This window comes from Lytechinus variegatus, chromosome 9 (assembly GCF_018143015.1).
Source record: "Lytechinus variegatus isolate NC3 chromosome 9, Lvar_3.0, whole genome shotgun sequence".
NCBI classification, from domain to species: Eukaryota; Metazoa; Echinodermata; class Echinoidea; order Temnopleuroida; family Toxopneustidae; genus Lytechinus; species Lytechinus variegatus.
In genome coordinates, this window is record NC_054748.1 from 25,900,799 (window position 1) to 26,027,714 (window position 126,916).

A 126,916-nucleotide genomic window follows, 5' to 3' on the forward strand; every position below is an offset into this window, starting at 1 on the left:
TCTTTGTGCAAATTTTCTGCTCAATTTCACGTTATTGTTATCAAAATGAAGCGAGGGAGGGAGGGAATTCGATTAAAAAAGCGGAAAGGGAGGGCGACAAAAAATCAATTAAATGGAGTGATTCTAGAGTTGTTACGAGTGCTGAATGGAGGAACATCAATTGAAGAAACTACAACATGTGTCATAAAAAGAGATGTGAGTTGCACAGATGGATATGGCATTCATGGAGTCATAGCTGGGTTTTGAATTACTTTTAAAAATGAAATGTACTACCACAAAATATCCTGATATTTTTTGTGCCACAGGCAAAAGGTTTCCTCTTTTACATTTTCATTTTCCATTTGCATCACATTTTTTGGATGGTCAGAAGCAAACCCACACGACCACAAATTTATAAGGATTTACATAGTACCAAATATGTCATAACAAGGGATATACGGATATCGCATTGCAGTGCAAATAGTTCTTATATCGCCCTGTAAGCACCGTGTGGTTAGTAAAAATAACCACCTTCCTTCTCATATCACACTATGATATGAATATGGATATACTTAAAAGTCATTATTTTATCGCACACCAATAATATTCAGAAGCATCGTGGAGGCGTTGTGGATGCAAAGGCATTAAAGTGGTTTTTACTTTCGCCATTGGATTTTAGAGGGCTTGTTACCAATACACAAGAGAATAGAAGTCAAAATCCAAATGATTGTATTAAAATGATTTTTGCTTTCAGTATGGGGTCAATTTATACAAGAAATTGTGCTTCCTTTGACCCTTCTACATGTGAAATGTCTTTTCTTAAATGTTTTGTAGAAGTAGAAGTTTTGTATCAAGTAATCACAGAAAATGTCTCGCCTGATACAAAAATCCTCCATGACATTCCGGTCTTAACCGGCTATTCCCCCGTCTCAACAATTCTACTGTGTTGTACCCAAACAAACGTAAAACCTGACTTATTCCACTTGAACTTGGGATAGATAGGCATACCAATATAAATCGGATAAATATTCGTCCCCTGTCACTGACATCCAAGGTAACAGATTTTTTTGACAATAGAAATCTGTTCACGTTGATTTATTTCATCGGAAAACATTCAAAGATTGAAAAAACTGTTAGGCTACCTGCATGAGCGTAATACAATACCGCGTTGGTTTCATGTCAAGCTCAGTAAAATGGTAATTGTCTCATCCTTTGCACTATACTGTAAACTACATCCAAACTTAAAACGTATCTTCTAAACTTTTTCATTAATAATAAGCATATCACTTTATCCTCACTGTGCTGCACCCGACCCAGGTGAGGTGAATTGGTATCCTGCAGGATTAATTCTGTGAATGCACAAGTGCTGAAAGGCAGCTCGAGCTAAAGCCGGCTAATAGTAATAATAACAATGCGCCTCGGAATAGATTGTTTCTAGAAAGATGGCGCTATACAAATGCCTATTATTTATCAGGACTGATGATATAGATCTATTGCATTAAAATATAAACTTTTGTAAAATAGCTTTGCACTCCATAAATCTTACGCTGGCACATTTAATACTACATGTAAATTGGTGTAATATGATATACAAATATATCAGGCTTTGAGAAAGTATAGCAGGAATTATTTATCAGAGGTTGGACTGGCAATTACTAATTTTCCCAGAAGGAATAATAATTATATTGCTAGTCCAACTGAGGATTAATAATTCCCACTATGCTTTCGATGGAAGCGCCTGATATATTTGTTTTGTATCCCTCTTTAACTTGTGGACATAGTCCTTGCTGATGTTTAACCAATCTAGGACAAATCTAACATTGCCAGACCTAGTCCTAGTCTAGGCCTGTCGACTTAATACTAAACAGTTCCTGAGTAGGCTATGTGCGGCTTCTACCTGACTGCACTCTATGAGAGGTCCGCTGCGATACTTGGCCGTTGCTGCAGTTGCACTCAAGTCTCCAGATGAAAATAAAAACATGTAAGCTTAGCTAAATAAATGCTAGAACTATTATCGGATCTTGACTCACCTTGTTTTAAGTAAGGTCTTCCAAATTTAAGGATCCTGTATGAATGGCCTTTGGAATGATATTTTCTGCATGATAATCTAGACCCAATTACATACTGTTTTTTTTCTAAGTAGATTGTCCAAGAGAATGTCCAATTGTCCAATGCGATGAATTGCAAATATGAAAGAACACCCCTGATTGGTCCCTGGTCAATATTTTAAACTTAATGTGCATGTAACATTGATATTGATTGGTCAGTTCATTTAGCGATTGATCGCTAATCTTTGTGTTACAGAGCCCTGGATCGGGTCAAGTCATACAGTTGAGAGAATATATCGAGCATGAGCATGCGCAGTTCTGCCCATGAAAGTAAATTGGAAAATATACGGAGCTATTGCAGCGATGCGTTTTCCCATTTCAATTATACATCGTCACATGATCACGAATTTACCAAACGTTAATCTAGAATACTCATGAATATTCATAAGAAGGAAATTCCTTTTAGCAACAGGCAAATAAAATATTTAACCTTGAATGTATGGGCATCATATATACTTTCATACAGTATATACAATTTTTTCAATGGTCAGGCTTCTCGCTGCTGAAAATAGAATGATAATCAACATACAGTACTGAGAGTGATTTCTTCATGTAATTACCATCATGAACTTTTATATTTTACAAGAGGGCATAGCAAGCAAGACAAAAAAGCATTACAAATTAATTATTTATGATAACAGAATCACTCTTATATAGACCATTATACCTTGAAAAAAGATCTGAATGATCTTTTTAATATATAATTTGCATAGTCGGGCCCATTTTACCCCAATGCAAGCCTTTAAAAAATTATGGGGATGCCCTATTGTGTTCCTAACACCGAAATAAATTTGGGGTGTCCCATCCCCTCCCTTAGAAGACTCCAATGTGTCTATTACAAATTGCTCTACTCCAGAAATACAAAATATGACAAAATCTCTCATACGATATATATACTCAGGGCAGATAATTTAATACTCTTTTAAGTCAGTTCCAGATCAATATGCTACTTGCTGCCTGCAGTGGCTATGAGCTACCACTAAAGTCAGGGTATCCTTTAAGGAAAGCAAGGATAATATATAGAGGAAAGAAATCGAGCCGATACCGGTGAAAATACGTAACCCAACCCGACTAACTTATTATTGAGCAAGCACACATTAGCCGTAACCCGACCTCAAATCACCTCGAAATGTTACCATACAAGTCAATTACGATTCTCCACGGGTTCGGTAAGACGAGCTAGCCCAGGGGTGGCGGGCGGCGGAGCCCTAGAAGTTGATTAGGAAGGTTGAGACGGGAGTCGTTCTAAGAGGTCTAATGCTGGTGATCCATGCCTCGACACGAAGCGGATCTTTGTTTGTTGATCAGCAAGCGAGATTAAACATTAATGTTATTTTATCACGCTCGTGGTCCTAAATATATATCAGACCAAAGATATTACTCTAAGGAATATGTAGAAGCAGCATAACATATCCCAACTGGAAAAACACAATGTGTTCACAGTATTCTAGTGGTGTGTTCACAGGAAGCTCTTTAGTTCACAGGAAGCTCTTTAGTTCACAGTGAGTTGGCAGAGTATTTTACTTTGCCTGTGGTCTTGAATTCATACACAAACTTGCTCAGAACAAAGATTTCACTCTTAGGAATAATGTAGAAGCAGCATAAAGTGTCCATGCTCAAAGAACACCATTTACACAGTGTTTTCAGTGTTCTAGTGGTGTACATGTATTTACAGTGTGTTGCCAGGGTTTTCCATTCTGCTGTGATCCTCAAATCATACACGCGTGTTGTTCAGACCAAAGATTTCACTCTAGAGACTGAGCAGTGTGAAGTGTCCCTGCTAGAAGAACACAGTGTCACAAAGTGTTCTAGTAGTGTGTTCACATTGAGTTTGCAGGGTATTCGTGGAGGGTTCGTGGAGCGTTGTGGCCAGGTGGATAGTCTTCTGACTTTGAAACAGAGGGTCCTGGGTTCGAATCCCAGCAATGGCGTAATTTCCTTCAGCAAGAAATTCGTCCACATTGTGCTGCACTCAACCCAGGTGAGGTGAATGGGTACCTGGCAGGAATTTATTCCTTGAAATGCGTGTGAGCTGTAATCTCAGTAATTACAGCTGCCACGCTACAGCTGGGGTTATAATATCAAAGTCCTCTGGAAGCGCATAGAGACATTATTCATAATGTGATACGCGCTATACAAGAACTGTATATTATTATTATTATTATTCTCTTATTCTCTGGACCTAAATTCCTACACAAATGTAATGTTGTTCAGATTTCACTTTAACATACATAGAATTGCAGAGTGAAGTGCCCCTGCTAGAAGAATACAGTGCCACACGTGTTCACAGTGTGAAAATACATACACAGTGTTGCGCAGACCGAAGATTTCACTATGGGAAGAAAGTAGGATCAGCATGAATAAGGGCTGGTCAGAACATACATGTACTTGTCTGACCAGCTACAGTGTCAAACAGTGTCGTCATAGTGTTTTGGCAGTGTGTTCACATACATGTAGTAGACTGTGTGGAGATGTGGTTCAAGCTGTTGATACGCTCAAATTGAACATTGTGAAGGTAATTCCTCACTGTGGACACCTTTAAAGTGGGAATGTTCTTGGAGTGTTCACACAGTGGAGTGAAAATCAGATTCACACTGTGTCAAAACACTCATATTTATTACAGTGTAGATATATCAATCACACTGTGGACACCATTACAGTGTGAATGTTCTTGGAGTGTTCACACAGTGGAGTGAACATCAGGGGAGCGTTTCATGAAAGGACTTTTTAGACGTTTTATCCGACAAGTCCTGTTTTATCGGACAGTTACTATAGTAACAGTGCTTCTCAAGCAATCAGAATCCAGGAAAGTTGTCAGATCTGACAACTTGTCGGACGAAAATATTGATGAAACGGCCCCCAGATTCACACTGTGTCAAAAGACTCATATTTATTACAGTGTAGAGATATCAATCACACTGTGGACACCTCCACAGCGTGAATCTTCACAGTGAATGTGTTTAAAGCACTTTCGACGATGGATGATATTGGATGATGTGAAAGGGTGGTTCACACCTAAAATACTGAAATTCAACATTGTGAAAAAAAATCCACACTATGAACAGCTGTACAGTGCAAATGTTTATGTTTTCACATAGTGAAATATGTAAAATGCAATTCACATTGTTAACATGCTAAAATTTAAGTTTATGATTCGAGAACGGCATTATACACAGTAAGACACACTGTGTTCACTTTAAAACATTGTGACTAATAGACATCAATATATTTATGTAAGCAAAAAATAATAGAAAAAATGTTACACCAATTTGATTAAAAAAGAAAAAAAATTATTTTTCATGTCTCAATTTATATTAGAAATAAAAACTGACATTGAATTTTGATAAAGAAGAATTATATCAATAGGGATGCATAGTGTACAAGTAAAGGCCACCGCACACCTCCTTACGGCCTGACTGGTCGGCGACTGGCTTACGGCTGAGTGAGGGGAGATGAATCACAAGGTAGTCATAAGCCTCCACACCGCACACCTTGCGATCCGATCTGCGAATCACGCATGCGCTTTTTGCTTTTTGCCATAGCAACTGAGAAAGTGTGCTTAATACTGCGTGTGCGTGTTGTTTATCATATATGCGTTGTGCAACTCTGCTGTCTGCTTGGCTGGAAGTTGGATTGAGCTTGCTATCCAGTCATAAGGATTCGACATGTCAAATCCTTCCGATTTTCATTGCGACTTGTCTCTGACCGGTCTGCAATGCTCAAGCTGACAAGAGCTGTGAGGTCACATTTCCCCTCACCCAGTCGCATGCCAGTCGCCGACCAGTCCGGTCGTAAGGTGTGTGGTGGCCTTAAATGGGAAAAGTGGAGAAAGGGAGAACAAATGGGGAGGTTTAGAAAGAATATAGGGGGAATAAAAGGGGAAAGTTAGAAGGAATGACATCAATATTTCTTTGTTCTAACTTCAATGTTTCTATGAAATGAGACATTATTTTAAAATATCCTGCACAGTGCTTCCACCGCTCACTACCACATTCTCCACATATGTGGAGCGTTGTGGCCCAGTGGATTAGTCTTCGGACTTTGAAACAGAGGGTCGTGGGTTCGAATCCAAGCCATGGCGTAATTTCCTTCAGCAAGAAACTGATCCACAATGTGCTGCACTCAACCCAGGTGAGGTAAATGAGTACCGGTAGGAAGTAATTCCTTTAAGTGATTGGTTAACATTGGTTTGACTTTTAAAAAATCTGAGCTAGAAGGTTACACTTGTCACCTGTGTCTGTGATATGTTCCAAAAATGAAGCCCAGAAAAAATTGCGTTCGAAAATGATTATTTAGTGCTAAAAAATTGAAATATTAAGTGACCGGAAACACCATCTTAATTTCATCCCATACACTTATGTGTACAATTTAGGTGTCTATAAGACGTCTATTTACAAAATCGGGGTTTGCCTTGTAGTTTTAGCTCTTTATTCTCAATAATGGTTGTTTTCAGGGTTTATTAGTTCTAATACATGCACTTGTACACATGTTTCATCTTGGTTTGAGAATTTTTTAAATGGGCTGCTCACAAAGTTAAACAATACCTTTAAGAAGCTGTGTGCGCTATGAACGCCTAGCTTAGCCAGGTAATATAGGAGCGCCTTGAGCACCTAACAAGGTGGATATGTGCGCAATATAAATATCCTATATTATTAATATTCTAATTGAATATGATTGTAAATACATCTATCAATCTCATATCACTCGCTTCAAATCTTCCCAAACAGACCCCCCCCACACCCATTATCTGCATAAAAAATCATGCTTTAAGTTGCACTTAAAATGACATTCGTAAAATACCTTAGTCATGAAAAAAAAGCATTTCATTTTAACAATGACGGTCTATTCAAGTATATTTTCCCTATTTCAATAAAGACATGACATTTGCTCCCGTGAGAGTAGTGCCATCTGCACCAGCCCGAGTTTTCAAATTAGCGTACTATTTCTGATCCGGCAAATTATCCCGATCTGAAAAATCTTGAGATTATCTGTAATGGAGACGCAATCATCGAGATCGCTGGATCAATCTTGAGATTGCAATCCCTAGTGAAATTAGGATTATTTGCTAAATAGTGCGCTATTTACAAATATCACGCTAATTCGCACGTGCAGACGCACTCGGGATGATTTATTCACGGCGTCACACCACAATGCATCAATGCCTCACTCACGAATTGCTCTTCTTGCGCTGGTGGAGATGGGATTTCTTGAATCTCAAGATTAATCTCGAAGAGGGCCGATCGAGCTAAAATCTCGAAATTGAGGTCGGGTTGGTGCAGCGCCACCTTCTTGGCTTAATTCTGTCTAAGATGTAGGGATAGGATTAGGGTTGTGATAGGGTTTTATGTTAGGTTTAGGGTAGAGTGTAGTGTTAGGTTTAGGGTAGAGTGTAGTGTTAAACCCAGGGTTGAAGGTGGTCATTCGATTAGTGAGGGATTTAGGGCGGAGCAATTGTCACAGGAGACAATGTCATAGAACCTTTTCAAAAATTGGTCTTCCAGTTCTGCCTTTAAAAAATAAAGATGAATTCTCCTCTTAACATTGCATTGTGTATGAAGGAAAATGTCTCAAAGTCATTGCAATTTTAGTTTGTTGCAGTTCAAGTTTTATTGAAAATCAGAGACAGATTTGTTTCCCTCAAATTAATTGTTGCCAGTTTCAGTTGTATACTTTTAATTCATTTGTTTCTTTTTTATATTCTTAACTGACCTGGATTGAGGTGAAGGGGTGTGGGAAGGAAGACCTGTGGGCCAGGGTAATTCAGTTTAACTTTTCCAAACCCAGGCAGCCCCTTCATCTCTATTCCAGGTCCTTTGTATTATGTAACGTATTTCCTATTATTTGTGTGATTTGTATTGTACTATAATTCATGTATTTTTAATTGCCGAATACAATAAGAATAATAAATTTACGAGTAGGCAGCAGAAATCTGATAATACAACAAAAGAAAAGGAAGGAAGAGGAGAATAATAATTTAATTAAACTTTAAATATTGATAACAATGCATCATGCAATTGCTGTATGCTTAAGATTTAAGAATTACCAAAATGATTTTTTAACATGTACAATGCAGCTCATTTCAACAAGATTCACATACATCGAACACAAAATGAGAGCTATATATATGAGTGCATATATCAAACAAGCATAACGCTGAAAATTTCATCAAAATTGGATGTGAAATAATGAAGTTATAACAATTTTAGGCTTTGCCTAATTTCTCTAAACGGTTATGCACATATATGCATATATCAAACAAGCATAACACTGAAAACTTCATCAAAATTGGATGTAAAATAATAAAGTTATAACAATTTTAAGATTTGCCTAATTTCTCTAAACGGTTATGCACATCCTTTTTGGTATGCATATGAGGGGACCGATAACATCACCCACTCACTATTTCTTGTATTTTATTATATGAAACATGAAATATTTCATCATGTGAAACAAAGTTTCATTCCTCCCTGAACACGTGGAATTCGATTATTTTAACATTTTGTGGTTCAAGCAAGGGGGTCCTAATTTTCAAATTCGTTAAATTGAAATATTGTATAATTCAAACAATAAAACACATAAGGATTAGTGAGTGAGTGACATCATCAACTCTCTCATTTGCATATCACTGAGTTGAGCATTAATTGTGAAAAATATGTGAAATTTTAAAATGTCATAACTTTTAATATATTACATCCAATTTTGATGAAGTTTTCAGCGTTATTCATGTTTGATTTTTCTCTATTTATTTAAATCAACATTTTTGGGGGGTGGACTTAACCTTTAATGTTATTAATGTGAAGGCACCTAACATAAAGATTGATTCTATACAATGATTTTTGTTGTTACTTTTCCTACAACTCAACTTTCCCTTCAAGCTAAAATGTATCATTCATGTAGTAACATCACAACATAATACTCAATAAGCCGCTTCTACTACTTCTGGATCCGGCACTCAATGGACCGTACCCCGCGGCAAAATTATGAGAAAAGGCGACCTTGGAGTCAACGCCCCTACTGCGAGAAAGATAAAATCAGAGCAGTAGCACAGATGCCTCCAGCAAAATTACTCAAAAAATCCATATTTTCTTGGTACATTTTGTCATTAAAAGCTATTATCTACACTCTGAACATAATAGATACGTCCTTGACAGACTCCTGAAAATGAAAGCAGCGGGAAGGATATTTTTGTCACTCTTTTTTCCTTTCTCCGTCTTTACTTCCCCTTTTGTTATCTTCTCTCTCCCACAAATTGTGCTTTTTTACTTTCTAATTTAATGGACTGGGCTATTTTGATGCTTAAAAAATGTTGGTCTGATTCAGCGGCGACACGACATTTGCTCCGGCAACAATTGCTCTGGGTTCTATCTACGAAATAAATCAAAGAAATATAAAAGTGAACTGTTATATTCATAACAAAGAAACAAAATTTGTTCAATTTCATGAGAAGAAAAAAAAATGAATCAAATATTGAAAGTTCAACTGAATCAATATACAATGATAAAGCCAACCCAACTGTTTTGATAATCAGACAAAAACCTTCCTTCATTGTCAATGCACTGTCATGCACAATTATTGATTTTAATACAACCAGAGCATGCACTCTGTTTGCGCGTGAAATCCCCGCTAATATCGCAGAGGTAATATTACCGATATTTTCTCTGGAATTGACCTCGGAACAGGTGTCCGTTTTCCATGATTTTGACCGAAAATTGGACATACACTGAAGGAGTGACTTTCGAAACTGATTCAATAACAAAAAATGCAAATATATCAAATTACAATCAAACCTGTCAATCAAAATTCAAAGGAATTGGTAATGAAGGAGAGAGATATACCATCTACATATATAGCAAAAATATACATGTATTAAACTATACATTGAAGTCTCTCTTTCTCAATGATCTGTCACCCATTCAAATTGTGCATGCATACTTGTGTGGAGCGTTGTGGCCCAGTGGATTAGTCTTCTGACTTTGAAACAGAGGGTTGTGGGTTCGAATCCCAGCGTAATTTCCTTCAGCATGAAATTTATCCACATTGTGCTGCACTCGACCCAGGTGAGGTGAATGGGTACCCGGTAGGATTAATTCCTTGAATGCATGAGCGCTAAAAGGCAGCTTGAGCTAAAGCCGGGGCAATAATAATAATAATAACATCGCGCCTCGGATTTGAATATTTCTAGATAGATGGCACTATATAAAAGCCTATTATTATCATTATACTGAATATTTAATATACAAGTAAATGTGCCATTTAGGAACAAATGTTGTTGTTGTTTTAGCTTATATGGCGCATATCAATCAGTAGTGAATATCTACACCATACATTCTAGACCATACAGTCTACATTCAAGGTTTTCAAATGAAATATTAATTAGTATCATGGCATCATCTTCAGGAACTAGTTAGAAATAATAACAGTATAAAATATGACATTTTTTTCAGAGAAAACTGCGACCTCAAGAAGTCAAGAGTGTTCTTTACTGTTGAATTAAAAAAAAATGTACATCACATCTATATCATTAAATCTAATTCTTATATTTTTGCAATACATTAATGTTATGTTTCTTTACACTCAAATTCTTGCCATTTGTATCCATCAAATTTCAGTCCATCTTTCATTTACCTTTTTCCTCCTAAATGAAATCATTCAAAGCACGCTATTAAACACTATAATCATTATTGGTAATTGTGAACTGCCCCAGTCGGCACGCACATCAAGCTCTACTTTCACATGTGAATGGGACCCCTCGTCGGCATAATATTGTCAATGGCCATGATTGTCAATATTGTGAACATCCTACAAGTGCATGTTCGATTTTATGAAGATGCATGAATTGTATATTAACCTAATTCTTTTATTTTTTCCAATACAAATGTTCTTGTTTCTTTACACATATTCTTTCAATTGTATCCTTCGTACTTAAGCCCATCTTTTATTTACCTTTTCATGCTCTAAAAATATTCATAAAGCACACTATTGACTAATGTGATCATTCCTCATGCACATCAAGCTTTACTTTCAAATGTGAACAGGTGCACTTGTCATCATGATCCATGCTTGAAATCAGAAGTAGATAAGTTGGGGCTAAGATATTAGTTCAGGTGCCTAGATATATCATGATAAACTACACCTCTCACACACTAATGGAGCTTTGATTTTGAATGTGATTGGGACCCTCGTCATCATTATCTAAGCTTGATGTCCGTAACAGGAAATTATCCACATATACCTAAAGGCTGATAGATGCTTTACTGAAATAATTGTGGATCAAATTCAGAAATCTCTCCGTCAATACCACCTCCGGCGTCCTATCGCACAAACCTTCAGCTTCAGCGTGATTCAGAATAAAAGAGTTACTATCGACTCGTTCTTCTTGATCATTATCCAACTCTTGCTACGGGTTGAAATAAAATCAGTTGTTTTGTTAGAAGCATTGCTTTTGCAACCTTTTCTTTTTCCCTATTTCATGCCCTCTAAAATAAATTCTACCTAGATGAGATTCAACAAGTGAAATCTATACTCTGCCATCCATTTCATTACTAACTATTCCTACTTTTTCCATTTTTTTTTCTCACAGTATTTTTTTATCAAATTCAGTGCCCAATAGGAAACCAATGGGTTTAAAGAGCTACCATCTTGAAATATGAATGATAATGGTAGTTAATCAACTTTGTTTGTGTTCTCTGCACGCTCCTTTGCGTTTTATAAGAAATTTGCAATAGGACAAAACCACATTCATACCACGTCAAAAAAATCTATAGAAGTTTTTCATATATTTTAAAGAATTCTTACTGTCAAGTTGGCAATTAATGAGTTATTCACCTAGTATTATACATTGTAAAACAATCTAAAATAATATAGTCAAGAAGACCAATTGAAATTATATCATAGCCATGAATAAAAGGACCTTCACATTTCAGATTTCAGAAAATGGCATTACAAGTTAAACACAGACAAATTAAAACTTTTTGACTTGCACCCATCGAAGTAAAATCTGATGAATTATCATCATGCCTGAATGAAACAATATAAACTTGTAGAACCAAACCAAATTCAACCGGTGGATACTGAAAAGATGAGCCGTGATTTGCTGTCAAGATATAAGGCACGATTACAGATACAACTATGTCAGGATTTTTTGTTTTTCTGATAATAATCGTTTGTAAAAGCACAAATTTTATGAATACCATGAAAGCAGTAGAATCCGATGCAGACCAGCTAGAAATAAACTTCGCTCACAGTAGGGGAGACCGGGGTTAGTTTGAACATGGGGTAAGTTGAAATATTGTAATTTTCTATAATGCCTGTAAAGTAAATTTATACAATACTGCCCTCAATTTATTGCTATTAATAATACAACAGTTGTAGTATCAATAACAATAAATTGAGGGCAGTATTGCATAAATTTACTTTACAGGCGTTATAGAAAATTACCATGTTTCAACTTACCCCATGTTCCAACTAACCCCGGTCTCCCCTACTCTTATTATTGATGATAATGACGGTGATGATGATGATGCTACCATACCGATGATGATGAGGATGATGGTGGTGGTGGTGATGATGATGATGGTGGTGGTGGTGATGATGATGATGGTGATGATGATGTTTATGATTATGAGGGTACATGTACACACACACACAAATAATGAATGGCAAAACAACCTTTAGAAATAAATATTTAACAATAATAATATGAAACAAACTTCATGTATCACCCCTGCTCTAATATGATTACCCCAACCTGGCGCTCAAACATCAAAAGAATTTCTTCCTTCTGATTACCCATTAACTACACCTGGGTGGAGAGTGGCGAAGGTAGATAAACACCTTGCCAAAGGCTGCAAGTTCCGTGCATGGGATTTGAACCACAGACATTGTGGTTCAGAGTCTGGACACTGAGCCACAGCATCCAGTGTTCCGCATGAAGATCTTTCTTTGCCCCACCTTTCATTACAAAACTCATTTCGAGAGGAAACAAAAATATAGCTTTTATCTTCATTGATCACTGGTCATTCCAACCCATTAGCACATGTACAATCTCTATCTACATCATACTATCTTCACAAGCAAAAGTACAGTATACCCAATCAGTATGTATGACAAGCCTCCGCAAGCGCAAAAGTCAAGTTGTTTTTCTATTTTTGAGTCATCTTTTAATTAATTCTTCTCACAGTCGTCCCTTTCTACGGAGGAAATCTGGGTTAAGAGAGCACTTAGCGTGACGTTGGCGGGGTGGATTCCCGCAGGAGTTTTCGTTAGATCACTTTGTTTTTCTTAACCTGTCTCATTTGTAATTCGGTCAGCCAACAGAGGCTATTACCGGCCTCCTGATTTACATACATCTATGGATGGCATGACGGATTGCACTGTTCGCATACGGGCGATGCAACATGGCAGTGTAGGAAATCATTTTTATTTTTTAGGGGTCATCTTTTTTTCCCACATTGAGGCGATTGGGGCATTTTGGGGAGCTATTTCTTTCATTTTAGGGATAACAAGCAATTTAAATGCAACAAAAAGCAAATATTATTCTACCATATAGTTACATGTAGAATATTAATTGATCACAGATAGTCTAAAATACTACCTAAGCTTAACCCATTTTACCTAATTGCCATTTGGTCTACACAATTACATTTGGTCTAATTCTCATGACATACTAACGTCCAGATGGATTAAATAAATTCTAGTTTGGGTACTATTTATTTTGCACTGGATGTCAATTATGCAAATTTGTTTCATGTTAATAGTTCATCTAATAATCATACACATGTACATGGAGACTTAATGGTGTTCGACTTGCGAGGATATTAGATGAAACAGTACAAGTTGTAAAAGGGCTAAATGGCACTTAGACTACTTTAGCTTAGTTGATAAGCAGTTATACACAAACTAGAATTAAACCATATGGATGTAGACCAAGCAGTACCGTAATTCATAAGATTTTATACAAAATTTTAGAATTTCTGGTGCAATTCCCATAATAAAACTACATTTTAGGGTTAGGGTATTTGGGACAATCAACATGATTTTGTTGCCCATATACTCAAATAAATGTCAAAATTTTACAGAATATTCTGGTGCAATTCCCATAATAAAACTACATTAAATTAGGGTTAGGGTATTTGGGACAATCAACATGATTGTGTTACCCATATACTCAAATAAATGTTAAAGAAGAAAAAAAAGATGCACACGTTTGAACTGCTTCACCTATGATGATAGAGTACTGTAACTTACATTATTCTGTACTAAATAAGGTTTGTAATATACATGTACATGTACTTACTTTTTGCTTTAGTTAATGCCTACATGCAATTTAGTCTGCAGGCACAGACCTGATTGAAAATTTGATCAACAATTGGGTCTCCATGCAAAGACTAGCACATATAAGACTTGCTGTTGCGAGAGGGTCTTCAGTACTCAAGGCATGAGTAGGCTGCAATTCAGACCCTTTACTCGAGTGAAGGGTTTGCACAGCAGACTAACAAGCAGTCATGAATTTTATAGTATTGTAATCACATCTCCCCTCCAATAGTATGTCGCATTTTTTAAAATTGAATATTGAATAGACAATCTCGTGCTTTTACAACTTCACTCTTCCTATTCTGCATCTCAACTTCCTGTGCCCCCCCCCTTCTCTCTCTCTATCATTGCACAGTACATGTAGGCCTACCTATATTTCCATGAAATCAAAATATAATTACTACAAACCTTTTATAAAATTCAGGCCATCTCATTGTGAATGCCCTAGATACTGATACATAAAAAGGAAATCTTAAAGCAATGATTCCATCCCCCATCTCTCACAGCATGTACTCTCCTGATAAAAGTTTTGCCTAAAAGCCTGCTTTTCATGCATTCATACAATAGTACATGTAGAACATTTAGAGCAATGGGAATATCAAAGACTGCACTTGTGATTAATATGTGTACTAGCTCTAAAAAATTAAAAGCAACAAACATGAAATTTTGTAGCTGATAATGGGTTACCAAATGTATTGTAATTTCTCATTTTCTTTTTTAATCTTAAAACAGAAATAGGAACAATTGAAGTTTCGCTTCATTTCTTCAGTTACAAGTGACATTAGAAATTTTAAAAAAAAAATCTCTCTTTTTTTATAACCAAGCGATAAAAAATTATGTTATCTAATACCCCTTTCATAAACCCAATTACTATGAATTAGGCGGCTAATAGCAGCATAATTTGGTCGTAAAATTGGAGGAGGACAAGAGTTATCCGCATTACTCTGATGCTGCTATTATCCGCATAATAGCGGCATCGGGATAAGATTTTGAGTTTATGAACGCATTTCCAAATAATGCGGATAATTGCCATGGTGCAGTCACAAGGTCACCCTTTTCCAACACAACCGCATCGGAGGGGGCGTGTCCAGTTGTCATGGCGATTATCCGCCTTTTTCAGGACGGGCGCTCGTAAAAATAATGCGGCTTATTTTCGGAGTTTATGAACGCAATTTTTATTGAATTATCCGCATTACTCTTAGGCAGCTAATTGGAGGATAGGTTTATGAAAAGGGTATTATTTTGTATTTATTTTATCTACTTATTATAGCTGCTAATTATTGAGCGCATGCGAAGTGGTTAAGTGTGGTGTTAAGGGCATTCTTGCACCAAAATGACAACATATGCTGGCTAAGGTCTAGTGACAGCTCCTTTATGAAGGCTGAACGAAAGAAAACAAGTCCTATCAAAGACACAGAATTACAAATCAAGGTCTCACCCACGTATCGAAATACAAGAACATTCTACATCATACCCCCTTAACTAGCGAAACTTGACTCTTAACGACAGGATATCTCCAACGTCAAAAAGGGATTCGAGATGTACGAGTTCTGGAGAACATAAAGGAGGAAAACAAGTTTCAGGTTTCGAATTAGGGCTTTAATTGAAATCCCTTGTATTGTGTGCTCCTTTAGAAATGATAAAATAAGAGTTTTATCAGACGCTGGGAAATTCTAGCTTTATTTGCAGCATTAAAAGGATGGATGGTATTGTTGAACACTATAACAGAATTATCTACTCAGTAAAAATACAAATCATATAATTTCATTTACAAAAGTAGATTGATATACACATTATGATCATGTTTTGTGTAATCAGTTTTCATTCTCAATTTCACAACGTATTATTTGTGCATGTGTATTACTTTACAAAAACGAAAACATCCCCAAGTAAAAATGTAAATTAAAAGAAAAACATTTTTTCTAATGGCATCTTCGTAAGATATGGACACATACTGTATATGACGGGCAAGCAATTGAAAGTACGTTGATTAGTGATCAATTTCAGACAATTTTATATATCTTAGGATCTGGCTATAAATGCCTATGTCATGTTCATACTTCCCCCAATATAATCCCCTTTTAAGTAGACTACACTTCAAAAGGATGGGTGCAATATCTAGAAGGGACACTTCTCATAAAGATGCATATACAATGTAAAAGTCCCCCCCGCAGCACGGTTACACTTCGTAATTCCGAAACACGTTAATTGCCTATACCTCGATGTTCGTTAATCCGATAACGTAAAAGGGTTCGTTAATCCGAACATTTGTGGCGCTATTTCCCGAAGGTTCGATAATCCGAAAACTAAATAAGGTTCGATGTTCCGAAGGATCGTTAATCCGAAAACAAAATAAGGTTCGTTAATCCGAAAATGAAATAAGGTTCGTTGTTCCAAAAACGAAATAAGGTTCGTTATCTCGAAAACGAAATAACGTTAATTAATCATTTAGTTTTCGGAATAACAAACCTTCGGAATTACGAACCTCATTTCTTTTTCGGTTCAACGAACCTTCAGAATTACGATCCCCACTTCGTTTTCGGACTAACGAACCATCTGAATTACGAACCTCATCTCGTTTTCGGACTAACGAACCTTCGGAATTACGAACCTTCGGAAATACGAACCTTCGGAATAACGAACCTTCGGAATATCCGAACCTTCGGGATAACGAAGCTTCAGAATTACGAATGTTTGCGCCAGGGCACATGCCCCATGAGCCCTCACACCTGTGGAACTGTCATAACATTCATGATCTGACAGTGTTTATCATTAATAAGGCACAAGAATTCATATTATGATAATAAATGAGAACAGGAAGTCAGTATAAATACCCCCAACTTTTCACTTATCTTATGAAGATATGAACATATTTTGTCTTGTTGCCTCAAAATGAATCAACAAAAGAGGTAACATTTTACTCTCTGTTCACTCTGTGATCCTCTCTTTACATGTACATGTAAACTACCATTTCCCTCTCTTCTGCCCCCGATACCCCTTCCCCTTCTTCCCTTTCTCTCTCTCTCTCTCTTTTGTCCTCTTTGTGTCTCTGTCCCTCCGTCCATCTTATTTCATCACTCTTGAATCTTCTATCCCTTTCTTTCTCTCCTACCTCTCTTCTCTTTACTTTTTCTCTCGTTCAATGTCATCTTGCGTCTCCGTCCCTCTGTCCCTCTTATTTTATCACTTTTGAATCATTTCTCCCTTTCTTCCCTCTCACTTCTCTTACTTTCTCACTCTCTCTCTCTCTCTCTTTCGTCCTCGTGTCTCTGTCCCTCTCTCCATCTTATTTTATCACTCTTGAACATTCTATGCCTTTCCTTCTCTCCTACCTCTCTTTTCTTCTTTCTTTCTCCTTTTATCCCTCTATATCTCTCCCCCTCTTCAAACTCTCACCCCCCTCGCCTCTCCCTCTCTCTCTGCTCTCCAGCCCCACCTATCTATCGATCTCTCCATCCGGCAGGAATAAGCAACACTCTATTTTGTTCCTCTATATCTTCCTCATCATAATTTTCCCCATCCTCAGTCTCCCAAAAAAGGTGACTGAACTTTGCAAGCACTTAAGAAAAACCACAATAGGAACCTCGGGAATACTCATTCACAATTCAAGAGCCCATTTCAAAAAATGAAAAATGAATATAAAACAAGCCTTGGCGTCTTTCTTACACTGCAACATAGTCTGAACTGATATTTTATGCATTCTTCTATAAAAGAGTTAAAAATTAAGTTTCACAGCATCTTTCAGTAGAGCCCCTTCGCTAATAGATTATTTTGATCATAGCTCATATTCAAATACAGACATGTACATGGACAAGACTTTGGTGAGCTATATTACAGGGCAGCTGTCGGTAAAGGCATCTACATATTTGGCTTATAAAACAATAATCTGAGCATTCTTGATGCCAATAAAAAGTCATCATATGAATTTTAAAACCAAATTAGAAATTAATTATCATTTTCTAATTTGGTTTGAAGTTTCTCACAATTTGAAGATGTATTGTAATGAGCAATTGGTTTGGGTGTGTATCCACTTGGTCTACTATCAGATGGTCTAATTCTCAGATTGTCTAGCACCATCATGGCTAAACCCACTTTGTCTACTATCAGATGGTCTAATTATCAGATTGTGTAACACCATCATGGCCAAACCCACTCGGTCTAATAGCGGATGGTCTAATTCTCAGATCTTCTAACACCACCATGGCTAAACCCACTTGCTCTACTAGCAGATGGTCTAATTTTCAAATCGTCTAAAACCATCATGGCTAAACCCACTCGGCCTACTAGCGGATAGTCTAATTTTCAAATCGTCTAACACTATCATGGCTAAACCCACTTGGTCTACTAGCAGATGGTCTAATTCTCAAATCGTCTAACATTATCATGGCTAAACCCACTTGGTCTACTAGCAGATGGTCTAATTTTCAAATCGTGTAACACTATCATGGCTAAACCTACTTGGTCTACTAGCAGATGGTCTAATTTTCAAATCGTGTAACACCATTATGGCTACACCCACTTGGTCTACTAGCGGATGGTCTAACACTATCATGGCTAAACCCACTTGGTCTACTAGCGAATCGTCTAACACTATCATGGCTAAACCCACTTGGTCTACTAGCGGATGTTCTAATTCTCAGATCGTCTTAAACCATCATGGCTAAACCCACTTGGTCTACTGGCAGATAGTCTAATTCTCAGATTTACTAAACACCATCAAGGCTTAACCCACTTGGTCTACTAGCAGATGGTTTAATTCTAAAATCATCTAACACCATCATGGCTAAACCCACTTTGGTCTACTAGCAGATGGTCAAATTCTCAGACTAACACTATCATGGTTAAATCCACATTATAGTCCACTACAAATTTGGTCTAATTACCATCTGCTCAAGACATCACTAGGTCTAATACACACTTTGTCTATCTCTCAGTCAGCCTGTTGCCCAGATCATCCAATATCAACTTGTCTCCTTACTAAATTTCAGAACTTTGTTAAAGGAAAATTTGATTCATAAACAACAAGTGGAATGCCTCTGGCCGTCTCACCTGCATCACGCAGTTCAATATAGCAGCAGTGCTGACTTTGAAAACTACTCTAACTCGCACAAGATGTTCATTGATACATGGTTACTCTTATGTCCACTTTTTATGAACTAGACCAATAAGCTTACAGAGATATGATGGTTATTCAACAAAAAAAACAACATGGCCAAAGTTCATTGACCTTACATGACCTTTGACTTTGATCATGTGACCTGAAACTCACACAGGATGTTCAGTGGTACTTGATTACTCTTATGTACAAGTTTCATGAATCAGATCCATAAACTTTCAAAGTTATGATGGTAATTCAACAGATACACCCGATTCGGCCAAAGTTCATTGACCTTTGACCTTGGTCATGTGACCTGAAATGTGCACAGAATGTTCAGTGATACTTGATTACTCTAATGTCCAAGTTTAACGAACTAGACCAATAAACTTTCAAAGTTATGATGGTAATTCAACAGATACCCCCGATTCGGCCAAAGTTCATTGACCCTAAATGACCTTTGACCTTAATCATGAGACCTGAAACTTGCACAAAATGTTCAGTGATGCTTGATTACTATTATGTCTAAGTTTCATGAATCAGATCCATAAACTTTCAAAGTTATGATGGAAATTCAACAGATACCCCCAATTCGGCCAAAGTTCATTGACCCTAAATGACCTTTGACCTTGGTCATGTGACGTGAAACTCATGAAAGATGTTCAGTGATACTTGATTAACCTTATGTCCAAGTTTCATGAACTAGGTCCATATATTTTCTAAGTTATGATGACATTTCAAAAACTTATCCTCAGGTTAAGATTTTGATGTTGATTCCTCCAACATGGTCTAAGTTCATTGACCCTAAATGACCTTTGACCTTGGTCATGTGACATGAAACTCTAATAGGATGTTCAGTAATACTTGATTAACCTTATGGCCAAGTTTCATGAACTAGGTCTATATACTTTTTAAGTTATGATGTCATTTCAAAAACTTAACTTCAGGTTAAGATTTGATGTTGACGCCGCCGCCGTCGCCGCCACTGGAAAAGCGCCGCCTATAGTCTCACTCTGCTATGCAGGTGAGACAAAAAGTGGATATTAAATGAAAATTAGAAATTGTTAATGCACTTTGGGGCAATTTCATGAAATACGTACGTCCAACCCGATGTACAGTATGAGAGACCTTCATGAAATTTCCTGCCTCTGATTTCTGATTCTATTTAATGCTCTCAAACGATCATGACTTGGTCAGTTTATGAAATAAAGTAAAACTTGAGAAAAATGGGGGTCGGATGTACAAAAAGGTTGATTATTTTTACAGAACTGCCCACTTAATATGGTTAGGACAACTTCTACATGCACAATTTGGGACACAGTACCCCCCCCCCCCCCGCTAGATCAAAGATATGGGGGCCCCACATTTCATCATTTAACATCACCCGTTTTGTCGAAGGCGCCTATAAGAACCACAAGCTTGCTTCTGCACTTAACTTTAGGGGAAAGAGTAGCTCCTGATCGGACAATAAAATACAGTAAAATTTCACACATTTTATTCATACATATTTCATGACAAAACACATTTTGATCATCTACATTCGCAGCTCACTTCATATTGATAACATATTCTAATACCCCCATGCCATGTAATATCAATATGTCACCCTCGATCTAACCAATAGCAAGGGAATAATTAATCGTCAAATTCAACTTGTCATTGAAGTAGTATCTTATCATTGGCATTGGCACTCAAGGTCAAAGCATCCATAAAAATGCATTTGCTGAAAGCCTGGAATACGAAATAAAGATAAAATGCATTCACGGCGATAAAGCCACAGCAGAGGCCGTCAAACGAAACAATACCCCGATCATAAACATTGCATGCCGCATGAATATTTTGGCATATACATGCAAAGCCGCGACATCATGCATTTTTCAATGAAATATTAAAGAGGATATCTTTTTTTCAGTGAGGATATTGGTGAATTTCATCTTCAATGAAGTTTGTGGTTGGGTGTGCTTGAATGGTAGGTGGTTTTGGAAGGGGTATTCTGGATTACACATGAATGGGACTTACTTCTAGATGTATATGTGGGAGTATTTTCATGTTGCCAAAAACAGAATAACAGATGGTTTGAGGTGCTGGAAGCAAATGAAATAGATGCAATAGTAGCTCTCAGTACTTTTATCACAATTTTAGTCTCTGGGTTTAATGGTATTTGTGCAGGTATGCAAAATCTATTTTGGTAAGGGAATAAACTGCATTATCTTCCTATGTTTCTGAAAAAAATATATTAATACGATAGTAAATAATATGGAATAGATGTTCTACCCGCTGATGCCTGAAGGATCATCAGCAGCACACCAGGGGCAGGAAACACAAAGCTTAGCAATGATCATAGATGATTTTTCTACCACTGACTGCATTGACTACATTGCACAACCCGATCTTGAAAATCAAGCATACGATTAATTGCTAACCTTTGTGTTACAGGACCCAGGACTGGGATAGTTAGTGTTTCAGTCATTAGAAAAGTGGTGTACACTTTACAGGAGGAAAATGACCATTGATCTATGCTATATGACCATCACCCCATAAGCAATCCTCTCTAAAACCTTCCTTACAAATTATCATAAATTGCTCAGACAGAAAGGCCCCCAATATAAAGAAAAAAGCAGGTCGATATTCTGAGTGCAACAATCTACAAGTGTACATTACAGAATGAATTTGACCTACAGATGATGAAACTGACCAATGATCTGGGCTAAATGACCACCACTACAGGGTGCCTTGATGAAGCCGGCATCTTTTACACCGTACACACAATTAATGATTCATCTCAAATTTGTTGATTAGTTCCTTTTTTATAGAAGTTTGCACCTGCTGGCTAAAAATACAGAGGAAATAGTTGCAATCTATCAAAATAAAAAGACAAAAAAAAAGTGTACTTGATCAGATTTGTATAAAACCCTGAGTCTAATTGCTTTATCATCTGCCTTTTGATGAACTTCCTTTCGGGTTATAAATAATCAAAACAAAGACAAAATATGTGCCATAAACATTCATAAAATCACATGATAGCAAATTTAAGCATGGATGTAATATCAAGATTCACACAGTTTTCAAAATCCTTAATTAGAGATGGGCCCAATTATTCTAATATTTTTCTTTCTTGAGAAATAATGATAAGTTGCTTATCGAACACAAATGATTTGATAATAATAATGGATATTTAGAGGTGCTAAAAACGAAAAGTACCTGAGTGCAATGTATGAATAATAATTTAACATAAATTTGCAATAATAACCAAAATCAGTCATTCGAGATAAAAAGGGAAATTCATTATTGAGGAAAAAAAGGTAAGTCTTCAGGGAAGATGAAAAAGTTTTTAAAAAACACTGATAGAGCCCTCAATTATAGAAGAGAAATCAAACATTCAATCTGTAAAGTATGAATGCACATATGAAGGAAAGTGAGGTGACACAACGTTTGCTCCCACAACATTAAAGTAGGGTTATAGTTATGCATGTAGGGTGTAGGTTGCAGGGCTCGAATTAAGAATTTAAAGGGGCAAGGCCATATTTTAAAAGAGCACAATAAGGGAAAGGGCAGGCAGTTTTCACTTTATAGGACATCCAAGGCCACCAAAAAAAGGGCATCAATAATAAACGCACTTTTCAATGGGGCACATGCACTGGATTACCGCAGGGCACCAAGGCCACAGCAAAAAAGGGCAGTTATTTTGGCCTTAAGTCTACAAACATTTGAAAGGGCATCAAGGCCATTTCTGAGGGCATCTAAGGCCATGGCCTTGGATGGCCTTGGATTAATTCGAGCCCTGAGGTTGCAATAGGGCTTTATGTTACTGTAGGTTTCAGGTTTGGTACTGAGCAGGGCAGGGTGTACAATCCAGGGTTGAAGTAATACTAATTTGATTGGTGTGTACAATTCATCATAGCGGAGCAATTGTCACCATGTAAATGCCATGGAACCGAAAATGAATGCTGACTGGCTAGATGTACGAGCCTACCAATTACCAATGTTCAGACAACCCCAACTATGTCTCTGGCAGACAGTGTCATCAAGTGGAGGCCGACAAATCAACAGTTCTCCTTTGAAGTGCAAACCAGGGGGGTGTTTCACAAAGATTTAAGTATGACTTAGGTCGCACTTAAATGTCGACGCGTACATGATATGTAACGCGCAATCTTATTGATCAATACGCAGTAGTGCGCGTCCTCTTGGCATGATCTGACCAATGCTGTCATGCCTTTTATACTGCGCGCAACTAGACATTTAAGTGCGACTCTAAGTCATACTTAAATCTTTGTGAAACACCCCCTGGTATAAATAATACGATTTTATCGTAATACAAGAAAGTCCACTAAAGGTCATAAGTACATGTTCATGTACAGGTGTTTCAGCTGATGGACTTTTCAATATCTACTGATTCACTTTTATTTTTAGCGAAGTGAGAAACAGATGAGTCACTCTCCATTGTGTGTTCTACCAATAATATGATAAGCAATGTCATATCCAGATCTTTCAGAGCGAGAAGGATGTAAAGAGCATTATCCATAAGTATATTTTTCCTAGCAGATACGTACCGTACAGTACATGTACAAGAAGTGTTATTGCATCAGAATTCATGTGCTGTGTCAGTCATATTGAATTTTTTTGAATCAAAGTATCAGCCAATCCTTCAATATCAGAATGTACACAAAACAATGCAAGAATGTCCCTGTGATTGACACTAGTTATCAAAGTAGGAGTCGGCTATAAATGGGTGATTTTGGGTTTTACTTTGGCAACAGTTTTTTTTGTGTTCCCTTAATACCTTATCTCAATATGAAGTATAATTCCTTCTTAAAGATAATGCACAGATTTATTTCTTAGTCAGGTGCCTTACAACTTACATTGTACTCAGTTATAAATCTCATTTGAATTAATATTAGCTCTGCTGGCAGTCCAAATTTATGAGTAAGGCTACATCATCGGTGATGCAAATCAAGTGGAATCAGTGTTTTTATTTCTGTTCCAATTACGACAGACAAATCACCTGCTTTGCTTTGTGTTGTCGATACCGGGGTGCCACACCGGTCAGAGTGCAATATGAGATAGTGAAATGAGACCGATGGGTCGGACAGAGAAACACAGGGATACCCTGAAAAAGTGTTAATATGGAGGAGGAGGATTAATTAGTGGTATCAGATGTCTGTGATGGTAGTGATGTATTATATTAGATTTTGTTTTCATTCTATTAATTAAAGTGAAAAAGGAGGGGGGTGAATAAAGATAGAAGGGTGGGGAGAGAGAGGGAGAGAAAAGGGGGGATGGAGGAGTCAAGGGAGGGAAAGATGTCTGTGATGTATTATATTAGATTTTGTTTTCATTCTAAGTGAAAAAGGAGGAGGGTGAATAAAGATAGAAGGATGGGGAGAGAGAGAAAAAGGGGGATGGAGGAGACAAGGGAGGGAAAGAAAGGTGGGAGAGAGGGAGAGAGAATGGTGGAGAGAGAGCAGAAGAGATGGTGCAATAGAAAGGGAGGGTTCAGGAGAGAAAGAGTGATTGAGAGGCAATAAAGAGGGTGCAAGAGAGAGTGCGAGAAAGACGAGCGAAGACAAAGGATTAGATTCAAAGAGAGAGAGGGAGAACTGGATAAAGATGGTGAGTGCCAGAAAGGACAGAAAGAGTGGACAGAGAGGAAGAGTGCACTTATAGTGGAGACTTCCCATTGATCATTTATTGCTAATAAGACAAGGTGAAAGTGAGAGAAAGAAATGGAGAGAGATAGACTGAGAAAATAGAGAGATTGTGAGATATTGAATTACTATGTTACCTTTAGAAACAATATTCCATATTCATATAGCGCTTAATACATCGGAACGACGTCTCTCAGCGCTTTACAGACATATTATTACCCTGGTCATCGGATCCTTGCATGCCCGCATACATGTACAAGCACCTTCTCCACTCCCTGGGGAGCATTCCAACAAAGAGTTCCAAGACTCAATTGCTAGGCATACTACATATAGGCTTTCACATCCTACCGGGTACCTACACATGTATTTAACACCTGGGTGGAGAGTGGCAAAGTGTGGATTAACGCCTTGCCAAAGGACGCGAGGCCATGGTGGGATTCGAAACACACGACCCTCAGATTACAAGGCGAGAGTCAGAACCACTACACCATAACGCTTCCACAAAGGAAATGAAGAAAGTGTTTTGTGTCTCACTAATTTAAAAAAGTAAAAGTGCGAAAAAAATAATAAAAATGGAAAAGGTATTTAATACACTGAAAAGCAAAGTGGTCTGAAAAAAATTGTATAAGTACATTCAGTTCATTTGCTTTAATGGCAGACATGCATGCCGGCATACATGTATGAAGTGGTTGAAAAGTGCAATATGTCACCTAGAAAAATCAATATTAAAATCACACTCTTTATTTGCTCAGCTCTACAGAAATGTGGCTTTATCCATGAATGTACGCTTGCACAGGCAATTATAACCACACAAATATCCAGCAAGTTTCAACACATTCATGCGCGCTTATGTGCTAAAAATCAATGCCAGCTTGAGAATGTGAGAGTCCACATTTTTTTTTCTCTGATTGGACTCAGCTGAAGTGATTTTGTTTTAATCAAGCTCACTAACTGTCACTCTCATACCATTCATGGAGGGAGAGACATGGCATATGGGGCTGATTAAATCTAAAATGTGCACTTTGAAAGTGAAAATTCTGACCTCTTTAAAATGGAAATTAAATTTTGTGAATGTATATTTAATCTCTTCTTTCCTTTCTTAATTTCTTTTCTTTCTTAAATAAATATAGCAGAAGAAATGCCAATAAAATGTATGTACCTTTTTATCAATATAATTTTTCAAGAACTGTCAGTTTTAAAGACTACTTGTAATTTCAGGACAAAATATAAGTTGTATTTAATAAATCTGAATAATTTAATTTATTGTCTTTTATGTTGTTTTATGTTGTTAGCTTTGTGTTTGTAATGTGTTATTTTGTATTATATTTTTTGAAGTGGGGTAAATTCGGGGATTAGATTAACCTTGACAGGCCAATGGCCTTTTGTTTATCCCCCACATCCTCCTCACTTCATCTTTACCATTTCTTTTATTATGTTATGCATAATGTATTGATTTGTAAACTTGATCTTTTGATGTTTTTTAATGTGAATAAAATTGAATTGAATTGAATTTTTCTCCTCTTTCCTTTTCCCCTAGGTCATGGATCATTCTTTCCTTCTTTCTTTTTTTGGGGGGTCATGTCCCCCCTCGAGTTCCTTCTCCGAGTCCTCCCCATGTAATAATATGGCATCGTCCCTGATACATGTAAATGTGCTAAACAAGCACATGCTTCATTCTACCTCTATTTGCAACCCTCCCTGACATTTTCACACATTTTACCCCCTAAATTAGACGATGTGATCCCTATTGATGAATCGTGTAGGATTTGAGCTTGCAGGATCGTATCAATCAATGTAGACGCCCGTGGCAAGTTGACGCTTCCCGATCGTTTGAAACATTCGTCACTTTCAAGCAAAACATAACGTAGGGATGTGATTCACTCTTGTCTATTGACATCAGGTATATGAAGAGCATAGCTTGAAAACCCCACTATGTTATCCACTCTTGATATTCTTTTTTTCAAAGATGCTTTTTCAACACTCCATAATTTATACAGCAACCATACGGTTTCCCACATGTGAGTTTTCTACGAATAGACAAAAATGAACATAGACCTTTATTAAAGCAAAACCTGTTTTTCCTCCTCTTTCCTCTTTTTCTTTCTCGTCCTCCCTTGTCTTCCTCACCTTCTTCTCCACATGATTCTTCTGCTCCTTCATTTTCCTTTTTTCCCATTTTCTTCCCATCTTCTCCATCTCTTTCTTCCATTGCTCTTTCCTCTCTCAAGACACTTCTATTCTAGTTTCATCTTTATATTCACCTCATTTTCTTGCCCAAACATATCTGTCTCTTCCTCCTCCTCTTCCTTCCTCCTCTTCCTTCTTCTTCTCCTCCTCCCTCTCCTCCTTCTACCCCCTCCTCCTTCTTCTTTTTCTTCTTCTTCCTCTCCTTTATCTCCTGCACCCAACATATATCTTCCTCTTTCTCCTCCTCCCCCCTCCTTCTCTTCCATCTCCTTTTCTTTAGTCCCATCATCCCTTATCATTACCACACACCTCTATGGATCTCATCTCCTCCTTCATTCAATATCACCTACATGTACTCCTGCCCAAACATATCTCTCTCTTCCCCCTCTTAGTCTCTCCTCCTCCTCATCCCTTCTTCTTTTCCATCTCCTTCTCCCGGTCATCATCACCACACCCCTGTGGATCTACTCTCCTCATTCATTCAATATCACCTACCCCTGCCCTAAAATGTATCTCTTGGACCACTCCTTCTTCTCCTCCTCCTTTTTCTTCCTCCTACTCCATCCCCTTCTCCCAGTTATCATTACCATCATTCCTCATCATCACTGCACCTCTATGGATCTCATCTCCTCATTCATTCATTATCTCCTACCCCTGCCCTAAAATGTATCTCTTCCACTCCTTCTTCTCCTCCTCCTTCTCCTCCTCCTTCTCCTTCCTTCTTCTCCATCCCCTTCTCCCAGTCATCATTCCCATCATTCCTCATCATCACCACACCTCTATGGATCTCATCTCCTCGTTCATTCGTCGATCCATCCCAAGATCCATCAACCTGTTATTCGATCTTATTCCATGCATAATGCAACTCCCAGCTCGAACAAATTTATACAAATTTGCCCGGATCCTCGTCTTAAGTTAAAATTTTAGAACATGCCAGGCGGTATAGCTTTACGCAAGACAAATGAACGCCGGCATCGATGGTGTATGCCAGATATAAGAAAGGGGAGGAGCAAAGAAATTTGAGGCCACACCGACTGTGAGGAAATCCCCCTGATAATGAGCTTTTTGAATATTGCATATTACAAGAAGATCTCTATGAAGCTCTTTGAAAATCATAAGAAATTGTATTTCAAACAAGATGACAAACAGTTAGACTTTAGCAATTGTAGTGATTTATCTCAAGCAGAGCTGAATTCATAGATTGTGAGAAAAAGAATCTCTTGAATATTCAAAACAAAGCCCCACTGAAGATAGAATGGTAAGATCACATAATCTAAAAGGGGAAAAACATAATGCCAAAAGTAAATGTATAATAGGTCATGCAGCCATGCAGGTTTCGGTTTTCTCCCTCCCCCCGCAACTTCATGATATTGCACATTAATTTGCGTAGATTTGGAGACAAAATATGTTATTTCTTGGGTTTTTCATCATACTGGACTACATGTATTAAGATAAATTAAAATATACAAAATACAAGTGAAATTTGCCATTATTTATTTGGATAAGCTACTCACTGAAAATGTAAATCACAAAGACTACAATGGCAAAGAAATGGGCCTACATGTATAGATTATTACCTTCCAGGTCAATTACCTTGTATAAGATTAAATAGCACTTCATGGAACAGAGACAACTACCTTAAACATCACACCTCCACTACCCAGCCTTCCCAACTCCCAAACCACCTGCTATAAGTGTGAAAATTCCCTGTATCACCAACATAATCTCTCATTGACATAATAGGTGCGTTCACACCATCATAGATGCAGTGCAGGGTGCATCCAGTTTACACTATTAGCATGGTAGATCAACTCAATATATAATTCAACCCAAATTGTTGCAACTAATCTTTTATTTCATGGTCAAGCGGTTCATGAAAAGCTTTGTCAGTAATTTGTGGCTGCAGATCAAAATGTAATTTACCTACCTTTTTTTTACCATTTCTGATATTCAAAGCTCTTCCCATGCTTGGAACGGGCTGCAAAACCTGCAACATTGCATATGTCTTAGCATATATCAGGGGCAAAATCGCCCAGAGCCCAAGTGTGATTTTCCCCTGGAACTGTTCCCATTAGGGATTACAAAGAAAACTGTTGTCTTTATCAAAATGTAAAGATGGTCTCATGCATAAGAGAGAGAAAGAGAACTTCAAAATAATGATGTTGACACAAGGAGGTGCTGCACCATCCCGAGTTTGCTCAATCTCGAGAATTTAACCCGATCGGCCCTCTTCGCGATTAAGAGGCTGTTCTCACTACGTTCCTAAAACTAGTTTACTGGAAACTAGTTTAACGCGTAGTGAGAACGGTCAAAGCGGTCCTGGAAGCGATCTTCCAAACCAGTTTGGAAAACCACCTCGCGATGTAGTTTTCAAGATTGCTTTGCCTCGTTAAACTGGTTTTAGCGTAAGTGAGGACACAACCGTTCTTCGGGAAGCGATCTTCGCACATTTTGAGCGCGCTACTCCACACGACAGGTGTAGAATGCCTATGCTGCGGTTTCGAATTTCGCGCGAAACGTGTCACCCCACTGAGAGCATTTCCATAGCAACAAGAGCGCTTTACGTGAAGTGATTTTGAAAACCACTTTCGCGTGATCAAGTGAGAACGCTAGCAAAGCGATCTTCCAAAGTAGTTTCCTAAATCGGTTTCCAGTAAACTAGTTTTAGAAAGCGTAATGAGAACGGCCTCTTAGTTTATGATAATGATAACAAGGGAAAAAAATACAAGGTAATACCATTTAATTTGGCCAACATTTAAACATGAAATTTCGTTAAACAGAATTTCATGAGACAAAATGATCCCATCCATTAATTTGAACCATTAAAAGCATTATCACATGTAAGGATTAGTCAGGTTGTGATAAAAATCTTGTGTATTATTCTACTGGAATGTGAAGTACAATATCCCGAAAAGGCTATCAGTCAGTGATTTTCACTGACAACTGTAACAAGCTACAGATCCTTGCATCTGATTGGCCAAGAGGGATAAATCACTTTGTTTTGTGAAAACTCCCCAGTTTGTCACTCAAACTGGATTTTCTGTTAGTCTATACATCTTATTGCGCACATGAAAACAGGGACGTGAGAGGGTCCCTGATGAAAGCGACAACAAAGAAATGCACTTCAAGAAGTGATTTTAGAGGTGATTAGTGATGACTAGAGTGTCCTCAATAATGATACCAACTGGGTTCTTTTGCCACCGACACTTTCAAACAGTTGGTTGCAGGTTATGAAATAAGTTTTATTTTGAGGGATTTTTTTCAATTTCACATTGGGCCACTGCAGAATCATGGGGTCTTTCTTTAATGTTAAGGGCTACTTTTTCGGGCAACAAGTGATTTCATATGGTAAAGGCAAAATTATTATTCTGATTTACACTATATGAAATATTAACTTTCTAAATATTCTTGAACATTGTACGTGGCAAATCAAGTTCAGGCAACTCTTTAAAGTAATAGATGTCCCAAAGCATTTGAAATGATTTGAGGAATGTTAGGGGCAATTTTAGCCATTATGAGGGGAAAATGGCCCGTTGCCCTCAACTATGTCCAAGGCTGGTTGTTGTTGGTATCAAAGGGGAATGAAGAAATTCATTTAGAAGTTAATTCAAAGAGGCTTGAATGCAGTCTTCTTCAAAAGATTCAGAAGTAGACATTTCAGAAAACAAGAATTTGGGAAGAGATGAAAATGTATTCTTTTAAGGGGGGTGCAGGAACAAGTGTGTGGATTTATGACAAGTGTGTGGATTTATGGCACTTTATTGAATCGATATCACACAGGAGCAGCTGGCGTGACAGGTCACAAAATAAACTTTAAAATTTCAGCATGTGTGTTAATCTATTGATGACTTTTCATCAAATTTTCATTAACAAGTCTCTCTCATTTTTTTTTGCTTCAATTATTAAAATCATCTCGATGTCAGTGTGACCTTCCGCTTTAAATTGAGGAATATTTATTCCTACTTTAGGTGGAGAATTTCACATTCCCCCTAACAACAGAACTACTTGGGCAATAATTCTAAGTTTAATTGATCCAATCAAATCAGGAAACAGAGAGATGGTGAAAGTATCATTTTTGGAAGTGTTATAGAATAGACAAAGATCAGCAATAAAAGTGTTCTTAAATTGTCTAAATATTAAACAACCCTTTTTCATAAGGTATTTAAATGAACCAAATAAGAAGAAGAATGAAGACCCACCTGATTATAAAAGGCCGGGGACAGGGGTGAGGGGAATCCACAGATCTACTGACCAAGTACTTTTCCCTTTCACTGCAAAAAAAATGGAACATCCACATAATCTCTGAATACAATTAAACATTAAAAACGAAATTGCTTGATATTCAAAGTAGGAAAAAATTTATTTTATAGGGGACTGAAGTTCTGAACATGCCAAAAAAATAATAGAGGTCTAGACTAATTTGATTTTGTGTTAGTTTCTTTTATACTTGACTGTGGCATCAGATCATTGTAGATGGTAGTCAAGTTAAGGAAAACAAAGGAACTTTAACCAGTCGGTGGCAAGTAGTTAAAAATCGCACAAATACAAAAAGTAATCAATCATATACGATTACAATGATTTCCCCAGTGTTGCAATGCATTGATCTGAAAGAGACAACAGTGAATGCAAAGATTTGCAACCTACGCGCGACATCTACGCGTAGATGTTCTCTAGATCTAGTTCTCTAGACTCTCTAGGCCGGTGGGTTGGGCACATAAACAAGTCAGCGACCCATTGGCATTGCATAACCCCAGACTGCCAATCTCCCGGACAAACAAAACCACAATTGATCGTGGATAAATCCTTGATAAAAGAAAATCGCGTAAATGAAATAGTTCGATGAAGGTAAAGGTGATGAAATGAATCGTGTAATGATCTCACCTGATTACTTTCACTGTTCGCATCCAATCTTCAAAAAATGTCTTGAAAAGGAACTCTGTGGGAACTTTCTGTCGATCAATCGCCAATTGAATCACGTGCAGCAAATAGTGCGATTGCGCAATCGCTCTCGCCGAGTCCAACATGCACCCATATTACTAGTGATATAGCCTATATGTATCACTATATGGATGCACCCTGCACCCCGTGATTTATTAGACCTGCATGTCAGTAGGTAAAAAATCTGCATTTATTCTTCCTCAAAATATTTTGGAAACAATCTCTTTTCATCGAATCACCTTCAACTCCCCCCCCCCCCCCCTCGCCACCAGAGAGCACTATGACTATGTTGATGTGTATTAGGCCTATATACCCCATTTTCTCGAGATTTTAATGAGACGTACAAAAGAAAAATGAGTAAAAAATACAATAAAAAAATACAAGGAGAATGTTTTATATGTCATTAAGCAGGTATATTTTCGGCGAAAAGCTTCGCTGTAAAATGACTGGAATTTGTGTAAATAGTTATTTAATATGTCATTCGAATTTGAATTTGTTGTATAAATCAAATTTGCTTTAGGATGAAGCTTGTTTAGGCAGAGAATATAATAAAGGGGTAAAAATTTGAGCGCCCCCCCCCCCTCCAATTTTTCACGACCAAGAAAAAAAGTATCAAACTAAAGAAAAGAAAAGAGAGAAGGATAAAATGACATTGTTTTCTGTATATTATGTTTTTTGATTTTTGCTCGCTCGCTTCGCTCATTCAAAACTTTTTGAAATAAAAGTTGTCCCTCAACAATTGTTTTGCTCATTACGCCACTAATAGCTTTGTCATGAGTCCTATTCTCTTCACCGACCTAATTTTTGATCAGGCTGATTTTCACATCAGACCAATTTGTCCTCACGGTTAATCAGATACAAGGATTTTTCTTTTGTGTGAAACAAACTTGTGTTCATGTGATTTGCAATCACTTAATAGTCATTTGTAATTTTTTTAATTGACTTTATTATAATAAAAACAGAAATATACACAAAAAATATACAAAAAAATATACAAAAAATACAAGTATGTGCAGGATGTTATATCATCTGTCGGGCGAAGCACTGACTAAATTTTACACTGGAGCACCCCCCCCCCCCTGAGTCGGGGATCATACTCTTTGCAAATAGGGGGTGACAAGTTGGTTTGACCTAGCTGTGACGTAATGTGTTCCTCCCCCCTTCGTAGATCTGCCACTGTTCTGCTTTCTGCTTGCACGACTCTCGTAAACAAGGAAGGGGTGTTGGAGTTTAACCCCACACTCCTCTTTTTTTACTATCATTTCTAGGGAGCCCCATGTGGGGGTGTAAACTTCTAACCCTCCCCCAGATCCGCCACTGCCCCCCCCCCCCCGATATCTATGCGTGATTATCTCATACATTCATACGGGGGTTATCAGTGATGGTTCTCGAGTGCTCTTGATCCAATTTCAAACGTAACCTCGCCTCCAGAATCCAATCCCATTCACAAAATAAATGTCTCTTCACATGTCCATTGAGAAAGAAAATGTATTCCCCGATGAACCATTATAAGGTGGCAGAAATTTTGTGCTCACATAAAAAAAATAAAAATCGTCCACATGTGGACCAGTTGATCATTGGATGTTAAGTTGGAAAGTTACTGAAATTAGTGTAAATTAGATCTAAGGACTAAGAAACTTTATATGCCAACGTCATCTGAAATTTCATATTTGATCCATTATATCATATATGTTTTGTAATGTACACTTTGATGAAAAGCATCAATAAAAAATGAATTTTAAAAAAATAAGAAACTTGTAAAGCATGAGCTCATTCTGGTCAGATTTAAATTGGTAAGCTAATGAAATTCATATTATGGCCTGGGATGCGCACGTGTATTAATTAATTAATTTCAAACTCATCCTGGACAATGTTGGGATGCTATTTATAATAATGAAATAATGTAGGATGTATATAAACGAGTTCCAAATGTTTTGAAACTCGTAATTGATTTGTGATCATTGTTATCATATTTCATTTGTATTTGTTTATATTTATGCATGCTTGATTTGTATTTGCTTGAATAGGTGCTCAAGGCGCTCATTAGCCGGGGTTTACCTCGGCTAAGTTATTCTACCGATTCCGGTGCTTTTTTAGGAATTACTTCCTGCCGGTACCCAATTACCTTACCTGGGTTAAGTGCAGCACAATGTGGGTAAATTTTTGCTGAAGGAAAACACACCATGGCTGGGACTCGAATACACGTCCCTCAGATTGAAAGACGAGAGTCTTAACCATTAGACCACGACACCCCCACATCAGCCCTACACGTTTAATACCTACTAAATTTGAATTTAAAACTCATTATAAACAGAGTTGAATTGTGTTCAGTTGTTGAAATGTAACTTATGACTTTAAAGGTCGACTTAACTCAAATACATTTGAAAAGCTATGCCTAACCATGGAGCTTACTAAACTTATAAAACTTTATTTAAACTCATTCTGAGCAGAGTTAAGTTGGAAAGCTATTCACTGGAACTTAGGACCTAAAAAGGATATACCTCACTTTAATCTTGAACCTATTCTGAACAGAAATAAGATAAAAAGCCTTTTTACGGCCAGCTTATCATCGGAGAGCACGATCGTGTTGGAGCAAGGATAAAGAGGAGGGGTTGTCATGGAAACGGTGTATCGGATAAAGCCGGAGCTACAATGGGAGCGTGTCGTCTGAAGAGGGTGATGCATGGTTAGAAGGGGTGTCGTTCGGACCCTCAAGGGGTGTGGGATACACCCCTTTTCTTTGTTATTGAGTGGAATGTTTACGGATGGCAGGCAGCGGGAGGGGAACAGGAGTCGACTGCATTACTGATGAGGGTGGAAGATGAGGAGGCACTAGCGTACCTACGGGGGGCAGTTTGCCCCCCCCCCTGCCTTTTTTTTTGCTTGTCACTTTTTTTTCTGGTACAATATCCTTTAATTGTGATTGAAGACATTTTTTTTTGCTTGTCAACATTTTTGCGGACGGTTTTGCCCCCCCCCCCCCTCCCTGTGAAAAATCCTAGAGTATGCCACTGTGAGGAGAGGGGGGGGGGTAGGTAATGGAACCAAAGATTGGACCCAAAACAAAGTAATGAAATAGAATATTGAATAGAGGGAGAGAGAGTTGAAGGGGGAGGGGGATTGTTGGAGAGAGATAGAGATTGACAGAGAGAAAGAGGGAAAAGGCCGGATGATATAGATAGAAAGACAGATAGATGGACAAATGGATGGATATATAGATAGAGAGAAGGAAAAAGAAAGAAATATAGATCAATAGATCGATAAATATACAATAGATAGATAGATAGATGGATGGATAGGAGAGAGGGGGAGAAGAAGGAGAAGGGAGAGATATAGAGAAAGGAGGGGAGAGAAAGAAAAGGGTGGGAGAAATTGGAAAAAAGGGAGGGAGTAATCAATATTAATTTGAGATGGGGAGAGGATTGAGAGAAAAAAAGGCAAGAAATGATCGAGCGAGGGAGGGACAAGTTAAGAGAGAAAATGTGGAAGTATCTATCAATCTTCAAAGTTGCTAATTAGATCGAATAGTATTTCAATCATGAAGCAAAAAAGAATGCACTTGAGATAATGGCTCCAGATGAAGAAACCCGACACTCTTGCAATCTAATTGCAAACTTCATACCGGTACGATTCCACCATGCATGATGTCACTTATTGAGACTGTTTAATTCAACACGATTTCTGTGTTTTCGCCTGCTTTTAATTAATTTATCTTCATGTCGTATTTTCATCTCAATTGGGCACTATAGTGAAATAAACTCTATAATAATAATAATATAGGTATATTTACCCAAGGAAGCCAAATCAGCTTCGAAAACTGTTTTCCCAGTGGGCCCTGCTATTATTATTATTACCCCGGCTTCAGCTGGGCTGCCTAGGCGCTCAAAGCATTCAAGGAATGTACCCATTCACCTCACCTGGGTCGAGTGCAGCGCAGTGTGGATAAATTAAAACTCTGAAGCGCTGATTCTCTTCATTGATTTCGTACATGATTGCAATTTTCGTTGAATTTTGAAAAAAAAGGTATATACATGTATATGAAAGTGTGTTATAAAAAATCTAACGTATATAAGACCATCGTCCCGACCCGCTGCACCCCACCAGATTTTCGTCTGAATTTACACCCTGCCCCTGGTCTGACCCTCAACAATTATTGTTGCCACCTTACGCTGTTTCATGAAAGGGTCTTAATAAAAACAGAATCGGGAAAAGCATATCAAAATAAACTACAACAGAACACAGTTAACGAAGCATCAGTCCAAAAAAAATGAAGTTTTAACAAAAACATTAACACCAGTGAGAAACAGTATGGTGAGCTAAAGGCTAACAGACCTTTTATTAAACGGTGAAAACCCCCAATATGACCATTCAAAACGGTTTTAATTACGATTGTGTTTAAATTCAAGAATACCATTCGTACCGGTGTATAGTGGATCAATATGAAAAGGAGCAATGATCGCTCATAAGAAATAATCAATTTTTATGAAGATATTATTCTATCGATTTGCCCAAGGCAATTTCTCGACAACTGCATTTTCTTGGAACGGCTATCCTAACGTTGCTCAATGGATGATCGAGTGATCATCCCAAGAGATAATGATTTTAAAATGGCCAGAAAATACGGAGGGCGGAGGGGGGGGGGGGTTGTGGATGTATTGGAGTGTACTTCAGTACAGGAAACCAACTTTACAAATCAAAACCAGATTCTGTATTGTATATATCTGAGGATGACGATTTTGCGCTTTAACCAGACTGAGGGCATTTTTCATGTAATTTAATCAACTTTGCGAATCGAAACCACATCCCTTTTGGGGAAAATGGATACCAAATCGCAGTTCATCTAAATCATAGTTACAAGCAAATCCTCATAATTTTTGAGATTTGAACTCGATATGCCTTCTAAATTTGATATTTTCTCCTCTATCTACTTTTAATCTGTGTGGTTTTAAACATCTTATGATACATTATACACTTCCTTTATGAGCATGGAGTAAGTTGAAATGGTAAGAAAAAATTAATTTTCCAAAAAAAAAGTTCGAATATTCATCACCTGTCATCGTCAGCATCATCATCATCATCATCATCACCATCATCATCATCATCATCATCATCACCATCGTCATGATCATCATCACCACCACCACCACCACCACCACCATCATCATCATCGTAATCATCATCACCATTGTCATGATGATGATGATGATCATCATCACCACCACCACCACCACCACCACCACCACCACCACCACCACCATCATCATCATCATATTCATCACCGTCACATTAGATGACCTTACAACTGAAGTCATTGAAAGAATAAAAAAGTAAAAGAACCCACTACTAACGGTGCACGAAAGAAGATGAGAATAATAAATGGCGCCGTCTACGGTAGATGTGAAGATAGTGCCGTTGAAGAAAGTGTTGTATTAACTAGGCTCGCCCATCCACTCTGATCAGTATTATATCCATTTCAAATGTTAAAACTACTGCATCTTTGGTTGGATTCAGCCTCAAGCCACCACAAGGTCATCAAGGTCATTTGAAATTTTCCTGAAGTATAGATCTGATGAAGATATGAAAATACTGCTTCCGGGTCAGCCTGATACTAAGTCGATGTACACTGCATGTGGTGTCGAGGTCGTGCACAAGTCATGTCGAGTTTTCTTTTGTGACGTTTAGGGTCGGCACTTTGATGTATATAGGCCCAATGGATGTCAATAAAGATAGTGAGAGTTGTGACGATGAAGGTGTTGGTGATGACGAAGAAGATGGTGATGATAATGACGACGGTGATGATGGAAATGATAATGACGGCATAATGTACAACTAGTGCCGCTAGGTGCTGCTGCTGCTGATGATGAAGGTGATAACTTTGATGATGGTGGTGGTGGTGATGATAATGATAATAACAATGATGATGGTGATGATAATTATGATAAAAATGGTGATGGTGATGACGAAAATGATGATGATATTGCTGCAGATGACGTTATTGAAGAGAGCAATTAAAAAGAAAACGATGATGATGATTAAAACATTTGGAGTATATACAGATTTAATATTTGCACTGTCTACTATCTCCATTATTGTTTAAGACCTGCATCGTATTGGCATAATGTACAACTAGTCCTGCTAGGTCCGTCTAGAAATTTTGTTTATTTGATTTTCATCTTAAACACCACCACCGTTACCGGCATCACCATTATTGTCATAACCACCATCGCCACTATCATAATCTATAATTAGTACAATTATTATCACCATCTTCATCATCAACATCATCATCATCGTCACCATCATCATCACCACCACCACCATTTTCATCGTCGTCGTCATCATCACCATCATCATCATCATCATCATCATCATCATCATCATCATCATCACCATCATCATTATCATCATCATCATAATCATGATCATCGTCATCACCATCATGATCTTCATGATCATGATGATCATGATCATCATCATTGTCGTCGTCGTCGTCACCAATACCACCACTATTATCATTTTTATCATCATTATCTTTTTCAATAGCAGCAGCAGCAACAGTGATATCGTTATGATCGTCATCATCGTTTTCCAGAAATTATTAAAAAAAAAAAACCTTGGCCTATACACCACCATCATGACCGTGCGCTACATCACTCCCGGATTTCTTCCCACCAACCTGTAATAAACCATGTTCCTATTGGTCTGCCATGGCAGACTATACTATTGTTTCAGTCTGTTCGTTTTGAAAAAAAAAACAGACAAGGAAACTTTTTCGTATTGTAGGGAATGATTTTGTACTTTTATTTCTTTCCACTCTTATTCATTTATCATCCCCTTTTTCTAATAGAACATCCCTCATTTATATTCACCCTTTTTATCCTAACTTTCTATTCTTTACGTACATCTCTCTATACACCAATTGCTGTACACTCCTCACACAAGGTTCTTTTGTATTAAATCACTCCACCATCCTTCATATAGCTTTCTTTATTCCTCTCTCTTACTCTCCCTCTCCTTCCACCTCTCTCCTGATTGGTTATAATGTTAAGTTGATGCACTCAAGCCTAGATAATAATTTGCATATAGTTTGAATATCTTTTGTTTGTATATGTGAATATTCAGTTATACTTTGTTCTATTAATTTGCGTTTATAATATTGATGTTCCTAAACTATTTGAATGGAATGTTGCTTATAGAATGCAACAAGGCTTTTGTACATTAAAAACTGGGAGTTGGCCAGTAAGTTCTCAACATGACAACATGTCTGCTGGGCTGCCTCTGTGTTAAGAGTTCTAGAAATGAGATATTATCAGAACCCCGTACTATAGTATCATGCTAAATATACGCTTATTATTTTTCTGTAATGTATAAACAAGTTTGATCATTACTCTAAATTGTTTTTTTTTCATACACGTTGTACAATCCCTTTTTTCAAGCCTTTGAGGCTTTTTGGGATACCTTTTTCTTTCATTATTTTTTTTTAAAATCTCAATGTTTCATGATTATATTTGTATATTTATGTTCAAAATAATGTATGATATTTGTATGTTTTTACTTGTATATAATATTGAAAGAAATAAATGAGAGTATTTCCGCTCTCCCACAATCATCTCAATCATCTGAAGAAAAACAGATTAAACTGGGAAGCAATCTCTAAAACTTTTGGAAAAGTAGGCCAACCACTCATGTGGAATATCCTTTTTTGTTGATTAGGTGCAGCGGGTTTTCTGTTCACTCAATGCTATCACAAAAGATGACTTGTGACCAAATTTCAGGGGGTGATACATCATAGCCTCACTGGCAGAAACTCATTACATTTTGCTATATACGCTTCCACTCGAATACTACACTTTTCATTTTCGCCCATTGAGCGGTAACACGACGACTTTTGTACGGTGTCCTTAAGGCCACGCAACACAATCAAAACATGCCACATGGGAGCCCGTTACGCCTAATGGAAGGGAAGATATTGAATGACATGCTATGTTACACTTCGAAGACACCGTAGACGCTAGTCGTAAGATAGTGCGCTAGCTTCCCCCGGGGGCTACGTCTGACGTTACGCGTGCGCCGCTGCCCCATTAATTTGAAATAGTAGAATTGCGGGTGTCAGAAAAGTTGGTTTATTAAGCACGGCGAAGTCAAGCGTAACTCTTGAATATGCATAGCCACCTGGTTAACAACACAACATGTTTTTCTTCCAATTTACATCCCCCAAATCGATGAGAATTGTCCATTAACCAGGACCGTGTCTTTCTTCGAGAAAAATGCATAAGAAATAATCATTAAATTAATAGCCTACAGTTGGAAACCCCTTAAATTACGACAGCCAGTTGATGCCCCCGATTCAACCTTGTGGGCCTATCAGATTTGATGCAGTATAGAAGCGTTATGAGCTAAGAATTAAAAGAGCCAATCTTGGCGTATGGGACACATTTATGAACATAAATTCCTACAAAACCAATTTGTCACAAAGAATATAAATTTATATACACGTTATGTTTATAGAAGAAGGCGTAGGTCCCTACACTGAAAAAAACTCCAGTGCTGATTTAACACCAGCCCGGAATCTATATCTGTCCACACCAGAGAAGTATTGAAATAACACCAGTTTGGAATCAAACCGATGCTGTTTTAATACTAACCATGCTAACTGGTGTTATATAAACACATATCTAGTGTATAGATCAAAACCAAACTGGTGTTGTTTAACACTTCTCTATAGTGTGGACAGATATAGATTCCCGGCTGGTGTTAAATCAGCACCGGAGTTTTTGCAGTGAACTAAATCCATGGCTTGCGACGGGATACTCCTGTGGACATTCAACAATAGACCTACCGATAATACAATTAATCCTGTAAAGAAAAAGGGTCTTAATTATAGGCCTATATATCAGCTATGTTTAGGAGACAATATTGGCTGATACACAATACATCGATATAAAGGGGGATTATTGTATAGTATTGGCTAAGAATTTCACTCACTATATTTTTAAAATTTTACTCTATTATTGGTATTATTCATTCATTCATTTATTCCTTTATTATTATTATTATTATTTTAGCATTATTATAATTATTACAATTTTTATTATTATTTTTTTTTTTTTTTGGGGGGGGGTGTGATCGGGTGTCCCTTGACACCCCTTGGCCCGAGCATCGATCCAGTCGAGAGTGCGTTTAATAATAATAATAACTCTTATTTACCCAGGGTAGCCACTCTCAGCTGTAAGCTGTTCTTCCAGCGTTTAGAACAGTCTAGTCATTCCACTAATCTGTTGATGCATGATCGCATTTCTATGGGTGAATCGAAACTTGTGAGCCGGTGATGCTTTTTTTCATATCAGGCATGGCATGGGATATACCCCTATTCACAGTCGCAAAATCACACCTGTATGGGAGGAATGCATGGTATTGTAATTGATTGACTAATCGTCACATACCCATGTAAGTCCATCTTTCTGCTTGTTGTGGGGTCTACGTGCAAGTTTATGTGTACCTACAGATTACATCAGCACAAGCGCAGGAGAGAGTTCCACTTCGGCTCTCCCCTTCCCCTTTCTTTTTTGTTTCGTTTCGTTTTTAGTTTCACCCGATTCTACGTTTCCTCCAAGAAAGGAAAACTTGTCAGCATGGCCCGTTTTTCAAGCACTGTACCAGTCCTTTTCTTTGCCTTTAGTGCCTGTATTTTGTTCACTCTTTCTGATGCTATGTCGGTAAATCTCGCGGAAGCAGTGGATGCCGAGATGAAGGCCCACCTGATTCGAATGGAAGTGCTTGCTGATAAACTCCACTTTAAACATCGGAGGTAAGAGAACACGAGGCGCTATTGAATGTTTTGTTTTTGTTTTACTTTATTCATTTCAAAGTATTCAATCAGCCTTTGCACATTCTTCATCATCTTTCTCATGCGACGTTTGTGTTTTGTAAATATGTTTAGAAAGCTCCAAAATCAAGATTTAATTGTCATCCATCTGCACTATGGCGTAAATATGGTCGGAATTTTGTTCAATGAAAAAGACAAAAAGAAAAATATGCAGAAAAGAGTATAGAAAAGTTTAACATGTTATTTCTGAATAGTATTTCAGCATAAAATTAGATTTTCAGGCCTTATCCTGAAATAAGTCGTCTCTCGTCTCGTGTGTGAGTGTATGTGCACTCGTGAAAAAAAAAATAATGGGAGTGGAAAGAAGTCACCAGCACTGACGAAATAAACGGCAGTGAATGGACTGGTGACTTGAATTGAACCAGATCAAGTTCTATTGCTCTACAACGACACGCTTACAACGAATCTTGGTTGCAAAACCATTGTGATGCCGATTTTGAATTTAAACTGCTGATAGGACTCAACAATTTAAGAAATATAATAATAAGAATGTTAGCAGTTTTAAAATAAGTTTGAACAGAATCCAACGTTTAACAGTTTAACGACAGTGAACTGAACCAGATCAAGTTCTATTGCTCTACAATACGCTTACAACGAATCTTGGTTGTAAAGTCTTTCTCGTGAAATTGGTGTTTGCTGCAACGCCGAGCAATTAGCTTACATAATTTTCTGATGATATTTTCAGGGTAGTACGCGAGATGAAAGAGAACCATGCAAGAATGAGAAGAAGAAGAGGGGCTAGTTTGGACGATCTACGTCACGGATTCGTTCCTGGGAGTGGAGTAGGAAACAGAGAATGTAAGTAACCATGGCAACGAAACCAAGATTGTTCTGATTAATACCTCGTACCCGCTGTCATATGATTCATTTCGAACGCCGTGATTGACCTTTCGTAACTGATGCAATTTCCTTAACCATTCAGAAGTTTTCTACGATCAATGTGATAACGACCACTGATCTGATACGATGCTATACGTTCTGATTAGATCACTACGATTACTTTACGATCACGACCAGCGTTTAAATCGTGGCGCGAATCGCGACAGAGGGAATAGCCTTGATGATTCCGTGATGATATTTAAAAAATATTTTTACATATCTCTTTTCATCACGGATCAGTGATGAAAAAGTATATATAAAAATATTACAAAATATCATCACGGAGTCCTCAAGGCTACATTGGGTATTCTGAGTTTTAATCAGATGGTCGTGGGTTCAAATCCTAATCCTGTCGTTAATTTCACTGAGCAAGTAACTTATCCATATGGTGTTGTCCTCAACCCAGGTGAGGAAAATGGCGTATGAATTCATACATTAAAACATAAAAAAGGCACGTGACAGTTGCTTTGCTAAAGCGAGTGATGCATTGTAGTAGAGCGTTTTAAACTTCTCATAGCGCAAGTTAGAAGAGCTATTTAAGCAGCGACCGAGAAAAGAACCAATTATCTTTAGAGTTATAGTAAGAATACTCACGCTTATGGGATAACAAAGTTCACGAATTCGAGGCAGGCAACTTATCCATGTTGCACGGCATGAGCCCAAGTCATAAAATTCAACAATTCATTGTTCCTTAAGCAGAATGCAATATTTTAATTATGCAATGTTAGGAAATATTAACCCAATAATGTTGCAAGGTGTTTTGAACCAAATCATCGGCCAAAATTCTATGAATGGATTTTCGATGCACAGAGGCGTCGATTATGGGGGGGGGGCGATCGCCCCACCAATGAAAATATTGGGGGGCAAACATATCGTTTTGCCCCCCCCCCAATAATTCCGCATGTGCTAAAAATAAAATAAGATTGTAATGTTACACAAAAGTCAGCAAGCGAGATTGAGATACACAACTCGTTCTTCGTCTTAAATTGTGCTCAAAATGTCCACTTTTCAGATTGGAATATCAAAAAATTTCAGCTCGCGCTTCGCGCTCACATCATTTCTGTAACAAAATCCCATACTTTCCACGATTAAATAGGTGAATATGGTCCCGTTTTCAGTTCTAATCCTCAAAAGAACTCCCACTTCGATATGCAATAATCTTTTGTTGGATATATATCTTGTTCTTTATTAAAAACGTCCATTAAACTCAATTTTTTTTTCAATTCGAAATATCAAAAATTTTCACCTCGCGCTTCGCGCTCGCATTAACCTGCTGGTGATATATATGTATATATATATATACATATATGTGTGTGTGTGTGTATATATATATATAGATATATACATATATATACATATATGTGTGTGTGTGTGTGTGTATATGTACATATATATATATGTACACATATATATCTAGGCATATGTGTGTGTGGGTTTGTTTGTTTTGTGTGATCGAGCGCCTTTGGAAAATTGATTCATGATTTTGCCCCCCCCCCCCATCTGAAAAATGGATCGACGCCCCTGTCGATGCAGGAATTATGAACATGAAGGAGAGCGTTTCAACAACACTTTCGTCTGACAATGACAAGTTGTCAGATCTTGATTGTGATTGGCTGAGAAGCAAAGTTCCTTGATGGTATTTGCCGGATATCATTTCTTCTGTCGGTTAAAACAGCCGACGGACAAGCCCCTTCATGAACTGCCTCCCAGAAGAATGGGATGTTCAAAGGACGTTATTGTTTTTTTTTTCATCACGCAGCATTGGAGATTAAAGGCATGGTACCCCTTCCGAATTATCAACCTGCATTCTCTTCTAACGAAAAACCGCAGTGGAATCACATTGCGATCAACAAGAAAATCTTCATGGTGACATCGTCATACGATCCCGGTTTTCTTACGATAACCGAATTCAATGCTACTCGAGAGAATCTCCTTTCTGAGACGGCTACATATCCGAGTAAGTATACATATTTTCAATAGGTCGTGCCGGGTATCCGGTCTATGCAGAGATTGGTATCAAACAAAATCATAGTAGTAGAAAAGTTCAAAAAGAAAAACCATAGTCCAACATGCAATCCTGCTGGTTGCTTTCGGTAAACGAATTCAATGCTGCTTGGGAGGGTCTCCATATTTAAAGGTCAAGTCTACCTCAGAAAAATGTTTATTTGAATCAATAGTGAAAAATCAGACAAGCACAATGCTGAAAATTTCATCAAAATCGGATGTAAAATAAGAAAGTTATGACATTTCAGAGTTTCGCTTATTTTCAGCAAAATAGTTATATGAACGAGCCAGTTACATCCAAATGAGAGAGTCAATGATGTCACTCACTCACCATTTCTTTTGTTTTTTATTGTTTGAATTATACAATATTTCAATTTTTATGAATTGGACGATTAGGACCTCCTTGCCTGAAGCACAAAATGTTAAAATAATGGAATTCCATGTTCAGGGAGGAATGAAACTTCATTTCACATGACAATGAGGAGAAAATCAAAATATTTCATATAATAAAATACAAACGAAATAATGTAGTGAGTTAGTGATGTCATCAGTTCCCTCATTTGCAGACCGACCGAGATGTGCATATAACTGTTTTGTGAAATGAAGCAAGCGAAACTTTAAAATGTCCTAACTTATTTTTTTTATTTTATTTTTTTGCAGGAGTTTCTGCATTTATTGTAAAGTCAAAATAAATTTTACAATACATAAAACATAATCGTAATATGACATGAAAGTACATTGTAATGTGACAGATTTATAGTAGTATAAACAAAATTTTAGACATGAATACAATAAGGATAAGACAAAGTAATGAAAAAAAAAAGCAAATGCAGTGGCACACTATATAAGCAAAAAAAATGCTTGAGCAATAGCAGCCAAAGGGGGAAGAGCGCTACATGGAAACCTAATATTTTATACTGGTCCGGGTCTGGAAGAAAATGTTACGTCACAAATCATTAGAAAAGGAGAAAGAAGAAAAAAGAAGAAATGATGTGGATGAATTTTTTTAGTGTTATGCTTGTTGAATTTTTCTCTTTTTATTCAAATCATTTTTTTTTTTGGTGGGGGGGGGGGGTGGAATTGTCCTTTGATTTCAATAGGTTGGGCTCGATATCAGGGGAGTGTTTCATCAACATTTTTGTCCGACAAGTTGTCAGATCTGACATCTTTCTCTGACTCTGATTGGATGTGAGGCACTGTTACTATGGTAACTGTCGGATAAAATGGGACTTGTCGGATAAAACGTCCGACAAGTCCTTTCATGAAACGCTCCCCTGGTGTATTGGTTAGAGAAGGTATAATTTTGGGGATCCGATTTTGAACGACAATTTCATGTAACTATGCTTGACGATTATGCTAAAATAACATGGGCACAAACTTGAAATATTTGATAGACAAATAAACAAACATGATTCAGATGGTAGTTTTGTGGCCCAGTGGTAGTTTTGTGGCCCAGTGGATTAGTCCTCGGATTTTGAAACAGAGGGTCGTAGGTTCGAATCCAAGCCATGGTGTAATTTCCTTCAGCAAAAAACTGATCCACAATGTGCTGCACTCAACCTAGGTGAGGTAATGGGTACCGGTAGGAAGTAATTCCTTAAAAAGCTGTGTGCGCTATGAACGCCTAGCTTATCCGGGTAATATAGGAGCGCCTTGAGCATATTGTGTGCAATATAAATACACTATATTATTATTTATACAGATATCTCTTTCATTTCCTCTTTTCCTTCTACCTATTTCTTTCCCGAACCCCCTCTATTTCTTTCCATCTACGAGTACACCTGCACGTCTTTAATACATGATATTCATGTCTCTTGTCTTATTTAAACAGTACCAGTTCGAGCAATGAAACCTTTCACGCAGAGTTACTATGACAACGGAGTGACAACAAAAGAAAATAAAATCGTTGTTTCATCAGATGACGAAACCTTTGTCATTGTATTAAACGAAGATGGCACTGAAAATCAGGTATGGCAAAACCATAAATATTCTAATGAACCAAAGATGGTAGTGAATGTATAATATGATGATGAAACCATGTTTATATTGAACGAGAATGGTATTGAATATAATGTTTGATGAAACAATCGAAGCTGGGATAAAATTTATATGAGGTATATATAATTAACTATCAAACTGATACTGAACGGGGATGGAAGCGAATATAAGTCATAACTTAGAAAAATATCGTATGAAACTGTAATTGTTTTAAAGGTATAAAACTATCTTTGCTTTGCATGAGGGTGAAACTGAATATAATATAATTCATGAAATCTTTTTTAAACAAGCACGAATTCACCGATTGAGAATGCATAACATTCAAATTTATTGTAACTACACATGCAGGGCGTCTCTACTTTAAATTATATATATAAACATAGGCGGCGGAAGCGGGGGGGGGGGCCGATCCCCCTAAATTTGAGGTGGGGGACGATCCCCCTAATTTTGCTTTGTTAACCTTTTTTTTATCAAGAAATTTTGGTTGGTAACCTTTTTTTAATTTTTGCTTGTCAAAACATTTTGGTGCCCCCCTAATTTTTTGGGCTTCCGCCGCCAATGTACATTATATGTACATTATATATATATATATTATTTTTAAATTCATGGCATTACAATACGTAGACCCAAACTCCAGTCCGTTGTTCCGCTAAACTACGTTGGCTACGCTTGTCCATGTCAGAAATAATTATTGAATCAATCCCCAGAAATGAAAGTTATTTCTGTTTACACAACATTGAATTTTCAAACCGATCAAATATACAAAAATGGCACACCCCATAGTCATTTGCCCAGACACCCAATATACTCTTCAGTTAATATTTCATTCCAAAGGTCCACACTAACAAATAATTTCGATACCATATTATATTCATTTTATTTATGTTGTAATTATCTGTTATTGTTTGAACATTTTTTGTGACATTATTAACTGGTAAATAGGCCTACATATTGCAATCTGGTCTTAGCTGCAAGGATGTATTGATTTTTTTAAATAAATTAAAATCTATCTATCTATCTATCAATCTGTCTGTCTGTCTGTCTTTCTGTCTGTCTATCTTTCCATCGATTTCTTTTTTTGACCGATAGATCAATAATGTCACTGTAATTCCACTGGACGTAACAGATGTGGATTTCTTCTCAATTGGAGTGGATTCCTATCTGGTCTTTACTCGGGATACTGATGACCCAAATGGAGATAAATCCGTAATTTACCTGTGGAGTAGCACAAGTACGTACACACAATACCCCCTGATGATGATGATGATAACAATTTTTATAATAATGATTATGATAATAGCAATAATGATGATTATAATAATAATTATTATTATAATGATATGATAATAATGACAATAATAATAATATTAATAATAACAGTAGTAGTAATAATATCTATAACAATAATAGTTGGCTTTATATAGCGCTTTTTTCCAAGGAAACAAAGCGCTGTTGATCACTTGCAGGTAAAGATGAATGGAACCAAAATCTCAAAACCGTCGACATCGTACTTTTTAGAGGATTGCCTAACGTAGCAACGATCAATTCATGGAAACTGGATTCCAAACACCGAAATTGGATTGCAAGTCTCGTCTCACTGATTGTAAAAGCGGACTTAGTCTACTGGAATAGCCAGGGGTTCGATATGCAAAGATGCAATTCTCAACATTAGCAGTCTGTCATTTACTATAGTGCATTCCACATGTTTCTTCATTTATCAAAAAAAAGAATAAGTGCTAGAATAAGGCAAACTTTGATCAAGTTTGAAGGGAGGGGGGGGGGGGGGGACGTCCAGGCTTAGTACATTGTGGCAAACTCATTCCAGTGGATGGAGGTCTCATGCACAGCTCACAACACATGAAACTGCCCCTTGAAATCCCTGAAATATTGGACATTTATAATTACAGTTGCTAATTATTATCTAGGATGTTTATCTCAACATTTGCCTACAATTTCGAATATAATTATGATCGGCATGTTTTATTTTTGTTGTTAAGATAAAGTCTTTGCAGTTAGACAAGAGATAAGAACGTACGGCGCTCAGGAGGTTCACGCATTTGAAATGACTGGACATCATTACCTTTTGATCATCGAGAAAAATAAAGAATCCAGCATATGGAGATATAACACACGACAAAGCCAGTTCACACTATTTCATAGGTAAGTGATAAAATGACAGTTTAATAATAAATGGACTAAACAATGAGACGATGAATAGCGCCATCTTCGGAAAGATTTAGTTCACAATTTCTCTGCCGAAGGTCACCCTTAGCTCGCTTCCTTTTAATACGTCCTTAATATAATAATAATATTCGCTTCCAAAGGATCATATTATTACCCTGACTGTAGCCCTACAGCCTTTTACAGCGCGATGGCATTTCACATTCATCTCACCTGGGTTGAGTGCAGCACAATGTGGATGAATTTTTTATTGAAGGAAAAACCCGCGACCCTCTGTTTCAAACTTAAAGTCAGAATAATAATAATAATAATAGGCATTTATGTAGCGCCATCTATCTAGAAATTTTCTATTCTATTTTTTTATTGTTATTATTATTATTACCCCGGCTTTAGCTCGAGCTGCCTCTCAGCTCTTATGCATTCAAGGAATTAATCCTGCCGGGTACCCATTCACCTCACCTGGGTCGAGTGCAGCACAGTGTGGATAAATTTCTTGCTGAAGGAAATTACGCCAGAAGACTAATCCACAACGCTCCACAAAATGTAAAATGTACTTCAGTAAAATGAATTCAACAAAAGGCCGTAAAACAGATAACTATTCCTCCATGTAGGCTGCACCATTAGGAGAAGGATCCCACACAAACCTGTCAATTTATGCATTAAAAACGCTATTTAAAAATGTTATACAACGCGTTTTACTTACAGTAGCAGTTTACACAACCATGCTTAATTCATTGAGAATCAAACTTTGTTGTTTAAGATTTTAAAAGCTTGTTTAAACCGTTTAAACAACTATTGTAAGGCTAATAGTAGTTAACAGCGCTGTATAAAGAATTTTAAACAGCGTTTTACTGTGTATATAAGAAAGTTGATGGAGGTGTTCAGAGATAAATACACGCAGTGATATCTTCACGTTCCTATCCCTCTCAAACAAGATGTTGGTATGTTGAACAATCAAACCAAAACGCAAAAACAAAGATTCCTCCGCGCTCGTTGCACCATTGGAACACGGAATGTACGTACACCGGTCACAATAAACATGGAATTCATGCAAATATCTTTGAAAGAAATAAAAAAAGACAATGTATGTCGACATGTAACAATGAGTATATTCTTTACCCCATAAGTGCCTATGTGGATGACCCCAGAAGTCCCTGCCATTTTGGGCATCATAAAGTATCTTTTGCCGAGATCACTATAGGAAGAAAATAGGACATGGAAGCTTAGTTTTGTCATAATTATAATCATTGTCAATTTTGAAAAGATTTAGGGATGTTGCAAAAAAAATGAATATCAAAGTTTGCAAATATCGATTATAAATATAGAACCGAAAGAGCAGTCATGTTTTGGCAAAATAACTTTTATGCCTAGGCCTTCTTTTGTTTTAGCAGCTAGGAAGAAGACTAAAATCACCTATTGGAACAACCCTTGTACATCATCATCCCGTGGTTGAGCTCGTAGTTCGATTCCCAGAATGAAGCATATTCCTTTTGGCAAGGCATTTGATCTACACTGCTCTTTCAAATGGAAATGCTGCAGGCAATATTTTTCAGATATATATGTATTTATTTCGAAATGTGTTAATGTTCTTGCAGGTTAGAGGGCGGTGCCGCTAAATCGGGTCTCTACTTTACCGAAGCACATGAAAGTTTCATTGTGATCATAACTGCTGCCGGAGATAGATCCATCCTATACCAATGGGACGGTGAGTTACGTCGCTTGCCGGAAATATTTTTAAAATTTACTTTACTTTACCCCCCCCCCCCCATTTCCTTTGCCTAATGTGCAGCTTGGCTTTTATCCTCGATCATATCTCCGCTTCCTGGTAGTACCCAAACATTTGAAATCCAAATGATATTCCAAATTCAACACGGGGAAAAGACAAAGATGCGTATATAAAATTATGAAACAATTCAAATCTGTCTGAATTAAGCATCCACTCTTGGGCTTAATCGACCAATGTTTCCAATATTTGTTGCAAATATTTACAAACAACCTCAGATCCCGGCCTCAGATACAGATGTGATTGTTCTATTGAGGAAGCATGATGCTGCTCCTTCTGGATCAACACCGCACTGTCCCCTCTATTTGGCCTTTGAGTGGCATGCAGCTCCTACTTGTAAAAAAACTCTGTGACTAAGTCTACAAAATCTCTTCTGAAGGGCAAAGTAAAAAGAAATCTTGTGAAGCCCCCTATTCTGTAAGATCCTGGGCCATTTGATTGAGCGCCATCTATATTGATTGTATGAAAAACTGTCGTCTGGGTCTGGATATCTGCAGCTATGTGCCTACTGCATGCTTTGACCTTTGAATAGATTGTCAGATTTTTCTCTACAAAGTTGCATTCGAAATCGAATCAAATCTAAGTTCACTTGTATTATGATATTTCTCTGGACCTGCCTTTAAACTCGTTTTCCGGCCATCTTTAATTCTACTTTGCCTTGCCGATTTCACAGCATTCGACTTTCACGAGTCTCAGTTCATCAGCACCCCGATGGCTTTGTCCTGGTCAACGATGCGGGACCCAGCCACCTGCCAGGACGCACCGGTACTCGCCCTGTCGTCAATGCGGGAAGGAGAAAATTCGCTGAGACTCTTCACCGTCGTAGACTCGAAACTCGTTGGCGGTCCGTTTCCAGGTGAGTGCATTGGGACAGGAAAGGGAAGGGGGATGGAAAGTGACATTTTTTTTCCAGTCATTAGTAAGGCACAGGGTTATAGAATACAGTTACTCTATTACAGTTCTAAAGAAAGAACTGTAATTGAGTTTTTGGTTCAGAATAATATTAAGATTAGGGTTAGGCTGAAGCATTGGCGGCGGAAGCCCAAAATTTTAGGGGGGACGGAGGAAAAATGACAACCAAAAAACCCCCCAAAAACGTCATCAACAAAAAATTTAGGGGGGGGGATCTTCCCCCTCACCTCAAATTTGGGGGGGAGGACACGTCCCCCCCCCCCGCTTCCACCGCCTAGGGGCTGAAATCATTTTGGAGGTTGGGTTTGATGTCTGATTTTTTATTGGAGCCATTGTCTCCGGAGCAAATGGCATGATACCGGAAGGAAAGGGGGAAGCCTGGAGGAAGGGAAGAAAATAGAGCTTGGGAGACAGACAGAAAGAGCGATGGAGAGAATTAGGAGGGGAAAAAGGAAAGGGAATCATGGTAATATTCAGAGTTGTTTTTTTTTTTCAACTGAATTATCTGTAGATCTAATTGTACAAGGGCAATCGCATGTATATTATAGAAATGTATGGACTGTTCTTATCTTGAAGTGGAAACAAATGAATTAAATTGAATAAAGCATTCAACCTTTTTAATATGTCCTTTTTAAATTTGTCCAGTTTCCATTTTCCTCTATTATTTCACTCCATAACAGCTCAAGTTGTGTAATAAGAGCATTACACCATGGTCGTAGAGATTAATCCTGTCAAGTAGGACCCACATATTAGAGGTCAGATATGAAGTTGCCCACATCATTTATCATATCATATTACTGCATCATATGTGATATGATATCATATCGAATGAAATCATATAGAATTATATCACATCAAATATCAAATCATGTAAAATAATATCAAAACATATCAAAATGCCAAAATGTCAAATCATATATCACATTTATAAAAATCATAGAAAATTGAAATCTAATCAAATCAAAACAAATCATTTCAGATCATTAATATTAATTTTTACATGTTTTAATTATGTTCCTCCAATTTTAACTGGCTTTGAATACTTTCTATCACAGTATCCCCATTGCCAGTGGACTTGCCAGCCCCAGAAGGAGCCATCGACCTCCACCAGTTTAACGATTGGAAGGAAAACGTCTACACCGTCGTATCATATGTGTTCGACAACCTGGGAGTACCATTCTTCTTTGAACTTGACACGGGGATCAATCCTGTACCGAGCCCCTATGGTCAAGCCGTCCAAGCGGCCTTGGGCAGCGCTGCAACCGCTATTCGGGTACCCCATTATTATCCAATTTTCCTCATTTGGTCTTGTGATCATCTCTTTCATCTGTTTTGTAAAAATAAAATTATGTATTTCTAAACTTGTTTTATTAATCTAGTGTTTTTTGCCCATTTTCCTTTATTCAAGAAACTTATTATTTTGAATTGCTTTTCTTTGTGTTAGTTTATTATCCTCACTATCACCATTATTATTATTATTATCAATATTCGTTTTGTTATAATTATTATGATTGTTACGATATTGGATACTGAACAATAAAAGAAAATTTTGATTAGATTATTTACGCAGAATGAACAAAACAAAAAATAATACATCTTACATACGTTGAAGATTCAGTTCTGACTTATTCCAATGATATAGATATATATATATATATCCAAGTTGGCTGGCAAAGGATCCCAAAATTAAAGTCCACAATGCTGGCGATGATAAAATTGATGTTAAAACACAATGAATAATAAGTCACTGCAATGGGTTGAAAGGTCGGTGAAGACGAAGTTGATGGTAAACTGTTGATTTTAGCAATCCATGGGTTGAAAAGCGTTCATTAGAACAGGTTGATAATCTCGAGGACTGAGAATTTCTCAAAATAACTGCAAACAGTTCATTGCTGGTGTGCAAATGATTTCACAGACGATAAATGCTGTATTCCAGTTGGAAATAAACTAAAGTCTGACATAAATTCTCATTTGAAACTCTGATTTGATATGATGAACTTGAAGAAACTGCCAACTCATATATATAATATATAAACATACCGGTATACTATTCTGGAAGCTGCAAGTATTGTCTTTTTTTTAGATCAGTTCAATTATAGAAGATTCTTGAATGACCTCAGTGAAATTAACAATGTACACAACATAGCTAATCATATTGTCCTTTTTACTGCAGGGTCTCTATTGTCCAATACAAAAATACACAAATACCAATAACTGCTCCATCTCATTAATATGTGAAACTTGCAAAGCTTAAATGAGGCATTCTGGAATAAATACAACTAAATGACTGAATATACATGTAATTTCTCTTACGATTGTTCTTATGTATAACATTATGATGATGATTATTATTTTTTAAATTAATATTTCTATTACCGTATTATCATTTTTTATTGTTAGTATTCTTATTTTTAGTATTCTCATTATTAAATGTCATCATTGTCATTATTTTTAAATTATTACCATTATCACTAACAGTGGAATCATCCTCATTTTGTCCCTCGTTTAATCTTGTAATTAATAGAACCAGCTAGATGAATACAGGGAGAAAGTAATTGACGGAGAGCAAGCGCTCAGAGACAAGATATCCCTCAAAGATGGCGAGCTTGTGATTGGTGGAAACGTCACCTTCAACGGGACCATCATATTCAATGGAACAGTAGTAGTCGACACGATCGATGCTGATGGTATGTTTTAGTGGGTAAATTGCTAATTCGTCCACTTCCAACTTGTCCACTCACCACACGGTCTACCTTTATTTATTCTGATGCCATTGCATCAACCAACATTTTGTCTAACAACCATTTGGTCCAATAACCATTTGGTCCAATCATCACTTAGTCTAAATCACCAGTTTGTCTCACAACCAGTTGGTATAATATTTGTTTTATTTTCATTCATTTTGCCCAATTAACACGTACTCTAATTAGACCAAATGGTATATGGACTAAATGGCTATTGGACTATTCACTAACTGGTTATAAGACGAAATAAACCGTTATAGTGCTATAGATATTTGATTTCATTGGTAGTGGCAGGTGAGTCACATTTCCCCTACAGCGGCTGTACAGCGAGCCAAAAACAGCGGTTTTATTAATTTTTATTCTAGCCACCTATGTGTGTGTGTATCTGGTACAAAAAAATGTCAAAATGCTGTTTTTGACTTGCCGTACAGCCACCGTAGGGGTAATGTTACTAAGGTGTGAATTATCGCAAGCAAAATATTGCCGATAACACGATATATCGCAGAATCGGAGATTCATTATATACTTTCATTTTTGAACTGCAAATTCTGTGTGAGAACAGGGAAGGGGAAAGGAAAGTAAGGCTTTCATCAGTGCTTGTCCATGAAAAGCAGGCATTTGAGTTCCAACTTACAAAGTTCTGTGTTGGGTTGAAACAATACTGGGCAGCATATTTGGTAATAAATATTAACTATTCATTGTTGACAACATTTTGGTCATATCCTGTTTGCTGCAATCTATCAACATAAAGCCATTATTGAATATGCAATATTTTTTCAATATCACATTTTGATACCGAAATATCTTCCATCACTAGTAGGTTTGATACTGATTGCATCTTGGTAATTGTCCCACCTGTAAATAATGCAATGTTCACCATTGTGTTCACAGTGTGGAAAACAATGAAATCATCTTTACACAGTTGAACTTACACTGTGTGAATCACAACTCAATAATTAGTGGACTATGTGAACATACTGTGAACACTCATATGGAGTGTCCATGGTTTGTAATTTTCTTCACACTGTGAAATTTGTGCATTCCTATGTGGACAATGTGAATACGCTGTACACTGGTGGTATCCACAGTGTGGAATTGTATTCACACTCTTGAATTTGATCATTTTAACAGTATGGATCACATCTGTGCACAGTCCACAATGTGAACACACTGTCAACACACTGAACACAGTGTGAACACATTGTGAACACATTGTGAACGCAGTGTGAGCACACTTTGCAGGAATGTTATTTCCAGCAAGGATAAGTGTGATGATTCCAATTGATTTGATATGATCAGGGTCCACAAGGTCATAGTTGATGCCCGACGATTATGCTTTGATATTGATTGCATTCATGACGAAAAACTTCCCATTTGAGAACACTATACCCCAGTTCCCCTTCTCAACAATTCTCTTCGGGAGAGGGCAGGTCCAGCCGTAACTGCCTCAAGAAAGCAATTTAAGTATCAAAACACCTGTTTCTTGACGTTGGTCCGAAGATAAAACAACAGCCCGGCATATACAGTCACAGCAGGGGGCCACACACAATGGGATGCATGCGCAGCGCTGAGTGCGGTCCCTGTAAGCATGCCATCATTTTTATTTGCTTACTTTCCTTATTCCGAGGTCGATTTTCTTCGTTCGAAATTGAAAATGGACTAACATTGGGTTACTGAATACAATATGCCTTTGAAAACGTGATTAAATATGGAATACAATAATTTCATTCCGAAGGTCCTACTACAGGCAGAGAAGTCTTACGTAATAGCGCAGCTGTTGTTTATCTTTTCGTCCTTTGCTCAACGCTCATATACTGGCCTGTGGGGGTGAAATTGAGACAGCGGGGATTACCCCTGGATTACTTGGCCAAGCGCGGTTGATGAGGGCTTAGAAATGATTTTTAGGAGATCCAAATGGAAAATGGGGTACAATGCCGCAGTTCGCAATCCGAACTGCGGTATTGTTTCAAAGGGAAGTTTGACGTAATGTGGATAGATTATTTGTGACATGATTGATTGTAAGTAAAAAAAAAGTTACATTGAATGAGATTTATTTCAATTGATAAAATATTACCATTCCCCCCTAATACCTTGCTGACAACATGACCTGTAACAGTACAATTATATTCAATGGAATACATACTCACTCTTGACATGATCAGAGCTCTGTTATGTGTTCATATTGATACAATTTAGTTTGATTGTATTTTTTAGATATAATTTGTATCCATGGTAACCAATTATTTTTTTTCTTTCCTCGAAACTGCAGACATCATCGTTGACAACACTGTGGGTATGTTGACTTTCTTAAGTTTACTATTTTACAGCACAAAATACTAAAAATGCAATATGTAGCCTATTCATGTTGTTGAAAAGGATGATATGTATGATAAGCTGATGATAAAAACAATGGTAATAACACTAATACTGACAATGGTTATCATACAAAAAAATGTTATGGATAATAAAGGCACTAATAAAACCATTAAGCAGAAAAGAAGAAGAGAAAGGGGAAGGATATGGGAAGACTTTGAGTTGGAAGGGGGGGAGGATAAGTAACAGAGTGATGATAACTGTTTATATTGATATGTATTAAAGGACAAGTCCCCCACCAACAAAAATTTGATTTCAATAAAAAGAGAAAAATTCAACAAGCATAACACAAAAAATTTCATCGAAATCGTATGTAAAATAAAGTTATGGCATTTTCAAGTTTCTCTTCATTTCACAAAAGAGTTATATGCACATCTCGGTCAGTATTCAAATGAGGAACTGATGACATCACTCACTATTTCTTTTGTGTTTTATTATATGAAATATGATATATTTTTATTTTCTTGTCATTGTCTTGTGAAATGAAGTTTCGTTCCTCCCTGAACATGTGGGATTCCATTATTTTAACATTATGTGCTTCCGGCATGGAGTTCCTAATCGTCAAATTCGTAAAAATTGAGATATTGTATAATTCAAACAATAAAAAACAAAAGAAATAGTGAGTGAGTGACATCATTGACTCACTCATTTGGATGTTACTGGCTCGTTCATATAACTATTTTGTTAAAAAAGCGAAACTTTGAAATGTCATAACTTTCTTATTTTACATCAGATTTTGATGACATTTTCAGCATTGTGCTTGTCTGATTTTTCTTTATCAATTCAAATCAACATTTTCCTGAGGTGGACTTGACCTTTAAGTATCAGATACAGGTATTGATATTTTGCCTTGTAATTCAACCCAGATGGAGTGGACCTTACTACAGTCTTAGATGCACTTGAAGCCAAAGTGGATGCAAATACTGCTGCTGTCCAGGCTCTAAGGGCAAAGTTTGATGGTGAGTACCAATTTGTAATGTGACTCCTTTATCAATGTTTATAAATCAACAAACCAACCCACAAACAAGCAATCAAACATAATCTAATGATGAAATTGGAGACTAAAATGAAAGTTAAAAAAGTTATTAAACATATTACTCTAAAATAGAAAAAACATCATGACATGGTTGTGCAGGTTACATTACAATGCAAATCCAGAAACACACACCCACCCACACACATAATCCAGGGTTAAGTTGAAAAAAAAGAGACTAGCTGTCTCTGATAAAGTGGTGATATCCATCATAATCAAATACCTGTAATTGACCTCGCACTATCCTGCACTCTGATGTCAGAGTGCAGGATAGTAGTGTCACAAATTTGTATTTGTATTATACTGTCATTCTTGGTATTCATTTGTACTATACTGTCATTCTTGATATCCATTGAGAGCAGAGCCTTCTTGAGCTTGTAAATCGCACAACTTGCGGGATGTCTACATCTCGCTCTGCCTGAGCGTCCTTCCAACATTCCCAGCTGAGGTCAAACATTATTTATTACCTGGGCCTCGTTCGTCAAGAGCGACTGTCCTTCGCTTACGTAACGACGAGGATAGTCTCTCAGTCGCGTGCGACCTCGCCCAGCGATGACAGATCTCTGTCGCGTGCGACCTCGCCTGACCTCACGCCGAGGACAGTTCTGTTTTGCATAAGTCCAGGGTCTCGCTCGCTCGTAAACAGAGTCTGCCCTTGTGTTATGCAACATCAAGGACCGACTCTCAGTCGCGTGCAGCCCATCTCGGCCGAGGACGAATGTTGTTCTTGGGAGAGGGATAGAAACTAGCTCAAGGATGCTTTGCTCGATTTAGCTCTCTATAAAAGGGGTGGTAATTCGCATTTCGAGAGAGATTCTCGGGGCATGTCTTGGAGTCCATTTCAATCGATTGTATAGTTGGATTGTGTCTTATTCCTCGAACGCGTTATTATAATAAACGGACAGTCTAACCTAAAAGTCAGCTCTGATTGTTTCACTCTGCTGTTCCACACTTTTGAGAGAATAGATGTACGGATAGTTGATTTATGTTCTGAGAGAACTGAAAGAATTGAAGTGAGAACTTTTATACAGAGACAGTGAGAGGGGAGAAAACGAACACTTGTGAACTCAGTGAGATCTGTGAGAGCCTACACTTTAGTGATTTAATAATTTCCAATCCCCTTATATAAATTTTGTAACAGTACATTTGGTATGACGTCTAAGAGGCCGTTCTCATTACGCTTTCTAAAACTAGTTTACTGGAAACTGATTCAGGAAACCACTTTGGAAGATCGCTTTGCTAGCATTCCCACTTGATCACACGAAAGTGGTTTTCAAAATCACTTCATGTAAAGCGCTGTTGTTGCTATGGAAACGCTCTCAGTGGGGTGACACGTTTCGAGCAAAAAATCGGAACCGCAGCATAGGCATTCTACACCTGTCGTGTGGAGTAGCGCGCTCAAAATGTGCGAAGATCGCTTCCCGAAGAACGGTTGTGTCCTCATGCTAAAACCAGTTTTAACGAGGCAAAGCGATCTTGAAAACTACATCGCGAGGTGGTTTTCCAAACTGGTTTGGAAGATCGCTTCCAAGACCGCTTTGACCGTTCTCACTACGCGTTAAACTAGTTTCCAGTAAACTAGTTTTAGGAAGGTAGTGAGAACAGCCTCTAAGTGCAGGATAGTGCATTTCGGATGCCATAGTGCAATTCGCTGAATATCATGTGATCCGATTCGGACCAATCAGATAATAGAACATTCTTGGGAGTTGTATAACACATAACATCTTGTAACATCAGAAACTCATAATACATAAAATTGGGCATTTGAACAAATGAAATAATAAGTTATATTTCTGTAGTGCATTACATTAGTATTTCAATGCGCTTTTACAATTATATTTACATATACAATACGTCACTTAATTTTCAATCTAACATATACACATTATGAGTTATACAATCACAATATATCTGGTAATATTATGTTAATTCACATTAGAAATTTATAAAATGTATACATCAAATTTAATCATAGTAGGAAGCCTAGAAAATTTGTACCATTTAAGTACTTCATAATATTAAAATAATTAAGGAAGAAAACAGACATTTCCTCTTCTGCTCTTGAGAGCCTCCACGGAAGGAGTGTTGGAATTTGTGTAGGAATTCTAATTTAATAATTACTGACATTTGTTACCTTTGAAACAGTTATAATATAGATTTTTTTTAATAAGATATTTAAGATAATTTAGGGTATGAATTTCTTCTGGCTTTGAGATGACCTAATGATGACAACTTTAAATGAATAATACAAGTTTTGTGAGGCAAGCCTCTTATCTGCCAGGAATTCTTAGAATGTTGAATAATTATCAGGATTAAAATGACTTGTTTCACCTTTTCTATAAATTCTAGACCGTGTTACAAAAAATGGTGTGCAGACTGTCACAGCACACAAAATCTTCAAGAGTTTGTCAGTAGATGGCGAGCTAGAGGCTAATACTATCACAGCTCCAACAATAAATGGCGTGGATATTGAGGCACTTGAGATCTCAGTCGTTAGGTGAGCAATTTTTGCCCCTTGTCATATTTTATCAATAGAAATGGTTAAGCGATTGCATCTATTTATGCCCTGTTGAGGAAAGTTCTTAAAAGGAGAGGGAATGAAACAAGTGTATTTCTTTCAGTGATGTATATTGCAGTTGATTTTCCTATCTGTTTTAAGTTGTGTAAATTTGCTGCAATTTCAGATAATTGTTTTCATTTCGTTGGATATCAAAGCATACATTTCACTTTTCCTTATAGAACTTTCCGTGTTAATTCACACTAGTTTGGAATTTTTTGGCCTATTTTAATAATTATTCAAGAAGAATGAAAGGCAACATTAATAATTTAAGAACTTAAAGATAAATTCCAGTTCTAGTAACGATCTCAAAATGACTTTTTTTACAGAATCTGATATAATGACCACCTAAGTGTCTGTTTGTATGAATAAAAAATATGTGCCAAAGGATTCTGGAAGAAATTGTGTAATTGCTGAGAAATAAGCAAAATAAGCGTGGATTCGGTCACTTCCGTCGAGTCTTTATTCCAACAATAATAATACATTGTCCCACGTGTGCCTATCTGTGTTGGCGATCTTCAGTGTGATCGTATATCAGCTTAGATTTTATGATTTCACAAAGTTCAGTTTATGTAACTGTACCAGATCTAGATCCACGATGATATATTTATACTTAACCTTGGTTTTACAGACTTTCTCACGAAATTAGTGTTTTACTGCAACTACTATCATTTAGCTTTAATGCAATGTTTCTAACTGCTGTATACTATTATACTATATTAAGCACAGTTACCCTGATCAGGTGGTGCATCAATGCTCAAGAAATTCCTTCTTATCTTTGTACTCATTTACGGTAAATTGCAAATTCGTCCACTGCCAACTCGTCCACTCACCACGTGGTCTACCTTCATTTAGTCTAATACCTCTTTCCTTTTCCTTCACTTCTTTATCTTACTATGAGATAAATCTTGCTAATTGTTCTTCTTTTCTGATGTTTCATTTTTAGCATTATTTGTATTTTAATTTTGCTGTATATAATTACATGTATTCCTAATTATTTGTAATCTTTCCTTTTAATACAAAATTTTCTTTATGCAGGACCATTATGTGAAACAGCCTGCGAGCTGATGAATGTTTTATTCTGTTGAAAGATGTTTTGATAAATAAATAATGCCTTTCCGTCCATCGACAATTTGGTCCAATGATCATTTAGTCCAATCATCACTTCGTCTAATCACCATTTCGTCTAATACCCATTTTCTTTTCATTCATCTTGCACAATAAACACTTTAGTTTAATTCATGACGAAAATCTTGCTTTTAAGAGCAGTATACCCCAAGTTTCCCTTATCAATTAAATCTCTTCTCAAAACCCTATTGCCCTCAAGCATGAAATTTAAGTATAGAAACACCTGTTTCTTGACCTCGGTCCGAAGATAATACACCCCAGCATCAACGGTCACAGCAGGGGGCCACACACGATGGATTGCAATGTGTGTTCTGGTGATCGAGTGCATGGAGTTCCATGTATACACGCGTTGATAGAGAAACTTTTTTCTTCCTTTCTTTCTTTTTCTTTCTTTCTTTCTTTCTTTCTCTCTCTCTTCCTTCCTTCCTTTCTTTCTTTCGTTAAGACTGTATCGTTGCGCGAGTGAACGGCATGCATCCCATATTTTCTTGCTGTACGGACAGAAACTAGATGGGATGCATCGCGGTCCTTGCATGCTAAGCATACCGTAATTTTTATTCCGCATACTTTCCTTATTTCGAGGTCGATTTTCTTTGTTCGAAATTGAAAATGGACTAGTATTGGATGTCTGAATGTAATATGCCTTTGAAAACGTGATTAATATCGAATACAATAATTTCATTCCGAAGATCCTTCTACAGGCAGACAAGTCTTACGTAATAGCACAGCTGTTGTTTATCATTTCGTCCTTGGCTCAACGCTCGTTTAGCTGGCCCGTGGTGGTGAAATCGAGACAAGGGGATTACCTGGCCAAGATGGGTTTATCGGGGTTGGAAAAGTTGTTTGAGATTTCCCAAACGCAAAACGGGGTATACGACCGCAGTTTGCAGTCCGAAGTGAGGTCGAGAATCAAACGGGAAATTTTTCGTAATGTAGACCAAATGGTACATGGACTAAATGGCTATTGGACCATCTGGTTATCAGACGGAATAGCATTAGCCTAAATGAAAGTAGACCATGTGGTGAATAGACGAACTGATGACAGACCAAATAGTAGTAGACGAGTTAGCGATTGGACGAATTGGAAATAAACATTACTACACCTGGGTCCCATCTTACAAAGAGTTACGATTGATCGGATGAACCTCAATCTAAGGAAATCCATCAATGTCATAATATTTTTCACAAGAAATTTGAATAATGTCCTTTGTAAACAAAGAGAAGCACACTGAATTTTCAAGAAAATAAGGAATGTTTGAATATACATCATAGAAAATATTTTGAACAAACATTCATAATAGATGTTGACGTTGCTGGCTTTCCATAGCAGTGGTAGATTGGATCAATCACAACTCTTTCTTAGACAGACTGGCAAGTTTTAAAAATGTGAGATTCAAATTATTGAAGAATAGAGACTTTTAAATTGCTGTTGCTTTTCATATTCCAGAAATAATGAAAATGGGCAGACGATAGATGGTGAGCTCAGCTTCGACAACAGCGTGTCCGTGGCTGGTGATCTAGATCTACAAAATGGTGTCTTGGTCAACGGCTTTGATATGGCGAATGCAGTCACGGAAACTGGGGCTCAGACAATATCAGGTATGAAAAAAATCATATCGGATATCTTATGATCCCATTCCCATATGGTTTAAATTTCTTCTACATTCTTTGTCACTTTAAACCACCTCAAAACATCATTTCAAGTATTACTCTAATTATTTTTTCAACATTTTCGTGTGATTCATATCTCCAATACAATCATGCGAGTTGGACTCGCTACATTTATTATGCATGAAGAAGGAGTCAGTATTACTGAGGGTTATTACGGGATCACACATAGTAATTGAAGAAAGAAAATCAAGGCGATGAATTGAAAGGTCAAAATTAAAAGGAAAATGAATATATACAATAATTAATCATGACAGAGAGAGTGAGAGAAAATGAAATTGTGTCCTCGTAATAGGACAGGATAACCTAAACATTCTTATCTTAAACATAATAATCAGAAATACGTATGGCGTTAATATAAATGTCGAAAAGGAAGACAAACTATAAAACTGGTGCAAAATTGTATAAGCTATTAAAAAAATGCTGGTTAAGGTATTATGATAGCTTTTATGGAATTGAGTAATAGTTTCTAACTTTACATATGCATTGTATGTCAATCCAGTGCTCTGTAATTAACACAAATGATTCAACATAATTTGATTTCAATTACTTTTATTTCCAGGTGCAAAGATCTTCTCCAATGCTGTTTCAATAACAGGTGATGCTGTGGTTCAAGAAAGTGTTACTTTGGATACAGTAGATGTGTCTCAAGATGTGGTCACCCTTGCTGGAACTCACACACTAAGTGGTAGGTACATTAGTGTACCTACGGGGGGGGGGGCAGACTTCTCCCCCTTACGAGTCACAACTGATTCCTGACGAGTCACAAGTCCAAGACCTTTTTTTTAGCTTGCCGAATCTTTTTCTGGTAGGAAATCCTTTATTTGTGGTTGAAGACCTTTTTTTTTTTGCTTGTCAAATTTTTGGCGGACGCATTTGCCCCCCCTTGGTAAATCCTGGGTACGCCACTGGGTAGGTATTTATGTGACTTGCTACCCCCAAAGACAAATAAGGGGCCCAGAATGAATTTGAGATTTTTATTAAGCTTGTAAAAGCACATCCTAAGCTTTAAAATTATATTACAGGGGAATCCAGCCTTGGTCATAAAATGTTGTGTTGGGAAGGAGAAAAATGAATTAAACAGAATGGTGAAAGTTTGAAAGAAATCGGACAAGCAATAAGAAAAATATAGCTGCTTTAAAATTGAGATCACTAATACCATGTAGATTTCAAATTGGCAACTGGGTAAGTAAATTATGACAAGGGGCAAGGACAACTTTCCCATGGGCCATGTACTTTATTATCAGGGATTTGTGGTTTTCTCCTAAGTACCCATTCCCCTGGGGCAGTAATCTAAATATAACCCAGGTAGTATATTGTTTAATGTCCTCATGACAGAAAAATATAATTTGAAATAAAACTTTTGGGAAAAATGACATTTTAGCCATAATATGTATTGGAGTACATGGAAGAGTAGTCCTTGCCTTACATCACTATGACATCACATAAGCGGCCAATTTGAAGTCTCCCTTTAAACTTATCATAATTGATCAACAATAACCCACACAAGTACTTGGTGGGATGCAGAAGGCATCAGTGAAAGCTTTTTTTTAATATCACCTTTATTCAAAACAAAACAAGGGTAGTTACAAACAATGAAAATAAGTCCAGGTTACTCATCTTTTTTTAGGATGAAGTACATGACTATAAAAGAATTACAGATACACAATATATGACATATATCACAATCTAATTTACATAAAACAATTATACATTGGTGATTAAGGAAAAGAAAATTGAAATAGATTAAGCACACACCCCAGAGATGCCAACCCTCCCGATTTCATCGGGAGGCTCCCGAAAATTCATCCCAACTCCCGCCCTTACGATTACCATCCTTATCCTCCCGAAATTACGATTTTTTTGCATTGATCAAATTGGATTGGAAGGACATGTATCGTCTGCTAACTTTAGCATGTAGTAACTCCATTACGTTCGCTGCTACTAAATTCTGTGTGAAAAGTAGACAAATAAGGAGCAGCGAAAAGCTGGTGCATGTGATATGCCCAACGGGAATCCACTGTGCACCAGGCCGGTAGGCCCGGCTAGCTTTGCGAGGCGTGTGCGCTCGCGGCCACTGGATTTGTCGAGTCGTGCGGTGGAATATCGGTGTGTGATTTCGGCGTATTGATGGGTTGATATTGACACGAAATGGCGGAAAATCAACAAAAGAAGACCAAGAAATGGTCTCAGAAGTATAAGACTGAATACAGTCTCCAGTACCTGTGTGTTCGGAAGTCGGAAAGAGGAATTTACCATGCATTTTGCGCAATTTGCAGCGTGGACATTTCAGTTTAGCAGGGAGGTCGTGATGATAATTCGGAAGCACTTTCGTTCGGGAGCAAACGGCATAGCCCTACGGACATTGCGATGACAAGATCTTCGAGCTCCACTAGTACCCTGTTGTCATTATTTCACCAAGCAAAGCACCAGCGCTGAGCTTTTCTTTAATGGATTTATAGTGGAACATAACCTGCCTATAGCCGATAGTGATAATTCATCCTTATTATTGTTGTTGAACAGGTACTTCTTTTGTCCCCTCATTTTTTATTTACAATGTGAAACCCATATTTGATATTTTTAATGTTAAAAAAGTGGGAACAATGTTTATTTCAAAACATGTGAAATGCCCCAAAATAAGGGTCAGATTGCACCAGAGAGCATCTAGAAACCCAGAGCTTCCAGGGCCCTAAGGCGGGCCCTGGACCCGGCCGCAAGGGTCGAGCGCTACGCGCTCGAGATGTGCGCTATGCGCACATAATTTGGTGGCGGTTGCAAATCCTCCCTAATTCTGATTTCCAAAAGTTGGCATCTCTGACACCCTTACAACTGAAATGAAGAGAGGATAGAGGGCAAGATAGAAAGAGTGACCTTGATGAAGAGAAATAGGAGGAAGAAAAAGTGTGACGAGCAAAAAGAAGGGGAAAAGCAAAATAAAAAGAGAATACAGGAGAAAGAGAAAGAAGAAAAAGAGGAATAAGAAGAAGTAAGGTAGTTATTAAATGGATAAGGAGAAAAAGGGTATGAGTTTGGGGTTAACTCAAGCATGAGATATGCACACTGTTCAATGTGAGTGAAACTTCCAAGCAATCCTCAAAGATTGGTGTCAAACAAACTCTCGTAGCCTTGTCTGTTAGTCAACTTTACAATTTGAAATTTAACAGCATGAAGAAGACAAATGACTCTTTCAGAAACTAAGTTTATACTTTTGGAAGACCAGGTTATTTTTTAGGCTATTTCCAGAGAACTTTTTTGGCAACGTATTGTTGGTCACATACATAAGCCCTGCTGGAAGACCAGATTCACAGTTTGTGTTCAGAGTGTCACACAAAGCACTATGCGGAGATGTTATCTGCATCATCTCTTAACCCTATCTTAACTGGGCTATCTCTGACCAGTAGGCCTATATACTGGGGGGGGGGGGTCAATTTGACCCCCTTCCCCTCAGATCTCTGCCGCTGATCGCGCGATCGCCACGAAAACTTGCATGCGGGTAGAACCAGATGTAAAATACAAGATTGAATGGTAAAATTGAACAAAAATCAATTCTTTATATTTTTAATTCATTAATTATGCAAATAAGCGTATGAAATTTGCCCTTAATTTAGTTTTTTGTGTATGTTTTTGCCTTTAACTCAATTTGTATAGCTAGTAGAATGTTTGAGTATCAATTTTTATATTTCTAAGAAATTTCTACCAAAAAATTACAAAAACAATAAATTTCTTATGTATTTTATTGTTTTTAAAATTCTTATGTATTTCTTTGTTTTTTCAAACCTTTGTTTTTTATTGTTTTTTTCCAATGAACTTTGTCGGGGACCCTTCTGCAATCATAAATAGCATACAATAAATCCATTCAAACCAACAAAAGTAAAAATAATCATACATCTTTGATTTTTGGTTGAAAAACACAATTTGCATTGACTTTGTACACGGAATCACCTTTTTGAGCAATTTCGGGTCTGACATGCACTTACAAAATGTTACGTAATTTCAGAACCACGTCCCTGGGCATCGCAATTTTGGTCTCAAAAGATTGCAAGACTTGAAAGTAAGAAGTCTGAGTGGCGCGATAAAAAAACAAATTTGTCGAGGGGCGGTCACATTTACCCCCAGTTTAATAAGGGTTAAATTGCTTATATTTGATCAGTGTGAAGATGATTTTGCCCTGTGGACAACTCAACAGTGTGAGTGTCCACAGTTTGTTAGAATAGTGGTCTACATGTATGTGATGATATGACTCACACTGTTAAAATGCTAAAGTTTTACAGCTTAAATTATAATTTGGAAATGTTTTATGATATTTTATGAAGACAGCAACATTGTATTTTTTCTGCATCTATTTATATTGTTTAAGGAGATATCTTGAATGAAAAAATTCTCTTAAAATACCTCTAGCAAGAGACACATTAATTCATCCTATTGACATGCATTTGTTTATTTCTTTACAATGCAGAAAGCATCACATTTAATGACGTCCTGACTGTGAACAGTAATATTGTGACGTCAAGCACAGTAGATGGTGTGGATGTGTCGGACATGAATGCAGATACAGTACGGGAATCGGGCGGTGTAACCATTGAAGGTGAGTGGAACACTAGCACCACACACTTATGACACCACATGATGAAGAGTATAGATCACATCAGGCTACACTATGTCATGCCACCCTACACCACATTATGCCACATTACTCTACACCATCACAAAGCACTACACCTCATAGCACCACATCACAAAGCACCATAAGACATAACACTGTCTACACCACATTATGCCACATTACATTCTACACCATCACAAAACACCACACCTCATGACGCTATATTGCATTAGGCTACACTATGCCATACTACCCTACAGAATAAAGTAACACCTCAAATCACTACGGACCACACTAAACTGCACACAATGTCACACCACAACACAACACACATCACAACACACCACATCATACTCCATTGCATAATGTTATACCACTCAATACACCACTCCAAATCGCATCACATGATATTGCACCACGTGACACAAAATAACATTACATGACATAAAACCACACCGCATCACTTAAAATCGCACCATATCACATTATTACATCAATCATCACACAAATCTATGATGTCATTAACCAAACCAAATTAGACCAGTTTTCAAATCAAATCAGACAAGGAGATATAAAATAAATATGGGGTCAGCCACTAATGTGATGATGATCGGGGAATGGGGGGTCTCTGCCCGAAACTTTGACAACCAAAAAAAAAACAGAAAAAAAAAATTCAAAGAGGAGAGGGTGAAATATGATAGCTCTCTTGAATATTATGCCAAAAATCTATTCAATAATTAGGTTTTTGTTATAAAGAGACAATTTTCTTTCTATCGGAAAGTTTGCCTCATACTCAATATTTTGCCCCCCCCAAAAAATGTTTGCTCTCTATCAGCTCAATATCAAATCATATAAAAATCAGACGGAAGGACATCATTTAAAGGACAAGTCCATTCCAACAAAAAGTTGATTTGAATAAAAAGAGAAAAATTCAACTAGCATAACACTGAAAATGTATTTTACATCAAAATCGGATGTAAAATAAGAAAGTATGACATTTTCGCTTAAAGAGAAATTCCAGTAGTTGCAGTTAACACTGATTTCATGAGAAAGTCTGTAAAACAAGGCTTAATTGCAAGTATATCATCGAGGATCTAGATCTGGTACAGTTACATTAACTGGACTTTGTGAAATCTTGAAATCTACGCTGAAAAATGTTCACACCGAAAATCCCCAACACAGATAAGCGCACGTGGGACAATGTATAATTATTGCTCAGGGCGTCGGGCCCGACGCCCTACCCGAATCCCGTGCTTATTTGCTGATTTCTCAGCAATTACACAATTTCTTCCAGAATCCTTTGGCACATGCGTTTTATTTATACAAACAGACACTTTAGTGGTCATTTCATTGGATTCTGTACGAACTCATTTTGATATCGTTACCAAAACTAGCATTTACCTTTAATTTCACAAAACTGTTATATGCACCTCCTGGCTGGTATGCAAATAAGGAGACTATGATGTCATCCACTCACTATTTCTTTTGTATTTCGTTATGTGAAATATGAAATATTCTAATTTTCTCCTCATTGTTAAGTGATACAATTAATTCCTCCCTGAACATGTGGAATTATTATTGTTTAATACTATATGGTTCAGTCAAGTTGGTCCATATTGTCAAATCTAAAAAAATGAAATGTAGTATAAATCAATCAATAGAAAACAAAAGAAGTAGTGAGTGATGGATATCATCGACTGACTCACCTAGTTGTGCATTTAACTGTTTTGTGAAAACTACGCGAAACTTTAAAATGTCTTAACTTTCTTATTTTACATCAAATTTTGATGAAATTTTCAGCACTGTGCTAGTTTGATTTTTCTCTATTTATTCAAGTCGGCATTTTCCTGGGGTGGACTTACCTTTAAGATCAAATAATATTTTGCAAAAATTTACATCATCAGACATCGGGTCCAAGTAATTGTCTTCGTAATATCCATATTCCACAGTGCAGTACTTCCATCTTCAAAACAGTATATTTTATCAAGGACCAGTTATTTGGAACTCAATTCCTTCTGACATTTCAAACAAGCCCTTCGGTATATGTTTTTAAAGGAAATACAAATAATAATAATAATAATACCAACATGCTTATATAGCGCATATCACTGCCAAATGCGTCCCTATGCGCTCCATTGGATATTATTACCCTGGCTTTAGCCCCGCAGCCTTTTACAGCGCGGTGGCATTTCAAGGAATAAATTCCTGCCAGGTACCCACTTACCTCACCTGGGTCGAGTGCAGCACAACGTGGACGAATTTCTTGCTGAAGGAAATTACGCCATGGCTGGGATTCGAACCCACGACCCTCTGTTTCAAAGTCCGAAGACTAATCCACTGGGCCACAACGCTCCACATTTTTATTGTCTAAGTCATAGATTTATTTTTGGTTCCCCCCCCCATTCTCATTCGGTTAAGGTTTAGTTAGGTGTTTGTTTATGTTTTTTTCTCATTGAATTTGTGAGTATATGATGTTTTTAATATTTAAGTACATGGGTTGGCCTCACACAAGGTTTCTTCCTTTTTGGCCATTGCCTTCCTCACTTTCTTTAAATTTGATGTTAATTGTATTTACAATTTTACATTGTCTATTTTTTATGTATTTTTATCTTGATCTCTTGAGGAGAAATAAATGAAACTTGTAATTGGAAGGCTGTATTTGCTTATATCTTACTAAAGATCTTTTTACTTTTGACATGCAGGTGATGTCACCTTCCAGAATAGTGTAACAGTTGATGATGATGTCACAATAGGTGGAGATGCTAATGATATTGATCTTTCTGACTTTGACGATCGGGCAGTAAGGAAAAATGTTGATATAGAGGTAAGTTTATTCTAATAAACACATGGTGTATCATACATTCTTACATTATTGGAATAAGATCTTACTGATTCGTGGCTGATTATGCAGTATTCAAAATCATTGAATGATTCCTTTGTTTATATCAGTTTGAAACAGGGTTAACACAATGTTTGCTCCTGCAACAGTTGTTCTTGGCTTAATTTCATCTAAGGCTTATGTTAGAGTTGCAATAATGTTTTCTATTATATATATGGTTTAGGGTAGAGTAGTTTGTAAGTATATGTGAAAGGGTAAATAGAAGATTTTGCATTTAGTACACTGCTCGAAAAATTTATTTACCTTTTCACTAATTTTGTGTGCTTTACAATTTATTTGACATATGGTAAACCTTCAATCATTTTTCGAATTCCCTTGTATATCTTTTTAATTTTACTAATTTTAATTGCATTATTATAGTTGGCTAAACCTTAATAGAGGTTAAATAAAATATCAATTATTGTCGAATTTCAATCCATGATTCATTGTTTGTAAATGTCAATTTATTTTCTCACTTGCTTGTTTATTCTGCATTAAAAAGAAAGAAAGAAAGATAGAGATTTCTTTGCATGCAAGCCTATATTTTGAATTTTCTTTCCAGTATGCTTCTGTATCTTCATTCTGATTTTATTTTATTTTATGGATTGTTGAACTTTTGAATTATCTTGTATTTTTCAAAAATTTATTTTTTGTGTTAGATCACAGGCCGAAAGACTTTTGAGAAAGCCATCACAATAAATGGCAACCTTGAACTTCAAGCCAAGATTGATGGTGTAGATCTATTCACTGATGCTCTACTTGTCAATGCAACCAATTCATCCACCATCAAGGATAGCTTGATTGAAGGTATGTTAATCAACTCCACCAATGCGGTGTTTGCCTATGCTTAAATGGTAATCAAATCAATGCGGCAATTGATTATTGGTATGGTAATCGATACACAGCTATTGCGACATTTGATTGCAAATATGGTAATCAACTTGAGCAATATTAGATTTGATGGAAGGTATGGTAATCAACTCGTGGAATAGGACATTTGATGGCATGTTTTGATAACCAACTGAACTGATACTGATATGCAGGTATGGTAATCAACTTGACTGATGTAACCGATGTGGTTGTATGATTGCAATCCTCTTGACCAACATGGTTCTTGATATTATTATTATTATTATTATTATTTATTTGGCAAAATGAAGAGAACAGAAAGAATACATACAATTCAGATATCAAAGAATGAACAATAAGATAGAAATTAACCACTGGATTGCCAGGGGTAGAAATAGTTAACTGAATAACTGTGGCAATACGCCTTCTGCCCCACTTCCAGTGGTTATAAACATATACATACATTAATTTAAAATATTAAAATCATACGAAATGTTAAGATCAGTTTAACTTAAGAAAAACCTGAAACTTCCTAACAATATTGTAAATGAATTAGTTATAAATTAATATGTAGCTATAATATGTATCAAGGAAGAATAAACATCTAAATTAAATTAGGAATTCAGCCTCTAATCTGTAGGCCTATATATTACAGGTAGACCTACTTACAAGGTGAATATTAAAAAAGAACAGGTAAGAAAAAAATCGTACCAAATTACACAGTGCTAAAATAATTCTTTAGCTGTGCCAGCCACGTCGACAGAGCGGTTACGGCCACTCCCGAGCGCAGGAACTCGGGCAACTCTTCCCAATAGCGGGGAAATGAGTTGATTGCAGAGCAATGTAGTCGCTGAGTCCTGGCCCGGAGGTGAACGAACCTTACAGTGTCGACATGTCTGGCATTTACAGCAATGAAACGTTTCACAGTGTTGCAATCAATAATCCCAAACAAGATATCAAGTTGACCGATGTGGTGATTGATTGTAGCTATGGTATTCGAGTTGGGCTATAGATCATATAATTGCTGGTAAAGTGATCTGCCTGGAAAAAGTTTGTTTGATGGTAGGTTTGACACTAAACTTGGCCTTAACACCATTTAGATGTTGTATACCCAGAAAGTACTGTGTTTGATTGCATGTATGGCAGACAACTTGGCCTATAACTCATTTGATTGCAGTTGCTGGTTCGGTGAAGTACTGGAAAAATAAAGTTTTGTTGATTGCAGGTTAGGGGTGGGGCTGCAATCAACCAAACTTGAGATTTTTCAGGTTGATTACCATAGCTACAATCAAGCGCAACATCAGGTTGATTACCAGACTTAAAATCAAACACTGTGTTATCGAGTTCATTACTTGCAAGGACCTTTTGCCTTCTTGCTTTATGGCGTACAGCGTGGAAATTTTAGCAGGGTATTGATACCATTACATTACATAGTTTCATATATGAGGTAGCAATTACTGTCTTAATAAAACCCTTTTTTTAATTCATTCCATTTTTTGGCAGATTTGCTCTTTCCCTACGGTTCAAATGTTGGTGATTTATCCATCCCAATAGAAGACGATAATGCTTTCGTATTGGTGACAATGGATCAGCCTCTACCATTCTTTGGTACAACAATTAATGAAATATATGTAAGTATAGTACCGTGTGGCATTAATCTCTCTTCATGGGTGAATAGGCCTTCAAACACTTGCTTCCAATTATAACCAACTACCCCAAACCAATAAGTCCCTAGGGAAGGTTCTCTGCAAATCTGACAATAATTTTGTCGTCAAAAAGTAAAAACGAGAACTTTAACTTGTCTGAAAGGAGGACCCTTCTTCCGAACACCACGTGGTCTAAAGATGAACTGCTTATAAAACAGACAATTTTTGGAAATTACCTAGTCTGGGAATTAGATGATAATTAGACCAAATGAGAGTAGACAAAGTGGGTTTAGCTATGGTGTAAGACGATCCAAACATTTTGCCATCTGTTTACTGGATACAAACCTCTCCAAGTGTAAATGCTGCAGTATAATGGCAACAAAACCAGGCACAGGCCCAGACCGATCAAAAGAGATTGAAACCATTCTCTTATACTTCTTATGGCAATGAAATAAGTGTGTGTATGATTGCCATTTTACTGATGTGTATCAATCAGATATGATTATTTACCTTTGGAATCGACCATTAACGTCACCATCCAAAAGATTTGAAGTTTGATTTGATTTTATTTCATTTCATTCTTTATAAAAACACATACACTGTATAAAAGTCAATACATATAAGTAAAAAGCAATGATGAACATATAAATACATGGTTATAGAAAAATAACATAAGGAACAACAAAGAAAACAATTTACGTCGAATGAAGGGTCAACAAAAAAGAGCAATTTGCCTTTTGAGCATTGACCCCAAAATAAATACATCATAGTAAGAAGGGGGGGGGGGGACAAAAATGAAAAAGTAAAAGTCGTGGTAAACATACATGTATAATATCAAGTTACTGAGTACATTGCGTCAATCCCCCGTTTGGAGAAAGACCGCGGTTCAGATAGCAAACTGCGGTGTTCTACCCCAATTTTCATTTGAAACTCTCAATAACATTTCCAAGCCCCAATAAACTCTTCTTGGCCAGGTAATCAGCGTTGTCTCAATTTCACCTCCACAGGCCAGTATTAAAATGAGCGTTGAGCCAAGGACAAAATGATAAACAATGGCTGTGCTATTATGCAAGACTTCTTACGCCTGTAGTAGGACCTTCGGAATGAAATTATTATATTTGATATTTAATCACGTTTTCAAAGGCATATTGTATTCAGAAATCCAATGTTAGTCCATTTTCAATTTCGAACGAAGAAAATCGATCTCGAAATAAGGAAAGTGAGTAAATAAAATGGCGGCATGCTTATCGTCGGACCGAGGTCAAGAAACAGATGTTTTGATACTTAAACTTGGGGCAGTGGGGTTGTCGTACTTGGAGAAGAGAATTGATTGAGGAAAATTTGGGTAAAGTGTTCTCAAATGGAGGTTTTCATCATGACAAGTTCAGTAAAAATAAGCGAAAGGAACATTTAAAGCTGTTAACAGAAAGTTGATTCTTAAGATGATTTGTGACCAAGTGACAAAGGCTTAAAGCTCAAAACCTCTACATCAATTAGTAACTTCCCATGTAGGTTGAATGACAGGTGCATGCCACAATGCCCATTTTCTGATATACTGTATAGAGTTTCAGATGTGTGATCATGTGTTCGCGGTATAAAATGTTTTTTTTCCAATGCTCTATTCAGTAATGAAATGAGGTGAGATTGAGAGAGACACTACTGAATTAACGCCTCTCCAGTGTATCCGTCTGTCAAAGATGCCCTGTTGTACAGCAACTCCATGGTAGCTTCTTGCCTGCTTTGACCTTCACTTTCAGGCACTTGAGTCTCTGACACTTAACTCTCAACTGACCTTGACACTGACTCTTGGTAATCAGGGGTATATATTTGGGGATATTGTGGGCGCGCTGTGCGTTATATTCATTCATGCACGAAGGTGAGTTCAGAGCTATTAATCGTCTATATTGCCTGTTAAGCCCAGGGGACATTATTAAAGGGGAATGAAACCTTTGGAACAAATAGGCTTGTGTAGAAACAGAAAAATCAAAGAATAAGAATAAAGAAAGTTTGAGAAAAATCGGACAAATAATGAGAAAGTTATGAGCATTTGAATATTGCAATCACTAATGCTATGGAGATTCTCCCATTGGCAATGCGACAAGGATGTGTGATGTCACTGATGAACAACTTTCCCTTTGGTGGACTATAAAATACCCTCAAAATGTCTCTTTTTGCTTTTTCTTATGATGATACAAACTCTTTATCCATGATGTATTCTTAAAAAATATGTATTACATGCCCTCATGTAGAGAGAACACATGATCTATGGATAGATGTGATAAAAGAGGCAATTCAAGTGAAATATATACTAGAGTAATGGGGAGAGTTGTTCACAAGTGACATCACACATCTTTGTTGCATTGCCAATTTGCTATCTCCATAGCAATAGTGATCGCAATATTCAAATGCTCATAACTTTCTCATTATTTGTCCGATTTTTCTCAAACTTTCGTTGATCTGTTTCTTTGATTTTTCTGTTTTCACACAAGCTATCTTGTTCCAATGGTTTCATTCTCCTTTAATGACCCTTTATGCAACAGCTCTATTGCCAATTCGTCCAATTACCAAACCGTCTATTATTATTTTATCTACCATCTGTTCATCCAATATCCACACGGTCTACTTTCATTAAGTCTAATGCCATTCTTTCTAACAACCAGTTGGTCCAATTGCCATTAAGTCCATATACCATTTGGTCTAATTGGACCAAGTGTTAAATTGTGCAAAATGAATGAAAGAGAAATGGATATTAGACCAACTGGTTATGAGACCAAAATGGTCATATAAGAAATGGTGATTAGATGAAGTGATGATGGTTAGTGGGCCAAATGGTTGTTAGACGAAATGTTGATGAACGGAATGGCATTACACCAAATAAAAGCAGACATGTGGTGAGTGGACTAGTTGTCAATTTACAATATAAAATCATGCCTGAAAAACCTTTTGACATTGCTCAATTCCATTGTTTTCATGAGCAGATATTTTGAAAGTGAAGCGTATGACACAATGTAATATTTCTGTTTCTCTGCTATGGTTACGTAACTACATTTTATACATAGGAGGCTCTTGATGTGTTATTTATGAATTTACTCATGAAAACTTTCAGACATCACTCATTTGCATTGATGCCATGAGCAGAGAGTTTGAATATGAATCCTTTTCATAAATGTTGTATTTTTGTTGATCTGGAATACCTACACATCTTACTACATCTATGCTATGCAGCTACAATATTTGTTATTTTAAAATTTAGAATTAATTCACAAGTTAACGTGAATGGCTTGCTTGCATTTCTTTGAAGCCTTTAACACAGTGTCATATTGCAGTTGATCTGCAATACTTACATAACTAAATTTAGATGATGAAAATGAAAAATGAAAATATTTCTTTTGTTGTTTCAAATAGACATAAAATGAAATAGTGAGAAAATTTGTTTTTTTCCAATTGATCGGGGGCCTGGCAGCCACTGTGCAGCGCCAGATCGACGAGGCTCTATCCTTTTAATCATTGAACAGGGTAGCAACAACTCCCATTTTAAACGTCTTTTGGTCTGACATGGCCAGGCTTTGAACCGCGACCTTCCGGTTGTGAGATGGACACTCTACCAACTGAGCCAACACACCGGTTCTTTGCATTGCCTGTTTTATGCATTAGTGGCTGTCAATATATATTATCATTTACAAATTTTGAATTGATTCACAGCTTAACGTGAACGGCTTGCTTTCAACCACTGAACCAGTTAGCAACTTCATTCCATTGCCATTTCCATTGCTAGGGGTAGGATATATTGCTCCTTTCTGGGCGGATGTGGACATCACGGAAGGAGGTAAGTCATGGATATACATGAGGTAACTCGTGAATATTCATGAGGTGTGTTATGAATTGATGTAGCTTTGGAGATGGTCATGAATATGCATGAGAAGCTGATTGGGAAGCACATGCATCAATTAGAGCACGTATATGCATAAGTTTGTTTATGAATATGTATTAGTTTCATGAAGGTCATAAACAGAAAAATATCAATCCGTATAAATGAAGGTGTATCAGGACCGTTTGAATATTAATGGCATAGCCTAACTGAAACTAAGTAAAGACGATTTGCGAAGGGGCTTAATGGCAAATTGCCAGAGTGGCTAGTATACTGTTTCTGTTTCTGTTCATGGTAACTCCCGTAGGAACCAGGACCGCATTTTGCTAGTAAACGCCAAGCTGGTATCTTACCAATTACCTAGAAAACATTTTACGTGTAGGTTAATCAGTGGCTGACGTTATAGACAACAGATGTCACTCTCGGGCCTTTTTATCAAAGTGGAGACAATGGCAGAGGTGGGATTCGAACTCGCAACCTTGTGATTATGAGTCCAATGCCCTAACCACTGGACTACACGACCTGGTTGGTTGTAGACTTCTGTAATTGGTTGTAGACAAACTAGGATTAGACCATGTTTGATGAGACAAACAGGAAGTGGAGCATTGTGGCCCAGTCTCCTGACTTTGAATGAGAGGGTCTTGTGTTCAAATCCCACCGATGGAGTACTCTGCTTCAGCAAGAAATTGATCCACGTTGTGCCGCATTCAACCCAGGTGAGGTGAACGATGGGCACCCAGTTGGAAGAAATTCCTCGAATGCTTGAGCACCTATATGGTGGCTCAGCTACAGCTGCAGTAATACTACAATACTAATTATCAAGATCGGTAGAGTATATGCATATAGAGTTACTGAACTTTTAAATGGACATATAAAGGTTGATGAACCGGGTGTTGACTATTTACCTTTTTATTTTTATTTCTGTTTGCGTTCCTTAGGAAACATATACTATCGCCAGATTATGAATCCCGCTGAAGATGATATTGTCTCTTTAGAAATAAACCGCATCATTTGCCAGGTCTTCAGAGTTCATTTCAAAGCTAATTGGATATTTGTGGTCACATGGGATGCAGTAGCGTACTATGAATCTACAAGCAGTATTGTAAGTATTCAATTCAATTCAACATTCATTTTTCTTCTGATTGACATTTCATCCACTTTCATGTAGAACATACAAATCACTAATATGGATATAGTGCAAAAAATGAATGTAAATCACAGTATGTAAATTATATTAATGTAACAAGGCGTGAAGAAACAGAAAGCATGTATTTAGCTTGTCTTCTATTAAATTCCAAATAAATAATAACAATAAATAACATAGGATTTGTATAGGAAGACAAAAATAAAATGAAATACGAAATGCTGCTTTATAATTGCATGTATTCTCCATAAACCGACTTCCTGCATATCGCTTTTAAAATGAATGAAAAGTATCACCATTCGTACTTTTTAAAGCTTTTGTGCTCACATTTTTTTGTCTCACCTGCATAGCAGAGTGAGACTATAGGCGCCGCTTTTCCAACGGCGACAGCTAAACACCAAATCTTAATCGAAGGTTAAGTTGTTTAAATGACATCATAACTTAGAAAATGTATTTACCTTGTTCATGAAACTTGGCCATAAGGTTAATCAAGTATCAATAAACATCCTGGATAAGTTTCACTTCAGATGACCAAGGTCAAAGGTTATTTAGGGTCAATGAATTTATGTTGGGGGAATCAACATCAAAATGTTAACCTATGGTTAAGTTTTTGACATGTCATCATAACTTAGAAAATATATGGACCTAGTTCATGAAACTTGGACATAAGGTTTATTAAGTATCACTGAACATCCTGCATGAGTTTCACGTCACATAACTAAGGTCATAGGTCATTGAGGGACAATGAACTTTGGCCGAATAGCGGTTAACTGTTGAATTAACATAAAAACTTTGATTGTTTATGGATGTGATTCATGAAACTTGGACATGATAGTAATCAAGTATCACTGAACATCCGGTGCGCATTTTAGGTCTCATGACCAAGGTCAAAGGTCAATGAACTTTGGCCATAATGGGAGTATCTGTTGAATTACCATCATAACTTTAAAAGTTTATGGATGTGACTCATGAAACTTGGACATAATAATAATCAAGTATCACTGAACATCCTGTGCAAGTTTCAGGTCACATGCTTAAGGTCAAAGGTCATGTAAGGTCAATGAACTTTGGCCACGTTGGTGGTATTTGTTGAATTACCATCAAATCTCTGTAAGAGTATTGGTCTAGTTCATAAAACGTGGAAATAAGAGTAACCGAGTATCACTGAACACCTTGTGCGAGTTATAGTAGTTTTCAAAGTCAGCACTGCTGCTTTATTGAATCGCGTGATACAGGTGAGACCTCCAGAGGCATTCCACTTGTTTCATTAATGCCATTCTGAATATTTTACTGAATAACTCAATATATTGAGAAAAATTTGCACACACACACAAAAAAAATCCTTTTGTGTTTTTTTATTCTTTAAATAGACAAACACATTCCAGAATGTGATTGCCAGTGACGGAACCCATGCCTACGTCATCTTCAATTATGATGATATCAATTGGACCACAGGGTCAATCAGCGGAGGGGCACCTGAAACAGGACTAGGCGGGATTGCTCCAGCAGTAGTAAGAAAGACAAGCTTATTTCTTCAATTATTTTAGGCAGTGGTGTACGCAGCGGGGGGGGGGAGGCTTACAGGTGTTCAAACCCCCCTTACATTTTTCTAAACCCAACCCCCCCCCTAAAAAAACGTTGACCCTTTTTGGGGGTTGTCAAAGTTTTTTAGGGGGTACGCAACGATCTAAAATTTGTGGTGAAGACCTTTTTTTTAATTGGTTTTCAACATTTCTTTCAGCTTGAAACTCCCCCTTTAAAAAAATTGTGCGTACGCCACTGATTTAAAGCATAGGCAAACCTTGCTTTCATTTAAAAAAACAATCTGTGCTGCAATTTCTCACTCATCACATGTGTCTAGGATATGTTACAAAAATGAAATCCAGAAAACATTTTTTTGGGGGAAAATCATTATTTAGTGCTTCAAAAAAAGTGACCATATTAATTACATCATATGTACTATATGTATGGACAAGTCCAGTCCATCAAAAACTTGATTTGAATTAAAAGAGAAAAATTCAACGAGCATAACACTGAAAATTTCATCAAAATTGGATGTAAAATAAGAAGGTTATGGCATTTTAAACTTTTGCTTCATTCACAAAATAGATATATGCACATCTTGGTCCATATGCAAACGAGGAACTGATGACATCACTATTTCTTTTCTAGTTTATCATATGAAATATTTTAATTTTTTTCATGATTTCCATGTGAAGTGAAGTTTCATTCCTCCCTGAACACGTGGAATTCCATTATTTTAACAATTTGTGCTTCAGACAAGGAGGTCCTAATCGTCAAATTCGTAAAAATTGAAATATTGTATAATTCAAACTATACAAAACAAAAGAAATAGTGAGTGAGTGACATCATCGACTGTCAGTTGGATGCAACTGGCTTGTTCATTTATCTATTTTGTTAAAAATAAGTAAAACTTTAAAATGTCCTAACTTATTTTACATCAAATTTTGATGAAATTTTCAGCATTGTGCTTGTCTGATTTTTATCCATTCTAATCAACATTTTTCTGAGGTGGACTTGACCTTAAACAACTTGTAGATGCGACATTATAAAAATCTTGGTACTACAGTTTTTCATTTTCAATAATGATCGTTTTGGGTTTTTTGTCATAGTTCATGTACTCTTCCTCTTTCATATTGGTTCAAGAGTATTTTCAAATTGGCTGTTCGCAAAGCTAGCCAGTGCCTTAGAGATATGGTATGACACAATTTTGTGCGCAAATCCTTAAATTAAGGAGATTGGTCTGAATATTAAGTGTTAATTGATTGCTAATGACTTGTGTTTAGAAGGTCCCTCTTATTAAGGAAATTGAAAAAACAGATTTGGGTTTTTTATTTAGGTTTTAAGGCATGTACCATGAAGAAATTCAAAGTATTTTGATCGCCATTTTGATAGAAAAGACTTATTAAAAAAGACTTTTTAAAATTATTTACTGCTACATGAGACACGAAATAAGGGATCAACAAGTTGTATAATGTTAAAATCAAGTTTAATGTTTAAATCTTTTCTTTGATTTGTACTTGAATGTATATGACATATGTATGGACATTGAAATGATCACAAATAAATAGAACTTAACTTAGGAGAAATAAAGAAGAATTTATTATAATGAAGTCGGTCTGGGTGTGACATTCTCCACTTGGCCTCTGGCAGTCAGTCCCCTAGCCTCCGCAAGATAGCGTTGCTTCCTCCACTTGGCCTTAGAAGATGGAACCTTGGCCTCTGCAGATGCCAATGCCCCTCACATCAGACTTCGACAATTATGGACGAGATTGAGCCTTGAATGTTGGCATGAATAGCGTATCGTGTCGATGGAGAACTGGGCGGCAGCTGGGCTTGTTGTCTCATCACTGATGTGGATCCCCTTAGATAACTTTTACTGCCTGAACGGAGATCTATGGTCTATGTTAGCTTAGGGTGGTTTTCCTGATTAACTAAAATCTACCCCTTAACATGCCCTATCGTAACTAGGAAAGGAACACTCCTTAAAATGTTAACAGATTAGTGCGTAAAGCATATGTAAAACATTCTTGGTACAAAAGAGAACTTCCTGTGCATCTGCACTACTGAATTCATTAAAGACTGCTAATATTTCCGACGCTTATACAAAATATGACATCCATTTGATTGGGATGTGATGGATATTCCTAACATGTATATCTTTACTGAGGTTGAAATATTTACAACACATGAACTATCTCTATAAACTCAGAACGTGTTTCTAATCAAAAGAATTAAATGCAATATATTTCTTTCCTGCTGACAATGATCATTACATCCCTAAATTGGCAATATGCCTTCACATGCAAATTTGCACAATTTTCACCTATTAATACATTCTTCATAAATATTCATGCATGTCTAATACCTGATATTTAAAAGGAAAACTGAAGCAACAAGAGAGGGAATTATCATTGTTGCCAATTTTAAGAAAAATAAAGATCAAAGAAGTCCACAATCAGTCTATTATCCTGCATTGCTCAATCTAATGAAGATATGAAATCACTCGCCAGTTGGATTGATTCTTTATTCTGTGAACATCCTTCCAGGTTGGTGTTAATGCTGGCGATGGTGAGGTTTATCATACCGTGCCTAGTTCCTTCACACCAGATGTTGTCAATATCGAAGAAACCAGTAACATAGGGGTTCCAGGAAGATATGTATTTGACATCGGCAACGTCGGCAACATTCAGAACTTCATGGGTAAGTAAAGCCCACCGCACACCTTACGACTCGACTGGTCTATGACTGGCTTGCGACTGAGTGAGGGGAGATGTGACGTCACAGCTCTTGTCGGCTTGAGAGTCACAGACCGGTCAGAGACAAGGCACAAGGAAAATCGTAAGGATTTGATATGTCGAATCCTTATGACTGGATCGCAAGCTCAATCCAACTTCCAGCCAATCAGACAGCAGATTTACACAACGCGTATTATGATATACAACGTGCATACGCTGTAGTAAGCGCATTTTCTCAGTTGCTATGGAAAAAAGAAAAAAGCGTGCAGAGGCGCAAGTCGCAGACAGCATAGCATGGTAGTCGAATTGCAAGGTGTGCAGTATCGAGGCTTATGACTACCTTGTGATTTATCTCTACTCATTTACAGGGATTTTTAACCAACCATAAAGTTGGTTAAAATATTAGTTTTTGAAATGTTGGTTTAAAAAATCCATTTTACTTTTATATATGAAGAAAGCATTATGTTCAGAACTCATGGGTAAATAATACTCGCAAATTCTTAACCAAATCCAAAGTTGGTTAAATCATAATCACATGAAATATATTTCAAATGCAGCATATTAATTTTTGCACATGATATATGAAAGAGCAGGTTGCCTATGACATTACTTGTATAGAATATTGAAATATTTTATACAAAGGTCTTTTAATAGAATATCTCAATATTTCATGGTTGTCGCATGTATTAGGTTTATTATGAGGACAGTGTGGGTTTTCGTGGAAGAGGTTTACGGTACGCCATGTGTGAAGTCCTGGAAGGTCTGAGATAGGAAAAGTGGATGGAAGTGGAGGTAAATTGGAAAGGCGAGAAAAGTGGAGGTTTAAAAGTAGAGTATTCTTTTCGAAATGAGTGTAGTCCTTAGAATGACTGTAAACCAGAAGGAGTGGAAAGCTTGGTAAGTAGGCAGTCTTGAATAGGTGAGAGAAGGCTGGCTTGGGTCGGCGGGTAGTGGTAGCAGGGGCAGGAGAGTAGACTCAACGTATCGGGCAGGTTGACTACATGTCCACTATTAGGATTTTCCCAAAGAATGTGCGAGGATGCATGTGGGGGTGTTTTGTCAAAATAATATGTTCTTAATAACATTGCTATTGAAGTCATTAAAAGGGAAAATGGTTTTCACACAGATGACTTGTTATACATTCATACATTGCCCATTGGAGTCAGATGGTCCCTGAATGCTGCCTATGGGATATTTTGAATTTGGTAGTTACCAGGAAAATAGAGGTTTTTTGTGTGTTTCTGTTCATTAGGGCAAGAGGTTACGGGGGAAAAGACTTTCACAGATGTTCTTAAAGTAGTCGGGTCTGTTTCTGTTAATGGATTGACGGACGGAGTTGACTTTGATGATCTGATTACGCTTTCAGGTAAGTGAGCCTAAAAGAGTATTAAAGAATATTGGGGCTAACAAGTGGAATATTTCTGGTATTTAATGAAACAATGCCATCCAATATAATTATTATCATTTACCACACCCCCTCCCCACAAAAAAGAGGGATAAATCTGATTTAACAACTCATATCACTTAATATCACTTAATATCACATTATGCCATTATCACTTCATAGGATCAATTTTGGTTGTTGACATGCCACTTGCATGTAGTTCATTATGACGTCATGGAGCGTAGTTGTGCTCTATGCTGAGCATTGCATCGCTTTCATTGTTGTACGCTTTTGCGTTGTATATTTCACGCATTTGCGCCCACGCCCTAAACTGATGAATAAGATCTCATATTCAATAGCAAATTTTGTACAGGAGCCTATGGGATTTTCGTCGGATTTCGGTCACTTTTAGAGATATATACGCTCTGATACTGCACAGGCAATTGATGCAGACCAAAATACGCCTTTTTGATGCATCACTACAACACTCTAGATAGATAATTACAATTATTTGTTTTGGGTCACCTATACCTGAGAGGTAAAAAGTGAACTGGATCTCTATGACCCGTAGGTCTCTCCTCCCGATGTAACTGATTGAGGGAGTGCAGGTGGACCACTACACCACGGTTTTCCTCCTACATGATCTCCCTACACGGTTATATCCTGCCATGCTTGCATGTAAGCTCGAAAAATAAGCCAGTTCACGGTTAGCTCATGATCAACTTCTCAAATGACCTTTGTGATTTTTCATCAGGATAAGCACTATCATTTTCAAATGTAGATGTTGTGTAAGCCTTACCGGTAGAGTATTCAAATTCTAAGAACAAAAGGCACTGTAAAGACTAGGTGACTAGAATTGTACATCAGGGATAAAGTTTGGAAATCTGTTTTATTGTCTGCCTTTGGTACATTTGACTATTGCTTATAGGCTACTGTCAAATACCAGTGATTATGAAGACTCTATTTATTACTCTTCAGCTTGGATGTGATAAAATGAATATTTTGAAAGGAATACATGAATAATCATCAAATCACAAATGCCTATGTCACTGAATTTGAAAGCCACCTTCATGGTTTATCTCAAATGACCCTTTTTCTGCCCGTGCGCAGTTTACAAACATGAACTGGCTTATTCATAATCAAATTAATAATTAATGATGAAATATAGTTACTAGTATCTTCATGCTTCCTCGGTGTGTGGTAAACAATTCACTGCACGGAATCATATTCCTGATATTGTATTACAATCTGCTTCACATGTTTCTAAAAACTGCTACACAGATTATTTTGTGTGTAGCAGGCTTTTACAACAGACTGCAGAAACTGTTGTTATTTTGAATAGGCAAACTAGTCAGTTTTGACTATTTGTTGCCATAAAATTTATTTCATTTTTAACAATGATTTCTTTGTTGAAATGGGAAGTATATCTTCCTGTTAGGAAAAAAAGGTAGACAGAAAGACAGAAAAAAAGGTTCCTGGGAGTTGGTGCAAGACCACCTCTCCTGCCGTGTATTCAAACGTTATCCTGACAAGCCCGCTTGAGGTGCATTTCAAGGGTGTCTCAGGAGTACAAGTACAGTACACGTATTCTCTATGCCTCTCACGTTAGTTAAGAACTCTTCTCTATTAACCAGAAATTCTGGAAATCATGGATATTCCCTCAAATGCTTAGACCTCTGCAAAGTCATCATACACACAATGAGAAATCTCATGCTTTATCAGGTTTTGGCAAATAGATACTGATTATAGGCGCTGAAAATGATAATGAGTATAATATTTCAGCGCCTTGAGCACATAATCAATGTGGATTTGGCGCTTTAGAAATACTCTATTATTATTATTATTATATAATCGTGATGATGATGAGGATAATGATAACAATATAATAGTGAAAAATACAATTAACATGAGGATGTGCTTTATAATAGAGTAAATGTAGTCAGTATGCCTGTAGATATGCTCAGGATGGAAGTGTTTTGAAATGGTGTCCTATTCTCCATTGCAGTTTTCAGTTGGTATTTTGTCATTGACAATATATATTCCAGTTTTCATCAACAACATGGGGAGTTGGGTCATGAAATGGTTTATTGTAGGGCTTCTACACTGCGTCCCAAAAAACCTACACACTTTTGAAATGGCTGCTGAATGAAAAATATATCAATTTGGGGGAAAAGACATATATATATATAAAGCAAATAGAGTCAACTTTCAAATGACATCAATATATTTTTATTTGCCAGCCATTTCAAAAGTGTATAGTTTTTTTTTTTGGGGGGGACCCACTGTACTGTTCATCATAATTCTTAATTTGTAGGGCCTTGCAAGTGTGTTATTAAAAAAACATGCAAATTGTTTGCAAGCTGAGAACCTTTCCCCATCTTTCATTCTCTACAGGAACCTGTACCATAGATGCAGACAAGATCTTTGCTGACGGTATCATGGTGCAAGGTGACCTACACACATCGGGTACCGTTGACGGTGTGGATGTGTCTCTTCTAGCTAGTCAAGTCATGAAGCGCTCTGGGACACAAGAGGTGCAAGGTAGGTATGACCTCGTGCAAGGTATTGTGATGTAGTGGTTCTTACCCTTGCCTTGACATAGGGTCGTGTGTTTGAATTAAGCTGTTTGGCAAGGCATCATCTACACATTGCCACTCTGCCACTCTTCACCCAGGTGGTAACTGACTCCCCTGTAACATTTGACTAGGTAACTCTTGATCAAATATTTCTCTGGGAATGTATAAACTGCATACACTCTACGTAGGTAATCTTGTTGACTACACTACAGTACATCTGTAAATCACTTAAAATAGAAGTCATTCCCACATTTTAAGCACTATGTTAATGTGGATTTCTAAGTACTGTATTGTCCATGGTACATGTAGTATCAAAATCACTCATGTACTTCAAAATAGCATAATTATCTAAACTCACAACCAGTAAGAGTCTCTGATAAGCAGCCTGACCAACATTTTCAATACAATGTATAACACCTATGCCTTACACCATAATTGAAATGTGTCCTTTTTTATTTTTCTTCAATATTCAAACAGGATAAAACAATTTTTAATCATGGTTCAGATGCAACAGGTTAAAACACAGGCCCCAAAAACATAATCTTCAACTTAAAAAAACACAGCAAAAATTGCGCATAGCAATTGAATGATATCAAATTGACAATGCACATTTCAATGCTGAAAAGTGCAAGATGCCAAAGTTGATAGTACATTACAAATTCAACATATATTAACAACCAAAAGAAGTCGATAAGAAATTACAGTATATCCTTTCAAATAGCTTCAAATTCAAAGTCTTATCCATTTTCTCCAATTTTCAGGCACTGTTACATTTGAGGATAACGTGGTAGTCTCAAAGAGCGTGGTGGTGGACGGCACAGTCAACACTGTCGATGTCAGTGCGATGGAAGCAGATGCTGTCTACGCTAACAAAGCGCTAGGTTTGTGTCATTTTGTTGTACACCAATATTGTCATAAATTGCTTATATTTTTCACCCATATTTTTCACACCAATGACTTATAACAAATGGCTGATTAACCAGTTGAAATATGGATGATTTTGCTCTGACACATGTTTTCAATAGACTCAAGCCCGCACATAGGCTAGCTCAATCTCTAATTGGTTGTAATGCAAGCCTTCTTTTGATGAAATCATTTAAACTGCCGAGGGCAAATTTCAAACTCATTGAAAAACGTTTTCTAAATTCCACTCATTTTTTTCTTTTTTTTTAACCATCAGAGCAAGTAATAACAGCCGATAAGACATTTACTTTACCATTCAGCATTGGATCCGGTGGAAATGTTAAATTCACAGGCACCGTCAACACTTACGAAGTTGAAAATGATTTCATGGATCTAACCAGTGGCGAATCAGTTACAGGTAAAAAAGAACAATTCTGATTTGCTAATGAGCATATTTCTTTAGTGTATGTTAATGCAATAATGATTTCTATTGGATATATTCAGGTACTTATATCTACAGGAAATGAAGTTCTTAGGAAGATGTTTTACATGTAGATTAAATTTTAAATCTTTTTACTGCCTAGGAGTTAAAGAAAGTCCTTAACCAACATCATAATCATACTGCCTACATGTACATGTACATGTACATGTAAGTGGCCAATATGAACTCTAAATCGGTATAGTAATTTCTTACATATTTCACAAACTTTCAAAAATTGTTTTCTTATTTGTCCAATTCGCTTTCTGCCCCATTATGCTTGTTTCATAAATATCTCTTCATTTTGATTGAATCCACCCTCAAGAATAGATTACTAGACCAATGAATCTTTGTATATATTTCAGGAACAAAGACCTTCACTGATGGGTTCTCCGCATCATCTGATATGAGTGTTACAGGCAATGTGGACGGTGTATCGATGAGCACCCTCTGGGCCCAAGCAGCCCTAGTAACCGAGTCTGAAACTCTGGCAGGAACAAAAGTAATAACTCAATGTTAGAATGGACAATATTTTGGCTTATTAAGGGAATGTCCTTAATTGAAAAACCCGGTGGCTGGAGCTCAGGTGAATCGCATCCCAATGTATATGTATTACAAATTTATCCAGGGTTTAAAACAGCCTCTTAAAGCAATTCTACTTCCCCTAAAGAAATTTTCAAGCTTGCGGCAAGCATGCGACTAGCTTGCGCAAGCTTAATAAGCGTGTAATATTCGTGCAGGGTAATAGTTAACCGATCTTTTAACGAGCAGGGACTGTTTGCTAGCATGCAATCGCTTATTAAGCGAGCGCCCTGCTAGTCGCATGCTAGTTACTACCAAGCAGCACGCTTAAATTTCTGTAGGGGTTATGCCAAAGGATATGACTTAATCAGTAACAAATGTTCGCCTGAAAAAAAATCTCTTCATTTTGATTGAACCCACCCTCAATAATGGTTATTGGTTATTGGACCAAATGTCTTGTAATAGGTTTATTTCCATTTTTTCTATATGCCAATTCGTCTAATCGTCTACTATCATTTGGTCTACCATGGGTTCGTCCACAATCCACATGGTCTAATAGCCCATTCATCCACTCCTCATTTCGTCTAATTACCAGTTGGTCCAATAACCATTAAGTCCATATACCATTTGGTCTAATTCGACTAAGTGTTAATTGTGCAAAATGAATGAAAATGAAATGGATATTAGTCCCAACTGGTTATGAGACGAAATGGTCACAGAAGAAATGGTGATTAGACAAAGTGATAATTGGACCAAATGGTTGTTGGACTCAATGGTAGTTAGATGAAATGTTGATGGTTGAAATGGCATTAGACTAAATAGACCATGTGGTGAGTGGATGAGTTGGCAATACACAAATTGCCAATTTGCCTTGTGATAAACCAGTTTGAAATTCAATTCTGCGCATGGTCATAAGGTAATTCAAAATCAAAGGGCATGGTGGTTTAAAGGCCACCGCACACCTTACGACTGTTCGCAATCTGATTTTGGAACAAATCGCATTTTGCTCATTTTCTGAAAATGTGAATGGAACATACCATTTTATTAAAAATATTTGAGGTAAAAATAATTGAGAGAATACTTATATATTAAAGCCTTTATTTTGGAGTAAAGGCCAAATTAGTTCCAATCCGAAGCCAATCTTACGACTGCTGTGACGTCATTAAGACTAGATATTTAATTTGCTTTTATTCTAAGAAGGATGATAGCATAGTCACAGATTTGAACATAGGTATTCGTACGATGATTGCGAACCTTACGCAGTAAGATATTCCAAGTCTCAATATTAGCATCAAATTCTACTACATTTTATACATAATTTAGTCGCAGACCAATTGTAAGGTGTGCGGTCGCCTTAATATTCATTGAGATATTAAGCACCAACTTTTTCTTGATTATCCTTATATTGTTTTTTTAAAATGTGTCTTCATTAGATCCACTGGAACGCAACAATATGTCCAATAGCAGCTGTCATTCAACAGTTGGTCAAGTACATATTGTAATAACAAGTCGAATTGCAACAATAAGCTTCATAAAGCGTTCATTGATGTACTATTCTAATCACCTGGGGCCCTTTTCATAAAGGACTTGTTACTGTTGTAACTTTGCCATAATATCGGCAACTACCATGATAACGGGTCAGCAGCCAATCAGAATCAAGGTTTTTATGGTACTTGCCATAATGACAAAGTTACAACAGTTGCAAGCCCTTCATGAAACAGGCCCCTGGTCTATGCAATTTGTGCATCCTGCTGTCAGGCCAACTTCCGTAATATTTTGCCCTGAAATTTGCCTCTCCTAATGAAAGACAGGAAAGGTCTATTGTACAAACTGGCTTATTGCATATGGTGCCTTTTTTAAAACAACTCTCTTTCTTTGATATGGTAGACCTTTGCTGGGACGATGTCTGTAACGGGTGATCTTACCGTAGGGGGCGATGTTAATACAGTCGATCTTTCGACTGAAGTTATGATGGTTAATGCCGACCAGGAAGTGACAGGTAAGATACTTCATTGAGATGTTATATAATTAGTGACTGCTCATGAGAGCACTAGTAAAATTTATTGCCCTGAAATAATAGCTTTTACCTTGGGGGGGGGGGGCGATGTTAATACTGTCGATCTTTCATTGAAGTTTAATTTGATGGTTAATGTGAGCTAAGAAGTGACAGGTTACTTTGATGGGATAGCATACTGATATTGACTGCTCATGAGAGCAATAGCTAAAAATATTGCCCAGAAGTGATCACGAGACTATAGACCTACTATTTTCCCCAAGACAGTAGGTTGAGGCAATATATCAGGCTTATAGTCTCAAAATAAAAGTACAATTTATATAGATGTATGTTAAATGACATAAACGATGGGTAACCGTATACTCATTATAAGATGTGATGCACATGGAAAGTCTCTTTAACGTACATATTTCAATTATGTAAAATTCTTACCAAAAGGTGCAATGACCTTTGAATGCTTTAAGGCCACTGGCAACGTACAGGCAGCAGATGGCGACATAACCAATTTAAATGGAGAGGACTGGACTGCCTTTGTTGACGGGAGAGTCACACTATCTACAAATCAGGTACATCTGTGCACTTTTTAAATTCATTGATGTGGTTAGAAAATATTAAAAATGTCTCCTTTCACCAAGATTATTTGCATGGAATTTATGAGGGAACTACAGAATCCACAGTAAAAGTAGTATGATTTACAAAATATTAATCAAGAGGTGACAAACTAAACAGAAGAGCGAGTTAGTGTAACTGAGTGAGTGTGTGAAAGATATAAATATATATATATATATGTATATATATATATATATATATATATATATGGGAGATGGAGTTATAGATTAAGAGAGAGAGAGAAATAGAGACAGCGATCGCATGGGAGGAACAATATAAAGGCATGGTCACACTGCCCGAGCGTTGTTGGAGCGGTCGTGGAGCGGAGAGAAAAAAAATCATCACCGCTCGCTACCGTTCACCATTTTTGATTTCAGTTGTTTTCGATTTTTTCCCCCTAATTTTGTGAGCAAAATTCGACCCTCTTTCCCTTCTGCTCCACGACCGCTCCAACAATGCTTGGGTGGTGTGACCATGCCTTAACATGTATTAACAGTACCATGTAACCAAAAATATGAAAACAATGACACGATTAACCTTAAAAACTACTTATATAGCAAAGCATGTACAAACATTTTAAAGGTTTCCTGATAACTATGTATCGTGTTCACCTTGATTGTTTTGTTTTCTGAACAAAATGAAAATGAGAATAAACTCGTCGCATGCACCACGAACCGTCCTCTCTGCGCACTTCGATGCGAAAGTTAGTTTGGCAGAAAACGCATTTAAAGAAAAGCTTTTTTTTAAACCAGCAATAAGTACACCTACAAGGAGAGCAAATTATTTACCGGTTTATTCGTTCAAAAGTTCAGGTTCCAAAATTTCATCCTGTATCTTTATATTTTCTTTAAGTGAATTATTTACGCTACAGTGGGCATCGTAACAGAGCGGACGGTTTGTGGTGAAATCGCGCGGCGCGATAGCGCACTGTATCTATTCCAGAGAGGACGGTTCGTGGTGCGTGCGACGAACTAAAATAGGCTATTGTAAATATCGTGCTGTCCCTTCATGTTTCAATCCCAGGTGTGTCTTGAATGGACTCTGACTTTTTATTCAACTAATCCTGTATTTTTAGACAACTCCTTTAATATCCAAGAGTTACTGTAGAAAATGTCAGATCTGACAACTTGTTAGACAAGAAATGTTAATTGAAGGCTCCCCCGGATTGGTTTGTCAACAAAAATTTCTTAACCCTTTGAAAATTATTACATCTTCTGTATCTTTAGGATATCAGCGGTGATGTGACATTCGCCGATCAAGTGACGGTGAATGGAAATATAGATACGGACAGTTTGGTCAATGATATTGACCTTCCTGATCTGAAAGATTCTATCCTGTATAAGACTGGGGATCAAACTATCACTGGAGCAAAAACATTTACAGGTATATAATAGATTTATGATGATTGTGGTGATGAGTTCATTATCAGTGGCAGTGCTTTGATCGAGATACATATTTTTTTTTTCGGGGGGGGTTGAAAAAAATGGAGAAACAGAAGAAGAAAAAAGAAGAGAAAAAAGAGAGTTAAATATGGAGGTCTGGGTTTCGCGATATTATTGTGTATTATTAAACTGAAAAAATCAGTCTCTTTTAGTCAACTTGCCTCCAATTGAAATAATCCAGCCATCCCTCCTCTGATGGTGAGGATTGTAAAAATGGTGATACTAATGATGGTGATGGTCTTGTGATACCGCATGAAGAAGCTGTTGGTGATGATGGTGATGACGATGATGAGGACAATGAAAATGATGATGACGATGGAGACGACGATGATGATGAATACGATGATGATGATAATGGTGATATTGATGATATTGATGATGTTGGTGATGATGACGACAAAGACTATGATGATAGTGATGATGATGATAACTTCTCATAGATGGTGATGATGATGAAATTGATGATGACCATGACAATGACGATTTTTGCATTACCACTACTTCATTGACTTACTATTATGGCTACTTATGCTGCTGCTACCATTGCAGCTACTTCTACCTCAACCTATGAAAGTGATTATGGGTAAGCTACATGTAGGATATAAAAATTGGTAATCCTTTCTATACTTTATTACTTCCATTTTCTGCTGTTCCTTCTTTTAATTACAATTGCTGCTGCTATTGCTATAACTTCAATCACTACTTGTATTATGTCTACATCTACTGATGATAGCAGTGATAAGGATGGTAGCTGTATGTCCTAATGATTACTTAAATAATGTTCTTATTCTAGAAAGCTATTACTGTTGCTGCATGGCTGCAATTGTCTCTATGACTGTGTTCATGACTCCTATAAATGCCCTCGACGACCTACATCTGCATCTACATCTACTAGTACTAATGCATGGCCATCAGGATTGTTATGAATAATATCAATTCTGATCTCGCTGCTACTAGGTCTATCTAAACTAAAAATCCAATAATGATAATAGTACAAATACTCCTCTGACAGCTACTTTCATACTACAACTATTCTTTAAATAACAGCTACTTATTGCTCCATGCATCTTTGCTTCTACTACAACTTTTGCTACCGTTACCAAGTTTACCACTACTCTTATAACCTCTCCCACTAATACAACTCATGATGATACTGATGTTCATGTTGCTGAATTTGATGTTATTAATGGTAATGATGAGGCATTTCTTGTCTCTGTAGGTTCTGTTGAGTTTGATGGCGCAGTCTCCATTACCGGTACTTTGGATGGCGTCAACATTGAGGACATGACCGGTCGGGCGATCTACCTTGATGATGGCACTCAGAGCATTTCTTCAACGAAGGTGATTTACGAATATGAACTGCAATTTGTGATTGCTTGCAAAAGAATAATTTGTGTGATTCTGGGTTGTCTCACTAAAATAAGATGTCATGCCTGACATTTGTCCAAACACAGTGTGCACATTTCAGCAAATGAACATAATTTTACAAAACTAATTGACATTTTTATCAGCTCATTATATCCTCACATTAATGCCCTGAAGTTGATACAGGTTTCAAGATTCCGTGATTATTAAAAAATAATGTATAGCATATATGAGGCGTTGATTATCTTGTCGTCTATTCAATAGTGCACAATATTCCCCCAGCCTTAGTTCCAGCTGCTGAAAGTGCTGGGTGCATTAAAGGAATAAATCACGCCGGGTACCCATTCACTTCACCTGAGTTGAGTGCAGCACAATATGGGTAAAGTTCTTGCTGAAGGAAAACATGCCATGGCTAGGTATCGAAACCATGTCCCTCTGATTGAAAGATGGGTTGTAACCACTAGACCATGATCCCCCTACAATTCTAAATTGCTTGGCTCCTGTGACGTCACTCTAGCTCTGCGACCGTTTCTTCCCAAATCAGGAAAATTTTGAATCCCTTCTCCAGCTAATTTCAAGAGAGTAGCTAAATTTGAAAACATTTCATCTATTTACTTCACTTCCGCATACAAATTCCCATAAATCTATACCAGATTGAGCCAAAATTATTTTCAATAAATGTCTACCTCAACACTCTAATAACGTGTTTGATTGTTGTATTATTATTTGTATTTTTCTTACATTTAGACCTTCACTGATGCGCTTATCGTATCTAATCATATAACGGTATCAGGGGACGTGAACGGTGTCGATTTGGCTGCTCTAAACAGTGACATTGTATGGACAGACGATGGTGCTCAGTCTATAGCGGGAAAGAAGGTTAGTCTGATGAATGATAAATTCAACATTAAATGAGAATGATACCCAGTGGAACAAGTTTGAAATCTTGAAGGGAGAAAAATGAAAGAATATAATCATTGTAGATTTATAGAGTCAAAAGGGGCCTAAGCTTTCGATCCTAGCACAATCTTCATCGGAGGCAAAGTCATTTTGCCTCCGACAAAGATTCTGCTAGCTTTGGTCCCTTTTGACTCTCTAATTTACTCCATTGGCTCTCTTTTTTAGATAAGCAGTTTTAAGCAGCTTCTCTTTGCCATTGTAGATTTAAGTATATAATTTTGACAAAAATTAAATAGTTGTGATCATTTGAATGTGGAGAATATTTATGCTAATGAGATCCTTCCATTGGCAATGCAAATAATATCTATGATGTCACATATACAGCTCTCCACTCTGGACGTCAAACATGTACAGTTCACCCCTTTGGACACTGATTTTTATACCCCAAAACATCTTTTAAAATTCATTATTACAGCACAAACAAATTGATAAATGATATAAGGCTGTGAAAGATTTATCACATCCACTTACATAATCTTACACCTATATGTCTATATTGAAATTTGTTCGTAGTACTATAAGTTCTTTTTACCTTGTTATTGATGATTTTGTTTGAAATGTAAACTTTTGCAATTCGGCTTTTACCGCATATTTTAATAAACCATTTTGAATTGAATAATCTTGCATTAGAATAGAAATTTAAGTGAAATACATGCTAATAAGTAATGGGAAAATTAAAATTTTCCATTTGTTCTGTTATTAGATATTCAATGATGGCTTCCATGCATCTCAGAGCATCACTGTGAGTGGTACAGTCAATGATGTTGATATAAGTGAGGATGTCCTTACACTAACACGTACCCAAACTATTACAGGTGAGATCATTCATTATCTTTGGCCAGGATTATTGTTTTTACCTTGTAAGCACTGGGGTGTTAAGTGACTCCTGTTTGGTGTCCCTGGTGCAGAGCTGCCAAGTAGTACAGATTTTCAGTATTTAGTACTGGAAAATCAGAAGAATACTGATGGTTTCATGCAAAATACTGTTTTCTCAAGTTTCAGTTTTATGTGTTGTCCTATGGTATTTCTTTGAAATACTGATTTCCTCGCCAAAATACTGATTTTCAGCTTTAAAAATACTGAAATGTTCTTGTTCAGGTTGGCAGCTCTCCTGGTGGACCACATCCTGAGATGTTAAAAGTGACACCCGAGAGATTTAACACTACACCATTTAGTCTAAAAGTAACAATCAAAGGCTTAATAACACCCATGGGTGTTGGCTCAGTTGGTAGAGCGTCCGTCTCACAACTGGGAGGTCGGGGGTTCAAACCCCGGCCGCGTCAGACCAAAAGACGTAAAAAGATGGGAGTTGCTGCTACCCTGTTTGGCGTTCAACAATTAAAGGGATAGAGCCTCGTTGATCTGGCTCTGCACAGTGGCAGCCGGGCACACGATCAATTGGGCAAAGCAAATTTTCGGAGTATTTCATTCCATGTCGATTTCGAACAATAAATTATGGATCTATCATGGATTTATCATGGATTTTTAATAACACCCATGGGTGTTGAACTAACACTCGAATTTAACACTGGAGTAATATGCCTGGTGTGGTCCTTGATATATGTTCACCAAGATAGTTTTTGCTTTTTGGTCATTTACTGATTAAGTTCTATGCCCCATTTCACTAAAAGTTGATATATGATAGCTACTCTTGCTGGAATGGCAACTACTATGCCAACAATTCAAATTCTGTTTCCTGATTGGCTCTTCCAATGAAAGCTGACATTCCAGCAAAAGTCATATTGATAGCTACTGTTGCTGGAATATCAACTTTCATTGGAGGAGCCAATGAGGAAGCAGAATTTTAATTGTTATAGGAATTGACATTCCAGCAAGAGTCCTGGGACTGAAAATATGCGTAAATCAATTTCACATAAATTGGCATAAAAATTGTTCTAATCAAAATTTCAAAATTCTGTGTAAAAGATTGGTGAACATCATAGATATCTACCAGATGGAAGCAAAAAATTCAAAATCGGTCAATAAATAAGAAGCATTTTTTGTGAACTATGAATAAATTTCATATAAATTAAGCATAAATAATTTTCTAGTCAAAATTCCTAAAGTCTGTGTAGAACCTTGGTGAACCTTATGTAGCTCTCAGATGGAACAAAAATAATCAAAATCAATCAACAAATAAATAAGTATAAAGAAAACTAAATTGAAATTGATCAATAAATGAATAAAAACCGTTTTGGGGGATTTAAATTTAAAAAATTATCATGAATAAATTTTTATAGCCTACTCCATTTTTGTCTCACCTGCGAAGCAAAGTGAGACTATAGGCGCCGCTTTTCCGACGGCGGCGGCGTCAACATCAAATCTTAACCTGAGGTTAAGTTTTTGAAATGACGTCATAACTTAGGAAGTATATGAACCTAGTTAATAAAACTTGGCCATAAGGTTAATCAAGTATCACTGAACATCCTGCATGAGTTTCACGTCACATGACTAAGGTCAAAGGTCATTTAGGGTCAATGAACTTTGGCCGAATTGGGGATATCTGTTGAATTCCCATCATAACTTTGAAAGTTTATGGATCTGATTCATGAAACTTGGACATAATAGTAATCAAGCATCACTAAAAATTTTGTGCAAGTTTCAGGTCTCATGATTAAGGTCAAAGGTCATTTAGGGTCAATGAACTTTGGCCGAATCGGGGGTATCTGTTGAATTACATGTACCATCATAACTTTGAAAGTTTATTGGTCTAGTTCATTAAACTTGGACATTAGAGTAATCAAGTATCACTGAACATCCTGTGCGCGTTTCAGGTCACATGACCAAGGTCAAAGGTCAATGAACTTTGGCCGAATTGGGTGTATCTGTTGAATTACCATCATAACTTTGAAAGTTTATGGATCTGATTCATGAAACTTGTACATAAGAGTAATCAAGTATCACTGAACATCCTGTTCGAGTTTCAGGTCACATGATCAAGGTCAAAGGTCATGTAAGTTCAATGAACTTTGGCCATGTTGGGGTTTTTTGTTGAATAACCATCATATCTCTGTAAGTTTATTGGTCTAGTTCATAAAAAGTGGACATAAGAGTAACCATGTATCACTGAACATCTTGTGCGAGTTAGAGTAGTATTCAAAGTCAGCACTGCTGCTATATTGAACCGCGTGATGCAGGTGAGACGGCCAGAGGCATTCCACTTGTTTGTTTAATCATCTAGACCGGATCAATGGGATATTGCCGAGTCTGTCATAGTTAGTGTATAGACCATCAATGATGAAGATGATAATCTTCCAATAAACATTTTAAAACTTCATTCAGGTTCATATATGTATATGTTTGACTCCTATGTAGCCATTGCTACGTTGAGTGGCTATGGGATATTTCTGAATCTTTTCCGAGTTAAACCATAGAGGTCATTATCATCTAATAAACATTTATTTTTTATTCTTTCAGGATCGTATGTTTGACTGATGTAGCAATAGCTACGTTCAGTTAGTTTACAGAACCATTAAGAAGATAATTATCTAATACACATTGTAAAAATTCTTTCAGGTTCTTATACATTTGACTTCAATGAAGCCATTGCTGAATCTTTCAGAGTTGGTATACCATCAAGATTATAATCTAATAAACATTTGTTCAATTCTTTCAGGTTCGTATACATTTGAATCCAATGTAGCCATTGCTGAAGCTTTCAGATTTAGTATATAGAACCATCAAGATTATAATCATCTAATAAACATTTTTTCAATTCCTTTAGGTTCGTATACGTTTGACTCTGATGTAGCCATTGCTGAATCCCTCACAGTAAGCGGAACCATCAATGATGTTGATATCCAAGCCCTTGACGCTGATGCGATGAAGAAGAACGAAGTTCAAGATGTGTCATCCCACATTGTATTTGAGAATGGTAAGTGGAACTGTCAATAACTCTCCCAAGACACCAGTCCAATTGAAACCCATTGTGCACACATTTAGTTTTTAATTGGTTTCAATTTTTCATTCAGTTGGTTTTAATGGGTTTCAATAGGTCCAGTGGATCCATATTACATGTAGATACCAGTCCAGGTCCTATTTAGGGTCAATTGGTCTCAATAGGGCCAATTGGTGCAATAGCTGTATTTGACCTCAAGGAAAATCAACGATCTTTTCCCCACAGAAATTTTCAAGCTTGCGGCAAGCGTGCGACGAGCTTGCGGCAAGCGAGCGACGAGCTTGCGCAAGCTTGCGGCATGCTAGTAACTAGCATGCGGCTAGCTTAATAAGCGTGTAATATGCGTGCAGAGTAATAGTTACGCGATCTTTTAGTGAGCAGGGACTGTTCGCTAGCGTGCACTCGCTTATTAAGCGAGCGCCCTGCTAGTCGCATGCTAGTAACTAGCATGCGGCACGCTAAAATTTCTGTAGGGGATATATGAAGGTAGATGGCTGGCATGAGGCATGTCCACATTTATGTCTGCGGAGTGTGCCTAGCACTGTTGCCATTGTTGCAGAAAAAATACTACATGGTCTAAACCCATTTGGTCTAATTGATGTTTGAAGTACACTATACTTGGTCTGATACCCAGTTTATAGTCCATTTCTCACCCGTCTTCTTAATAAGTTCAAAGCGATATAGACTACTTGGTGTTAGAAAAGTGGATATTAAATGAAGAGGGTCCAGTCTTGCTGGAAATAAAAAAAATTCATTGGCTCAACCACATTAAGACCAATGGTCAGTAAAGGAAGTAGTAATTTGTACCTAAGATTAGACTATCTGGGATGAGAAACCATATTGTAGGGAGTTGAAGGAGTTGAAGATCAATGAGCATTTACATGAGGTTCCCAGTTCAAAATTCCCATTTAAAACTGCACCGAAGTAAAATGTTTGTGCCATACTACTTATCTTTATTCCTCAGATGTTTCAGTCACTGGAGACATAACCGTGAATCCGACCGAAACCGTCGACACTGTCGACCTTTCTGAACTGAAATCCATTGCCAAGTTGGTTGACGAACCATTCACCCTCCCCAACGCTGTGACCTTTGAGAAACCAGTGACCTTTGATGATGTCCTGGACATCACTGGCACGGTGCATGATAAGAACGTCCAGACCTGGGCACCAACCGTCCTCAGGCTCGATGGGACTCAAACAATCACTGGAAACCATATGATTGAAGGAAGTCTGAGTGCCAATGAGATAAGTGTTCCGTCGACCCTTCAGACCATTACTGCGTACGGAATCAACGTGAATACTTTTGTTGCGGATGCCGTGAAGCTTCAAGGGGATAGAACTATCACAGGTATGAGCTCTTTGATCTCTCATAGATACTTGTCGGAGTGACACTCTCAAGTCCTGTGAATTTTCTGAAGATTGGCTGAGCAGTTTTGTAGCTAGTCAAAACTCTTGTGTGCTGTCCAATCTTTTAACATGTGAAATCACCCATGTCTTCCTGAAATCATGGTGAGAATGTTAGACCGATGTTGACAGACATCTTGATTTCAATCAGGATGGTGTATTTGGAATCATTTTAAGACTAGCAAACATCACATTCATACAAAATATGATGCAAAGCATATTTGTAAATAAAAGCAAGGATTATACATAAGTTATACCACGAAAAATTGTGTTAATTGGACCAAGCTGTAGAGTAGCATAACTTTTTCATGTATATTAAGATGAAATTCATGTTTTATGCAAGATCAATATTAAATCAATAGAAAAGGCATTGGAAAAAAATCAAGCACTGACTAAGCGCACTAACTACAATTTTCTTTCCAAGATAATGCTTTTTCACAATCCACATTGCCTATAAACTGTCATTCTTATTCTGTTTTCTTTGTAGGTTCAAAGACATTCATGAATGACGTCACTGTAGAAAAAAGCATTACTGTGAGCGGTACAGTGGATGGTATCGACATATCTGATGAAATTGTCACTTTAGATGGTAATGACTTTGCTTTCGTGAGATGTCATAGTATGTTACACAGGTTATGTGAATAGGTCAATATGCCATCGCGTGACCATAGCTGCAAGAATCACATTTGTTATATATTCTAGGTTTTGATTTCGTGTCGGAATTTAACTCTTTTGTATTGTAAACTGTGGCATTATATTCACTAAGGTGATGTCACTCACTGCTAAGTTGCATAATCAGGTAGTTTACTTGATGTACACGTTAGTGTTTACGCGTCGATTGCATAAAGAGCATGCTTGCTGTATTTTTCCAAAAAATTTCTATTGTGACTTGGATGGATCAGAGCTGCGGCAAGCATTTCAAAAATTAATTATGAAGCCTGATGCTGAATGCAATCTCTGGCGAATCCACATAGACTATAATATAACAAATATTGCCTGGTCTATCGTTTTAATAAATAACATTTCAACTCCCCTCCAAAGCTATATTTTTCCATCATGAGAATATTTTCCCTCAGTGCTGCATGCTTCAGACAGAATAAAATCCCTTGCGAAAAACATAACTCCGTCAGGAAAATGAAATGATATATTCAAACTCTAGGTAGGCAGTATCTATGTAATATTGACTGAAGTAGATCTGTATCATCTGTGCCATGTATTCCAATTGCTTGTTTGCTGTGAAAGGCTTTCCTAGCCAAATACGGATAGTATCTTACATCCCTGTCTATTGAGGACATTGAGCTTTTAAATGATAATGTGATATGCGCTAGACAAATTTATGATTATTATTATTATGAATTCATTATGAATATTATTATTAGAGCAGTCAGTGAAGAAGTAATTGAGGTAATTACATGTTTTTATATTTCCAAAGCAAAGTCAATGAAAGGAAGGATATCAATCAAAGTAATGCGTATCATTGTGTGAAACCAAAAGGAGATTATTTTCTTTATATTCCACATAAAAATAGTTTCATTATAGAAAAAAAATATCTTAAAAAGAATTCTTATGATCATTTTTCACTAATCCAATAGTGATATTCATATTTTCAGGAATATAATGTGATAATTATATCATTAGCTACAACAACAAATGATCCGATTTAATTTTTATTCTATCCACATGAGACAAATTTTATCAAGATACTATAACAGGTTTGGTACGTAATAGCACAAAACAAAACAAAATATCAATGGTTATCTAGCTTTGACACATTAAAACCTCATGTGAAACTTTGTGTTTCTTTAGCAAGTGATTTATAGTGAAGCAGCATTATTTATGGAAAATGAGGAAACATTAATCTGTGATTTCCTTTTACTTGTACAGGTGCACAGACTATATCTGGAGCCAAGACATTTGATACCTGTGATGTGCAAACGGCTGGAAACATCCTCATTTCAGGTTAGTGTCCCTAATGGACCTGTAAATAACAATCACCTGCATATAGTGACAATTGAAACTTTCCCATGGAGACATATTTTGGATACAAGAATATGTCTGCAAGAAAGCCAGATATATTCTCATGGGTCAGTGGTAGTTCCAGAATTTTAAAATGGGAGTTTTAAATTCAATTCAAAATTCATTTCAATCAATCTTAAAAATACAGGTATATATACAAAGTAGGTAAAAACATGGGATTGGGAGCCCCTTGAAGTTTTCATTGAAAAAAACTTGTGGGTGGGGCCCCACCATGGTACAATCAAATACAATTAATATAATACATACATAAAGAGTGAACAACAAATAAAATTAAAACAAAAACAATAGAGAATTGAAAACAGATGCGGCACAGACGACAATTTCTTATAGATTTGGCCAAATCAATATGTATATTCAATGGGCAATTCTTTAAATATAAAAGTGGTGTCTGTCCACCCTTGCGCCCCCGCCTGGATCTGCCACTGTGGATGGCCACTCTAGACAGGTTTCATCATGCATGAATTCTGCAGTCCTGAAAGTTATTCACATTATGAAAAATACGAGACATTTGGCTTCCTCCTGCTCGTACGCACGGGCGTCCGTCGATATAACACATAATATTTTTATGAAAATATGCACCCTTTTTCTTAAAAGTTGATGGAGAGGGGGAAAAATTAATCGTATCAAGTCGGGGTATTCAGTAATGAGTACAGGAGAAACTATATTTCACTGATTTTCATGATTCATTCCATTTGATTAACTCATCTATTCGTGTTTTGGGGCTAATCTTTCCCTTACGCATTGCTTTTTGGCAGAAGTTCTATGGAAAATGCACCTTTTTCACACAAACTTTGAGACACTCTGTATTCATTCCCCCATTGCTCGAGAATGAATGGGCAGTTAACGACGGGGTTAAAGATTTATTGAGGAACGGAATGTATATTTCATGAAAATGAAAGCCATTTTCCCATTGGATATCTTCAATACGTGTTTTTTACTAGATAAAGTTAGTTGTCGAATAGGCTCTCCTGGCATTTGAGGTCTCTATCGGTGACGTCACACAGGATCGTCATGCCTGAACCATCGGCCGGGCAGGGGTCGCAATGGTAGTATGATTTATGGATAATGCACTCGATATATACAATAATCTTGTCCTCCCGTTCAAATGAATGTGAAACTCATATAATTTTCATCAGAGCATTCAACAGGAGTACTGTAGTACACATTTCTTTGTTATAAGTGAATTAAAGTCCCTCCAGTGAGTTTGATCACACCTATTGCGAAAATGTATCACCCCTACGTTGTAACACAGTCAGCTGTTTGCACTCAGGGTCACTCTGTGACCTGTGTGTGCGTTCAAGAGTTGTACACGATTTTCTGTCTCATTTAGGCAGAAATCTTTCATAATGTGTATATGTTTCACTGCAGGTTCTGTCAATGACATCGAGATATCCCAAGAAGAAGCCGACACCCTGGACTTCCGCAGTGCCAAGAAGATGGAAGGCCACAAGACCTTCACTAAAGATGCCACTGTGTCCGGCAACATACAGTTCAATGGGTATGTTGATGGCAAGGATATCACAGAGGGTTTTACACTCAATACTGAACAGACCTCGACTGCGTACTACGTGTTCAATCAGAAGGCAAATGTGGATGGGGATGTCTCTGTGTCAGGTATCGCTATATATTTTAATATATCAATTTATTAATCCAAGTGTAGTACCATGCTGATTCTTGCTTCCTTGAAAAGGTTTAAACCGTTGAAGACTGAATAATTTTGGTATACACATGTTTGCACAAGACACAAGCATGCATATATCCCGGCAGGGGGGGGCACTTCTATTCACGAATGGTTACCATGCGCGACCATGAGATCTCAAAGAGGACCCTATAACGCGCGTATTTTCCATATTCTGAAAATGCACCCCTTAACAAGTATTGGCGTGTGAGACCCTACCCTTTAAGTATTGGAAACAAAACGATACTATCTGGCAAGTAGTCCCTGAATTAAACCCCTAAACAAGTACAGCGATATTTCAATGAATATGTCACAGACGTCGGTCGTCCGTTTTACCTTTACCTACATCATTGGGTTTAGTACAGCCCAACTTGGGCAAATCGTACTCAAAACACGTAGTGTTGACTCCTGGGGCAAAAAGTACATCCTTTATAAAACATTGTAGACTTGATTTTTTATACTCTCGCAAATTTGACCCTAAACACGTAGCTTTCCTAGCAAAATAGATACGCTTTTTTCATTATTTTTGTGTTTTTGACACCCTTTTCACGTTACGTACGTAACTTGCCCTATCTTGAAAAAGACACCCGTTTTATGTGTTTTTTGGGTCGCGCATGGTATCCACTCGTCAATGTAAGTGCCCCCTCCCCCCGGGACATATATGCAGGCTTGGTCTCCAGAGGGTTAAAGGCATTAATCGATATTGATTTGACATGAAAAACTCTGAGGTGCAAGGTCCTATTTGCTGGATAGTTTCCCGTGTACGTGATATTTTGTATAAATGAACTCCTGAAAATTATTCTTAAGTGGAAAATAATGCTACCTGCAGAAACACTAAATGTTATTCTATAAATGTGTTCCAATTTACAAAAAAAGAATGAACCCCTATTAGAGTGCTGGGTGATATTTTAGACATAGATTTTTTGAAAATGTGTGTTCAAAAATTGTTTTTTTTTAGATGTAGTTTCTATAATGCCTGTCAATGTATTTAACATTTTTTTCATTCCTCTTTTGTAGTACTTCATTTTCCTCAAGTACTGAGCAGATATAAATCTTTTACTGGAAATTTGTGAAAATTGTGAAGTTGAAACTCACAATTCTCTTTAGTCGCAACATTTCATTGACCTCTGTTGGCTTCATCAGGCAAATGAACACCAGGCATGTCTTTCCAAGTGAATCTGCATCCCTATCAGAAGACCGTAACGCCACTTGGTTGCCCAGGGGCGGGACGGGACGTCAAAAGAGAGACGGCTTTGAACTTTTCGTAGAATCTCACATGAGTTGTGAAAAGCTTCCTGCTTTGTGAGTTTCAAATGTACATTTTTCACAAATTCCCAGCAAAAGAGTTAAAACTCTTTAATATTTCAAGTTTACCGGATGAATCGTAATATACATGGATTCATTTTTTTATCAAGGCTTGGTCAAGACTGTCAATCTCGGCAATATTAACACCAAGAGGATCACCCTTGCTGGACTTAATACCGTGGACGCAACATTAACATTTAACGACATGGTCATATTAGAAGACAATGTCACCACTGCGTATCTCTTTGATGGGGTTGATCTGTCGGAGTTGAATATCCTCGAGGATACAAGGTTCAACGAGTTTGAAGATGACCTGTACATGCTGGCGTGTTTTGCAGAAACGCAGTGCGAGCGCACCGAGTCTATTGCTGGAGTAGTGAACAGTGAGTTATAGTATTGTATGTGAATTTTTCTTGTTTTATGCCTTTGTGAGGGAAATTTGTTGTAAACCTTTGTTTACTTTCTCAAATTATAGGCAGTGTAGTTTTTAACTCTACCAATACTATTGGAAACAAACATTTTTGTACTGCTGTAAAAAAAAAATCCAGAAATTATCTGTATTCCCAATAAGATCGACTTGAATTAAAAATTTTTTTTTCTCATCATTGACATAGTGTGAAAGGACAATTGATTCAACTGTAGTTTCAAATTTGCCAATGAAAATTCGACCCGTTCAAGTTTCTTTCGTCTATTTGTGAAGACAAACTCACATGCATGCATATATGTTCATTCCCCACCACATGTACAGCACACATAATATTTCCAATTGTGACAAGGCAGCCAATCAAGCTTTTAAACTTCTGATTTGATATCATATTGCAGATTTTATTGACGCCATAGATTACGTTGAAAGCGTACAGATCATTGGGCAGCATATACGACAGTTTGAGCCATTCTCCATTGACGGGGAGACGTTCATGGCGGCTGCTATTTACTCCGACGAACACGGCGATGTTTGCACTGACAGCATTGTCTACAAATTCAACACAACTACTGGGAACTTCCAAGAATTCCGTAAGTATGGTTGCACTTGTAGGCAACACTATATGAGCTGTTATTTTTGCGGATTTCACAAATTGCGGATCGGACCTCTTGCACCATTCTCAACACTTACATGTATGTTTGTGTATCAAGAGTCCGTGGACATAATGTTTGTGTTTTCAACAAAGGTGTGACAAGTAATTTGAAATTAACTGAATTGAAAGGTGAAAGATTTCATTTTGTGTCCAGGTTCTACAGATATCAATTAACCGGATCCTGCATAAAAGTTACTGTTGTGGTAACTACCATTGTTACAGCCAATCAGAATCGAGGATTAGATAATAGTTGCCATTGGATGGCAACTGGGCCCTGGATAGAGAAACAACACACTCTTTTGAGGTCACCAGTAACACTTAATAGTACTCCAAACTATCAAATGTGAACAAAGTTCCACACTTGTTCATAGAGAATGTGCCATTTTCTCTTGCGTGTGCATATATTTTTACATTTTGGTATGGCCTGAAATATTGCTAAATGTGTGACAGAGTACCTTTCCTCTAAGTTCAAAGTCGTGTGCTCGGCAGAATCCAACAAGTTCTCTCCAGGTTGTTTATATTGATAGTTTTATCTGTATTTTCTCTTTCAGAACGCTTACCGACCAATGGAGCGGTTTCCTGGGAACACTTTTTCATTGATGATGAGCTTTGTCTTGTGGTAGCTAACGCTGGCCACACGGCTTGTCCAGGTAAGTTGGCACTCATGTACAGAATGGGGGGGGGGGCCTTGAAATTGTTACAAATTTCTATTTACAATATCGCATGGAGACTTGCTCTTTACTCCACATTGCACTGTAATTTCTCAAGTTATTGAAGGGATGGAAAAGTCGGATGGAACATGGGCAGAAGAAAATAAAGGATGGGGAGGAAAGTGGAGACCTCAAGGAAATTAGAAAGTTTGTATCATAGCTGTAAAGGTCTTTAAAATGCCAAAAATATCCCTAATTGCTAACTAATTCTGTGATTTTTTCAGTTTTTGTTCTCAGATGGATCTTTATTCAACATTTCTCAGTAGAGCATGATGTAGGTATAAACTGATACAATATGTGATCGATACATATAATATCATGATGAAAATTAGACATGCTCAAATATCTTGTTGCATGTGCATTATTTGTTTAATTCAATAGTCCCCCAATTGTACTTGATTCAGACTCAGAACCTGTGATCTCCGGCAACAGCATCTTCCGTTACCGTAACGAGAGCTTCACGCTGGTCGGCTCTGCTGGTGAGGAGATGGATGCAACCTCGGACGTGGCAGCGTTCATCATCGATGGGGCAATTTTCATGGTGTTAACAACGTATGAGGGTAACCTTGCCAACGTCTACAAGTACCATGAAGGCTCCGAGAGTTTCCAAGTGTTTCAGGATATTACCACTGGAGGTGAGCTTCTGTGGAAGATCCATAACTGAGTATATGAGGAGGAATTACCACTGGGAAACTATATAAAATAATCAACCTCTTTTTAGGCTCACCACCTCATTTTCTATGACTTATGGACAGCTTAAGTCATAGATTGAGCGCATAACCATTTGTTATCTACAGTGACAAATTATGTCTAGAATGTCCCGCAGATACGGGTTTGATCATATGCATTGTGGAATAGCCCTATATCCTAACATTAAAGGGATGGTCCGGGCTGAAAGTATGAATAGCTTGATAAATAGAGTAGAATTCACTGAGCGAAATGCTGAAAATTTCATCAAAATCAGATAACAAATAACAAAGTTATTGAATTTTAAAGTTTAGTAATATTTTGTGAAAACAGTCGTCATGAATATTCATTAGGTGGGCTGATGTCACATCTCCACTTGTTCTTTTGTGTTTTGTTATATGAAATTAGGTTTATTCAATTTTTTTCCTCCAAGAACTAGAAAAATTGGATTGACAACTGATTTAGTAGATTAGATATTTATTGATGCAACTTATTTTATTATAAGGGAGACATATTATTCACACAAGTATGAAATAATGGAAAAATTATGATTTCATGTAATAACATAAGAAAACGGAAAGTGGAGATGTGACACCATCAGCCCACTTAATGAATGTTCATGATGACTGTTTCCACATGATATTGCTAAACTTTAAACTTCAAACTTTATTATTATCCGATTTTGATGAAATTTTCGCATTTTGCTCAGTGAATTCTACCCTATATATTACGATATAAATATTTTCAGCCCGGACCATCCCTGTAATTTAAAGGTTGTTCCTTTCTTCGTAGAGGGGGAGGGAATGAAACTAAAGATGTCAAACAAAAATTACAGGTGCACATCCAGGATTCAATCGATGAGGGAACAGAAAAAAAAATCTATCTTCAAAATTTCCTGCCAAATAGATTATAGCAAGGTTCCCACCCCTTGGCCACTTTTTACTACCTGCCTGATAGTCAATTTCTTTTTATGTTTAATCTGCAGTTACCTCCTCTGTGGAAAGTGTTATGTTTGATGAGATGGTATTCCTTGTTTTTACCTTGTATTATGAGGAGGAATCTGCTGTTTACCGCTACAATTCTACTGCAGAGGTATGTTCACTATAATCGTATTGAGTTCAGTTCATCTCATTAACCATATTTGATTTAAAACTTAATCTCAGAAAGAGGCGAAGCAGGATATTGGTAGCTATGTGCTTAGCTTAGCTTAGCTACTGTCCTAATTTCACTGAACTGGAGATCTTGGTCAAGATGCATAACGCCAGTCAAAAAATAGTTCCAAAGTCATTGATATATCTTTCCAATTTGGGCAAAGGAAGATCAGTAGTTACTATTTCTAGAATCAGTGTTAGATTTTCATTCTCATTCATACACTTCTGTCAATCAGCAATATCAAATTGATGAATGGGTTGGGTCGAAGGAAGATCTTTTGCCTTCTTGTTGTAATTAGGCTCATGGCACCTGTAGTTTTAGGATATATTGTTAATCAACTCTCAGTAGCAAGTGCCTTCATGATTCAGCATCTCATGGAATATAGGCATCCTATTGTTCATGTTGTGAGGGGTTTACTGTGGTTCCTCACAGGGGAACCACGTCGAGATTGGGTGGTCCTTTTCAGGACCAACACTTGCCCAAGAAAGATACATGGTGTACTGTGAAACCTACTAAACCTACTACACTGTGGTTCCTCACAGGGGAACCACTTCGAGATTGGGTGGTCCTTTTCAGGACCAACACTTGCCCAAGAAAGATACATGGTGTACCGTGAACCTACTACACAACTCACAGGGAATGTTACATAATAACAAGGTATCTTCTCTGGGACTACCGGTATATGTTTGGGCATCTCACAGAGATGGAATGTATTCTTGTTACTAGGGGGACTACTAGTCTTGGTGTGCAGACTGCTTTATGCATTTATTACATAACTAAAGACAGATGGCCACCTGAGACAAGTTTGACTTTTGATTTTATTTTTCCTTTCTTTTTATAGAAATTTGAACTATTCCAGATGGTTGAATCGGAGCATGCGAGGGTTGTCACAAGTTTCAACTACATGAATTCTCAAGGATTCGCCCTGGCCGACCACATCAGCGTTAGTGATGTAGATGCCACCTTTGAAGTGCAAGTTCGGGTAAGTGTTCACACATCTATCTTGAAAAAGAATTAAAACTTTGAGTTGAGTTTTGTTGATTGCAGTTCAAATTTAGATTTACCATGACTACTACCAGCATCTACATGTACTGTTATTAATTCATTTCTTTATGATATGGTAATGCCTGATTTGGTTTAGAGATATTTACCATGTTTATTGTTATTCAACATGTTTGCACATTGCTTCACATATTTCTGAGAATGATAATAAAAACAATCGTAACAGCATTTTTACCCAGGATAGCCCTTCAGCTCCGAAAACTTCTCCTATTGGACCCTGCTGTTATTATTACCCCAGCTGTAGCTTGGCTGCCTAGGTGCTCGAGCTTTCAAGGAATATATCTTCCTACACTTGGAGATGAACCTTCACTGAATTTTAATTTGAAAGACCATTGGTCACTAATAAATAGTGTGTATGGGCAACTTGTTACACTTCTTTCGATTAAACCTCAATTGAATTCTATGGAATGTCTCACCCAAAACTTTGATTATTCCATATAACTCGACGTTATCACTTGATAATATTAGCTTGAGTCTGCATTTTGAGCTGTGGCTTAATTGAAACTCTGGTCTTAAATTATGGTTGGGCAATGGAAGCGAACAATGGCACTATTCTGTAACAGAACAGGATCACTTGATTAGCTCATTTGACACTAAAGTCATTCATTAATGTCAGGAAATAACAAAAAAAAAACATTTTTCACCAATAATGCATGAGGTAAGAGCAAAGTAAACATAAGAAATAAACAATATAAACAAAATAAACAAACTCATATTTTCAGCTTCTAAAAGTTTTAGCGTCGAGTTAGACCATGGTCAAATTTAAACCAGATTTAATACATGCCTTTGTGTTTATGGTGGGATGTTTGAGCTAATTCTTGGACAATTATCTTGAAGTGTCTTCTTGATTTCCTGTAATCATATCATACTATCTCAGTTTGTGGATTGACCTTTTCTTTACAGGTTTTTACATGGAATGACGAAGATGGTCGTTTTGATATGATGTGGACGTTACCTGTTGTCGCTCCCGGAGATGTGGATGTTTTCATCGAAGGAAATTTCTTGTACATGTGTGTTGTGCAGGAATACCACTCAATTGACCTATTCAGATACGAAGGTAGGCTGTATCCCCTATATCAGAGTCGAGAGATTGAGACCTCATTTTCACTCTCACATCCATAGAACTCAAAGTCAGCCTCATCCACATTATCTGTATCCACACTGCATCCATATAATACTCACCCACAAACCTTATAGTCACCCTCACCCATTAACCTCGCAGTCATCTTCACCCATATTCTTGTCTTCATTCTCGCCCTCACTCACACTCACAAAGCTTAGTCAACCACACCCATGTTATCACCTTTGCACTTGCTCACAAACCTCCGAGTCACCCTCACACACAAACCTCAGTCATCTCACCCACATCCATACACCCACAATGCTCACAGTCACCTGCATCCACATCACATTTACACTCGCCAACAAACCTTAGCCACCTCCTGTCCTCAATCGCATCCTCACTCACACCCACACACCTTATAGTCCTCCTCACAATGACCCTCATCTGAATTATCACCTTCACATCCACAAATAAATCTAACAACCCTCACACACAAACTACAGTCACCTTTACCCACCTCACTCAAAGTCTCGTCCTCATTCTTAACCTCAAACCACAAACTTTGCAGTCACCTGCATCCACATATCACATGTACACTCACCCAGAATCTTTATATTCACCTCACAAACCTCAATCATCTCACCCACATACAAGTTCGCACCCTCCCACCCATAAAGCTTACAGTCACCCACATCCAATTACCACCTCTACACACACCCACAAACATAGTTAAGCACCCTCACCACATTCTGGTCCTCATTCTCACACCCACAAAGCTTACAGTCACCCTCACCCACTTTTTCATCACAAACATAGTCAGCCTCATCTACATAATCACCCCTACACTCACCCACAAACTTTATAGTAACCCTCTTACACAAACCTTACACTCACAAAGCTCACAGTCACCTGCATCCACATACCGACAGCCTCAGCCACAAATATTATAGTTAGCCTCACACACAAATGTCAGGCACCCTCACCCACATTCTTGTCATCTTTCTCACCTTCGCACATACACAAAGCTCACAGTCACCCTCATCCACATTTCACCTTAACACTCACCCACAAACCTTATAGCTACCCTCACACACAAATTTCAGGCACCCTCACCCACATTCTTGTCCCCTTTCTCACCTTCGCACATACACAAAGCTCACAGTCACCCTCATCCACATTTCACCTTAACACTCACCCACAAACCTTATAGCTACCCTCACACACAAATTTCAGGCACCCTCACCCACATTCTTGTCATCTTTCTCACCTTTGCACATACACAAAGCTCACAGTCACCCTCATCCACATTTCACCTTATTACTCACCCACAAACCTTATAGTTAACCTCACACACAAATTTCAGGCACCCTCACCCACATTCTTGTCCTCTTTCTCACCTTTGCACATACACAAAGCTCACAGACACCCTCATCCACATTTCACCCTAACACTCACCCACAAACCTTATAGCTACCCTCACACACAAATTTCAGGCACCCTTACCCACATTCTTGTCATCTTTCTCACCTTCGCACATACACAAAGCTCACAGTCACCCTCATCCACATTTCACCTTAACACTCACCCACAAACCTTATAGCTACCCTCACACACAAATTTCAGGCACCCTCACCCACATTCTTGTCATCTTTCTCACCTTCGCACATACACAAAGCTCACAGACACCCTCATCCACATTTCACCTTAACACTCACCCACAAACCTTATAGCTACCCTCACACACAAATTTCAGGCACCCTTACCCACATTCTTGTCATCTTTCTCACCTTCGCACATACACAAAGCTCACAGTCACCCTCATCCACATTTCACCTTAACACTCACCCACAAACCTTATAGCTACCCTCACACACAAATTTCAGGCACCCTCACCCACATTCTTGTCATCTTTCTCACCTTCGCACATACACAAAGCTCACAGACACCCTCATCCACATTTCACCTTAACACTCACCCACAAACCTTATAGCTACCCTCACACACAAATTTCAGGCACACTCACCCACATTCTTGTCATCTTTCTCACCTTCGCACATACACAAAGCTCACAGACACCCTCATCCACATTTCACCTTATTACTCACCCACAAACCTTATAGCTACCCTCACACACAAATTTCAGCCACCCTCACCCACATTCTTGTCATCTTTCTCAACTTCGCACATACACAAAGCTCACAGACACCCTCATCCACATTTCACCTTAACACTCACCCACAAACCTTATAGCTACCCTCACACACAAATTTCAGGCACCCTCACCCACATTCTTGTCATCTTTCTCACCTTCGCACATACACAAAGCTCACAGTCACCCTCATCCACATTTCACCTTAACACTCACCCACAAACCTTATAGCTACCCTCACACACAAATTTCAGGCACCCTCACCCACATTCTTGTCCCCTTTCTCACCTTCGCACATACACAAAGCTCACAGTCACCCTCATCCACATTTCATCTAACACTCACCCACAAGCCTTATAGCTACCCTCACACACAAATTTCAGGCACCCTCACCCACATTCTTGTCCCCTTTCTGACCTTTGCACATACACAAAGCTCACAGACACCCTCATCCATATTTCACCTTAACACTCACCCACAAACCTTATAGCTACCCTCACACACAAATTTCAGGCACCCTCACCCACATTCTTGTCCCCTTTCTCACCTTCGCACATACACAAAGCTCACAGACACCCTCATCCACATTTCACCTTAACACTCACCAACAAATCTTAAAGTTCACCTCACACACAAATTTCAGGCACCCTCACCCACATTCTTGCCCCCTTTCTGACCTTCGCACATACACAAAGCTCACAGACACCCTCATCCACATTTCACCTTAACACTCACCCACAAACCTTATAGCTACCCTCACACACAAATTTCAGGCACCCTCACCCACATTCTTGTCATCTTTCTGACCTTCGCACATACACAAAGCTCACAGACACCCTCATCCACATTTCACCTTATTACTCACCCACAAACCTTATAGCTACCCTCACACACAAACCTCAAGCACCCTCACCCACATTTTCATCCTCATTCTCACACCCACAAAGCTCAATCACCAGCATCCACATACCGACAAACCTCAGCCACCTCCCGTCCTTGTTTGCACCTTCACTCACAGTCATCGTGACACACGTCATCATCCTTGCACACAAATCTCAGTCATTGCCGCCCACATTATCACCCCTACACTCTCCCACAAACATAGATAACCTCAAAAATGTTAGGCACCCTCATCCACATTCAGGTCCTCATTCTCGCCCTCAAACCAAAATAAAGCTGACAATCACCCTCATCTGCATTATCACCTTTACATCCACCAATAATCCTAATCACCCGCACACACAAACTACAGTCACCCTCACCTTCATTCTCACATTCACCCTCACCCACACACTCATCCGCATTCTCATCCTCATTCTACATCTTACTCTCACTCACGAACCATAAAGTCACCCTCCACCACATACCTGCCATATTCTGATCACCCACAAACATGTGTCACCATCACCCACACTCTTCTGCAGGGTCCCCTGGTATAATTGTACTGACATTGACTAGGTTAACTGCTGATTTGTCTATTGCCAACTCGTCCACTCATCGCACGATCTAGCTTCATTTAGTCTTATGCCATTCCGTCCTTCAACATTTCATCTAACAGCCATTTATTCCCATAATCACTTCATCCAGTCATCAGTTCGACTATGACCATTTTGTCTCGTAACCAGTTGGTGCTTTACCCACTTTCTTTTCATTTTGCCCAATTAGACCGAATGGTATATGACAAAATGGCTATTGGACCAACTGGTTATTAGACGAAATGGGAGTTAGACCATGTGGATAGTGGACAAACTGATGGTAGATCAAATGATAGTAGACAAGTTGGCTTTAATTGGACAAACTGGTATTAGACCAATTGGAAATAAACTAATACGGTACCCTGTTTAGTTAATATGAAATCATTCAAATTGGTCTATAAATGAAACTAAATTCACATCATATTTTGCAGGTTCTGCTGGTTTTGTCAAGTTCTACGAGATCCCCCACCATGGCGTCCGATCGGTAGAGATTATCAGTCTGCAGGACGAGGAGTACCGTGCTTCTGACGATATCGAGTATGAACAACTCTTCATAGCCGTGGCTGTCGACCCATTCCCGAAACATGACATCTATTCGAGGCTTCTAAAAATCGTCAACATTGGTAGGTTTTGACATCGTGTGTGTGTGTATGTGTGGGGGGGGGGGCCTGTGGCTTTAAGTTGTGCCTCTTCCTTGGCACTGTTGCATTAAAGTTACTACTAGGGTAACTTTCACATCCAGTGATAACTTGCAATGGAATCCTTTATAGTTGATTGGCTGTCCAGAAATGTTACCATTGAAAGCCAATTCTACCATAACGGTATCTTTTATGCAACAAATTTTGAAAATGTCATATTGACAATCTTTTTTTTGCAATTTTCAGTTCAACTTTCTGTTTTCACAAATGTTATTACAATTAATGAAACAAATAATAAAATGTAAATGCTTTTAAAAAGATAAAAGATGATGACTTGTGGAAATGATAGTGTCAAAGGCAAAACCTATTTTGAAAGATAAACCAATACCAAAGACAAAATGGTAGGCCTTCACTATTTCAAGGGCAAGGTTGCATATATCTGTATTACAGTACAGATGGGGCCAAAAAAATGCACAACGAATCTGCATGGCCAATGGGAAAGGCATTGGGGTCATTGAACAGGGCGTCAACTGCCATGGCCTTTGATAGCTTGGGATAAAATTGACGTTTACTAGCCAATCTAATATACATTGAGATCTTTCATATTCTAGAAGAAAGGCATTTTCAGAGAGGAATTATAAAACCCATCTCTTGCATAGTTGGTAGTTTTGAAAGATTATGTAATTCCAGACAAGTAATTCATTGTAAACGATTTTTCCCTAATTGGGTATTTGCAGTATAAGTACTCATACAAATTAGAATAATCATATAAGAATATCATATAACAATATGAATAACAGTAATGATAATATATTGTTTCAGGTGGATCTGTTCATGTGGAAACGTGGGAAGACATGTGCGACAGTGGACTGAAAGACTCGACAAGAATTAATACACCGGAACCTACCTGCTAGCACCCGATTGATACACTGGAACCTCCCCATTAACACCAGATTTATACACTAGGACATTGGATAGATACCAAACAAACACTGGAAATTAGATGTAAGCACCTGATTGCATGATTATTGCACTTGGAGTGGACTGATATACAGTGCAATTGCTAGCACTGGATTCATTGGAGCATATTATCCGATAACACCTGATCGATACAGTATACTTACCTGCACCGAGTTAACTACTTATCTTTTTTGGTACACTAGACCATAACTGCCAGCACCAAATGTGTACACTCTATGTGGCTGGATTGACACAGCAAAGCCTATGGTGTTATCACCAGAGGCTTAAGAAGCTTAATAGGGAACCTGATATTTACACCACCTAACCACAAGGCAGGACACTAGATTGATGATGAGCAAGTTTACACCTACAAATCTTAAAAATAAACACCCTATTAAAGCACCTGCTTCATTACCCTAGTAGATCAACCAGAGTGGACACCATACTAAACACATTATGTTGTTACCACAGTAGACTCTTAGAACCAAAATCTCTTTTTAGCACTTGATGGACTCGACCAATATTGCAACCATTAAAAAGTAATGTCAAATGTAATGTTCACAGAGCCCATATTACTCATTTTAATTAAGATTGAAGCATTTTTCACACTTTAATCTGGATGTTACTTTTTCCTGGTACTGTGTTTAACACAAAGAGGCAAGAATTAATTTGAAACATTTCAGTGGCCTGTGTGTGCAATCAAGCCACTCTAAAAATGAACCATTATTAAATGTACTATTCTCTCATATCACCTTGTGTTTTGTGTCCATTTGTAGCAGTGTCATGACTGAAATAGTATAAGCAAGACCTTAGTTTGACAGAAAGTAGGCATGCATATTTCTTTACGTGGCATATCTATATAGTTGGTAGTAATGGAATGAGCCAAAAATTTTGATGGGACACTACATGGCTTCATATGTGGCAAATCCTTTTCAGAAACCTGCAAGTGAAACTTTGGTCATTTGTAAAGATTTTTCCAAATTTTGTGATAGATTTTGGCATAACATTTAACACATATTTCACACATTTCCTTTCCTTTTCTTGGTGGTGGAACTTCATTGGGGGGGGGGGGAAGAGTCCCCAAGCCCATTCCCCATCTCTACACCAGTGCTCAGTGGTAAGGAGGCACCTGTCCCTGGTGCCTCATTCCTTGCATGCATGAAAGGGGAACAAATAGAATGTGGCAGGAAAGAAAAGAAAAACGGACTTGAAAGTCTTTTCTGATAGCATCAAAATTAAATCACAGACTTTGATAATCAATGGAAGGAGGCCTAGTCTGCTGGGCAAACCCTTCAGTGGAGTTACGGGTCTGAATGTGCAGCCTACTCATGCCTTGTGTGCTGAGTGCCCTCTCGCTAAGGAATTGAAGTTTAGTTGCTAAAGGGGTTAGGTCCACTTTGGACCATTAAGAGAAAAAACATGTTTTTATTCTCACTTATTGCACGATTCTTAAGAGAAACTGAATTGTCAAGATGTACTACACTATCATGTGAACATAAAATTTGGTATAAAAGAAATCTACCTGTCTTAAAAAATTTTCTAAATATTTTTAAAAGATTATTGTCGACCTAACCCCTTTTGCAAGCAATCTGAAATGAATCCAATCTCTTGATTAAAAAAAAAAAATTTCTTTGCCACTTTCATTCACGTTTTCATCTGAATTTAACATTTTCTTTGGTATCATCAGAGCGACTGAAAATTTAGAAAACATTAGAATCATGAAAAATGGACCTGACCCCTTTTGACAAATGAGTTCTTCAGAAGAGTTTGGTTGGAAAAGGGGTTAGTTCCAGTCCAAGAAAATCATTTTTTAATTCTCCCATATTGCAATTTTCTCATGTAAAACAGAATTTTCATGATACCCAACCATGAGAACATAAAATTGGGTATAAAAGAAATCTACCTCTCTTCATATTTGTTAAGATATTCTTTTCCAAAACCTTTATGTGTGTATCTAATCCGTTTTGCAACCAAACTGAAATGGACCTAACCCCTTTTGAAAAAAAGTGATTTTTCTTTGCCATTTTAGTTCACTTTTTAATGGAAATTTCAACTTTTAATTGGTATCATATGGAGCTACTAAAAATCTATACATTGTGACATAAAAATCAAATTTGATGAAAAATTGACCTAACCCCTTTTGCAAGTGAGCTCTACAATTGAAACAGCAAATTTTGTATGTGCTAGTCTTCGTGGAGACACACTCATTGATCCAAAGTTTCAATCAGGGTCCGTTCCTGCAGGAGGCCCGCCTTCTATTTTCCTCTGAGTGATCACTCTTTGGTTATTGTTCTGTAATGGTTCCTCCCTAGCAGGGTTGGGCTTAATTTTAAAGAGAAATTCCAGTAGTTGCAGTAAACACTGATTTCATGAGAAAGTCTGTAAAACAGGGCTTAATTGTCAGTATATCATCGATGATCTAGGTCTGGTACAGTTACATTAACTGAACTTTGTTAAATCTTGAAATCTACGCTGAAAAATGTTCACGCCGAAGATCCCAAACACAGATAAGCGCACGTGGGACAATGTATAATTATTGCTTAGAGCGTCGGGCCCGACGCCCTACCCGAATCCTGTGCTTATTTGCTGATTTCTCAGCAATTACACAATTTACTTCAATAACTCCATACATCTACTTGATTTGCTAGTTCAGCCCTCTGGACTGCCATACCCGAATAGAACTCCCAAGGATTTAAAAAGCGCGAGCGCGCCCTCTCCCGTTCAGGCTTACTACCCATGATCACCGCGCAACTAGCGTCCATCTTCCTCTTTTGCTTTCGGCAAGCCACCTGTCAAGACGTGCTCAGATAAGTCTCCTAAGAGCTCAAATCTTTTTGAGCTTTGGTATATTATTTTCGCTTATCTGTGGTGCATTCTCCCTTTTAATTTCAATCTTTCCATTTGTGTGTAAGATTGTGTTCAGAATTTACACTTGGCGTGACTTTTTAGACGTGTTTTTGATGACACTTAAATTGTTTTTCTAACGTTTGAGTTCTCGTCGCGCCGCATCGCTAGCGCGTTCGCGAGGCACCGGGCTTGGCCTGCCTACGTGGCAGCAAGCCTTCACCACCTGTCATGGTTATTGTTCTTCACGTTCAAAGCGTGGTGGCTTTTGGTGCCGTTTTTGAATTAAATTCTAGACAGCCTCTACACTTTGTTGTCGAGGGTGTTATTGTTATTTCTTTTTGCAGGTTGGGATCTTCAACTCTGTTCCTTCCTTGCTTTCTGGAATTGATTTATTAAGATTTTCGATTGATTATTGATTGATTAATTCTTCAATTCTCTTTCTTTTCTGTTCTGAATAAATTTCTTAATTGATATTTTATTCACAGGCGGATCTTAAAGCTCAATTCCTTTTCCTTCTGTTCTGAATAAATTTCTTGATTGATATTTTATTCACAGGCGGATCCTAAAGCTCAATTCCTTTTCCTTTCTGTTCTGAATAAAATTCTTGATTAATATTTTATTCACAGACGCTTCGGGGATTGTTTAATTCGGCTTACGCAATTATACCTGATGATTGTTTGGTTATTCAATCCCCCCTAAAAAAAAAAAAAAATTTTTGTTCTTTACAGGTGGGGTCTCCTTCCTGTTAGAATTTTTTTTTTACCTGTCCCGGAATTGTTTTCTTCGTTCAATTCCCTCTTCCCTCCTAGTCTTATATATTTTTTTATTTCGACAGGCGGGCTCTACGATTCCCTTTGAGGATTTACTGTGTCGTTCTTCCTCTTGGAATCGTTACTAGAGACGTTCCTCCTTCCTCCTGTTCTGAATTTCTTTACCTTTCCACAGGAGGTTACTTTTTTTTCCTCTTGGAAATTATCGTAAAATTTCTCTTATCTAGGAATTATTTGTCTCTCAATCCCTTTTCTTCCTGCTCTGAAATGCTTGTTTTTGTGTTTCTTCGCAGGTGGAAACTTCGTTCTCTTCTGAACTTGCATTCATTTTTGAATTTTTGTTTCGAATTTTTCCTTCGGGCACAAAAAAAGAGAATATAGTAGGGGAACCTTGTAGGAGTTTCTTTTTTCAAAGTCTCCGACCTCCTTTTTATTTTCTTACAGGCAGATACCTAAACTATTCTTAGGTTCTTCTTCCTCCCTACCCCTCCCCTCTTGTTTTGTTCTGTTTGCTCAAACAAACTCCTTTTAGGAGGAGGGAAAGACCACTCCGGTCTCCACTTTTAATCTAAGCGAGATCTTTGTAAAAAAAAAGGAGGACCTGGTGCCCTCCACGGGGACCGTCCCGATTGCAAGTTACAGAAGTCGGCCGCCTCCAGGCGAGCAGGAGGGACGCCGCGGTGAGCGCCCAGCGGCGGTGAGTATGAGGGTGCGTCGATCAGCATTCCGAATTTGCGGTCGGATGCTAAGAGAAGGAAGGCCGAGACTGTGGTGCCACGGTCTCGGACAAAGGAAAAAGTGGTAGCCAAGGCTTCCAAGCCTAAACTAGGTCCTGCCGCCGCAGCACCCATAGGGCTATGCGACCCACCGGCTACCGGGTCACCAGAAGTCCGGAGGGAGAGTGCGGTTCTCTCCCCCCGGCACAGGTCAGGATCTCTGCCGTATAAGTCGTCCTCCGTTGACAGCATCGGGAGAGATCGCCCAGCCCCTGACCGCGAGAGGCGTCACACAGACTGTAACCACAATCTGATCGTGACCACAATCTGACCCCGTCAGATTCGGGTGAAGTTTCGTTGTTGGCGGCCGCCCTGCCAGGGGCGGCAAATCGTAAGAGATCACCCGTGCCTCTTGTGCCTTCTTCTGCTCCGGCCACGCCGGCGGAGCCCGCAAAATAAGAAGAAGAAGAAGAGGTCGAAGGAGAGGTCGGCCAGCCCTGTTGCCATGGGCATTCCTCCTTCAGACCCTCTTATCGGTGGCCAGATGTTACAGTCATACATGTTATGCTGCTATATTCTGCTACCGCGAGAGGCGTCACACATCGGGCTGTGACCACAATCTGACCCCGTCAGATTCGGGTGAAGTTTCATTGTCGGCGGCCGCCCTGCCAGGGGCGGCAAATCGTAAGAAATCACCCGTGCCTCTCATGCCTTCTTCTGCCCCGGCCACGCCGGCGGAGCCCGCAGAAAGAGAAGAAGAAGAAGAGGTCGAAGGAGAGGTTGGCCAGCCCTGCTGCCATGGGCGTTCCTCCTTCAGACCCTTGTGTCGGTGGTCAGATGTTACAGCTATTCATGCTGCTACATTCTGCTACCGCGAGAGGCGTCACACATCAGACTGTGACCACAATCTGACCCCGTCAGATTCGGGTGAAGTTTCGTTGTTGACGGCCGCCCTGCCAGGGGCGGCAAATCGTAAGAAATCACCCGTGCCTCTTGTGCCTTCTTCTGCCCCGGCCACACCGGCGGAGGCCGCGAAGAAGAAGAGGTCGAAGGTGAGGTCGGCCAGCCCTGTTGCCATGGGCGTCCCTCCTTCAGACCCTTGTGTCGGTGGTCAGATGTCACAGCTATTCATGCTGCTACATTCTGCTTTCGAGTAGTGCGGGTTCACCCCACCCTCGACGTCTACTCACCCCGCTGATGCCCCTGAGCATCAAGCGAGACAAGTGGGCAATAACCACCAGACACCCGGGAAATCCTCGAGCGATTCTGTTAAATCGCCAGCCAGTGCACCGACTAACCGGGTGCCCCAAGATCGCGTGTGCTTTCCAGCATTTTCGTCGATCTCAGAGCACGTGTCCCAGCCGACACGCGGGGCCACCCCGGCGCTTACTGGACAACCTCCCGGTTCAGTCCATAGAGCGAGACTCCCTTTACGAGGACAACCCCTATCCCGCGGGCGACTTTTCAGTAAGCGCTCAGGCGCTGCTTGACAAGTATCTACCTCACATCTACCCTCCGAGCGGGGGTATTGATGAAGCAAGGGAGTCCATATTTTCTCGCCCCGCCTCTTCAGGCGCTCCGAGCTCAATCGGCCGAATTGGGGGTCTCGGAGAGTGACGGGGTCGCTCTAGACGAGGCGGCTCCTACGACGAGGAAGCCGCCAGCTCCGTGGGTGTAAACCCACCCCCGCTCTGCTGCTGCCCGGAAGCGCCAGGCTCCGGCGCCGCCGTCTCGAAATTTTCAAGCCTCTCGAGGCTAGCGAGAAGGCAGAGGCAGGGGGGGGGGCGATTATTATGCAGGTACTCCCGAATTCGCCCTCTACGTCAAGCTCACATACGGCGACGACTCCTTCAGCGGTAACTCTCTCCATTCTTCCCCCTAAGCGGGCCCGTAGATTGGAGGTATGAATCTCTTACATACCGCATGCCGCACTTCTCTCGTGAGAATGTTTGGCTGCTTTGAGAGGACAACCTATCACGTCCGCGGACCGTCCGCCCAGGCGACGGGACCGTCGCTTTTCTGGCCTGAACCTCACTTTCTATTCGAAAGTAAGGGTGCCCTGTCTTACTTAGCTCCTACCCTTGCAACGCCAGAGTCAGGGCTATAGTACAGACACCCGTTCTCCAGCGATCGCCGCTGAAGAGAGGGCGACTCTGATATGAGCACCATCACCGCTCAGCGGTATGTCTCACTATCTCATAGCTCTCCGAGCTTATGAGTATGTATATCGGATCTGAATGTCACGGCGATTAAAAGTTCTCCTGTGCTTAATAATCGCTATGCCTTCACCACCCGGTGCATTATGGTTATGTTAACCTATTTGTCTCGTATTCGGGCGGCTCGTACGAACCCTGCCCGAGCTGCCATCACCGGTCGTCCCCCCGGACACCGCCGGCAGCACCCGCACCGAATACGTGGAAGGAATCAGCTTTTCATATGCTAGATATCCCTCCTGTTGACATTCACAGCTGTTCCCCGAGTCTTTCCCGGTTGGGTAAACATCATCTCGGAGGAAAGTAACCGCCGTACATCTCATGAGATTGTTGGCTATGTACGTGCGTTCAAACTTGTTTAAAGCCCCAGGATTCTCTGTCGGTATTCTATGCCTACTTTCTGGGCACACCCACCGTACCGGGTCGGCGAGTTCACACCAAACTGTACACCGCCAGACCATCGGTCGAGCTCTAACTGTCTATCTTATAGACTGCCCTCTATGTGGGTCAATCTTGCGGGCGTCTCCGCCGCTCCCTCCTTGTGCGGAGTGGTCTACGGTGGATGTCTTTACCGTGCCCGTTAGTCGAATCGGCTTCTTTCTTAGAAATTTTTTCACGGCACACTCGAGTCGCCCCGCATGCTGCTTTCATCCTCCTTCCATGCAAGGCATGTGGCCAGGGTCACCGCACGACCGAGGATGATGTAACAGTGGATGGATGTATGCTTATGCCTTCCTAACCACGATCACTACGACCCGCCTTCTCTCGGGCCGACTGTGGATGAGCCTCTCCATGTAAGTGATTTACTTCACTGGAGTTCTTCTTTTAGAAATTTAGATTCTCATCCCCCGCTGCTTAGGGCGTCATTTTTGCCGCCCCCCCGCAGCTTTTTGGAGCTCCTTATCTTACCGATATCGGACTGTTCCACGCTGCCGCAACCGGCGCCGGCGGTGCTCGCTCTTACGATCACCTGAGAAACAGGCCTTGTGTCTGTTTTCATAAACAACTGGTTCTCACCGCAGACTGATGGAAATTTTGTGATTACTTCCTCAAGTCTCCTTCGCTTGTTTCTTCAAGCGAGGACTTCGACACTCTTAGCCAGTTTCCGTCCCTAACTTGATAGGACAGGGCCGTTGCTACCTCATTCGATTCCGTTGGGAATGTAACGGTTGAGGTATCATATCTGGCGATGTCTGTTCGTTTAGAGCATCTCTTGATGGTCGTTTACACGTAATATCGTGACAGATTTTTTTTCGCCAGCTCCCTCTGGCGTACACTTGCTGCTGCTAGGGATTCCCCCGCCCAGCGGACAGCCATCGCAGCCTAGCCTCACGGGCTCTCTCGGCGATGGTGGCTTGAGCCAAGCCACCTCTTCCACCGCGGGCACTGCACCCTCAGATGGGTGCTTCAATCAGTATGGGAGAAAGGGGATCCTGAGTTCTCTCTCGATCACTCGGTCTAACACACTTTTGTCGTGATGTGTGTACCGCGCTGTATCCCTGACACGCCCGGTTGAGCTGTTTTGACCAGACTGCTCTATTCTACATAGGCAACATGTCCGCGGCATTCCTTATTAACAGGATGGCACTCAGTCGCTTTCTCGACCCTTGTCTGCCTTACGAGTGGTTTTCTTCCTAAATCCCTACTCTCCGTCGTTCCTGGTCCCCTTCGGACCGCTAGTAACTTTTTACCACAGCTCTCTATCAGAATTCTGCAGATTTCTGCCCTCACGCATTTGAGACAGATATCGAATTCTGGGCGCTTTCTCCCACGCGGAGGCTTCCCCTACAGAAATTTCCAAGCTTGCGGGAAGCGTGCGACTAGCTTGCGCAAGCTTGCGGCATGCTAGTAACTAGCATGCGGTTAGCTTATTAAGCGTGTGATATGCGTGCAGAGTAATAGTTAAGCGATCTTTTAGCGAGCAGGGACTGTTCGCTAGCATGCACTCGCTTATTAAGCGAGTGCCCTGCTAGTCGCATGCTAGTTACTAGCAAGCGGCACGCTTAAATTTCGGTAGGGGTTCTGAGATATCTCGCCTTCTCAGATTGGTCGATTGATCACTTACTGAGCCTTAAAAGCTTCAGTTTTCCGATCACGATTCTTGTTGAAATTTTCAACAAATTTCGATTCTTACGCTCTAGTCAGCAGGTGATGTTGTTCTCCTGACACTAGGCCGAGGGCCCATGATACTTAGTATTCCTGAGTATACAGGGCATTCCTCTCGAGGACATTTTTGAGGGCCGCCTTTTGGCGCTCAACTAACTCCTTCACTTCTTTCTACTTGAAGGACATTCCGTCCAGCGAGGCGAGATTTGCTGCTTCGGCGCTTAAAGCAGCTGCGGCTTTTTTCCCCTCTCCCTAAATTTCGTTGTTTTTGTTTTTTCTTTTAAATTTTCTTAGGCTTACAATTGAAAACATGCCTCCCTACGGTTTGAGTCCGTGCTGGTCTAGCAAATCAAGTAGATGTATGGAGTTATTGAAGTAAATTATGAAAATACTTACCTGATTTTCTTATTTACGAGATAACTCATACATCTACTTGATACCCTCCCACCGACCCTCCGCCTTGCGTAGCAACATGTTTCAACGTATGGGCTTGCGAAAGGTGAGGAAGATGGACGCTAGTTGCGCGGTGATCATGGGTAGTAAGCCTGAACGGGAGAGGGCGCGCTCGCGCTTTTTAAATCCTTGGGAGTTCTATTCGGGTATGGCAGTCCAGAGGGCTGAACTAGCAAATCAAGTAGATGTATGAGTTATCTCGTAAATAAGAAAATCAGGTAAGTATTTTCATAATTTCTTCCAGAATCCTTTGGCACATGCGTTTCATTTATACAAACAGACACTTTGGTGGTCATTTCATTGGATTCTGTACGAACTCATTTTGATATCGTTACCAAAACTAGCATTTACCTTTAAGGTAATTGATCAATTACGTAATTAATTACATTTCTTTAGTAATTGAAAGTTTGAAAGGGAAAGTAATTGTAATTTTAATTGAAAAAAATGTAATTGACTTCAATTACTGTCAATTACTTTTAATTTCATTCAATAAACTTACTTAATTTATGATTTAATTTCATGAACTTTTTAGCATCAAAAGAGTGTAATAGCCAGAATCTGTGCTCTTTAACATAATTATACCTTTTGTTAAAATAGGTTGTGCTAGTACATACAGAGTATAAATTGATTTCATTTATGACTTTTATAGAAAGTAATTTAAATTGTAATTCAAATCGACAAAAGTAATTGGTAATTGTAATTGAAAAAAATAATTTAATTGAACATTAATTGTAATTGAAGAAAGTAAATGAGCCCTGCAAGTGCATGTGTAGATCAAGGTGTATCTGTTCAATAAGCAAACAACTGCATCACATATCTAAAGATACATTCGAACACGCCTCCTAAGTTTTTTGGGGGCAACAGAAGTCAAATTTCCAAAGATCTAAACAGAGATTGCGTATCCTAATACATCAGTCATATTTCCCCTACGGCTAGTAGAAAACGGCTGTTTTAGCATTTGTTTGTACCAGCTAAATATAGGTGGTTTAAATGAAATGAAAAAAAACCCCGACTGTTTTCGACTTGCTGTACGGCTGACGTAGGGAAAATGAGACTGAGGTAGCAAGTCTCAACCCCAAAATGAAAGAATTGAATATCCAATCGTTACATCGAGGGTTGGATGTTTTCAATGAAGCTCAGATAAAGTCATCTATTTCCAATACAAAAGTTTATTTTCTTGAATAAAAATAGAGCAGCTGACAAAAATTACAATTTGTATTGACATAGTATACAGTATCATTGTTGAGGTTGAAATAACTTAATGTGTCATAAAATCCCTTACATTTTTGACAGGTATTATGATAAACACTTACTGTTGATAAGTTCAAACACGTACAAATGATATATATTTATACAGAATTAAAATAGATAATGGTATCAGGTGCTGCGGAATTTGATTAATAACCAAATAATTTAGATAATGATGTGATAGCTAAAACAATTCAATTGGCAGCTGAAATATACAGTGCGTCCCACAAAAAAGGAAACCCGTTTTCAGAGATAGATTTCACCGGTATTAAACACATTTTTTTTACTACAAATTTGATACTCGAGGCAAGAGTGCAATCCCATCTCGAATTTGAAACCAAAAGCTAAGCAATTATCGT

General features: G+C 38.0%; 1 protein-coding gene across 1 annotated transcript; it reads left to right on the top strand.

Annotated features, from left to right (window-relative positions):
- The first annotated feature begins 41,759 nt into the window (after nt 1-41,759).
- On the top strand, nt 41,760-116,950 carry LOC121421557. Its single transcript, XM_041616302.1, has 48 exons — nt 41,760-42,072; nt 42,836-42,948; nt 44,789-44,986; nt 46,865-47,001; nt 48,121-48,262; nt 49,029-49,191; nt 50,808-50,917; nt 51,669-51,851; nt 52,963-53,180; nt 54,432-54,594; nt 56,921-56,944; nt 57,891-57,983; nt 60,407-60,554; nt 63,190-63,341; nt 63,973-64,098; nt 67,867-67,995; nt 70,716-70,837; nt 71,551-71,698; nt 73,244-73,371; nt 77,089-77,212; nt 78,193-78,356; nt 79,769-79,909; nt 82,469-82,622; nt 83,910-84,023; nt 86,436-86,582; nt 87,379-87,498; nt 87,798-87,938; nt 88,364-88,500; nt 90,408-90,519; nt 90,973-91,100; nt 92,370-92,526; nt 93,805-93,926; nt 94,698-94,829; nt 95,614-95,725; nt 98,635-98,784; nt 99,773-100,156; nt 100,700-100,801; nt 102,097-102,171; nt 103,618-103,863; nt 105,343-105,615; nt 106,055-106,246; nt 106,860-106,958; nt 107,423-107,653; nt 108,691-108,797; nt 109,699-109,839; nt 110,823-110,976; nt 115,038-115,229; nt 116,067-116,950. The coding sequence occupies exons 1-48, from the start codon at nt 41,897-41,899 to the stop codon at nt 116,156-116,158; spliced, it is 7,116 nt and encodes a 2,371-aa protein (XP_041472236.1). The 5' UTR covers nt 41,760-41,896; the 3' UTR covers nt 116,159-116,950.
- The last annotated feature ends 9,966 nt before the right edge of the window (nt 116,951-126,916 follow it).

Coding starts and splice junctions, on each gene's coding strand:
- LOC121421557 (XM_041616302.1), top strand. CDS start 41,897: ATGGCCCGTTTTTCAAGCACTGTACCAGTCCTTTTCTTTGCCTTTAGT. Junction 42,949..44,788: donor TGGAGTAGGAAACAGAGAAT/GTAAGTAACCAT, acceptor TTCATCACGCAG/CATTGGAGATTAAAGGCATG. Junction 106,959..107,422: donor TGGCCACACGGCTTGTCCAG/GTAAGTTGGCAC, acceptor TACTTGATTCAG/ACTCAGAACCTGTGATCTCC.